Source organism: Pygocentrus nattereri, chromosome 13, assembly GCF_015220715.1.
Source record: "Pygocentrus nattereri isolate fPygNat1 chromosome 13, fPygNat1.pri, whole genome shotgun sequence".
Classification (NCBI taxonomy): Eukaryota; Metazoa; Chordata; class Actinopteri; order Characiformes; family Serrasalmidae; genus Pygocentrus; species Pygocentrus nattereri.
Window position 1 is genome coordinate 34,959,327 of NC_051223.1, and position 144,179 is coordinate 35,103,505.

At 40.5% G+C, this 144,179-nt stretch overlaps 3 protein-coding genes and 2 non-coding genes across 7 annotated transcripts; 4 read left to right on the forward strand and 1 right to left on the reverse strand.

The window, feature by feature from the left end:
• Positions 1-1,984: 1,984 nt before the first annotated feature.
• Positions 1,985-21,932, forward strand: st6galnac (ST6 (alpha-N-acetyl-neuraminyl-2,3-beta-galactosyl-1,3)-N-acetylgalactosaminide alpha-2,6-sialyltransferase). The gene is made up of 9 exons (XM_017717886.2): positions 1,985-2,337; positions 8,215-8,491; positions 11,736-11,901; positions 13,283-13,457; positions 17,001-17,139; positions 18,165-18,268; positions 18,390-18,473; positions 19,410-19,509; positions 20,703-21,932. The coding sequence occupies exons 1-9, from the start codon at positions 2,195-2,197 to the stop codon at positions 20,871-20,873; spliced, it is 1,359 nt and encodes a 452-aa protein (XP_017573375.1). The 5' UTR covers positions 1,985-2,194; the 3' UTR covers positions 20,874-21,932.
• Positions 21,933-29,720: 7,788 nt separating this feature from the next.
• LOC119265045 lies at positions 29,721-29,908 on the forward strand. Its single transcript, XR_005131367.1, has one exon. It is a non-coding gene; the product is annotated as a U2 spliceosomal RNA (small nuclear RNA).
• Positions 29,909-31,807: 1,899 nt separating this feature from the next.
• On the forward strand, positions 31,808-31,995 carry LOC119265046. The gene has a single exon (XR_005131368.1). It is a non-coding gene; the product is annotated as a U2 spliceosomal RNA (small nuclear RNA).
• A 4,691-nt stretch (positions 31,996-36,686) lies between these two features.
• Positions 36,687-73,915, reverse strand: lzts2b (leucine zipper, putative tumor suppressor 2b). Of its 3 annotated transcripts, none has more exons than XM_017717889.2 (6): positions 73,768-73,915; positions 55,115-55,237; positions 44,122-44,583; positions 43,396-43,935; positions 42,738-43,007; positions 36,687-38,746 (listed from the first exon to the last, which is right to left on the reverse strand). In XM_017717889.2, exons 3-6 carry the CDS (start codon positions 44,554-44,556, stop codon positions 38,015-38,017), a joined length of 1,977 nt encoding a protein of 658 aa, XP_017573378.1. In that variant the 5' UTR covers positions 44,557-44,583; positions 55,115-55,237; positions 73,768-73,915; the 3' UTR covers positions 36,687-38,014. The 3 variants fall into 3 exon arrangements, with proteins under 3 accessions (XP_017573378.1, XP_017573376.1, XP_017573377.1); XM_017717887.2 differs by having other exon boundaries at positions 43,381-43,935; XM_017717888.2 differs by lacking the exons at positions 55,115-55,237; positions 73,768-73,915 and adding an exon at positions 51,410-51,573 and having other exon boundaries at positions 43,381-43,935.
• A 15,418-nt stretch (positions 73,916-89,333) lies between these two features.
• Positions 89,334-108,400, forward strand: LOC108439461 (ras-related protein Rab-37). The gene is made up of 9 exons (XM_017717896.2): positions 89,334-89,521; positions 97,854-97,964; positions 98,375-98,416; positions 100,502-100,568; positions 102,775-102,827; positions 103,413-103,478; positions 104,217-104,273; positions 104,772-104,848; positions 105,483-108,400. The coding sequence occupies exons 1-9, from the start codon at positions 89,453-89,455 to the stop codon at positions 105,586-105,588; spliced, it is 648 nt and encodes a 215-aa protein (XP_017573385.1). The 5' UTR covers positions 89,334-89,452; the 3' UTR covers positions 105,589-108,400.
• Positions 108,401-144,179: the final 35,779 nt, after the last annotated feature.

The window sequence follows — 144,179 nt, forward strand, 5'->3', positions numbered from 1 at the left end:
AGTTGGCAGTGGAACATGTCCACCCATGTCCCAGAAGAGCAGATCCACCCATGCATCTCTGAGCTGCTGCCAATTCAACCGGACCACATCTGAATGCATTCTCCAGTGCCTGGGGTTCAAAATGTGGTGAGAGAGCAGGTACCACCAATGAGACGGTGGTGCTAGGTATGCTGCTCTTAAACAGAGAAACCTGTGGTCAGCTGATGTCCACAGGTTCCATGCAAGGTTCAGCAGAGTGCATGACCTGGTGCGACCATAGTGGTTCATGTGATAAAACTGCAGACAGGTTGCCTGAGTGGAACAGAACATGTTCCCCTGCAGGGCTGGGAGAAAATGTTCTAGAGCTAGTTCGAAGTCTGGAGACACGCGTACCTCGTGTGGATTTTGAGTTGAGTGGGCTTGTCTTCTTAAAGGTATTGCACAACTAATGGTGGTGTTTGTGAAGCTAGTGCTGTTTGAGGAGAGCCGGTGATATGTAATGGGAGCCGAAGCTTGCAGTGTAGCGGTAAAACTCTATGGAAGGTCCTCTGCTTTTAAGTGAACCTTGGTAGAAAGGAATTCCACCACAGGTTGGAGCTCCGCTCACCAGTGTGAAATGCAGCTGCTGGCCACTGGCTTGAATAGGGAAGGTCTGTGGACATAGCTGACAGCACTGTCAGCTAAAATTAGCAGTGCTAGAAGAACTGGTGAGTTGTGATGGGAGACAGGGTTCGTAGTGTTGCAGCAAGGTCCATGGCAGGTCCTCCATTCCCCAGTAAGTCTGGGATTCCACCAAGGGTGAGAGCTCCACTCACTGGTGTGAAACGAAGCTGCTGGGTACTGACTTGGCTTAAGCACAACACAAGGGAGCTTGAGTAGGGCAGGTTAGCTAAAGGTTCAGCCGTGATGCTGAGCCCTGCTGATGGAGTGGCTCAGATGGCGGTAGCTTTCTCTCAAAGTTCCACAAGTCCAAAAGATCAGCAATAAACGGAAGTTTTCAAAGCTTCGGCAAAGTCACTGGGCTACATAGAGTTAACAACTTGCTTTGTCTAAGGAAGTGAGAAAAGAAGGAGGAAGACTCTAGTGTGACTCAAATGTGTATATACAAGTTTGACTGTCATACTCTGGTGGTACAATATGATTGTTTAATACTTTCTCTGTCTGCAGCTGGCACAGCTAGAGAACTATCCACTAAGAAAAGTGCCTGGCGGTCAGGAGATATGAAACGTATAAACGTGTTAGCAATGGACAGTCAGTCATGCACACAGTCTTAACTAGTAAAGGATAGCACCATCTCATAGGCTTTGTCAAATGTCCGTCTGCACAGTGCTCATAATTTAAATAACCAGAAGTAAATTTAAGGGTCGATTTTCTATACTGTGATTAAAGGGGGAAATTCACTTTTTTCCCAAATTTTGTTTTTCATATAATTAAAACTTCGACAAAATTGTTCACAGAAATGGTGATTAGAAAACCAAATGCCTGAGGACTTTTAATGCCCCTAAAAAGCTCCTTCAAGAGAATTTGCTGTCTGATGCCCAGGGCATTGTTTTACCATGATCTAGAGCTTTGGCCTAAAACATATTTTTTAAATCCTTACAGGGCAGGGGTGTACAGTCTGAACTGAGGTTCACCTAATGAAAGAAAAATGCAGTTACGACTATAGGCTTAGTCCCTGTGCTGGAAGCTGAGCCTAAAAGTACTTTATTACCAGCCCAACTTTCTTTTTTCCTCCCCTCACTTTTCACTTCCTTCTGTGCAAGTACTCACCATGCCTCCCTTTGTCTTTCCTCTCTCCTGAAATTACTGTCCTTTAATCAAAAGCTGAAACCTCAGAACTTAAACATACACTAGGAGAAAAAGGAAAAGAGCCAGGCCCCTTCTCCTGTTGCACTGTTCCCAGCTCTGGAGCCCTTTAATTAAAGTTGGATTACTGAGAAGCGCACTGTAGAAACAGATATGCAAATCTTGACACTCTTCTGTTCTTCTTGTTCTCCTGTGCAGAGCAGTTGTGCTGGGAGAACTGACCCTTTGGGTGTTGACAACAGTGCCTGGGAATTAGAAACACTCTGGATCCCCGACCTCAATGCTTCACATGCAAGTCCTGAACGATCATCCGGAGGGCACTCCTTCAGTACAGCTCTCCTCATGTCCCCACCAGGTGGTCAGGAGTTAAGAGGAGCCAAATACAACACAGGTCAGAGGCGAGGACAAGATGACAGGCTTCCTGCCCCAGAGGAGACTGATGCTCCTATTTCTGCTTTTGACTGCTGTTCTGGGGATCTACATACTGCATGCAAATATGGACAGGAAGCGGTGGCTTCAAGATGACCAACACATTGTCCCGGATCACAATGGGTAAGGATAGACCCCAGGCCACATAAAGGAAGAACATTTCATTATTATTGAATGGGTTAAACTGAAAAAAAAGATTAATTTGTTGATGCTTGATTATCCACAGATAATTAACCCTTGTGTGGTGTTCAGTCTGTGGGACACATTTTCAGTGTTTACCAAAAGAAAAAAATAATGCGATTTATCATTATTTCAACCTCAGATTCCTTTATTTTCTAGGAAGAACATATAAAATAACATATTTTCAGTGTCTTCACTCTGTTCACCTCCTACACATTTATATTACACATGTGGTGTTGGGCTGAACTCACGGAGAATAAAATTTGTGAGGTGCTGTGTCCTTCACTCTGTTCTCCTCCTACATGGCCTGCTGTTAGTGTGTGTGTGTGTGTGTGTGTGTGTGTGAGGACAACATGAACAGGCTGCTGACTGACTACAGCTGCTAAAGGGGAACCCTATGCTGGCCACTATTGTAAAAATACCAAATGTTTATATAAATTGTTATGGCTGTATTGATTTAAAGAACCAATAATGCTGTGGGTCCACCAGACCACTGAGTAACAAACGCCACACAAGGGGTAAATAACTTGAATGACTGATCATGTAATCAAATCGTGCGAGTGAGTCATTGGAGGTTAACAGGTGAAAAACTTTTACATTCTTTAAACTTTTGAAAGTTCTTCTCATTAATTAAAGTGATTAATAAAAGTGATTTTTTTTAAAGCACAGATGTCGAGCTCCAGTCCTAGAGCACCAGATTCCTGCACAGTTTGGTGCTTTTCCTACTCCTCAGCTAATTACCGAGTTAAGTTGGAGCTCTAGAGCAGGGAAATCACCAAACTGAGCTTAGCTCCTTACTCACGCTACAGGGAGTCAATCAAGGAAATGTTCTTTAGGGAACCAAAAGGCATCCCTGTTTCAGCCCCTTTATTTTTAAAACTCTAAAGGTGCAGCACATAAAATAAACGGGACTGCACAGTCATATGTAAAAGTTTTCAGAACACTCCCTGTTCAAATTATGTGTGGAAATAAGGGGGGAAAAACTTGGGTATATCCATTGCACTGTCCTGCAAATTTGACTGCACAATTACAATTTATTTTAATGGGGTAGGGGGACTAAACATTTAAAATGTGCCATAACTTTTACACAAGCCATGTTTTATTTATTTAAATTTTTCAATTAAATTTAGTAAATAAACAGTTTTCCCATTAAAATGTGCTCTGAAATGTGTAGAGGATGTGTTCACTTATCTTCACCTTTAAAATCAACAGAATATCTCACTTGACAAGTGCACCACTTTGTGCATACAGTGGTATCTTGTTTGAGATGTCCCAGTTCCCCTCTAATGAAGGAAGTTTGGTTCTCTGTGGATCTTTTTTTAAACCCTTCCTGTTGTTTGTGTGAGGCAGAGACTTCCCAGGCTGGTAGAGCGCACAGACTGCTTGCTGCCTGTGTGAGTAAGTTCTCTCCAGAGAGGATCATGCTTCCTGCTTTAGTAAACTCCCCAGCATGAATTCATGTCGACGTCAAGAACAGCCTTGCTGGACTCTAAGCACAGTATCCATAAGTACAGTGAATGAAACCATTTTCTGTCCTCGTCTTAAAAACCTAAACCAAGGTAACCGAGGTATGACTCAAGTGCCTCAAGCCCTTATTAAACTGAGTCATTTTGGTTTTGGCAGCTTGCCCTTGGAGAGCTTTACTGAGCCAGCTAGTGCAAGGCAAAGTGCTTAGTCATCGTGCTAGAGGCCTGATCTGTTGTATGAAATTTATATTAGGAAGTTTAAGCTCTAAGGGCCTAATCAAAAAAACCCAAATCTGTGCTGAACTAACTTGTTTCGGTGTCCAGGTTATGGGCCGAGACCTCTGAATGCTGCTTTGCTTATTTGTTCTGGAATCTCATTAACTTTAACGGATCATTCCAGGATAATTGCTTCGAGGTTGATTTGTATTGCCCTGTTGTTTTTGTTTTTTTTTAACTGGACACCTTGTTTTGCTTGTGCTTTTTCCTGGATAGAAGTTTAACAGCTGTTAGTAACAGTTTAAACCTGACTGTGTGGTCATTTGCTGTTTAAAGAGAACCTCTCTGAAAAGTCTTTACTGTTACCGACACTTGTTCCATTTTTATTGCTAGAGAACAAACAAAAAAAGGCATAGTTCTAGTAGAGTATTAGTACCTAATAATGTCACTGAAACTTTGTAAGGCTGGGGGAAATGTACTTGTGAATGAACATGTTCATAAACATTTCACCACTTTATCTTTATACAGAAGCTAAAGGTTCACTGTATCTCAGTCTAAATGCTGTGTGAAATATTATACATGTGTGTAGAAATGATCCCTCAACATCCGTATCAGCCAGTTTCCACTAGAGTCAGACTTGGTAGGTGTAAATAATGAGCGAATAAATTCATTAACTTGGTATGCTTGGTTGCGTTTTCCATGCTGTTCACAGGTAATTGGTGAGCATCATTAATCATGCGTTAATGCATTAATAATTCAATCGGTTGTAGATTCATCTTGTAAACTATAACTATTTTTGGACTTGCATGTTGCAATGCATTTTTCACATATATTCATAAATGTATTCCTTTGTAGAACATGACACTGTCAGTGGTTGATGATATGGTCAAGCAGTAGAGCAAGACAGCAAAGAGCTAAAAATTCAGAATTGCAAAAATATTATTTCAAATTTGATAACTTGGACAAGAACCAAAAGTATGCTAATATCTATGTATTGTGTGTGTTAGATAGATAGATAGATAGATAGATAGATAGATAGATATTTGTGTGTGTAATTAATAAATATATATATATATATATATATATATATATATATATATATATATATATATATATATACAGTGGGTTGCAAAAGTATTCAGCCCCCTTGAACTTTTCAACCTTTTGCCACATTTCAGGCTTCAAACATAAAGATATGAAATTGACATTTTTTGTGAAGAGTCAACAACAAGTGGGACACAATCGTGAAGTGGAACGAAATTTGTTGGATATTTTAAACTTTTTTTAGAAATAAAAAACTGAAAAGTGGGGCGTGCAATATTATTCAGCCCCCTTGCTTTAATACTTTGTAGCGCCACCTTTTGCTGTGATTACAGCTGCAAGTGGCTTGGGGTACGTCTCTGTCAGTCTTGCACATCGAGAGACTGAAATTTTTGCCCATTCTTCCTTGCAAAACAGCTCGAGCTCAGTGAAGTTGGATGGAGAGCGTTTGTGAACAGCAGTTTTCAGCTCTTTCCACAGATTCTCGATTGGATTCAGGTCTGGACTTTGACTTGGCCATTCTAACACCTGGATACGTTTATTTGTGAACCATTCCATTGTAGATGTTGCTTTATGTTTTGGATCATTGTCTTGTTGGAAGATAAATCTCCGTCCCAGTCTCAGGTCTTTTGCAGACTCCAACAGGTTTTCTTCCAGAATGGTCCTGTATTTGGCTCCATCCATCTTCCCATCAATATTAACCATCTTCCCGGTCCCTGCTGAAGAAAAGCAGGCCCAAACCATGATGCTGCCACCACCATGTTTGACAGTGGGGATGGTGTGTTCAGGGTGATGAGCTGTATTGCTTTTACGCCAAACATAAGTTCGATTTTGGTTTCATCTGACCAGAGCACCTTCTTCCACATGTTTGGTGTGTCTCCCAGGTGGCTTGTGGCAAACATTAAATGAGACTTTTTATGGATATCTTTGAGAAATGGCTTTTTCTTGCCACTCTTCCATAAAGCCCAGATTTGTGCAGTGTACCACTGATCGTTGTCCTATGGACAAAGTCTCCCACCTCAGCTGTAGATCTCTGCAGTTCATCCAGAGTGATCATGGGCCTCTTGGCTGCATCTATGATCAGTCTTCTCCTTGTTTGAGCTGAAAGTTTAGAGGGACGGCCGGGTCTTGGTAGATTTGCAGTGGTCTGATGCTCCTTCCATTTCAATATGATCGCTTGCACAGTGCTCCTTGAGATGTTTAAAGCTTGGGAAATCTTTTTCTATCCAAATCCGGCTTTAAACCTCTCCACAACAGTATCTCGGACCTGCCTGGTGTGTTCCTTGGTCTTCATGATGCTCTCTGCGCTTTAAACAGAACTCTGAGACTATCGCAGAGCAGGTGCATTTATACAGAGACTTGATTACACACAGGTGGATTCTATTTATCATCATCAGTCATTTAGGTCAACATTGGATCATTCAGAGATCCTCACTGAACTTCTGGAGTGAGTTTGCTGCACTGAAAGTAAAGGGGCCGAATAATATTGCACGCCCCACTTTTCAGTTTTTTATTTCTAAAAAAAGTTTAAAATATCCAATAAATTTCGTTCCACTTCACAATTGTGTCCCACTTGTTGTTGATTCTTCACAAAAAATTACAATTTCATATCTTTATGTTTGAAGCCTGAAATGTGGCAAAAGGTTGAAAAGTTCAAGGGGGCTGAATACTTTTGCAACCCACTGTGTATATATATATATATATATATATATATATATATATATATATATATATATATTTTAGTGTGTGTGTGCGTGTGTGTGTGTGTGTGTGTGTGTGTGTGTGTGTGCGTGTGAATGAAGTAATGCAAACCATGTTTTTAGGTTGGATGAACAAAAGCGACATTTTACATCAGTTCAACGTCCAAAAGCACTTCAAATCAACTTCTGCTTGCTCCACCTTTTTACAACGTCAAGCGTGACTCTAGTCATGTGACAGTTCCCGTGGTTATGTTCATTGTAGGTTCATGTTTAAGGCATCTCAGGATCTCAACTGTTCTACCCAATGGTTATTCACTCTGTTCTTCCAGCACTTGACCTACAGGGAAAATGTTTAAAATTTCTGCAAAATGAAACCGTTCAAGCGTAAACATAGTGATTTAGATTGGTTTGATGTGAAACGCCTGGCACTACAAGCTCCAACGTAGAAACTTATTTGGATGGTCCACTTTAGATGTTCCGTAAATGCTCAGTTTATCAGTAACATTCAACTGAATATCCAGTCAATGCGACTGTGCTACAAGTTCAGTGTGAAAGAGTTTATTAAATCTCTCCTTAACCTCAACCTCAAGGCAAAACCTACATCTAACCCTAACCACAGTGAGGTTGATAATCAACTGAAGATCACCAGGTGGTTTGCTAATGATTTAAATATCTGTAGATCATCTAAAGGGGACCATCCAAATATAAAGCCACAAACTTATTACATGACATTATTCTAAATATGCTGCTTGATGTCTGAGACATTGGTTTACAACAGTTTGAGAAGGTTTATGCTTAAAACCTTGACCTTTTTTTTTTCTTCGATAAATCCATGGTGGAGCAGTACATATAAAAACTCAAATGCAGTTTCACTGGATGTTTTGTAGTTTTGATAGTAATTAAAATTGCTGTATTTATGTTGTAGACATCGTGACACCAGGTTCCTACTACCACCATATGTTTCTTCTCAGGAACATCACAAACTGTACAACTACAAAGCAACATACAACATTTACACCATGTTTATTAGTAGTTCATTAACTTCTGGTCTGTTTTGCTATTGTTTGAATACTATTCAAATGAAGCCATTTCTAGTATTTTTATCCTCACTGACCAAAACATAAAATGTGACCTTTGCTAAGGTTCTGGCACATTTTATATTATGCCTTTATTTTTTCCTAAAATATTAAACTTATGCAATAAATACAAACTTTAATCACCCAAAAATGCATGTTCAACAAAAACAAACAAAATGTGTCCATTAAGTTCGAGTGTTCAAACTTCTGCAGATGACGTGTATATTGATCTATATATGACTTAATGCTTGTTTAGCACTTCAGGCTAAACATCGTGAAAAATGCCTCACCAACCAAGCTCCTTATTTTTAATACTTCTAGGTTGCTTTACTCCAAAGATGACAGCAACAGCTCCTTGGATTACCGGCTAGAGGTTGATTTGACACGTGCAAAACAAGAACAGCAAAGAAAGGACGCCCAGTCTAACACCTTACAAACTGCAGTGCGAGCGTCCTTACAGCAGAATCTAAACTCTTCAGATTCTGAAAAACGGGAGTCTAACCTCACCAAAGCGTCAGAGGAGCTCCTCAAACAAGCCGAACCCTCAGAGCCAGACTTCTTTGGCGACAGATACGCCACTGATGTTCCACTGCAAACCGTGAGTCTTTCTACTTTCACTTTTAGCTTGAGACGGAGGTTGTGCTGCTGTTTTGTTTTGGAAACACTGAACATCTTTTTGTTTTTCTCATATCTAAGAGACAAACAATGTTAGGTGTCTTTTTTTTGTGTGTGTGTACACCAAACAAACTTAAATTATTATTTAAGTTTGCTCTTGTTCTGTCTTTTGATTTTATCTCATTTGAAGGGTTACCCCGTTACAGCTGTGTGTACAAATTTGAGCTCCTGGCCAAGTTAACATAGTTTTTTGATTTTTGAAATGAACAGAAGTAAAAATTTTTGCAGCCTTTTTTTTTTTTTCTGCAATTGCTAATACAGTTTGTTTGTTTTAACTTAACAAAAAAAATGTAGCATATGCAAATGCTTGAATCCCTTATAAGTAAATACTTAGCAGCTCCCCATTAGGTACAGATTGCAAAACTTTTTATCGCCTGCTAGGAGTCTTTTTGTTCTTGTTTTAGGAATGTTCAACCACTCTGCCTTGCATCATGCTTCTAGTTATGCAATATATAATATTTTGAGGTTTGTTTTGGATACTTGTCCTGTTGTAGAAGCCTCTTCTCATTTACATTTATGGCATTTGGCTGACGCTCTTATCCAGAGCGACTTACAATTTGATCATTTTACACAGGTAGCCCAAGGTGGTGTTAGGAGTCTTGCCCAAGGACCCTTATTGGTATAGTGTAGGGTGCTTGCCCTGGTTGGGGTTTGAACCCCAGTCTACAGCGTAGAAGGCAAAGGTGTTAACCACTATGTTCAACCACTCTGCCTTGCATCATGCTACTAGTTATGCAATATATAATATTTTGAGGTTTGTTTTGGATACTTGTCCTGTTGTAGAAGCCTCTTCTCAGCTTCAGTTTGTGACTGACTGTCACATTTTGCTTGGATGTTGGTTCACTACTTTGTGGAGTACACACAACCCCAATGCATAATAAATCCACCTCATGCTTAAAAGTTATCAAGATTTTCTTTTCGTCAAATGCTGCTCCTTTTTTTCCTACAAACATGCCGTTGGCGATTGTGAGCAAAGAGTTCCGTTTTTAGTTCATTCGTTTACAGCACTCTACCAAAATGCCTCTAGCTTATCTACATACTTCAGACATGAACTTTTGTGGTGAGGTCTCAGGTAAAGTCTACTCCATGCAGATCAGGTTCATGCATCACTTCTGTGTCAAATAAACCTTCTTATAGAACCTTGCTGCCATATGGGGGTTTTGCTTTGCCTTCTTGACCAGCATATAAGCAATTCTATAGGACAGTTTGTTTTGGTCTTTCAAATCTTGCCTTGACGGCCACAGTTACCCTTAACTGCCATTTTTATTGACATTTTAGACTATTGAAATGATGAGTTGGAAGCACTCTCTCTTTTCATGGCCTTTTTATAGTGTGCGGCAGAGTTTGTGTTTACTTCTTTTTTGTTACCAACAGAATGTGATTTGGCCAGTGGTGCACAAACTTATAGACCTACACTATCAAGCTTATGACCCCATTGTGAGGAACTCTAGGAATGGGATTGTTTTCACTGTTAGGAAAGGCGAGGGAATGTTACTCGGCCTTTAAAATGAATGGTTTTGTTAGATGTTTGTTTGCCTAATGTTTGGCATTGATGTCATAAATTTGACCTGCTGGAAACAAGCTAAGGAATTAGTCATTAGAATGCTCTGCAGTGTTCAATAACGCCCCAGGGAGCCGTACCAGGGAGGTGAATTTCAGGCACTGCATACGCTTCAGACACTGATCTGTTAAGTATCTGCTTATGAAGTGGCATACAGAGGATCAGACGTTGAGGTGTCTGTCTGGACATCTGTACAATAAAAACGTGGCAAACAGATGGAAACAGCCTACCAACTATCTAAATAGCCCCCATAAACGTCATCCCTGTACTGGACTATAGGTTTGTACAGTCAAACATTAACTCCACCCCTGTGTATTTTTCTCCATCTACAATACTGTTTAGAATAAAGCATATTTGCAGATGTTCTAGGGCAGGGGTGTGCAACGCAATAAACAGATGAGTTGAATCGTTTGCGGGGAAATGGCCAAACCTTGCTGGACACCTGGGCGCCAGGAGTTCTAGAGAACATCCGTGTTCTAGAGGAACAACTGACTGGCACTTGTTTCACTATCATATCAATGTTTTTTGTAAAACCATAAAGCAGATATATGCATATCATTGCTGTCAGAACACAACCTCCTATCTTGTAAATTGAAATTACTCGTTGCTCTTTGCATTGTGTGTAAATTTCATGAAGAATGGACCAAAAGAAATGGCCCAAAGTCAGTTGGAAAAAATTCTGGTTCCACTGACTTGCATTAAAAGTAAAGTATGCGTTTTCCTTCTCCTGTAAAATTACCATTTTGTTCCGACAGCAATGATATTCAAGCCTCGCCCTGTTATTATGAATGGCTTGTCTGTGACTAATGTTAATGAATGAAACTTGTACATCCAGTTGGGCCAAACAAAGTGGGAGTTCTGACCAAATCTGATTAAATTGGATTTTTTGGGCATGTCTTCCAGTCATCCTGAGCCCAGATTTTCACTGTCAGTGAACAAGAATGTGCTGGCATCATTCACTGACCAAATAAAAGCAGTGCAAGTCTTACACTTTCTACAGACACTTGATGATGCCAGTGTACACAAGATGTAAATTATTATAGAACATACAAGATGTAACGTTGTGTATAACAATAAGGGTGATGTCAGAAGAGAGAGAGCAAATAGAAATGGCTGGATATTGAGAAGATGATGAGAACAGCTATAATAATAATTAATAAACTGTCCATTATCCCTGTTACATAATTGTATAGATTCATGAATTGAACCATTTATTTAAACTTCTCTTTCTGTTATGTTAACAATAATGTAGCCTCACTTCTCAAGTGAGTCTCACGACAGATTGAAGCACAAGTTAAAATACTCCAGATCTATTATGAGATGGGTATTATTTATGTTCCAACTCATAAGTAATTGCTGGTTTGTGTAAAAGTGGCTTAAAATGATTATGGCATATATTAATCATATATCTAAAAATAGTCCTAAAAAGAAAAGGCTTGCTTGTGTGGCTTCTGACGCGGCATGTAGCAGCAATAGCTGCCATGTTAAAAATGAAAGTTTGAAGTTTGTACATCTACGTGCAGCTTGCTTTCCTTATTATTGCCCAATTTTAGAGAGATCTGAATGTGTTTAACTGACACATACACTACGTTATTATACGTTTCAGAGCTGTTCCAGTAGTATTCGGAGAAAGGTGTCTCAAACTCCCTTTGCCAAAAAATTTCTGGAGAATGTGCCGGTTCTGCAGTGGGCCAAGCATTTCTCAGAGCAAGAGTACCAGCGTTTAAGCCGCTACCAAGGTGCCCATGGATGGGGCAGTGTAGATATGGATGGTGAGTCCTCTTGCTACATGTTGATGTGTTTGGCTGGTTGGTTGAATTTTTGTTTTGTTTTTTTATTTTTTATCTTTTGTTCTAATTGGAAGGTGATTATTGAATTCCTTTGATTTTACTGTATAATATTTTACAGTCCAGTATTCTAACCAAAATTATGTGCAAGTGCAAAGTCCACAGTGCTGTGGTGCCAGTCTAAAGTTCATCCAACAAAAATCATACAACCTTGTTTCCAAAAATGTCAGGACACTGTGCAAAACCAGTATTGGCTGCCAGTGATCTTCGGGCCCTCAGGTGGTACTGCATTAAAAACACTACTGGAAATCTGTACTGGAAATTACTGCATAGACTCAGGAACACTTCCAAAAAACAGCATCTGCATCCACAAATACAAGTTAAAACTGCACTATGCAAAGAAGAAGTCATATAACCAGGATCCAGAAACGCTGCCGCCTTCTCTGGGCCAAAACCTATTTAAGACTGAGGTAAAGATCAAAAGTGTCCTGTGGTCCAAATCATGTACGCCAAGTCGTGAAGGCTGAAGAGGAGAGAGACTGTCTGGATTGTTATCAGCACTCAAAATTCAGCATCCGTGATGATATAGAGGTGCATTAGTGCACATGGCATGGGTAACGTACCCGTCTGTAAAGGCACTACTTCCTCCAGAGGCCTAATGCACCAGCTTAGTCATGTCAACATCACTCATTGAGCCCATCCATGCTGCTAAATTTTGCATGACCTGTAGTCACATGTTACGACATTGGTTTTAGGCTTACCTCTTCGTTGTAGCTCACACACTGAAAAAATCCCTATTTCTTGGAGTTGCTTTAAAGATGCACTATTACTGAACATTTCTAACACATTGAATTCTCCTCTATGAGTTTATATTTTTCACTTATAGCATATCTATTCATATCACCTTATTAAAAAAACAGCCTTTTAGAACCATCACAGGCAGCCTGTTTTATAAAACATTCTTCTTGGAAACAATATGTAGAAAAGCAATAAACAATAGTAATAATGAACAGAATACCTGAGTTTCACAATCTTTTCAGTATTAGATTATATATTTAAGGAAGACTGGCTTGGACATTGCGATTGGTAGCTGGTCTCACAGCATGTCAAAGCTCCGAGCAGCTGATCTTCAGACCAAATGCTATATGCAGCTGAAACTCTCTCAAGACCTTACTTGGGCAACTTGGCAGGAGAGACGGGGCTTAACCTGTGTTGGATGATTTATTTGACAGAGTAATTGCTTTTCAGGGTAAATGAAAGCTGTACGCATGTAAACAAGGGTTTGGTCAGATTTCAGCTTAACTCTCCATTCTGTTATCGTGCATGCCAAGAGCTAATATGATATTATTGAATTGCGTGTTTACAGTTCTGAAGAACTCGCTGGCCCTCTTGAACACTACAGCCAACCGCCTGATGTTTGATGACTGGGAGAGAAGAGGGAACAGGTCGCACTGTATCCGCTGTGCTGTAGTGGGGAATGGGGGAATCCTGAATGGGTCCAAGAAAGGCCGGGAGATCGACCAACATGACTATGTCTTCAGGTGAGATGCTGTTGAGCTGTCAGATAATCTTTTAGGAAGGGTGGTCTCAATCAGCACAGTGCTGACCTGTATATGTCAGTTTGGTGTATGTAGTTTCATTACAATGGAGGCTTTTTTTGTAGCTTTTTAAAATTGTTTTTATTAATTTATTTTTATATCCTTAACCTTTTTATGGCTTGTAGGGAAGGTGGGATGGTAAAGAAAACAGATCAGGTGTACACACTGGTCAAAGACATGCATAACATAAAGGTGGTCCGCATATAATAGACACAATCTACACAAGTTAGAAAATTTAACTTGGAAAAATCATCACAACTTTTTTTTACTTCATTCAGACATTCAGCTAATCCTAAGGCAATCCTAAGAAGTTCTCAGCAACAAGAAAGCAGGGTTTATATTATATTTATTATTATTATTATTATTATTATTATTATTATTATTATTATTATTATTATATTTGTTTTATTCATTACCCCAGACATTTGGAGTGTGAGAGTAGAGATAAACATGGCAAACAATGAAGACAAAGTAATGCTGATGATAGCAGGAGGACAAGTCTCAGTCTAATACACATTAATAAACTAAACTAACTACATCACTGTTGCTCCAAGATGCTCCAAGAAAATGCATGCTTGCCGTTTTCTCCCATTAACTACACTTTGCACTTGGTTAGGTTGATTTACATTATTGATGTCACATGATATTTTATAGACAACAACATTAAAGTGAAATTTTCATTGTAAGCTGTGTTCATCTCTAAACCAGGTTGTTGTTGGTTAAGCAATAGAACATAAGGGGAGTGTTTTATCGCAAATTACATGACGGCTATGATGTGGCTGCAGGCATGAGTTTAGAGCAAGTACTGTAGATCAGCACAGCCATGATCTTATTCACGATAGCACGCAGGGTTGAGTGATCTCTTGCTATTTTTTCAATAGTTCGACAAATTCAAGAAAACGCTGCAGTGAAGAAGCACAAACATGTTAAATGTGATTTAATGCTGCTTATTCCCTCTGCCAAGAAAGGTAGGACCTTTCTGTGGATAGTAGTACCTTTTCTTTTATGGATAGAGCCATGTAAATGATATACACTCACTGGCCACTTTATTAGGTACTTGCTAGTGAAAGGTTGGACCCCCTTTTGCCTTCAGAACTGCCTTAATTCTTCATGGCAAACTTTCAACAAGGTGCTGGAGACGTTCCTCAGAGATTTTGGTTGGTTATTTGAGTTCCTGTTGCCTTTCTATCATCTGGAACCAGTCTGCCCATTCTCCTCTGACCTCTCACATCAACAAGGCTTTTTTATCCACACAACTGCCGCTCACTGGATATTTTCTCTTTTTCTGACCGTTCTCTGTAAACCCTAGAGATGGTTGTGTGTGAAAATCCCAGCAGATCAGCAGTTTCTGAAATACTCAGTCCAGCCTGTCTGGCAGCAACAACAACATCACATTTCAAAGTCCCTTAAATCCCCTTTCTTCCCCGTTCTGATGCCGGTCTGCACTTGAGCAAGTCGTCTTGACCACCTCTACATGCCTAAATGCACTGAGTTGTGGCCGTGTGATTGGCTGATTAGCTATTTGTGTTAACAGGCAACTGAACAGGTGTAGCTAATAAGGTGGCAGGTGAGTGTATAATCCATACTTTACGATTTAATTGCAGAAAACAGGGTCTTTTACTTTGAAAGAACAAATAGTTGACCTCAACTCACCATGAAATCTTGTTTTCACTCCTTTTTCATGGACACTTGACACAGAAGATCATGACCTGAGGGCTCCCAAAGTTGACATTGTTCAACGTTTAGACAAAATTCCTTCAAGAAAAAAATCTAAATTCTATCTAAAGTAAATTTAAATTTTAATTTATATAATTAAAACCAGTTTAAATGTGAAGTTGTTGTTTTTTTTTTTTTGTTTTTTTTTTATGAATTTGTTGCCTAATGGCAACTATATGGAAGTGATCTGTGTGTATTCATCCTTTTGGACTGCAATTGACTTAGGAGCACTAAGCTACTCCAAGACTATGTTTACAAATTTTCATTACATGTAAAAGGGAAAAGTCATTATTTTTACTTATATGTGTAATTTCAGACACTTTAACTGTAATGTGTTATCTGGATTATAAAGTACACCACTGGAAATCATCAATTTAACAGAAGGAATTGTGATATCCCACCCAAATTCTGCTGATCCATGTTTGTGTACACATCTAGTCAATAAAAACATGATGACTAAATGAAATGAATTAAATTGAATGAGAAGGATTAAATGAAATGAAATGGGAAATAAATCTGCTTTTGATCAAGAGGATGATGTCCTCACGTCTTATTACAGATGTATGTAACATATGTATCTTATTATGATGTTGTTGTTATTATTATTATTATTATTAACATACATAGCAAATAATTACAAATATATTCATTTAACTGTGAAAATATTGGGCTTTTTCAGTAAAAGGATGTTTTTAGAGAGAATTTAGATTTTTGTGGTACTTTCCTCAAATGCACAATTGTTGCCATATGGCAACAATTTACCAACTAACCCACTTTAACAAACAATATTCAAACGTTTCCATTATTTAAGCAATTTTAAATAATAAACGCATTAAAGCAGTGCTCAGTGGAATGATGTAGCAGTTGTAGGGGAAAATTTTGCCCTTTTCACACAGAGCTGTGGTGATTTAGTGAATAATAGTGAAAAGATGGAACTTTACCAGTTTGATGTTTTTGCTTGTATATTCATCACATCTACTCAGCTTGCTCTAAGTGGAGAAAATGACTGTGCCAGTGTGTTAAATGTTGTATGATGTGCTTTTGTTGAACTCTGCAAATGCATCTGTGGCTGTGAGTTTTGATCTAAAAAAAAACAGGAAACCCTCCACTGTGCGGTTTCCTGAGAGCAGACATAACTGTCAGAACACCAGTACTTCTCTTGGCGTCAGCTGGGTGTGAACTCCTTTAACCGATCGTGAACTGATTTTGGCCTTTTATGAAATGCATGGGTAATGGGGAGAGTGTTATGGCATGAAAACCTCTCCCCTACTGATGATTTTCTGAGTGAGAGAAAAGACGTTCAGCTTAACGACACACAACACACACAGAATGCTTCTCGACCAATCAGACGGTGTGGTCAAAACTAACTGCTGTATGCAAAGCTGTTCCTCACATATCTGCCAATCTGAGTTGTGTCGGGAACGAAAAGAGTGGCTTCCTGTAATTCTGTATGTGGCTCAGGCTTAGTAGTTTTAAATTTCCTTAGCCTTTGATTAGAAGCACATTTGACACAGCATTCACATTTTTATGGCCAGGATTATAAACAGGTTACAAAGGTCCAGCTCAGAAGACAACCTAATCGCTCTCAGTTGGATCTGGTGTACTTGGAGATGGATAACTTTGGTAAAGTGCAAGACCTTTAACGCCTGGCACACAAAGGGAGATGTTAATAAGTAAATCACAGGGGTAAGGTGCAGTGCAATCAGGGTGTAATATATGTACGTGAAAAGTGTTGTAATGCTAATTTGTTTTCATTCCTATCCTCTTTAGGACGAATGGTGCGGTCATTAAAGGCTTTGAGGAAGATGTTGGCAATCGCACCTCCCTCTACACCTTCTCCACCAACACCTTGCGCAACTCAATGCGAAGCTACGCTGGTGTAGGTTACCGGGGCCCTCCTCTGGACAAGGTAACACAGCAAGAAGTTCTTTTACTGAGGTTGGCCAAAAAAAACAGGCACAAAATGCTGTTATAGCTTAGTTGGTTACTTGGCTCCCTTCAACTTTTGGGTTTATTAAATTAGTAGAAAACAGAGCAAGAGTCTGTGTCTTAAAGCTCTGTCTGCTTCAGAGGTGTCAAATTCAGGTCCAGAAAGTAAAAATCCTTCCCAGGATTTTGTTCCAACAGGCTGGCTTCTCTAGTTAGATCACACCACCAGCAGAGCTGTCCAGCCTGTTGGAACAAAATCCTGGGATGGATTTTTACTTTCCGAACCTGGATTTGACACCTCTGCCATTATATATAAATGTGTGTGTGTGTGTTTGTGTTTGTGTGTATTTGTGTGTGTGTGTGTATGTATGTATGTATGTGTGTGTGTGTGTGTGTGTGTGTGTGTGTGTGTGTGTGTGTGTGTGTATATATATATATATATATATATATATATATATATATATATATATATATATATATATATATATATATATATATATATATATATATATATATATATATATATATATAATCTATCCATTTTTGTTGTTTTTCAGTTTTTGACATCATTTGTCGTCCTATATAGTGTGTAAATTTCACGACGAATGGACCAAAAGAAATGACCCAAAATTATTAAAATTAAAAGCTATTTATGTAAAAATAAACACTTTACTAATAATTTAAGACAATAGAGAGAATTTACAGTATGTACACCAGATTTAAGTACTCAAGAATACAGTAAGGTGGCGGTGATTTTGATAGTAATATGAAATATGAGGTTTTGTTCAGACAGCAGCGATATGTCAGTTTATATACATAAGTTTAACTGACTCAAAATTTTAAGGCAATTTGACAAAGTTAAAACACCTTTTTTAGTCTTCTATGAAGCTCAGTGCCATGAGCACACACACACTAACTTAAAAATGCTGGCTGTCCTTTTATTTTTCACTTACACGTGTACTTGTTTGCACTCTTTCCCCTATTTCTCCCCCGTCCCCCATCTAGGAGACCAAGTATGTTTTCTTGCCTGATCATGACCGTGACTACATCCTCATGAGAGCGGCGGCCACACACACACCGATTGAGAAGGGGCCAGAGAAAAGTGCTAAGTAATACTGCTGTCACCTCTGCTATAAAACGGAACATATAACAAGAATTCTGTATAAAATGCAATATATTTTGCTGAATTTCACCATCTTAACTAACATTTCAGTTTTTTTTCCCTCTTAGGCCACCCAGCTATTTTGGAAGCAACGTGACGGTAGAGAAATTTAAAATGTATCATCCAGACTTTATTCGTTACATTAGAAACAGGTGAGATGTAGAGTCTGAATACGCTTGTATTAAAATAATATGACTGTGAGAACACATTTAAAAATAGACTTACTGTTTACTTTTCTAGGTGCCCCTGCTTTGTGTATGGTTAGAGACTGTAACCCATCTGTTGATGCAAATTTGTGTTGGCCATATTGTAGCCCTACATTTATTGGTCACTTGCTGACCACGTAGCTGCTTTTGGCTGGATATATTTGGGCTGTTGGATCACTCGCTACAGTGACACTGTACCCCAGCATGATACACTTGTGCCAGCACACACACACTGTCATGTCAGTGTCACTGCTTCGAATGGACCACCGCTCAAATAATACGGGTGAGCAGAGGTCCTGTGGGGTTAAATGCGTAGGTCTAATTCCACAGTGTGCAAACAGTTGGCTGATGGTTCTGAATTCAGTTAAATTCTACAGGGAACAAACTTAAATATTGCTCAGATTTTTAGAGCATGATTGCTATTTATTCGCTGCATTTAGCATATTGGAAAAATCCAATAATAAAATGTGAAACTTTTGCCTAAGCTTAAGCCTCACCTTTCCCCACTATGCTACATTCAACAAATAAACAGTAATTGTGCACTAAAATGTGCAGAAAGATGTGCGTGTTCTCTTTAGAGGGTATGTTCATTTACTTGCGCTTAGAAACTCAACAAAACGTCATTTAACTAGGGGTGCCCAAACTTTTGCATTCTGGATTCTATGTTCATAGTGTGAGCTGTACTTTTGTTGAGTTTAGATTTTTAAATCTGGTTTCTTCTGACAAAAGTTAAGGAAAAAGTTGATCCAACATATATAATTAACATACTTTGTCCTCCCGTTGGCGTGTAGAACTGTAAACATTCTGTGGTTTCTGTAGGCCACAGTGTTGATTCACAGGTTTCTGTAGGCCACAGTGTTGATTCCTTTTATTCTACTGTAGGTTTCTGTGTTCACACACACTCAACACCAGGTATAAAAACATCTACAGGCCATCTACAGGAGCCGTGATGCTACTGGCAGCTCTTCATACTTGTGACCAGGTGAGACCTCTTCTCCTCAGTCCTTTAGATAAAATTTGAGAGGTCAGTGTTTTACAGTGAGTGCGCTGGCATCAGTATTGTTAGTTCTATTTTAGTTGATGGTCTTCGCAATAAAATGTTAATGTGTAATAATCTGATGCGTCACTTCACACAGTTGAACTTTGACGTCCACACTGATGAGCCAAAATATTATGACCACTCGCTCGAAGTGAATCTCTTTGATTATCCCATGAAAACGGTGCGTGACTGGGATATATTAGACAGTAAGCCAACAGTCATTTCTTGTAGTCTATATGGTGGATACTGGAGAAATGGGTAGCTGTGAAGACCTGAGCGAGTTTGAGGTGGGCCAAATTGTTATGGAGAGGTAACTGGGTCAGAGCCCCTCCAAAATGGCAAGGTTTTCCTAGTCAGCAGTGGTGTGTACCTACCAGCAGTGGTCCGAGGAGGGATAAACCATGGCTCAGCAACAGGGCGTTGGGCGCCCAAGGCTCATTGATGGTGGAAGGCACTGCAGGCTATCCTGCCTGGTCCAAACTGACTGAAGGGCTAGTGAATTTTTAGTAATAGTTAAAGGAAGACTGCATAACAATAGACAGTGCATTTCACCAGGTTGCTTATTCGGCTGCAGCCCACTTAAAGTGCCCCTGCTAACACCGTCCACCATTTAAAGCACCTACAATGGCCACATTAGTGCTGGAACTAGAGCAATTGAGAACGGTTGCCTGGTGTGATGAGTCCATCACCATTTACCTGGAGGAGTGATGGCACCAGGATGCACTGTGGGAAGAAGACAAGCCGGTTGAGGGAATGTGATGCTTTGGGACCAATTACCCATCCAGGCAGTGGTGTTCCCTAATGGCACTGTCTTGTTTCAGCAGGATGATGCACCCTGCCGAACTACATACGTTCGGCCTCACTAATATCTTAAGTTGTTTTCATACATTTATTCTTGAGAAAGATCCTCAGGAAATATCTGCATCAGATTCATGACGTGTTCTTAAACCAGAGTTGTTCACACCTTTTATGCTTTTCAGTGTGTCTGTTGTTACCTAAGAACAAATTTCCAAATAAGAAAACATTGTTGAATGTCAAACTGTCAATGTCTAACTACATGGAATACAATGGAAAAATGAGTGGTTGTTGTTCATGTTGATGTTGTTGATGATGTTCCTTCTCCCCCACCCTAAAAGGTGAGTGCCTATGGATATATGACCTCCGACTACAACAAATATTCGGACCACTACTATGACAAAACTCGCAATCCGGTGCGTTTCTATGCCAACCATGACCTGCGGATGGAGCTGATGTTATGGCAGCAGCTGCACCAGGCTGGACTGATACAGCTCTACATGCGAACATAAACACACCACGACACTAACTTGAAGGCAAGGTGTCAAGTGCCCCGTGGGAAGTGGGGTGGAATATACTGTGGACAAAAAAAAATAAACCTGTGTCTGTTATTTGGCCTCTCTGACTGGCCTAAAGCTCAATAAGCTGTCACTGGTGAAGGCAAGAAATCCTTTCAAGACTTTTTGTTTTGTTTTCAGTTTTATTTATTGACTGATTACCAGAGTTCAGTCTCCTAGCTTAATCAGTGACTCAGGGTGTGTGTGTGTGTGTGTGTGTGTGTGTGTGTGTGTGTGTGTGTGTGTGTGTGTGTGTGTGTGTGTGTGTTGAAGGGAAACGATTACTGTCCTCACCTGTTGGGAATAGAACATCCTCCCAACACAGCCTTGTTGCACACTGTGGCTGCCACAACAGAATCTCCTGCCTCCTTTTAAAGTTTTTTTTTTTTTCTCTTTCCTTTCATGTTTGTTATTGTAAATTTGACATTTACTGTCCTTTTTCTGTCCTCTTGTCACGTTCCAGTGCAGGGAGATCTGCAGGGCTGTTAAAGGTATCAAGGGTTGGGGAAATTGGAAAGGAATCTGAAAGAAGAAATCTGGAGGTCGTAGATTTCTCACGACAACATTTTCAAAATAAGCATGTCATTTGTTCAATATATCCCATTTTCCAGTTGGAGAATCTGTTCCAATGAAGGAGCAACAGCTGCTTTCAAAGGCGGGAATAGGGAGGAAATATGCAGCATTGGCTGAAGCCAGACAGGCTATTGTATCGTTTTTGTTCTAAACCGTCCATTTACTGATCAGTATAATGCAGCATGAAGGAATAACGGCTGATAAGGTGTTCGATAATAGAAACTATAATACTGTAAGATGCCTTCTGTTTAAGATGCCTTAGGATTTAAGTGCCGTCTGTGTGTGTGAGTGTGTGTGTGTGTGTGCGCGTGTGTGAGTGCGTGAACACTGTGAAGTGACATTTTCTGAAGTTTCAGCAACAATGCATCTTACTGATACACTCTACCAAAGAGTAATTAATAAATAACTGTAATAAAACATAATGAAGCAACTTTTATACCAGTTACTGGTCCACTGACTTTTTTTTTTAAACAAATTATCCAATGAGAGCCTGAAGTTACTGACAGTAGAGGACTTTGAGGAACACTTTCAGCACAATGGAATACGTCAATGGAACCAGAATTTTTTCCAAGTCGTTTTGGATCAGTACTTTCAGTCCTTTCATCATTTTACATGCAACACACAAAAAGTGCTAACATACCACTGGAATCCAATAGAGGTGCTAACAACAATTAGGATTATCACAGAGGAGCTTTTTGTGGTCATTTTGCAAATAGTTATAAATATTATGTATAAAAGCTCACGCACGGCTTCACTGGTCATTTTGACTACTAAATAAAATAGCTATGTTTGTGTTGTAGACATTGTGACTCCTGGTTCCCATCACCACCACTGTAAAGACATTTGAGTGTGTAAGTTTCTCTACAGCGAACCAGCGAAAAATTGAGAGTAATATTTCCATCTATTTGAATATTAGTGTTTTGTAGCCCAGACAAATCAAATTTTAAATACAAAGGAGTTTAGCAAAGTACTGAGCCAAGATGTGTGGGGTATTTCTGTGCTGCACGTTTGTCGGGTCTTCTAACTGACACAGTCTTCTGTGCAATTCCTTGAGTTTCGAATGAAGCAACACGGATAGTTTAACAGTTTTTGAATTCTCCACGGAACATTCATGAAGTTTACACACAACATGAAGGGTAACAGACGTTTTCAAGTGATGTCAAAAACTGAAAAGCATAAAAAAAATGGAGATACAAGGTTTTGTTCCAGCAGCAGCGATATATATATATATATATATATATATATATATATATATATATATATATATATATATATATATATATATATAAATAATGGTTCAGATTCCGTGACCTCAACAATGCCAGTGAGTAATGCACTGTAAGAAATAGTATCTTGTCAAGTGAAATTATCTTAATACTAGTCAATGTATCTAATATTCCTTATTTTGAGATGATCGTGCACTCAAGATTATCCAGCTCATTTTTTACTTGACTTAAGTATTCATTCATTCATTCATTTATTCATTTCATTCATTCATCTATTTTCCAAGCTACTTCTCCATCAGGGTCGGGGGGGGGGGGGGGGGTGCTGGATCCTATCCCAGCGGTCATTGGGCAGAAGGCAGGATACACCCTGGACAGGTCGCCAGTCCATTAAGAAATGTTCTTGAACCAAGCTAAATGATCTGCCACTATAGTGAATTTACTTAAAATTATTCAAAACAAGTAAAAAATGTTCAGAAATAAGTTACATTGGGGCAGTCGTGGGCTGGAGGTTAGGGATCTGGCCCTGTGACCGGAAGGTCGCCGGTTCGATCCTCAGGGCCGACAGTCCATGACTGAGGTGTCCTTGAGCAAGACACCTAACCCCCAACTGCTCCCCGGGCGCCGTGGATAGGGCTGCCCACCGCTATGGGCAAGAGTGCTCACTGCCCCCTAGTGTGTGTGTTCACCAATGTGTATGTGGTGTTTCACGTCATGGATGGGTTAAATGCGGAGGTGGAATTTCCCCGTTTGTGGGATCAAAAAAGTATCACTTAATCACTTAATAATCTTAAATTAAGCTTATAACGATCTCAACAGGAGAAATACTGAACACATCAACTAGATTTAAGATCATTTTACTTGACGCGATGCCATTTTTGCAGTGTGAGCTTCACACAATCTCACAACCTCTTATGAAAAGAACATTTCAAACCAACAGTAAGTGAGAGGTCCGTCGGTTTCAGGTTGGATGTATGAAGTGGTATGAAGTGCAATATTTGAGATTAGGTGTGTAATATTATAAGCAAGATGGTGTTTTTATCTCGTTTAATCTGTATCCTCTTACCTGGCCTGCAAAGGCTTCAGGGATTGTATGCCACCGACTTTGAAATATTTAATGAAATTTTTATTGCTAGATCTTTTAACCCATCTTATTGCTTATCGTTAAATGATTAAGGGGTTTCTCATTCATTATGAATCCTTGGCAGTGTAGATCATTTTTCTTTTCCATACAAACATGCTAAAATGTTTTAATTTTATACAAATGAGCTGTAAAAAGAGATCATTTGGTATGCCTTTAAGTAACCTGTCATGAAATACAGTAGATAAAGCTTGGGCAGGGTTTGGTGAAAAAAAAAAAAATGAAAGGCAAAATCAAATATTTTATGGCTAAAATATTTCTAGAATTTTTTTTTTCCATAAATCTTAATAAATATTGAAAATCTGTTCATGATTTTTGGTGCTGTGTTGTCTAGTGATTGACTGATTTGATTGCATCCTCCACCTCATTCAAACCCCTCTAACCACTTTTAACCATTTAGGAAACAGTACTTGTTTAACCCCTTCAATGGCACAGTCCCAAAGTTTTATCACACGCTTCCTTAACCGAAGAAAAGCTACAGCGGTTTGCATTGAAGACCCTGTCGTTCCTGAATGATGACACTCGGTTTGTAATAAGATCTGAGATTTTAAGAGGTTAAGCGATGGAACGAAGAATGGCCCATTCAAATGGATCACATGATTTTTGTGAAGCCCACCCAAACAAGCAAACCCTCGGTTGTCAGCTGATGAGCCTTTCCCCACATTCAGCTGCACTGGTTTATTATTAGCTCGTCTAAAAAGGGTCTTCGTCACACAGACATTCCACCTCACCTTCACAGTATGCTGTGAACGATGTGTCACATTTCTTGTAAGTATTGTTTAGATTCACGTTCCATGTCCATGAGATAATGTTCCTCCTTGAGGAGCTGACCAGGCTTCTCTAGTTAGCTCAGACTAGTTGCAGAGACATCCAGGCATTTGGAACAAAATTCTGGGGGGTGGACCTGAATTTGCCCGTCCTGTACATATCTGTCCCCACTTTTGACACCACAGCCTTCAAACTGTATTGGTGGTAGCATTACTTTCACTGATCTGAGCAGTGGTGGACAGTAACTAAGTAAATGTAATTAGTTTCTGTACTTAAGTAGTTTTTTCATTTGTCTGTACTTAAGTTTTTCCATTCTGGGCGACTTTTTCCTTTCACTCCACTACATTTCAGAGTCTAATATCCGACTTTTTCCTCCTACATTTTGAGAAATCTGTCGTTCCTTTTGGTTTCTGTGTGTATAAAAACGTAACATGTCAAAACGAAAGAAGCGCAAAGCCAGAGCACCAATCAGGGCCCAGCGGTCACTTTGTTTAGAGCTGGTTTTGACCTGTTGTTCATACCGACCCAGTGCAGCACGCGGTTCAACGTCAGCGCAGCAGCGTAAAACTTTGGGAGAGTCTGTTCAACATAAATGATGAACTAACCTGACTTTGTGTAAATAGAGCACAATATAGAAATATGTCCACATATGCAGTCGAGACTGACGCGGCTTTTTTCTGAATTTCTACAAACACCATTTCATTTTATAGTAAATGAGTTTTGGTTAGTTTATGTTTATGAACAGACGCCTACAGATCAACACAGTAAAGGAATACTGCTCAAAAACTGCTCAAAAAAATAAAGGGAACACTCAAATAACACGTCCTAGATCTGAATGAATGAAATATTCTCATTGAATACTTTGTTCTGTACAAAGGTGATTGTGCTGACAACAAAATCACACAAAAATCAAAAGTCACACACAAAATTAAAGTGGAAAAACACACAACAGGCTGATCCAACTTTGATGTGATGTCCTTAAAACAAGTCAAAATGAGGCTCAGTGTTGTGTGTGGCCTCAACGTGCCTGTATGACCTCCCTACAACGCCTGGGCAGCTCCTGATGAGGTGACGGATGGTCTCCTGAGGGATCTCCTCCCAGACCTGGACTAAAGCATCCGCCAACTCCTGGACAGTCTGTGGTGCAACGTGGCGTTGGTGGATGGAGTGAGACATGATGTCCCAGATGTGCTCAATCGGATTCAGGTCTGGGGAACGGGTGGGCCAGTCCATAGCTTCAATGCCTTCATCTTGCAGGAACTGCTGACACACTCCAGCCACATGAGGTCTAGCATTGTCCTGCATTAGGAGGAACCCAGGGCCAACCGCACCAGCATATGGTCTCACAAGGGGTCTGAGGATCTCATCTCGGTACCTAATGGCAGTCAGGCTACCTCTGGCAAGCACATGGAGGGCTGTGCGGCCCTCCAAAGAAATGCCACCCCACACCATTACTGACCCACTGCCAAACCGGTCATGCTGAAGGATGTTGCAGGCAGCAGATCGCTCTCCACGGCATCTCCAGACTCTGTCACGTCTGTCACATGTGCTCAGTGTGAACCTGCTTTCATCTGTGAAGGGCTCAGGGAGCCAGTGGCGAATTTGCCAATCCTGGTGTTCTCTGGCAAATGCCAAGCGTCCCGCACGGTGTTGGGCTGTGAGCACAACCCTCATCTGTGGACGTCGGGCCCTCATACCATCCTCATGGAGTCGGTTTCTAACCGTTTGTGCACATTTGTGGCCCGCTGGAGGTCATTTTGCAGGGCTCTGGCAGCTCCTCCTGTTCCTCCTTGCACAAAGGTGGAGGTAGCGGTCCTGCTGCTGGGTTGTTGCCCTCCTACGGCCTCCTCCACGTCTCCTGGTGTACTGGCCTGTCTCCTGGTAGCGCCTCCAGGCTCTGGACACTACGCTGACAGACACAGCAAACCTTCTTGCCACCGCTCGCATTGATGTGCCATCCTGGATGAGCTGCACTACCTGAACCACTTGTGTGGGTGGTAGAGTCCATCTCATGCTACCATGAGTGTGAAAGCACCACTAACATTCAAAAGTGACCAAAACATCAGCCAGAAAGCAGAAAGGTACTGTGGTCTGTGGTCCCCACCTGCAGAACCACTCCTTTACTGAGTGTGTCTTGCTAATCTTATGCTTGGTGAGAAAGATCATATTTGCTGCTATTTCCATTTTTTTTCTCTGTCGGGTAAAACAAGATCTACGGTCACACCTTGGACAACTTTAAGCTTATCGACTTACACACCTTTGCTGATACGGGAATGCGAGAGGTTACGTCATCTCTGTTAATGTCATTGTTGGCAGTGTTCTGGAAAGCGCTGCTGAGCGTAACCTGTGCTGCTCTTTGATTCAGGGTGGATTTTCACACATCATTTATGCCTATTCTTCTTATTGTGCAACGTGAAAGGAATGAATATAACAGATGAAGAAATCTTTAGTCAGCTGCGTTGTCTTAACACGTTTTAGAAAAACCCACAGCTCATGGCTCACCCAAAGAAAAGCTTACTCTAGCGTCTGCTTCGCTTCAGGGAGGCCTAGAAGGGTGGAAACCATATCATTTTAAACGATTACAACCATGGAATTTAAAATCCATAATTGAAAACCACAATTTCAAATGTTTAGCACACACACAGACGTGTGGCCTACGCAGTGCTCAGGCTGACTACATCAAGATAGAAGCTATTACTGTACACAGACATAAACATGCAGGTAAGTGTCGCAGCTTTTCTGCTGTCAGCTGTCAGTGATTTACAGTAAGTACTGAACTTCCTATGAACTCTGAACCAGAAAGAGATCTAAAGTCAAACCTCTATGTTTGTCAAGGTAGTGTGCATCAGTACATTGTCCTTCACTGCCCTCTTGTGGCGATTTCATATCTTTGCACTGTTCTTTCTTGGGACCAGGTAGGATCCACTTTATTGTCCTCTGGGGGAAAAGCATGGCTACATCCAGTTATGCACACAACATATTCAGCCATACATTAACACACATTAAATTAAAACTTAGAAATGACACAGCTTACCAAGTTGACTGACAGTCATTGTATTGCACAGCAGAATTAGAATCATTCACATTGTCAAGTATGTTATGAGTACAAGGCATTTGCCTTGGTCAGGGCACACATGCATGACATTATTGTATTGAAAAGGCCAGACAAGTGCACTGATTATTCAGCAAATACACTACAATATATATATATATATATATATATATATATACATCTCAGTCATGGACTGTCAGCACTGGGGAATGTTGCTGGTTCGATCCCCAATGCCGACAATCCATGACTGAGGTATGCTTGAGCAAGACACCTAACCCCCAATTGCTCCCTGGGCGCCGTGGAAAGGGTTGTCCACCGCTCTGGACAAGAGTGCTCACTGCCCCCTAGTGTGTGTTCACTATGTGGTGTTTCACTTCACGGATGGGTTAAATGCGGAGGTGGAATTTCCCCGTTTGTGGGATTAAAAAAAGTATCACTTAATCACTTAAATAGGACATTCAAGTAAGTGATGGATGAAACTGGAATAAAGACAAAATCTAAAGAATAAGAGAGTAGATATAAATGAGACAGTGGCCCTCATTCATCAAAGCCGCCCAAAAAGAGTGCAGATTTGACCGTCTTTAATGATGTACAAACTACATCTGAGTCACAAAACTTTAGTACTGTGTAGAGATGAGCGGAGGGCAACGGCAGCAAGGTGTCCTGCCTGCACTGCCAGCTGCCAGCAGAGGGCGATGGCGGTCATGGGCCATAACTTAAGGGAACTCCAATTCCCAGAGGCACATCGGCTGATTGGATCCAACTCGACACACCTGCGGACTCCACTACTTAAGGCTGTGGCAAAGAGCAGCATTTGTCACACCTTTGTAGAGGGGTGACCGGTACGGTACTTGGTGTTAGAAAAGAAAAGAAAAGAAATCGCCCCAAAACAAAAAAGAAAAGAACTCGCCCCAAAAAGAAAAGAAGGCTGAGAAAAGAAATCGCCCCAAAACAAAAAAGAAAAGCTTAGTTTTGTTTCACGTTTCTAGTTCAGCTTTTGTTTTGAGCACGCTGGTTTCAGCGTCTCTTCGATCGGCGGTCAGTACAGCAGCGGTTTGAGCCTGGCTCTGGGTCACCTCAATCACAACCTTCCAAACACGCGCTTCATTGTCCTGTAAAGGTATTTAGTCCTCTTCTCACCGGCTTTTCACTTCTGCACTTGGGCCTGCCTCCCCGCCATCCCATAACACTGTGGCAGTAGGTCAAAGATTAATCCTTTCCAAAGCTCTTCTTGAGGTCCAGTATTTACCATCACCATGCATCTTCTTTAAGCAGCTGTTCATTCAGCTTAAACAAATCCTGCCATGTTTTGTTGTACTTATTTGTATTTAAGACTTTTGCAGAATACAGTGTAATGTATATGTGGCCTGGGTTACATTGCTGGCCTGAAAAATGGTCCTAGTCTGGCCCCACATTCCCCATGATGATTTAAGAGAGGAAAGGTTTCATTGGTTTGTGTTCCACTTCAGCTCTGCATCCTCAGTGCTACTAATCAGCTCTTCCAGGATCTGAAGCCTGTCTCCAGGTAACAAAGCCACGGTCCTGAGACTGAACAGTGTGTCCACTGTGGATCTTGTAATTACTAGTAGCGGGGGGGGGGGGGGGGATGACCATATCAAGCTGCCTACACTGTATAAGACATTGGAAAGAAGAGTAGAGTTTATTTTATGTAAAGAACATGGACTGCTGCGGTGGGCCGCCACTGGTCTGCCTTATAAAGCCTGAAATAATTTAAAGGCAGAGGTATCAGGTTGAGTTTGGCAGGAGTTTTTGAACCATGTTGTATATCTCTTGCGTATTAATGTCACATACACAGGGGGGATATTTGGATCTCAAATGCAAAATTCGACATTATATTGATTGAGATAATTGCTGATAATTCACTCACATCCTCGGAAGACATGGCCTCTCAGTCAAGATTTGACTGATTTCTCTTTAAATTCTCCTTCAATGCACTATTCACAATGGGATTCATCTGCTCGGGGAAGGGACTAAAGTGCAACCCATGTTACAAAATGTTTCATAAATATTTAATCAACAAATGAATCGCTTCTCTGCCTTTTGGCTAAGATCAAGTGTAGTATCTGTTATCAGTTTAATATCTGATACGTCCCCTACCCGGGGACCATATATTAAATAGATTTTTGGAGCAGGGAGATGGAATAGGGGCTTGTTCCGTCCACTCCACGCATCGACCTGCTATTGCAGTATCTCTGGGAGCGGTGCACCCCCTAAGGGGCAGTCGTGGGCTGGAGCTTAGGGAACTGGCCCTGTAACCGGAAGGTCGCCGGTTTGATCCCCAGTACTGACAGTCCATGACTGAGGCATCCTTGAGCAAGACACCTAACCCCCAATTGCTCCCTGGGCGCCATGGATAGGGCTGCCCACCGCTCTGGGCAAGTGTGCTCACTGCCCCCGTGTGTGTGTGTATTCACTAGTGTGTACGTGGCGTTTCCCTTCACAGATGGGTTAAATGCGGAGGTGGAATTTCCCCGTTTGTGGGATTAAAAAAAGTATCACTTAATCACTTAAATAGGACATTCAAGTAAGTGATGGATGAAACTGGAATAAAGACAAAATCTAAAGAATAAGAGAGTAGATATAAATGAGACAGTGGCCCTCATTCATCAAAGCCGCCCAAAAAGAGTGCAGATTTGACCGTCTTTAATGATGTACAAACTACATCTGAGTCACAAAACTTTAGTACTGTGTAGAGATGAGCGGAGGGCAACGGCAGCAAGGTGTCCTGCCTGCACTGCCAGCTGCCAGCAGAGGGCGATGGCGGTCATGGGCCATAACTTCAGGGAACTCCAATTCCCAGAGGCACATCGGCTGATTGGATCCAACTCGACACACCTGCGGACTCCACTACTTAAGGCTGTGGCAAAGAGCAGCATTTGTCACACCTTTGTAGAGGGGTGACCGGTACGGTACTTGGTGTTAGAAAAGAAAAGAAAAGAAAAGAAATCGCCCCAAAACAAAAAAGAAAAGAACTCGCCCCAAAAAGAAAAGAAGGCTGAGAAAAGAAATCGCCCCAAAACAAAAAAGAAAAGCTTAGTTTTGTTTCACGTTTCTAGTTCAGCTTTTGTTTTGAGCACGCTGGTTTCAGCGTCTCTTCGATCGGCGGTCAGTACAGCAGCGGTTTGAGCCTGGCTCTGGGTCACCTCAATCACAACCTTCCAAACACGCGCTTCATTGTCCTGTAAAGGTATTTAGTCCTCTTCTCACCGGCTTTTCACTTCTGCACTTGGGCCTGCCTCCCCGCCATCCCATAACACTGTGGCAGTAGGTCAAAGATTAATCCTTTCCAAAGCTCTTCTTGAAGTCCAGTATTTACCATCACCATGCATCTTCTTTAAGCAGCTGTTCATTCAGCTTAAACAAATCCTGCCATGTTTTGTTGTACTTATTTGTATTTAAGACTTTTGCAGAATACAGTGTAATGTATATGTGGCCTGGGTTACATTGCTGGCCTGAAAAATGGTCCTAGTCTGGCCCCACATTCCCCATGATGATTTAAGAGAGGAAAGGTTTCATTGGTTTGTGTTCCACTTCAGCTCTGCATCCTCGGTGCTACTAATCAGCTCTTCCAGGATCTGAAGCCTGTCTCCAGGTAACAAAGCCACGGTCCTGAGACTGAACAGTGTGTCCACTGTGGATCTTGTAATTACTAGTAGCGGGGGGGGGGGGGGGATGACCATATCAAGCTGCCTACACTGTATAAGACATTGGAAAGAAGAGTAGAGTTTATTTTATGTAAAGAACATGGACTGCTGCGGTGGGCCGCCACTGGTCTGCCTTATAAAGCCTGAAATAATTTAAAGGCAGAGGTATCAGGTTGAGTTTGGCAGGAGTTTTTGAACCATGTTGTATATCTCTTGCGTATTAATGTCACATACACAGGGGGGATATTTGGATCTCAAATGCAAAATTCGACATTATATTGATTGAGATAATTGCTGATAATTCACTCACATCCTCGGAAGACATGGCCTCTCAGTCAAGATTTGACTGATTTCTCTTTAAATTCTCCTTCAATGCACTATTCACAATGGGATTCATCTGCTCGGGGAAGGGACTAAAGTGCAACCCATGTTACAAAATGTTTCATAAATATTTAATCAACAAATGAATCGCTTCTCTGCCTTTTGGCTAAGATCAAGTGTAGTATCTGTTATCAGTTTAATATCTGATACGTCCCCTACCCGGGGACCATATATTAAATAGATTTTTGGAGCAGGGAGATGGAATAGGGGCTTGTTCCGTCCACTCCACGCATCGACCTGCTATTGCAGTATCTCTGGGAGCGGTGCACCCCCTAAAGGGCAGTCGTGGGCTGGAGCTTAGGGAACTGGCCCTGTAACCGGAAGATTGCCGGTTTGATCCCCAGTACTGACAGTCCATGACTGAGGCATCCTTGAGCAAGACACCTAACCCCCAATTGCTCCCTGGGCGCCATGGATAGGGCTGCCCACCGCTCTGGGCAAGTGTGCTCACTGCCCCCGTGTGTGTGTGTATTCACTAGTGTGTACGTGGCGTTTCCCTTCACAGATGGGTTAAATGCGGAGGTGGAATTTCCCTGTTTGTGGGATTAAAAAAGGATCACTTAACTTAATGTGCCTTTTTAAATACTGAAGGAATTCCAACAGCCAGCCAGTTGAGGGAGACATAATCAAGTTTTAAACCTGACTTCATTCCCAACCACAACTGTAATCACAGGCCTAATCACACGCCTGACTCTCTGTGCCTCAATCACAAATGATGTTAGGACTGCAATTGTTTTAGATTGAGTTCTTTACATTCAGGAGAAACGTCGCTAGCACAGACTTGAGCGCTGTGCAGTTATTATGTTAAGAAATCAAGGTCCAGATAGAACCCTCAGGGCCTTTGAGGGGGGAGATCCTTGTCAGTAAACTCAATTTAATTCAATATAATCATGTTTGCTGTATTAAATACTTTTATTTCATTGTATTTCTAAGCTTTGGTTAGAAATACAAGGGTTTTGTGAGTTCAGACCATACCTTCAACTTGTGGTAAAAGTATGAGGGAAGATTTGATTGAAGGATGGAGGGAGAACTCCGAACTTCCGCTGGAGTTCTGGGCAGCTTCTGCCTGTGGCTAGAAGGCCAGAGCCCCACTCATAGCTGTAGTAGGACTAATGCGGGACTGACGAACAGGGAGGTGGCTGTGGGGATTATGAACACTTTCAGGAACAGAAGGTTAGATTGAAAGGAGGGGTTTCAGACATGCTTCTGCCTCGAATGTCAGTCATAACAATTACATTAAATAGACAAGCCCATCAGAAAACTGTCCGATCAACCAAATAATCGTGTTCTTGACAAATTTCCTGAGAAGAGGTCACTGTATGCCAGGGGTGCACAAATCTAGTCCTGGAGCGCTGCAGTTTGGTGATTTACCTGCTCAAACACTCTTGATCACACTCTTCTATTAATTGGCCAGTTTAGTGAGTGTGCTGGAGTAGGGAAACCTCCAAGCCCTGCTGGACACCAGCCCTCCAGGACCAGAGTTGTGCACCCCTGCTCAAGGCCTTCTGGAAGTCCTAGATATGTTGGACCAAGTATAAATCTGACAAACGTTTGTCAGTTGTTAGATGGGGGATCCAGCATGTCAGAACTCTGTATTGAATTGCTGCAAGATAAAACAGGTCAATATGTCTGTTTCAAGCCTCAAATGTCCATGTTATTCTAGAATGACCAAAACGTTCATGTGACTTGATCATATTAAACCCATCAGCATGCAAAGTCCTCAACTATTTTGCATGTGTAATTTAGACTGCAATATTTTGACATTAAGATTCAACTCAGCAGGTAATAACACCTAAAGCCAATGTACCGGAGCTGAGCAACACTGGGGGAAACGATACCACAACTATTGCATCAAGAAAAGAGAAATTTGCCAATCATTTCACTGCCCACAATTCATGGCCTACATAAGGTGCTTTTGAAACCCATGAAAAAGTGAAGCGTATCAGCATCATTCCTCAAAGCAACATTTATTTCCTGGGTTTTATTAAAAAACACTCTGTAAGTACAAGAAATATACAGCATGAAAAATATACAATAGAATGGATTCATACAAATACAGTCAATAAAAAAATTACTATATATTTATAGCCACATAGCTTTCATACTGTGTGATACACCATGTAATGATGGCAAAACAACCAGAATCATATATCAGACAATGCTTTGGTCTTTTCACAGTGGCTACTCCTATAATTATACATTATTAATCATTGTATACAATATATTAGTGAAGATCTATAGTGTATCTACATACAAAACCACATGTAGGTATTTTAATGCAGTTTCGCATGGTTTTCTTTTACTGCAGAAACAGACTTAAGAGTTGTCGCCTTTTCTTTGTGGGGGATGCTGCCATGATAAGGAAATATGGGAATATTGTTGTGCGAAGTGACTTTACTCAAAGCTTCTGCCTGATGGGTTTGTGTGTCACAGTACTTTTGGGCAAGGGCGATACGGTGCACCTTTCACTTTTCTGCACTTGCTTGTTTTGTAGTGGGCAAAAATGACAATTGCTATGGTACCACATTTTCTTATACTCTGGTCCAAGGTACTAACATGTTTGGATCAGCACCCCTAATGCACCAGGGATCTAGCAAATGTGAATGCTATAGAAACCACTTTCAGATTTTCTGCTCCTCTATAATAATGAGGTGGAGAGCAGGCTGTATAAATGGTGCACTATATGGTCAGAAGTATGTGGACACCTTGTCACATCTATACAAGTTAGTTGGACATCCCATTCCAAAACCATGGAGCCTCTCTTTTGTGGCTGTAACAGCCTCTACTCTTCTGGGAAGCCTTTCCACAAGATTCTGGAATGTATCTGTTGGAATTTGTGTCCATTTAGCATTTGTGAGGTCAGAACAGAAGATCTGGCCCACAGTCAATGTCACAATTCATCCCAAAGTTGTTCAGTGGGGATTGAGGTCAGCCCTTGGTGTAAGCCACTGGAGCTCCTCCACACCAAACTCATGAAACCACGTCTTTATGGGCCTCGCTTTGTGCACAGTGGCACAATCATGCTAGAACAGTGAAGGGCCTTCCCCAAACTGCTGCCACAAAGCTGGAAGCATAGACCATTATCCCTCCTCCTTGGTGGAGGGGATAACTGTTGGCATTGCACATTCCCAGGACTTGGCATTTTCCTGGCACCCGCCAAACCTAGATTATACCATCAGGCTGCCAGATCGGGATTCATCACTTTAGACAACACATTTCCACTGCTCCGGAGTCCGGTGGTGACATGTTTTATACTTCTGAGCTGGCTGCTGGTGTTGTGCATGGTGATCTTGGGCTTGGAAACCAACTTCATGAAGCTTCTGATGCACAGTTCTTGTGCTGATGTTGCTTTGAGAGGCAGTTTGGCACTCTTTGGAGAGGGTTGTCTACTGCTCTGGGTAAGTGTGCTCACTGCCACCTAGTGTTTGTGTGCTCATTAGTGTGTATGTGGTGTCTCACTTCATGGATGGGTTAAATGCGGAGGTGAAACTTCCCCTTTGTGTTACTAATAAGGGTCTCCATTCATTCATTCTTAAAATATCACTTGGTTGGCCAGGGCAGAACTGACTTGTGGCATCCTATGACTGTGCCATGTTGCTGAGCTCAGTTTGACATATTTCCTGACGGTGTGTGTCTGATTTTATGCACGTTAGCGATGGGTGTGGCTGTAACAACTGAACCCAATGATCAGGATGGGGTCCACACACTTGGCCATATGGTGTTTTATCATGAAAATTTCAGGATGCACTTTTATAAGTATACTGTGGGTACGATCTACTTTTAGATCACTAACAATTGTTTACATTTTTTTTTCTTATTGTTTATTTTTGAAAAATAGATTTTAAATGTGGCACTTCTGTTCTGTTGGTGCATTCGGTCTGATCTAACTTCTAAATTGAGGAAAAACAAAATATTTTCACAGATATTGTATATCACATGTGTTATTTTTGTGATCCTGTGTTCTTCCAATTCAACCTCAGAGTTAAAGTTGATGGACAATTCTCTCTTCCACTGTCTCTTCCACCAAGTGCACTTAAGTGATTTTCAAACATTGAATTATCTGTACAACATTCAGAAGGTACATCCACATGGTCCCCCAAGAGACCATTCCCAAAAATATGTATTTAATCTCCAAAATGTTTACCATCACGGCGCCCTTACATGAGAGCAATAACACTAAACACAACAGAAAACTGCAATGACACCGTATGGCAAATACAACCACTAGTCTCAATATACTTCTGCTACACAAACATTATAAATGCAAGGTGTGAAGATCTTTAATAATGCACTATACATGTATAGAGAGCACCAAGACTGTTGGGTTGACCTTGGCCTACACTATAGTCACACAATGTGACACATTTATTCAAATAAGTAATATTATATTTATATAAATAACCATATTACATTAAAGATCTCTGCAGGGTCCCAAATACTGCCTGTTGAAAGTTTAGTGACTCAGCTTTTGATGTTTTTAACAAATGAGCATGTATTGTTGTCAGTTTGTAAAAACATTAAAGACTGGGCAGGTTTATATTGAGGAATATATTTATATGCACATATTTGTGACAATAATAGTGATGGTGCTACATTGGGAACAAAAGTTAAAGCTCAGATATTTGATCCCCTGACGTCAGCTGTCATCAGCACTCGACCTCTTCAGGTGTTTAAACCTCCTTGGACTTTCAATGATAGTTTGGCAAAGAAAACAGCCAAAGTGTTTCAAAACATGCCAAATTGTTGGCAAATGGCTTTTTTTGTTTGTTTGTTTTTTGAAGGCATTTTTCCTATTGAAAGGAAAAATTCATTCATTAATTTTCTAAGGGCGGAAGGCAGGATACACCCCGGACAGGTCGCCAGTCCATCGCAGGGCAGACAGACATAGTCACTCACACACTCACACCCAGGGGCAATTTAGCATGCCCAATCGGCCTGACTGCAAGTCTTTGGACTATGGGAGGAAACCGGAGAACCCGGAGGAAACCCACACAGACACAGGGAGAACATGCAAACTCCACACAGAGAGGACCCCGGTCACCCAGCCGGGGAACCGAACCCAGGCCCTCCTCGCTGTGAGGCCCTATTGAAACATAATGGTAAAAATCTTAATCTCTAAAAGAAGGTGGTGTCCCTAAACTTCTGACAGGCAGTGTATGTGGGTGCAGTGATTTAGCATTACAGTGTTATGTGAATGGGTTACTTGTGCTGCTCTTTTGTATGTTCCGTGTTGCGTCAGTGGGCGTTCAGATGATGCCTTTTTAAATGTGCTTAAGGCCAGAAACACTTCACGCAAGTATGTGAGCGCAAATGCTCCAAATCGCACACAATTTTGTGCCGCTGCATTCCAAAATGTTACAATTCAGTTCACAATGCAAACACAAGCTGCATTCTGAGCATTGCCATGAGGGGCACTAGAGCAACAGCCAAGCCTGGCTAACTTGTACTGCTTACAGGTGCTGACTTTTTTCCTCTATCACCTCTGGGAATACTGTGTTTTAACCACCATAGTAACATAAGAGTGCAAGCTGGGTTTGTACAGCAGGAAGGTGTGTTTGCTATGCGTTGGCTGGGCCCTGTCATTTGAATTCAGTCTTTTGCGTTGAGTATGTTTCTGGCCCAAAATAGAAGCAGGACGTGCTTCTAAATGGGGAAAGCTTTGATCTGATTGACAAGTAGGCAAATGCAAGAAAGCGATTTGAGAGAACGTGAAAGACGAAAGATTAACATTTCAAAACTGACAAACTTTTTTTTTAGGAAATGCTAGTTTTGGTACAATTGTGTTTTCTTGTATTTTTGCTTAGGAAGTGTTCTCTATTTGTTTATTCATCTAAGCCACTCATCCTCTTGGGTCATGGGGGGTGCTAGAGCCAAGCCCAGCATTCACTTGGTGGCAGGCAGGAAACACCCTGGACAGGTCCCCAGTCCATCGCAGGGCAGACACACAGGTTCACACACACTCTCACACGTTAGAGGCAAGTTAGTGACTCTAACTGGCCTACATGTCTTTGGAATGTGGGGGGAAGACTGGAGCACCCACACAGAGGGGACCCTGGTTGCCCGGCTGAGGAATCGAACCCAGGCCGATCTGGCTGTGAGGCCCAATCTTGTCTAGGTTTTCTATTTTATTACGTGTCCATTTCAAAATGTTTATTGATTTTGTCTGTCACTTTAGTTCTGTCAGATAACGCCCCCTAGCTACTTGTCAATCAAATGTGTTAACCTGTGCCCTAAGAAGCACGTCCTTGCATTTTAAAAGGTGTGGCCTTAAAAGCTGTGTAGGTTTAAGAGTGTTATATCTCGGTTGCAGCAACGTCGTCAAAAGTGATCTCGTTACCGCTGCTCTCGTCGTCCAGCTCTCGCTTCTCCAGCTCGAGGCTGAGCTCGCGCAGAGCCGTCTCAAGCTCACGGTTGCGCCTGTACATCTGTACATAGTTCTGCTGCAGCTGTTTCTGATAGCGGATCACTTTGTCCTTCTCTTCCTCCCAGCACCTACGCTCGCTCTCAAACGCAGTGGCCTGGTCCAACACAAGCTGTCTCTCGCGCACCAGCTCCTCCTTCAGCCTGTCCAGGTGCTGTCTGGAACTCTCGCGCTGACCTTTGACGTCCTCGCCATCACTAGCCAGCCTTTGCTCCTCTGGAATTGCTCCACCCCCTCCTCCTCTATATCCAGGGCTTATCCCTGCTTCGTGAGCGTGCGTGAGAGGCGGAGCCTCTGCATATTCGCTCAGAGCCTCACGCATGCGTGTCAGCTCTTCCTCTAGCCGGTTCATCTTCTCGCGCAGCAGCTCATTCTCGCTCTTGCGCCGCTGTAGTTCGTTCTCGCACACCTCCAGCTCCAGGGTGCGCGTGCGCGAGTGTGTGTGCGCCTCCTGCAGCTGGGCCTGGGTATTCTGCAGCTCGGCTCGGACCTCACGCAGCTGCCCACGCAAAGTCACCACTTCTCCCACCCGCTGAGCCAGATCCGCCTGCAGGTCCTTCAGCTGCTGCTTCAGCAGCGAGATCTCACCTGATTTCTGACACACCTGTAAGAGAGGAGAGAATGAGGTCAGAGCCAGTCCTAGAAAAACTAGAAGAAAGAGTGATACTGTTATCTGATGCAGAACTAAGGCACATCATGAGTAATATAAACTAGGGTCCTTGGGTATTTCAGGTCTTTCAACATCACACTCCCTCACCCCTTTTGCATATGCTCTATAAAAATGACAACAACATAATTATGACTGGAGTGAGGTTATAATTTTGTATGCACAAGGGGGAATCTATTGTTACACTGCTGTAACATCAAGGTACAGACTTGAGTGGATCCGAGTGCCAACTGACTTTATTACAGCCAAAAATAATACAAATAGTCTGAGGCAACCAAAACAAAGACGAAATCCGTCAGAAAAATCGGTAGACAGGCACTAGGCCAAAGAACATGAAAAACACCAATAAGTCCAATAAAACCAATAAGTCATAAGGCTTAGAATTGCAAGACAAGCTCTGGCAAGACTTTGCAAAGACCTCAGCCAAAAAGAGAGAAATGAGAAGCTTCAGAACACAGAACAAAAGCAAGCTGCCCTGAGAATGTAAATTCACTTTCTTTGCACAAAGTAAATTTGAGAAATGACTCAAAGTGCACTTATATAATAAAAAAAAAAGCTTTATTCATATTTGATAGCTTATGACATAATGCCATAAATTCAGGTTAGGTAACTGGCCAGACTGTAAAAGAATCTCTTCTTAACCTGCTGATCTGAGGCCTCCAGCACTTGTGAGGGCCTAGATTGAAGCCTTTATAGTCTATACAGCTGGTTATGCCACTGCCTGGGGGAGTCACGCATTTGTAGTATGATTTGGGGTGTGCCAGTCATGACTTATGTCAGAGTGCAATTTAAAATTCCTTGGGGTAAATCAGGCAATAGGCTATGTTTGGTTAATTATTTTCAGCCAACATTTTTAAGTGTTAACAAACAGAATCCGTTAACAGCAGGAAAAAAAACAAACAAAAAATGGACTTTGGCCAACACTAATGTCGAGACAGCACTGGTGTTATATGCAGCACACAAGAGCTAACTGGTACAACACTAGATGTTAATGAGGACTTGTCTTTTTTTTTACAGTGTGGACAGTGTGCCAATATGTTTTTGTTGCATTGTCTAGCTGATGTTGGCTAAATCCAGAGTTGCTGAGGTCATGTCCTTAACCATGCATCCCTCCCACACTCACATTTAAGGCACTCATGTTGTGTAGCAGTAAAGTGACCTTATTTACTTACTTACATACTTGCATATATAAGCAAACTCAATGCATCTTACTATATTGTTCAAACAGAAAATTGCTAAATTGTTTTCCTTCATCTTTCCATGATAAAATGAAGCAAAAACCTAGTTTTCCCAATACTAGCACCTTGAATAGTTATCAGAGTACATGTTCACATCTCTAGTAAAAAAGGTTTAAATTCTTTAAAACTAGCATAGCAATGATTTTGGCAATGACCCCTTCAAAGAAGTTAATTCCTTTAGAAATGCACTTGACATCCTGTCACTGTTATGTCCCTGCATGCAGTCTAAGGTGAGGTGGGGCAACTAACATGTGGCTTAAACATGAAGTGTCGAATGTGAAAAGTCACCAAACTGTTAAACAATTAGGAAACAATTTCCTTCTGTCACTGACTTTTTGGGCTCCATGTTCCAAGGGGTTAGTACTGCAGCTCTGTGGCACTGAACCAGGTAAATGTAAACTTTTGGTTTACAAGTCAGAAAACTGTAAGCAGGAACTTCAGAAGTCTTGGAAAAGGAGTGAAAACACTGGAAAACCTCCCCCCTGTCCCAATAGTTTTAACAAGCTCTTGTGCCCTTGGCCTCATCATTTCCTCTCGGGAAGAAAAGCCAATGCCATCTTAGGGCTGTTCCAGTACTTCATAAGCTCAGGTGAAGGATGTTAAATGAGCCCTCAGAGGAGCGAGGGATCGAGTGAACTTGCCCAGAAATCAACCCAACTCGCTGCTTTATTCAAACTAAAGGGAAACGGGCTGTTTATATTCTATAGCAATAAACAACGAACATGCTTAACCTGCAGAAACCGTAACATATTTAGCTTGGCTTTAGTTATGAACTACTCCAGCTGTTACACATGACTGCTAACACAACCTCACAAATTTCCTCTGCTAGCTAGCTCGTTAGCATGCTAAAGGCTACATAGCCAACAAGAAGAAAAATAAAGGCACAACACCGTGTGGTTCTACTCCAAGCTCAGGGCCAGACAACAGACAAAGCAATTACTCACACACATGTTACGCTCAAACATCCTAAATGTTTTGCACGTCGTGTTGCGCTCAAACATCTTAAATGTCTTGCATGGCTAGCCAATTAGCTCACCGAGGCTGATTCATTTCAATCATTTACACCTCAGTTGCCTCCTCTCCTTCTGTCATGAGTGGCCACTTGTGCAACGGGTGTGACGCACATCTGAGTGGTGAGTTGGACAAGCTAAAAAAAGAATAGAAATGAGGCCCTTGTGTGTTCAAAGAGAACTTCATTATGTGAATATTTTAGCATTTGAGACTGCATTGCAGATACATTACATTTACAGCATTTAGCAGACGCTCTTATCCAGAGCCACTTACAAGAAGCGCTTTGTCTGTCTAGAGAAAGTATCATTGCTAGTTACCAACAGGTTAGAGAGAAGGACAGTCCTGAGCTCAGATACTGCTAGAAACAAAGTCACTGATACCCAGAGAACAGTGCAATGCAAGAAAATGCAACACATAATTGCAGTACATTACATTCAGTGCTCATTTAAGTGCTGTATAAAGAGGTGTGTTCAGTCTGCATTTACAAATTCTAGAGTGCCTTCACTCCAGTATATAGGACATGAAGCACCAGACAAGCCTTTACAACAATGTGAAGCTAAACCTGAGGAAGCACGTCCTGTACTTCTGCATTCTTGTGGTGGGGAATTTTTTTTTTTTTGAGTAAAAGAACAATGTGTGTAATTAAGGTGAAAGGCTTGGTGCTAGTTGAGTGGTTCAGCCATAATGTGCTTTTAACAATGCCGTGTCTCTTTGGTTGAAGTACTGTGAGGAACATTAAACCCAGTAGTGGCAAACATTTCACACTTTTTTCCTAAAAGCACTAATTATTCCATAAAACCTCAGAAAAAACACCAATTTGAAAGAACCATACAGTCAATGACCATGACCTAATAAAACAATACTTACTGCACGTAACCATCTAAAGGTCTACTCTGCCTTTTTTTAGGGATACAACGCTGTTGAGGTTCCTTGAAACCCAAATCTATTAGAGACAGTCTAACACTTGGCTCGAATACACTTCGGAAGACCTCAAAGAGTTAAATTGTTATCCTGAAATAATTAAGTTAAATTAGTTTCGTAGTGTATTACATTTACATTTGATTTACAATCTTTGTCCACAGATTCATGTCTGCAGTTCTGTCTTCAGCCATTGGCTTCAAGATCAAACAATGATCAACATATGGGAAAAAGGTATAGTTTTTTGTTTTGTTTTGTTTTCATAAAACATGACCATGTAAGAAAATTCATCAAACTCAAATCATATATCTTATAGATACTAATGCAGTATTGCTTGACATTTTAGATCAGTGGTCATCAACTCTTTCTTGAAGTGTTTGGTTCTGTACTTAACAGGCTACTGGTCCCTCTCACATCACACAAACCCATCTGACCCAGCCAATCAAGAACTTCTTAAGAGGTTTATTAGCTGGAGCAAGTGTTGCAGATTGTGGATGGAACTAGGCTCTGAAGGCAGGTAGATCTCCAGGACCATCTGTTGGTGACCACTGGTTTAAATCTGCACTTTTTACGGAATTTCTGCATTTACTTCAGCGAGTTAGAAGTAGTTTATATAACAAATTTAAAACAAAACATACTTTTTGTAATATTTCAGTGGTAGTTACCTAGTCAGATCAATTATGTAACGCTAGACTTGGAACTAAAATTTTCAGGATGTTGGAAAGAGTTTTGTCTCTTCACTAGTTTCTCCCACATCTCACCTCCCATTTGGTCTCCTCCAGTCTGGGCCCCAGCTGTGTGTGTTCTCGTTCAAAGGAGGCGCAGCGCTCCTCAAGCTGCTCCCGCTCCTGTAGAAGCTGTGAGAAATCCTCCTGCAGTTTCTTCTTATCTTGCTGGAGCTGGAAGACTTGCAATTGCAGCAGCTGTTGCGCCCGTTGTGCTTTCTGCGATGCCTTTTGCATCTTGGTGGCACAACTCTGTCGTAGCTCTTCCATTTCCAACTCACTGCGTTTCTGCTTCTCCTCATATACCTGCCCACAGGAACAAAGAGATTAAAATTCACCAATGATGACAGCACATGCAGTTATTTGGCACTTCTTCATAGTGACTCAGAGGTTCCTCAGGGCTCAGATCTTGGCCCTACAAACTTTTTTTTGAAGGTTTTAAAATTTCTCATTTCACTTTTGGCCTGCACCTCATTTCTAGGTTGCCTGAGGCATTTTGTATCTCTTATTCCAGCCAAAAAAGACCTCACACTTCCGTTTTCTACTGCCTTTATGTACTCTTCAGTTATGCTGTGTTTTTATGGATACCCCCCCCCCCCCACAATCAACTGTCAGAGGACAGCAATCTGGCTCCTTGTTTTCCTTTTTCTCCTTGGAGCTCACAAACTTTTTCACTAACCTGGCAAATCGCTACCTCATTTTCATCCAGGTTTTCTCTGAGATGCTGCAGCTCCAGCTCTCTCTCTCTCAGTTTTTCCTCCAAGTCTCTCACAATGGCCTCATAAGCCTCTATAGGTGGAGGGGAAGGTCCACCAGACCCCATGTCTGATATGCCTGGTTGACTACGGCCTCCCAGAGACCCAGTGCTTTTGCTAGAGGATGAACGTCCGCTGTCTGAATTGGAGTGTCCATGGCTAAGTACAGACTTTGTAGCTTCCACATGGTTCAAGTTATATACGGGGCCACTGTATGTGGGAAGATTAGTTAAAGAGTTCCGGGCTGAGTCTGACATGGTGAAGGACTGGCTGAGCAGCCCATTTCGAGCTCCACTGTAGGAGCTGCGTCTCTCTGTGGTTACAGGGGTGATGTCCTGATCTGGAGACAACAAGTTGAGATTTCCCTGGCTCCCGGACAGGCCGCCACCTAGCCGTGGTGAGAGGTATTGCATGGCATTTCTGCTCTTTGGCACGACAGGCTTGAAGGCTGTCGGTCGGATAATGGCCTGCTGAATGTTCTGTGGAATGTAAAATCAGTAATGAATGTGAAAAGGACTTCTGCACATTTTGTATTTGACAGTGTATTTTAGTCTATCTAGTACAACAAATGTTTAATAAATACAAAGATTTGACTACTGCACCACTAAACGGACTGTTTCAGCAGTTTATATTTCCATGTGTAAACCAGACCAGGAGGTACTCACCCTCTCCAACTGCCCAGACACAGGGACTAACTTAGGGGGCCCGTCCACTGGCATCTCCCCTCCTCCCCGTACTGAGTCCAACCAGTTATCATTCCAGTCAGTTATCAAGTCTTCATGTGAATACGATCGACCGCCAATTCCTTTCCCTCGACTTGCAATGGCCTTCCTCTTGCTCGACGGCGTTCGACTCCCAAGCAGACCTTGCTGTGAAGACTCAGAGAGGAGCCGGCCCGAGCCTGGTGTACCCCGTCTGAGTTTAGCTGTGACCTCCAGGTTGGTCCGGCCATGGTATGCAGCGTGGCTGGGGATAAGGCTGCTCACAGAACCCATGGCTCCAAGAGGGGTGGGTGAAACTGGAGAGGAACGATGCGGACGGGCATCCAGGCCTGGAGCTTGGTGGTCAGTGGTGACTGGGAGGGACTGGACCAACGCCATCGTTGTGGCTTACTGTACTCCTACAATCTGTGTACAAACAGATGGAAAGATGAGGTTGTCACTAATCAGATCATCTTTTAATGACAATAACCCCAAGGAGAAAAGTCAGTTAATGGCCATACCATTAACCTCAAACTCTAGAGGGCCCATATCTCAAAACTTCACAACCTGCATCTTAGTTCCATAGTAGATACTGAATATTTTATAGTAGTCACTGGATAAAAGAAATGTCCCTTATAATTCTACCATTGCATTTCAATTTATTTAACTGAACACACATTTATTAAACATTATCCTCCTCTGTCTTATTGTGGTTTGTGCTGACAGAATAGCTGCTAATCAAGACTTTTTTTTTTTTTTGTTAAACCTGCATTAGGTGACTAGACCACCCCAGTAAGTGCACGCGCCCGAGGATTTGAGTTATGAAGGGAAACATGAATTGGATGCAACACCGGCAGCTTTATGGAGACTCTCAAGAATCCTCACTTAATCAGCCCAACATCTTTATTACAAACTAAGCTTAGAATTATCGAGTTATTTACAGTTGGTACAGATGCCTATCTTGTGAGGTGATGCTTAGGGTATTTAGCTTGACACGTGAATGTGGTTCTCTCCTCGCTCTAAGCGCCAATATGTTCATATTTATGAGTGCGGCATGAGTAGGGCATCATCAGCGGCGGTAGCACTGTTTGACTTATTTGTATATTGTGACGTGTCATTGTACTTCGGTACGAAGACACAGCATCCAGGCCTATAGCACAGTTGAATCAGAGGGGCGCTGCAGAGGTGGAACTGACCAGGATAAAAAAAACTATTTTTACAGTTAACATTTTAAGCAAGGCTGGTATATTTTATTATAGAGCAGTGCATTTCAGCTCATCTTGGTTACAGACTTTTTATTTCATTGACACTATTAGTCCTTCTCTGAAGATTTAGAACACCCTGTGCATTTTCCCGAAATGGAATGGCATAATTACAAAAACCTAAAGGCAAATGCTGCTTATTTAAAGCAGCAGTCTGTCAGACAGTCTGTTAGAACATTGCTTTAATACACAGTTCTAAAATAACAGTGCATATGCAGGAATATCAATGCTCAAGATAGCAGCTGTTGAGTTGGACCACTAACACACATCTCTGAGAAGCATCTTTCACCAAGCACTGTTCAACTCCTTCAGCAGTGCCAAAGTTTCTTCTGAGCTCTATCTAGCCTAATTATGAGGCCACATTACTGACGCTTCGTTTGTACTCACCCCTGGAGAGGATTAATGCTGTGGGATTAGATATATTAATACAGGGTTAATCTGCTTAGACACTTTAAAACAATGTTAGCGTTGGAGCTAATTAAGGCTGCTCGCCCTAATTACAGCACTAGGACTTCAGTGAGATGAAAACATGCTGAAAGGGCTTCATAGACAAGAACTCATTTTCCTCGGTCCAAATTTAGTCCTACCAATTGCCTCATACTAAAAATACTGAACCCAGGTTAGTTCTCCCATGAATATAGGCTTCAGTCTGTAAGCAACTGGACAGTTACATAATATTTGTTTTGTCTCTGCACTCGTTGGATTTGAAATGAAACCACAAGTACAGAATATAATATTCTCATTTTAATTCGAGTATTTACATATCGATCATAAACCATTAAAAAATAACTGCCCTTTTTAAATGGTGACATCATTTTAGAGAATGTGTAGTATGGCAATGATATTTGTAATACATTTTAATTAAACACAACTGTCATGTTTAGTACTTGGTTGCTTATAGTTGATGACTGCCTAATATCTGTAGCCCATAGACATGAACAGACTTTGGAATTCAGTCTTGTCCTTAAACAGTCAAATCAAATCATGTTTGTCACATCATATATATATATGTGTGTGTGTGTATGTATGTATGTATGTATGTATGTGTGTGTATATATAAACTGGTATCGTTCAGCATTGATGGTGCCTTCATGCCATCTGCACTTATGTACCCCTATATTATCATGAATATTGGCTTTTGAACTGTGCACTGATAACAAGATGAGTAGTCTTTTAGCCCGGAGGACACAGTTTCCATGATTTCCAAAAAGAATTTCAAATTTTGATTCGTCAGACCACAGGACACTTCTCCACTTCACCTCAGTCCAGAGAAAGTGGCAGCATTTCTAGACCCTGTTTCTGTACAGTTTCTTCTTTATTCCGTTTTTTACTTGCATTTGTGGATGCAGCAACAGGCTTTTCACAGACAGTGGTTTTCAGAAGAGTTTCTGAGCCCATGCAGTGATTTTCACTACAGAATCATATCTGCTTTTAACGCAGTGCTGACTGAGGGCCCAAAGATCACGGGCAGCCAATCCTGGTTTTCGGCCTTGTCCCTTACATACGGAGGTTTCTCCAGATTCTCTGAATCTTTTAATGTTATGTACTGTAGGGGACGAAAAGCCAAATTTCTCTGCTGTTTATATTGACAAATGTTATTCTTGAATTGTTGCACTATTTGCCTGCACAATCTTTAAAGGAGTCGTGAACCCCTCCTTATCTTTACTTCTTTCTTTTTCTATTCTTGGCTGAAATAATGTAATGCCTTTTAATGTCACTCTCGATCAACATCACTGCTGAAGATGACAGCAGTCAAGATTAATATTAACATGCCACTCCAGCTATGAAAGCTAACTAGTGGACTAGCTGATCTCCTTTTGGAGATTTTTTTTTGCTCCACTCATACATCTTGCTATATGTGCCTGGAACTTCCAAATGCATCTGTTATAGCTGCCAATCAACACCAGATCTAATGTTTTAATAAATCTAGCCAATCAACAGTGACCAATATAAATGGCATTTATGTGAAGAAAATCACTGTTAGGGATGGATAATCAGCCCTGAACTACATTGTGCCCCTGAGCCCAGGTAAACCCATGCATTGAATCATCCCTGGTAGGATCAATGAATGCTTCTTAGTTATGGTCCTTTGAAATGCATTATGCATTATATATGCATTAAAAAGGGTTCTGTTCCATTGTTCCAGAGATACTGTACCAGTTCAGTTACAGACCCCACTATATAAACATGTGTTAATGATCAATAACACATACAAATGCAATAAATGAAAGGTAGTGAGGATCAGTTATTATGACCAGAGCAATGCTAAACGGTACTAGTGTTGATTTACTATTAGGCATGATGATACATTTGAGTACAGTAATCCTTGATCTGTCTCTTGCTGCCACTCAGAGTAAATACACAGGCCCAGCCGAGGTTAATGAGACAGATGGAGTGGGTTGGTGGGTGTTGGCGTCTGCTGAACTTTCTCAGGGAGACAGACATGAAGCTCAGCGTTGGGTTCTTTCTCTCCCCCACCACTAAGAATGTGCAGCCATGGCGTCTAGTGACTGTTTTTCTCTCTCGCCAGTTGAGGAGTCTGGGTCACAGAGTTCATTTAATAACTACTAACTGGCACAAAGTCAAAGCAGCATGGAACTACTGTATAACTCCACGATCCTCAGCCCTTTTTGGATGATACACTACACTAGCACAATCCATGTGTAAGCACTGCTTTCCAAACCAAATGCTCTTAACTATTTCTAATGTGATGCAGACTTGAATCTGGTTGCCAACTTTGCCCTTGGCTCTTTTTAATGTTTAACTATCTCAGAGGCTACTCATTCAATGACAGGTTAATTTTATTGAAATGTTCTAATTTGAGTGAGAGGACAGAAAAAAGTCATTAACAAGCTCTTTCTTAATATTAGAGCCCTCTTTTTTTTTTTCTAAACCGGACAAAACCCCTTAAAGGCCAGGGCCCACCGGGAGGTCCAATCAATCAATAGTTACACTGGCATGTAACAGGATAGAGCAATCACGCAATTATCGCCCACAGTAGCCCAGCAAACAAGCAGGACCCACCAGCAGGTCAAGCTTTCTACTACTCATTCCTATAACAAACTGTTTCCTTTTCTCTCTATGTAGTAATTAAATAACAAGCCATAGGATGTGGTGAGCCTGGAAGTGTAAGTGGTTAACAAACCTGAACAGTTTTCACAAAAGTAAATGTTATTAATGTGCAAAACAAAATTCTGTTTCATGGTCCTAAACTTGGACTATATACTGATTTTATGTCTTGACCACGGTTGACCAGGGGTGGATATGCAATATTTGGAAAGACTTGTATTTAAATGAAAACAAACTTCATTGTTTTTCTAAATATATTTGCTCAGTCTAAAATTGATCCCTGCAACATTTTCCAAAGACAAGAGCAGTATAAGACTGCAGTGTTGTGAAATGTTGGGCATGCTTGGGTATAAAAGGAGCACCCAGCATTTTATGAGTAAACTGTTTAAGAATAATGTTCCTGCAAGGATTTTAGCATTTCAACACTTAGTGGAAAAAAAACATCATGAAAACATTCAGGGAATCCTTATAAATATTTGTTTGTAGAGGAAAAAGCTATAAACCACAACTGAATGCCAAAAACCTTCAATTCCTCAGACAGAACTTTTATTAAAAACCATGCTTCTGTGATGGATATCACCACCCGAGCTCAGGACTTCATTAACAAACTGTTGTTAATGAACAATGTTCATTACTGCATCCACAAATGCAAGTTATGACTATACTACGCATAGAGGAAGTTGTATTTCACCAACGTTCAGAAACACCGCCGACTTTTTTTGGCTCAAGCTCATCTGAAATGGATTGATGAATAATGCAAAAGTGTTGCGGTCTGACAAAACAAACATGTTTAAGGAAATGATGGATGTCATGTTCTCCAGGCCAAGGAAGAAAAAAAAAATTCTGATTGTTACCTGTGTAAAGTTAAAAATCAAGGTTTGTCATGGTATGCGGGTGTTTTAGTGGGTAACTTGCACCGCTGTGAAAGCACCATTAACACTGAAAGATGTATACATATAGAACAACATATGCTGCTTTCTAGATGATTCTGCTTTTAAAACTGGACCAATTGGTGTCCTTGGTCCCCAAATGATTATTATGGGTTGTTACAAGGAAAGGTGACATTTAAAATGGTAAACATACTCTGGGCCTACCTTTTTCAGAACATGTTGCAGGCACCAAATTTGGAATGAGCATAAATTTATGAGAAAAACGAAATTCATAAATTGGAACTGACACATTTCTTTATAGTATATTTGCTACTAATAACAAAAATGACCAAGACTGTAAAGTTCTGGTGCCAGAAAAACAAATGCCCAAACAACTTCTTCACACACACACACATGCGCACACACACACACACACGCACACAGTTGGTGCCATGAGTGGACCGGCAGGGACAGGCCTGTGTAAACAGAATGGTGTAGGAAGGCGAAAACACCACACACTGACGCATTGACACAAGGGGAGATGTAACACTAAATCTGCCTTTATGCCCCCTTACAGTACATTCATAGTCACTTGTACCTATGCTATAAATATATATTCGCGCACACACCTACACACTCACTCTGCCTCAAGGACAGTTAACAGGGCCAGTGAAGGAGAGCACTGTTTCCCATACAGAACATACGCACACAGACCTAGCAGACTCAGGGCAGCCTGTCCTGAGCCTAGAAGTTTTCCAGGGCACGGAGGAAATCCCACTCCATTTCTCCACTGATGCATCTTTCCCTATAACATTCCTCCTGACCCTGACACTTTTCTTAAAGTGATGATGTGGCCAAAAATGACATTTATACATTTTGTCCTCTCACTCAAAATGCAGTCTGAGGTTTGCTTCTTTAGTTTTGCACTGGAGCTAAGAGGCTACTGTGTGGTCTATGTCCCCAGTAGTCATCACTCACTCGTCTCCAACTGTATGGCGTTGTTAACTAATCTCAGGCTTGTTTTTTAAGAAACAAAGGCAGAACTTTGAGAAGAGCTGCATAAGATACAACGAAGTGCAACGGACAGCTGGACATCTCCAGTCATTTCACCACTCACTGTTGATCAACGTGGTCTTAGTTTAACTGGAAAAATGAGTTTCCCATCAGTATTTACCACACGATCGGCCTTTGAAGTCAAACTTTGAAATCAGGTACGTTGAAATTTTTGATACAGTGTGAATTGTGTTGTGACGTCAACTCTATTTACAGCTTGGTGAAGCACAGAAAGGAAGAGTCGAAAAAAGCAGTCCAGATAAACTCTACAAACATAATACACACACAAAACGTGTGCAGTTAAGACAGCAGTAAAAAGGCCAAAACTGAAAAATGCCAGCTAGATAATAAACACTCCACTCAGCCTCAATGATAAGTTTATTCCTTACATAAATCACTTGGATGTCGACGCTGGGTGAACGAGAAGAAAACTACCAACTCACTTGCCATTAAAAGCACAGACAGGCTTAATTCACTCGATGTTTACATTTTATTTGCTGGCTGTTTACATCTTTATACTTGCTGCCTGGTACAGCTGCTCTACATTTGTTTACATGCATTATTACTATGGCAAGTATTAAAAAACCAAATGTTTAAGTTTATTGTGCGTTTATTGGCTTTTGCAAGCATTTTGTACAACTTTTAAACGTAACATTTTATTCTCTTCTTGTTTGTGTAATTAAAGTCAATAACATTTTTCCCCCACACTGTAACATTACATCAGCCAACCCACAGGCCAGAAACCGAATCAAACTGAACTGTAAGAGATGAAGTCTACACTTTTGAAGACTATTTCTTTACTCTATACCTGTCCTGCTGTACTTTTCCTGCCGTGCCTGCCTGCATTCGCACATTCAAGACCGGTGAGGACTTCTCTTCAATGAGATCCAACACTACCTATAAGCAGCCGATTACATGCGTAATGCCATTCCTTGCTAAAACACTTAACCAGCTATAAATTTACACATATAAAACACCCCACCCCCAAAGGTTACATACCCCAGGTTGAGTCCTGCATAGCTGCCTCTGCTTCAAAGCCACCTTTTCCGTGGAGAAAGTGTGTTTAGCTCTGTCTAATCCAACACACAGAACGCACTTCTTAAATCTGCCTTTGGCTGACTGCCACCTTCACAGACTTTCCTCCCTGCCTCTCTCTCGCGCTCTCGCTCTCTCGCTCTCTCTCGCTCTCTCTCCCCATCCTCTGTGCTCCCGAAGGAAAAAGTATTTCTCTGTTGCACGTGTTCTATGTAGCTCAGCTCGGCTTTGAACAGAGGCCTCATCCTTCCTCCTCTCTCTGTTTCCTTACCACAGTCTTTCAAACCCTTTCTTTTTCTTCTGTTCTTTAGCAGACAGATGTTTCAGAGGTACGACTACTAGTGCGTGTGTGTGAGCAATATGAATGGTGAGGGGCAGAAACGGACTTAACGTCAGTAGCAACAAGGAAATGACACACGGGTCTGGAATGCACTATGCACCTTTACACACACTCGGTCCTCTTCTTTCTGTCTTTCTTTGTTCAGTTTATCATTCTTAACAGGCTCTGCTGTGAAATCATCTTCACGGCTTGACGGTCATCGAACATTCTGAACCCTTAGCCAACAGCCGTGCAGTGAAACTAAAAGACAGGAGTTATACAGTATATGACTGAGACCACCCTTTATTTAAAGTGGTTATTATGTATTATTATCTTCTAAGCCGCTTTTCCTTCTGGGTCATGGGGTGCTGGAGCCTATCCCAGCTGTCACTGGGCAGAAGGCAGGATACACCCTGGACAGGTCGTCAGTCCATCACAGGGCAAATGGACAGATAAACACATGCTCTCTCACACAAACACCTAGGGGCAATTTAGCAAATGGCCTGACTGCATGTCTTTGGACTGTGGGAGGAAACCGGAGGAAACCCACTCAGACACAGGGAGAACATGCAAACTCCACACAGAGGACCCTGTTCGCCCAGCCGGGGAATCGAATCCATATTAATATATAACATATTAAATTCAGTAAAAAACAATGTGTTCTTTAGAGTAGATATTAACTTAATTTTCACTAAGCAAATCAACAAAACGTCATTTCTGACTGGGGCACCCAAACTTCTGCATATGACTATGTGTAAGCACAAACATGTGATTAAAAACATGCATCCTAAGCCTAATCCTAATCCTCACCTTAATCTCAATGACCAAAAAGAAATGGTTTCGCTCTTTATTTTGAAAAAATGAAACATAGAGCTGTAACAAAGTACGAAAAGAAAATGTACGAAAACAAATAAACAACATATCCACAACAAGTCTCTCTGTCTACCTCAATTCTCTTACAGATGCTTTCAAAAGGTCTTTCAACAGTTCTTTATAGCACAAAGGCTATACGGTAATATCTGTATTACTCTGCTTTGAGGCTGAAGTCAGTAATTTGTACTAAACTGTAAAACCAAGCAACGATTTACATTAAAGCAACTCTAATGAGTCACAACATTGTTTTCCATAAACCGCATCGGAAGCACAGTAATCATGACCATGCACTGTGGATGTGTGTGTGCATGTGGATGCACACGTGCATGTCGTGAGTGTGCGTGCGTGTGTGCGCACACGCTGGGGTAAGTAGGGTAGAGTAAGTAGGCTAGAGCGCTGTTCTATGGGTTTCTCTCAGGTCCTGCTGTAAATGGGTCACTCCAGCCAGTGTTAATTTGGTCCTGCAGGCAAAACAGGGCTAAAGGTCCGAACAAGGCGGAACAGCCCCGAAACAGCCAGCCACCGGAGGTAAGGGAAAAGGGGGGTGTGGGGGGGGTTTGACTGGTGGGGGTGGGGAGCGTTTTCCCAAGGGATGATGGGATTTTATTAAGGCCAGGTTCACACAAGAATGCAACAAAGCTTTAGAGCCAGAGACCACACACTAAAACACAATGCACGCCTCAACTACAGCACTTAAATGACGATGTCCTTTCCATTGTAAATAATGCAATCCTGCTGATCATCACTTTCCTTACCGGCAGTATTTTGCCACGCATGGTAATGCCCTGGTTTTCATCTGTAGCCCTATAAACATGTTAGTGTGTTTCTAGTAAAGCCTGTTTCGCCATTACAGACTGGAGAGCGCCCACTGCTTTTTTGTTTCCCCAACAAGTTTGGCATAGGGGAGACATTTCATCATGATTTGATGTGATAAAGTTGTGTCCTCTTGGGGATTTGCCATTGTGTGACTTTCAAAAAAAATATGGAGTACATAGTTAATCATGTACTTCCATTCAAATAATACAGCAAATCAACAGCAGTAACAGTGGAATTCTTAAGGGTTAAATACTTTAACTCGGGGTTGGATCCCAGTGCAGCTGGGACATCCATGAGAGACACAGAGCACACACTCTCTGGACCTTTTTGCTTTGCCCCTGGGAACTCTGGGACAGTGGAACGGGAAAAGCTCTAAGCGAACAGCTGGGGTGGGTGGGGGATGAATAGCCAAGTTCCTATTCCTCTGCTGTCTTTGTGGTTTAAGCTGAAGCTCCATCATGAGTGAAATAACTTTCAACAGCAAACATAAACAATGTCCAGGACTGAAGACTTGGTAAGTTATTTCAGTGTGTTGATATTAAATTTTTATAGATGTACTAATCTGACTTGTAATTGGACAGACTGATTACGTCAGTCTGAGTACGGCGACTACATGAGTGGCTAAATGTGCATGACCAATCGAAAGGCTGAGGACGCGCTCACATTCTTCACCTTGATGCAGTTCAAAAGTCAAAACTACAGCCAAATACATCAGTGTTTCTCTTGATGTCAATGTTTTCCATGAAAACATATTTTATGAACTTGCTTCAGTCACAGGGGAGGACTTATGAAATCAGGGGGTGGCTGTGTGGCGGCGTTCAGCCTTTAGCTAATGTTGCTTGTGCATGACTTTTTTTATACAGTCCATCTCTTCCATTGTTAAATAATGGACATTTCCCTCTGATTTTAAAGAAAAATGCTTTGTTGGAAACTATAATAATCCTCCAAATCAGTTGGTATAGTGTAGTGGGTAACACCTCTGCCTTCTACACTGTAGACTGGGGTTCAGTCCCCTGCTTGGACAAGCCGCCTACACTACACCAATAAGAGTCCTTGGGCAAGACTCCTAACACCACCTTCGCCTACCTGTGTAAAATGATCAAATTGTAAGTCGCTCTGGATAAGAGCGTCAGCCAAAATGCTGTAAATAAAAGCATATTTTCAAAAAAACAAACGTGAACATAAACAAATGCTCTACTGTTAAGCTTCTTCGGGTGGACTGACAGCAATGTAGTGCAATATTCCGATTCAGTATGTCCATTTAGTGCTTCATCATCGTTAATCTTTGAGCGGCCCACTATTGCTTTTCTTACATTAGCTCGGACAGCAAAGGCCTCATTCATGTAATTTATCCACGTAATTTATCCACCTCAGTCACCACCAACCTGTGACCTCACCCCTGCCCACCTGCTCCATTTTTGTCAGATAACTGCCAAACAAAATATCAAAATACTGTAAATGTCTTCCAGTTCTACATTACCATGCCAGGTTAAAGATCGGTTTGTACTAAATGGCAAAGTTGGAAAAATGCCCATGGATTGAAGGAATAGTAGTGAAATTCACCTTGATTTGCAAAACATAACGCTGGAAAGAAAAGACACCACACAACTTCTCAGAGCATCAGACACCTTGATAACCAACAATGCCTGTAGCAGACTCACCTCTGTGTGTCAGTAAGTCTGAAGGCTCAGAAGAAGCAAGGGAAGTGGGCTGGCGGAGCAGCCCAGGGTTCACCACATCTGCTGGGCTTGTAAGCTCAGTCTGGTCCCTCACTACAAGCAGGCCTGAAAAAGAGCAGATAAACATTACAAATGGCTTACTTACTTACTTAAGTGCTAGTTATCAGGGTTTTGATCAGATTTCTTTACCTGATTAAACCCAAAGCATCTGGGCCCACATTTCAATTCCTCACTCTCATAACTACATATCTTACACACTAGTTTCTCTGCTATTACAAATAACTTATTATATAGTTACTATGAAATAAGTCTTAGGATTAATAACTCACAATAAAATTTAAGAGGTTAATTTGAAATCTGTATTATATACATTATTCTAATATATATTATCTGTATTATGATAAATATGTATAAGTAAATTCCATTTTTTTTTTGTATCAGCTCAATCACATGGAATATCTACAAGACTTTCCATCTCATCTTTCTCATTTTGAGCCTTTTAAAACATTTAAAAAGCTCATTTAAAAATCAAATTCCTATTGCAAACAGCGATAAGTCAGGCAAAATATATGCAAAGCAAGATGCTATCATTAGCTCACCTGCACATAACCTTCTAAAACATACAGCAGAACACTGCCACCTCTAGGCTCTTAGGACACACTGCAAATTGCAGGCCTACAATATAAGAGTTATCGAAACATCACACATCACTTAGCATTAACTAGCTGTCGCTGGTTATAATGAACCACATGTGCACTTCACTTTTGTTAATGAACCTGAGATAATGAGCATCTCTCATGCGCCGTATGACATAACTGCTATCCCTTTCCCAGCCTGGGCTCCACTGAGAATCCTATTTATATCCTGGAAGCTATAGAGAGGAGAGCAGAGGGACAAAGTTCCTAAAAAAAAGTCCGGTCCAGCTTACATATGTGACCGTACGATCTCCAGCAGAGTTCGGCCTGGCGGGAGGTGTGAGAGAGCGGGACCGCCTGCTGGTGGAGGCACAGATAAGCATCCATTTTCAGGCCACCCCAAACTGAACCTGCACTCAACTTTTTGAGCGGGGAAAAGAGAGTTTGTTCCCAGTGTAAACCTAGTTACTTACACTGAGTTCATGTGATGAAAGTTATTGCATAGCAGAGTTTAATGCGTGAACTTCATATTTTCCAACTAGAAGCCTAACTGTGAGCATTATTTGAGGAGTCTAGCCTGTTGGCTTTTGAAAAAATGGCTATTTTTTGGCATTTGATATGAATTGCATTTTAACAGCAATATTAAAACTGCTCTTTTAACTCCTCTCCTAATGTGTGTGCATATATATATAATGTACAGAAAAGAGACAGTAATATACAGCTGTCAATATGCAGTCTTGCAAATATATATATGTATATTTAAATATTTAAAACTGCATTTAAAAATACAGTTGTCATTACCATACATTTTATAGTATGAATAGTGTATATATTAAGTTTGCAGCCAGTAAGTTACTGTAAATTTACAGAAGTTTTTTTTTTTTTTTACAGTGTGGTCTTTGTATCAAATACAATAAAAAAAAAAGCAGCTTGCTCCAGCTACTACACACGTGCATGTTACCACAACAAGGGGGCAAAGGTTCGATGAAACCAGGCTCTTTACAGCCGTCTCTATCGTTTGCATGTGGTTTGTAAGATCTGAATATATGGTTTTGCTGTGGCTTACGTCAGTTACTGCTTTACCAACACGGTGACTGGCTTTTTTATTACATCCCATAATACACCAAGCATGCTGAGAATTTAAAGCAGTACTCGTATGTAGAGCTTTTTTAGTTCCAGATCTCTGCATTTCTCAAGATGTCACTGATCAAGATTGCCACTGTGATCATAGACCATCCTCTTCATCTGACTGCCAGCCAAGTGATTCATTTAACGCTGTGTTAATCAGCGGAAGCCGATGAAAGGGCAAGACCATTTGTAAGCATGACATTTTGAGTCAAAAGCTAAACAAGAATATGACGCTCTAACAGAGTGTCTGTCAGTCTGTCTGTCTGTCTGTCTGTCTGACTGTCTGTCTCTGATCAGTCAACACAAAAAACAACATGTACTATTTTTCAAAGTTGGAACACCTACAGTGTTACTAATGAATCTTAACTGGCTCTGGTTTCTCAGCAGCTGATGGATTGAGTGGTGAGATTTCTTTGTGTGGCACAAGCTTAAACTCAGTAATCTGTGAGATCCACAGCCAGTGATCCTCCTACCCCAGCACACAAACACACACCCAGCTGTCCCCGTCACACACAATCACTCGGCTCTCAACACGAAGGAAGCTGTCAAATCAGCTCACTGTTACAAAAAACAGCGTGAATTACGCGAACAGATTTCATTAAATCAGTTAATTTACCCCTTAAAATCTCAGGCTTATTATATATATATAAAGGTTTATTATTCAGTAACTACAGGGACTTCAATGCAAACTGGCTGAGCGCTTCTTAGGTTATAGTGGTGTGTAATAAAACCTGGGCATTTAAGAGGTTAACTAAAGTTGGATTTTACTTTGAGACAAATAAGTTGACAAGTTCAATAATGATTTCACTGGATTTCATTCAAGATGTAAGGTATCTAAAGCCTTAATACTTTATATACATACTGTGAAAAACGACCCGTCTTATATAACCCCAATTCCACGAAGTTGGGACGTTGTGTAAAACATAGTGAATAGTGAATAGAGTGAATCATCAGCATCATTAAGGACCCCTCCCACCCCAACCACAAACTGTTCAACCTACTTCCATCCGGGAGGAGATACAAGAGCATCCGGGCCAGAACCAGTCGGCTCAGGTCCAGCTTCTTTCCCTCCACAATCACTCTGCTGAACTCCACACCTCACTGATAACACTACCACTCATACTGCACACAGCGGACTATGAACTCTGCCTCTCATACTACACTCACCAATCAGAGCTGTTGTTTTATTTTATTCATTATTATTACCACTGCACAAATTTAACATTCGACTGCCATGTAAATAACACATCGCAACAGTTATTCAATACAGTGTGCATCTCCAACATGTTCATGTATATATCTACACACCTATAATCTATTTTTGCATATCTATAATAGTAATTTATTCTATATACTGTAATGTTGCACTATGTCTATTTATTGCACACTTGCACAGTCTCATCTATCTATCTATCTATCTATCTATCTATCTATCTATCTATCTATCTATCTATCTATCTATCTATCTAATATTTGCAAAAAACAATAAAATTTATCCGTTTGAACATTAAATGTCTCGTCTTTGTAGTGTATTCAATTGAATATAGGTTGAAAATGATTGGCAAATCGTCGTATTCTGTTTTTATTTCTGTTTTACACAACGTCCCAACTTCATTGGAATTGGGGTTGTAGCTTATGGGAACTCATAAGGCCCTGAAATATGACACACAGATCCAGTAGGTGAATAAACATAACAGCAGCAAGAAGTGAGCCTCATGAAAATCTGCAGTAATATGGAGGGTATTCAACTACAGCCTATGAACAAAATGGATTTTCATTAACTCCACTGAAAAAATGGTTCATGATTCAAGTCAACTGGTCAGACATGAATAAAATGTGCTACAATACAACTGCTGTTTTTCAGTTCGCTTCTTTTGGCGAAATATGTTGAGGTAACATTTTATTCATGTGCATCTGAATCGTGTAAATTCAAAACATCATTTTTTTTTCAGGGTACACTTACTGTTGATCTCCACTCATCCCTCCATCTTTCCATTTCAGGTTATTTTTGTAAGCACAAGCAGGATGAGCCTGCCATCAGACATTCCTCTCCGGCACATCACTCAGACTCTCCACACCACTCCAGGCCAAACCCCCCACCAACCAACCTTCACCATGGAAAATCTCTCAGCAGCACTTTTGTAAAACATTCAGTTTATAGGAATCTTTGGTTCTTTAAACTATTAGCCACTGATTAACCGAGGCTTATTCAGCCTTCAATCTGTAGACTTCTCATTTAGAAACTACAATGTTATGAATATGTAAGTTACATAATCATGAGCCTGAGGAACTGAGGTTTAGCGCTTTAGGGCATTTATGGGAAATTTAAGAGGTTAAGTCTGGACTGAAATGCCCTTTTGAAAATAAGAACTTTTTAAAACCCCTTTTTCTTTTTAAACTGGCATGACCATGCATCCATTTGTCTGTAAAGTCAGTAAACATATCAAGCAAGTAACAAATATTTAACAGACATCTTTAATTTGCAGTGGATTCAGTGTCTGTAGGAGTTATTTGCTGTGAATTTAGGCTGTCAAGAAAATAAGACCATATCCCATATTCATGACTGAGCTCAGCACTGGTACTGGAAACAACTGAACCATACACCAATCAGCCAAACATTAATACCATCCTCGTGTTTCTACGCTCATCAGCTGGATACGTTTTATAGCCTCTTAACACCAGAGATGTCACCTAAAAGAGTAAATAAGAGGAGAAAATGACCAGCCTTACATTAATATTAGCTGAATCGTCCGTTGATACTTGAATTAAGATTAAGATTAAGTGACCCTTATTAGTCCCACAACGGGGAAATTTCACCTCCGCACACACACACTAGGGGGCAGTGAGCACACTTGCCCGGAGCGGTGGGCAGCCCAATCCGCAGCGCCCGGGGAGCAGTTGGGGTTAGGCGTCTTGCTCAAGGAAGCAATCGAACCGGCAACCTTCCGATCACAAGGCTGGTTCCCTAACCTCCAGCCCACGACTGCCCGCTGAATATATCAATTTGCCAATTTGCCCTAACGCACAGCCCTAATTCAAACCTGCCTCACCGTTGAACAGTAAGGCTTGTAAAACTTTCACATTTCTCATGTTTTCTTTGGTGTATAAAAGCGTTTTGTACTGGCAGCCTTATGGTTACAAATGTGAAGCAATTCACTGTTAATGTTGCTGTGGTTCTTTGTACTGCAGAGACCCCAAGAAACAACTTTCTTTTTTTCTTTTTTGGTCTAAACGGTTCCACCCTGAAATCTACAACCTCACCAATAACCCTTTTTAAGTGTTTTGTCACACTCTCACTACTGTCTGCTGTAGAGTGACCTCTGGTGTATCGTGTGGTCATCTACGACTCCATATCCTGTTTGGTAGACAGTCACGAGGCCAAACACACACACACACACACACACACACACACACACACACACACACACACTCTTCACCGAAAAGCCTTGAAGTAGAGACACACCCCTGGGATCTAGAGCATAAGCGTCAACAAGTCACTGAACAGGAAATTAGGCAATGAAACATCAGTTGGAGCACGAAGGTAAACACGCACACACATACCGAGTAATAGTCCGGCTCCAGGAGTAAAGACGGAGTTTGTTTATGGAACGACTGAAACAGTAGAGGATGTGGGCACTAAATGGCATTTACCCACAATTCCACAGAAAGTATTAGACAAACTTCATCCTTAGTCTTTAGTGACCTTTTTCAGTGTACAATGCGTTTCAGACTGTTAAGGCCAGACAGAACCTTTGACAACACTTCAGGAGGTGGACAGCACAACAACAACAAACTTTTCATGCTGGTATTATCAAAGCGCTTTCCAGCAAGGTGAACGTTTAGCAGTAACAGAAGAAAATTAAGGTGAAACTGAGTTTCAGTTTAGAAGCATAATAACCTAAACAGTCTCTCCACATCAGGTATTTACAGAAAGCCAGATCTGTAGATCTAAGATTGTGTGTTGACACAAACAGACAGACATTCCGTGAGGTGCGCTGGTGCTTTAAAGCCATTTAGAGCTCAAAAGCCAAGTAACATTTTTCTACATCTCCCCTAAAAGTCACAGGCGGCCAGTCAAGGTCTTTCAATATGACGAGCCCTCGGTTTTCCTTTGTTAAGATCTACGCAGCTGCGTTTTTGTAAGAGTTGTAGAGGACGTATTGTTTTCTCAGGACGTCCAACAAAAAGAGCATAGCAGTAAACAATCCTGCTCATAAGAAATACATGAACAAGTTTCTCTGCATTGCTTTGAGATAGAAAAGGCTGAACATCCGTGATATTTCTCACGTGATAAGCTAGGGATCAGAATCCAAAGCCAAATCAACCTACATTTTAAAACCATTCCTGAGCGTCCTGTCCAGTTTTCAAGATAGCGGATTAGTAGAGCCTTGTGATCAACTCTATTTAAAGTTGCACAACGATCCGATATGATCATAAACTTAGTGTTGTATTACTACCTTCTAGGGGTGGGTGAAAAATATGGTACTAAATCCAGTTGAACAGTCCTAATTATGCCCTCTTTAGCACAAAAGGTTTGCTTAGAATTGAACCTGTCCATAAAATCAGGCAAAGCCCCATACATACAACCTTTTGACCTTAATTCCTTGAATGGATCACATGAATACCTTGATTCAACAGACATTCAAGATAAGGGTGGGGAAAAATAATAGATTCTCAAATGCATTAAAGATTCTGACTTGATCATTTTACATAGGCTCTACATTTCCCTACTGCAACATAAACTCATACACACACAGACAGTAGAAAGCAGGGTATTTTGGCTCAGCCCAGCTTGGAAGAAGAAAAAAGAAGCCCAGGATCTCACTAATGCATGATAACGGTCATTCTGTTGTGTACGTGAAGCTGCAGGAGTAACATACAAAGGCAAGGCAGGTTTATTGTTTTTTACACAATTCAGTTACTTAAATAAAAGCCTAAGGAACATCAAAATGAAAAATAAAGACAAAGAAGTTCAATAGTTCAAAGAAATAAAGATAATTATTGTACAAAGTACATAAAAGGATAAATGAAAAGATAAAAAGGACAGTAAAAACAAAGGGCTTATTATAATAGCTCATAAAAAGGTACAACAGCTTGTAAACAGTAAAGCACAGTAAGAAGAAAGTGAGAGTCTTCAAGCACAGAAGAGAAAGGCTTTTAACCTGGATTTTATAAAATGCCATATTTAGAGCACATCTAAGACGTCTAGCACTTGGTTCCAGTTGTGTGCAGCACAACAGCTAAATGCTGCTTCACTGTGTCTAGTCTGGAGATGTGTTCTGGGCCGAGACCATTCAGTGATTTATAGACTAGTAACAGCTCTTGAAACTCCACGCTGTAAGTAACCAGAAGCCAGTGTAAAGATAATAGAACTGGAGTAATGTGCTTTGCGCTCTTGGTCCTGGTTAAAAGTCTAGCATTCTGATTCAGCTGCAGCTGTTTAATGGTCTTTTTATGGTGTCCATTTAAGAGTCCATTACAGAAGACCACCCTGCTGGAATTAAGTGTGGCGCCAAACCTTTGACTCTGGCTATATCTTTTAGATAATGGAAGCATGTTTTGGTGATTGCTTTGACATGACAAATGAAGAATGGAATAGAATAGAATTGAATAGAATTCAGAACTACTGGCCAACTGTGTTTGCACAGAGGAATTAGACCTCCGCATTTAACCCATCCATGCAGTGTAACACACACCCACCCACCAGTGGGCAGTGAGTACACCTGCCCAGAGCAGTGGGCAGCCCTATCCACAGGCTCAGGGAACAGCTGGGGGTTAGGCGCCTTGCTCAAGGGCACTTCAGTCATGTCCTGTCAGCTCAAGGGATAAACCGGCAACCTTCTGGTCAAAAGGCTGGTACCCTAACCTCCAGCCCAAGGCTGCCCCTAAAAGTGTCACAAGAAAATTCCCAGCATTTTCTGTACATCTTGTAAAATGATAAAAACATAATACTTCAGGGTTTCCAACAGCCATCTATAGCTGAATTCCAGAGTAACTCCAATATAATGACAAACACCTTTTTATATATTTGTCAAGCACTTGGGCTTTCCTCTGGAAGGTGCTTATTAAGGGGTTAATCAGAGTCACAATAAGGGACTGGGGTGTAAAAGGTCTTCTGTAGCACAAACAAATTTCAAAATTTGCCCCCTATGGAATGAATAGGTTTTATTCCCGTTCTGAGCAGTTTTATGATGTTGAGCTTCAAAAATGTTGAATTCCAAATGGCAAAACTGATGCATGGAGTCTCTTTCATACATGACAATAACAAACTTATTCCAGATGTACACTATCAAAATCAGATTTGGAAACAAGTATTTTGAACAGGTCAAATGCAGAAAGACTCTTCTAATCCTAAGAGCTCACTTCTTGCCGGGGGTTACTAGATTCTTTCTGGCAAAACCTGAAAAGAAGCAATGAATTTCAAGGTGCACAAAAGGTTTGTCTTAAAACATCAGGTTAGTGCTGTAACCGTGTCTACATGATCAGAAAGTTATATTTAATGCTTTCTTTGACATTTTTGACTTTGTCCTAAATTTCCTTCGGGATCAATAAAGTATCTATCTATCTATCTATCTATCTATCTATCTATCTATCTATCTATCTATCTAAAACAAGAAATATCTTTTTTTTATTCAACAACAGCGTTGCAGATTAAGTATAAAGGCCAGAGCTAAATATTTTGTCTTTAGGTTAGGCTGCAACCAGCTACTGTAATACACTGTCCCAGCAAGTAAGTGTAGCTAGTCAGTCTAAAGGCTGTATGAGGTCATGTTTTGTATGAGAAATGAGCCTCTAATGAGACATAATGTCTTAGGAAGGAAGAAGAAAAAGAAAAGATGAATGAATTAAGACCATAAGACTTTTTACAGAGCTGTAAGAAGACGGGCAGAGTTTCAGCAGCATGTTTTCATGTGTCATAAAGTTTTATAAACTTTTCCCGCAGTCAATGAGCTGAGTGGCGACATGATGAAGAAGCAGAACCTGACTGGTCCTCTTGTGTGTGTGCTAACTGGCTCACAGATAGAACCTTATAGAACCAAGCTAGAGTTTGACCTTGGAGATAAAACTAGATAAGGAGACAAAAATGCATATATCTTTTTAAAAAAATGATAAAAATAAAAAACACACCTCACATAAAGTTAAGAAGTTACCATCTGTCAATTTTGACAAATGTCTCATGGAACCTTATAATTCCAAGGGGATGATTTGTTACATCACCTTTCTTATATGTCAACTACATATGACAGTGTTTATCATTTATTGTGATAAATTTATGTCAAAATTAAGTCACAGTATCCTTTTCTGAGCATAGTATTATAGTACTGAACATGATTTTAATGAAAGATTTTAATATAAGAGCATGTAAGGTAAAAATAGAGATAACCACTACATAGGCAGAAATAAAAAATAGACATGCTTTTCATAACTGCGTCCTGAATCAAAATCAAATCAGACGGTGCCTAAAGACTCTCAACTCTTTTTAAGATGGTACGTAAATGGATTCAAAGCACTCAAGTACTCCATCAACACCAAATAATTTTGGTCCAAATAATGGACACCAATCTTTACCCAAGTCACATCAATGATTTGTAATGTATTACAAAACAAACACGAAGCAATAGAATCAGAGCATTTTTTGCTTCACATGGTTCAGTCCTGATTTGGAGGAGGAATAAGGTCATGCCGATACCCAGGAGCATTCCTGAGAGCTTTGTGCCAACGTTATGAATCAAACATGAGACATTCCAGGTGTGGCCGGTAACAGGCAGGTGGACCCAGCACCATATTTTGGCTACATCTGGTAAAGGCATTTCAAAAGTCGCTTCCAAAAATCGCTAACACCGTCTGCGTTCGATTAAATTCTTCTAAATTTCCGAATAATTCATTGCAGTGCCGCTGGTGAACAGATTTAGCATCTGCTGATGGTTTTAATTAAAGAGCTGAATAATATCCAGGGGCTCTTGGGTGAAATGATCTCAAAGTACAACACAGACATGCTTCACTGGGGAGTGACGGGAGGGAGAACCAGTTTACACATCAGGGTGGTTCTATGATTCAAACCCACCCTTTCCCGGGAAAACCCACCTACTCAAAGCCTGACGCAACACATCCAAGTCGCAGCTGCGGCATATTCATCATCCAGACTAATTAGCGTATTTTCAGTGATCCTCTTATGGTGTGCTGGGGGGGGGTGGCCCGTTCCCATAATACAACTGAGTCACAAAAAAAGTGATGTTTATTCTCCATTCACTGCCCTCGAAGGGGAATTCCACCCATTTTAAATTTGTGCATAGTCAAACGTATAATGTAAACAAAGTCATTCAGAGCGGTTTGATGTGAAATCCTTCCTTCTGCTGACAGAAACCAGACGTCTGAAGAGTTGAACACTATCACGCAAAAAGCTGTTACATGAAATGGTTATGAATGCTTGATACATGACACATGAAACATTGTTTTACCATAGTTCATAGGCCTAAAGTGTATGTTCTTATGAACATTCATCGAATGCAGGGGGTTATAAGGCAAGATATTCCAATAAGAGGACTTTTTTTGTTCAGATTCACCACTGTTTTATCATCATCATCAGCATTACATATAACAAGTCAGAGGGCTCATCGCTTTGGACACTAAATGAAATGGCTATGTATATGTTGTAGGCATTGTGACCCCTGGTTCCTATCAACACCACTGTTAAGAAATTGCCTGTATATCCCTCTAAAATACACTATTTCACATACAGCCACTTTGAATGCCTTTGCTTACACACCAATTTTGAAAAATCTGTGGAACTCCCCTTAAACATGCGGGGCAAAAGAGATGTTTTCTTTCTTAGCATTTATTCAGTATTTTCTGAATATATCAATGTACACGAGGCAGACAGGAACATGAGAACTATTCTAAGTAGCCACACAGGTTATTAATATAATACCAGCAGACACCAACCTTGCTCTTCACAATAAGCCAAACAGTAGCATATGATATGCCATACAATGAATTATAGCTATGAGTTCATAGTAAAGCGCACAAGCCCCTATAAAGTCACATTCAAAGCCATTGTAAAATAACAATATGACTGCAGACATCAGGTGAATTCGGTATTAATGGGTCAAGTTATTAAAAACTGCACCATTCATGGAATAATCTAGTTAATCCTTTCAAAGCATCTCGCTGAAGATCCTGAGAATTATAGAGACCTGAGAATGAATTTGTTCACATCTGCTGGCTGCGTATATAATATAAATAATATTAAAAAATGTATAAATAATATAAATTTTACAATATAAAATACAACCGGCATGTGACTTACTCAGAAAGGGTATTTGTAGCACATGCAAAATAAAAATATAAAAATTGAATGACGTCAAATTTAACTCATCATATGCTTTTCTGAGCAGGTCATGGATATCAAAGAGTTAAACACTGACCAGCTGCATGGTTTGCTATAAAGGGAGCATAATAAGGCCTGTTTAATTGGATTTACTACAGCACAGTATGTGAAATGTTAAATAAAAATCATTTGTGCTGAAAGTTTTTGACAGTATTGTTTTTTATGTAACACTACTTGCCTCTTTTTTCACACGCTCACACGTATCAGATGTCAGAAAAAATATATTAATTTCCTGTGAAAAAGTCTCATGATATATTTTTGCCATATTGCCCACCTCGACAAATAAATGCAACAACAGTTTTGAGAAATCCTGTTATTACTGGAGAAGATCAGATTACACAGAAAGCTTAACCACAGAAAGAGCCTAATTTCTGATGAACTACATTGTTTGGTGGAAGAATTGTTCATGGTGGTTAATTTGATTTTAAAAATGATCTAGCAGCCCCCCTGCCCCCCCGCCCCCCGGGACCCTGAGTGATTTTACCACTGTTAAGAGGTTTTAGTGTGGTGAGAGCTCAGTGTTGTGCCTAATAATGCCCCTAGACCATACAATATAAAGTCATATTGCACTGCACAGCCTCTCCGGGCTTATTGTTCTAAGTAGCTCCACACTGTAAATCTTAATTTGAGGCTCTTTTCCTGACAGTGTTCCTGTCATGGTCAAAAGTTTCATAACCTTTCTTATCTACACAACACTTCGACTAGCTAATGATGAAAACAACCCCACCTAATGCAGGCACGTTTCCATTGACCTTTTCTTCTTCCCAGTTCCGGTGTTCCCAAAATAGTCTGAACTCTCAGATCTACTTCAGAAAAGCAAGGCGCAACATAAACTCCAGGGCAGCCTTGTAGTGAACATTTACTCGGGGACAGGAGATAAGGCCGCGCTGTGTCTCTGGAGACTGGCCCGCAGCCAGCCAGATTTCTACTCATCACAGTTCTCTGCACACTGCATGGAAGGGGGGCTAAAAGTTCTAGGACAGTTTGTGCCCTTGGAAATATAATGTCCTATCTGGAAGAGTAGTTCAGGGACAACTGGCCTCGGACTTCTAGCGCTACCAAAGGGCTGTTTAAAGGGGACATTTAACAAAGTTATATGGTGATCGACACCTATATCGGGAGCTGTACTTGGATCAAAATGGCATATCTGTCATTTGAAATGTTCTACATTTATTCGGAGTGGTGCTGCACACTATCCTACTGCTTAACATAAATAAACTGCAATAATCACATGTTGTTATTAAGAATGTTATTACATTAAAAGGGGGGGTATTTATGGGTGTGTATGTTTATGTGCTTTCCAGTAAGTGGACAAATGTGTCCCATTTCTCACACATGCAAACGCACAGGACCACTCACTCGTTCCCAAATACAGCTTTAAGGCTGTATCCACACAGTTCAGCACAGTATCAGGCAGTATGGCCAAAAAAATCTCTGTATGATAAGATCAGTTTGAGTGTATATGACGGTGTTTATATACTCACAACATTAAAACCACCTACTTGTATCTTCACTTATTGTTTTATCAGCTCCACTGACCATATAGAAGAACTTTGTAGTTCATCTGTTTCTCTGCATACTTTGTTAGCCCCCTTTCACTCTGGTCTAGAAAGGGCAGAACCCACCTTGGACCACCACAGAGAAGGTATTATTTGGGAGGTGGATCATTCTCAGCACTGCAGTGACACTCAGGTGGTAGCGGCATGTTGTGTGTTGCACTGATATGAGTGGATTGGGATGTAGAGGTGCCACTGTACAGGCACCTTAATGCAATTGTAGCACCATTTAAGGTGGAATGGGAAGCTTGCATAAGAAGCCAACTTCAGTTTTGTTGGACTTCTCCAGTCATTTGCGTAATATGTGCATCCCATACACACCCACGACCATCAGACACTGCTGAAAAACAGTCATTTCTGCTATCAGTACCAGCTGGTCCACGGCCTATTGGTCACACACCAGGAGAACGCTGTCTGATGCAGCTGATTGAGTGAGATGGCTCCTTTCAGGCAGAACGAGACTACACAGAAGCTCTTTGGTGTCCATGCAAGGCTAAGCCTAACCCCAAAAACCATTCGTTACTTTAAGTCTGCTGCCTTGAAAACACCATTTTGGATGCAACAGGTCAGTCAGTGGGAGGTGGTTCAGGGACTGCTGAGTTTTCACTTTATATAAAACATGACAAACACGCCTGGCTCAGATATTCCTCCAAACAGGCTAATATTAGTATGGTTTAGAACGCTTGCAGACATAACCAGTACAAAGGGTATGACAAACCTATCTGATACTAATTTCAACCAGTATATGGACTGGTATAACACCCTCCTACCAGTACTGGTTCCGTGCACTGGTGCAACATAACATTGTGGGAGCATCAGCACCTACCTGTCCTACATAGATACGACATTATATATGATATATTCACACAATCATGGTCTTAACAAGATCTTGCATACTTTTTGAACATTTCACGTTAGTCTACTAACTTAAGTAAAATCGCACACCGCAAGTGTGGAAAAGCCACAAATAAAGAGAGCAGCATGTACTACTGCGGAGAGTACGTGTGCAGCATAACACACTCCACTGTAGACACAGTGTAAATTCAGCACTGCTTGATTCTACTTTTTCTAGGCCTGTGTGTGCAGAGCTGAAGCCGCAGAGCACGACCGATTACACTAAAGGAAGTGAAGAGTACATATTGACATAGTTTATGATCCCCGACCAAGGAACTTTAATAACCGAGCCATTCCTTAAGCAGGGGGGGGTTCGTGTGTGGACAAACCAGCTGGCTACGTTCTCACAAAGCGACACAGATGTGTCAGGATGAAAAATGTGTAAACTACTGAAAATTCTAGTTCAAACAAAGCACAAATGAATTATGGGCCAGACTGAGAAAGTATGACAGAGTGGTAGAGGTGGAACTGGGTGTTTGTGTGTTCTGGCTGATGTGATGTCAGAGAGGACATGATTTTCTAAATCCCAAATTAAACCACTGTGTTTGGCTTTCGGGGAAGTAGGCCATAGATCGGTCTGGAATCAACACACACACACACACACACACACACACACACACACACACACACACACACACACTCTCAATTTGTTTAGTGACAGGGCAAAAGCTAGAGAACACAAGCTTTAGCAGAGCTCTACAAAGTGGTAAACCGTCACTATTAGTTTGTGGCCATCAGTTTGGTCCATAAATAACAAGGAAAACACACCTCTGTGAAAATGCTCATTTCTGTACGCATCCCTAAGGCAATTATTCTGAACTTTTTTTGGACGTTCTGGAGAAAACACAGACCTGAAGCTTGAAAAACACACGTTTTTGAAGCCTGTAACAGAGCAGTAGCAGTTTTACGGTGACTCTCCGCAAACAGCCCTGACACAGAGCTGCTGCTGCTGTCTTCCATTTCTAGCAACTGCCTGAACCGCATTGGTCAGACTACCACTCACAGTCTGGGATGTATCTAGAACGGCCAGACTGAACTTCCAGAATCTAGAAAGTCCTAAATTCTATTAAATTGGTCCCAGTCGTTTTAAATCAAAACATGAATGGTTGATTCCACAGTTAGTTCCTACTTCTCGCTGCTGTCGAAACAAACCCTTGCACCTCCAAAAGCTCACTTTTAATGTAAACCAGTGGAACCAGAATTGTTTCCAAGTCATTTTGGACCATTTGTTTTGGTCCATTCATCATGAAATGTACACACAATGTAAAAAGCAACAGGCATTTTCAAGTTATGCCAAAAACTGAAAAACGACAAAAGGGAGATACAAGGCTTCATTCCTGGACCAAGGGGGGGGTGAGCTTGGCTGTATCTGCCTTGACAACACAAAGAAACAAATTCTGATTGGGTCATTTTTCATTAGACGTTTCAAAAAAATGAACCCTTTTGTTTCCAACCAGAACTTAACAATGAACTAAAACCACAACTACAAAACTTACAGAGTCGAAATACTACGTGCGTACTACATATGAGCATTATATTACATAAAAATGAACTACGTGTATATTTGTACTCCACAGAAATCACTATAAAGCCCTGAGTGTTCCCCATAACACTTCATTTCCAAAAGCAGAAAGGAACAACACTTTCTAACACAGTCTCCAGTGCAATGTAATAATGCTATAATGCACTGTAACGACATCTGTATACACACACACTGTAGAACTTACATTAACCCTTTTACACAGTAGCATTAAAATGCAGTTTTGGCATATTTTGGAGGCACTTCAGTTTGTTTTGCATGTTTTTAGCAATTATACTTAGATCGAAATGTGTATAATTTACAAAATCAGACACGAACTGGAATTGAATCTGTTGATAAGCAAGCTAGTCAACACTTATTAGTGTTTAACTGTGGTTAAATGCTATTTTCTTTATTGCGGCTGTTGCAGGTGACTGATATGAAGCCGAGGCGTGTCTGTTTTCTCTCAGCACAGACTTCTTTGTGGGTGGGAAGGTGGGAAGGTTTTCACGGCATATCGTTTACCCCTCCCCCTTCCCCTCTCATTACTCACTAGCAGCTCAGCACAGAGTCACAATACTCACAATCAGAGAGAAAACAGTGTCACGGTTCACGGTCACAGTTATTGGGTGTTACATATTTCTCTATATTAATTTTATTTTACATTGAACGGAATGGAAATCAAAGTGCAAGATGAGGCTACAACATGAAGAGCTCACCTGCTATCAGTCGGCATTTGCAGCTGATGCTGACGAACACGCAGCAGGTTTTATTACACCTGATACTTCACAGCTGCTGATCACAATGTCAACTTTCCAGATTCCTCAGATAAGATTATATTACGCTGTAGAGGATGTGTGTTGAAGTTAGCTCTGAGACCCTGAAGAACCTGCATTTAGCACCAGATAGACAGGTAAGACAAAAAGAGGTAAGTTTTCCTCTCATCTAGACCCTTTCTCAGAGGTCGCCAGGAGTTTAACCCCTTAAAGGGGAAACGTTCACAGCGGTGGTGATAGGAGCCATACGTCTGAAGTATTTATTGCTGTTAAAAGCTACCAGAAAGCTGTTGGATGAGATGATTACAAATGCATTAACTCACGTCTGAGACACTGTTTTACAGCAGAAGTGAGAGAAAGTGGCCTAAAATGCACTTTCCTGCTGTGAAAAGACACATGCCATACATACAGTGCCCAAAATATAGAGATTTTTAGATGTATTGCTTTTTTATTATCAACATTACATATAAAAACTCATAGGGCACATGTAAATTCACTGGTCATTTTGGATAGTAAACAAAACGGCTACATTTGCATTGCAGGCATCATGACCCCTGGTTCCTATCACCACCACTGTAAATAATCAGCATCAGCAGCTTTCACATCAAACCATTTTGAAAGACTTGGACACTAAAATTTTGGTGGAATTCCTCCTAAAGTGTATTCAGTAACTGTTATGAATTATTCTGTAACAACTTCGAAAGTTATGAGTAGGTTATGTGATTCTGAGAGCGAAGAACTGTGAGCTCATATACGGACCCTTAGAGCTTAAGTGGAAACAAAGTCTTTAGCTGCAAAGCTTTAGTGATTTATGAAGCAAGTATGATTCAGAGTACAAACCTAGACCAGATGAGCTTGAGCTTTTAAAGCTGGAGATCTGCTCGGCTGGACTTACGAGCAGACAGGTGTGCTTGCCTCGCTTGACTACAGATCACGGAGCTAGTGGACGTTTCAGGGCAAACACACATACACCCAGCCAAATTCCTTAAGCTTACTCCCCCGTTTTCTTTTTACTGCTCTAATTCACTAACACAATGCTGTCACATGACAAGGGGAGCCCAAGATATTTGAGAAATGCTGAGAGGCCATAAGGGTTAAAGAGTAATTCCACAACCTTTTTTAAATTGCAGCAAAAATAACTCATTAACATGTAAAACAAAGTCATTCAGAGCGATTTGACCTGAAATGCTTCACGCTAGAGAAGCGCATCGAGCCAAAACTGTTCACAGTGGTGGTGATAGGAACCAGACGTCTGAAGTGTGTCATGCCTTTATAATACTGCCCTCACAGAAGCTTATGGCCTGAAGCTGTCATAAATACACTGTCTGGTGCCTGAGACATCGTTTAATGATAGTTTTGAGGACATAAGCAACACAGTGCCCGAAAACCCTGTTTTATTTAGATTTCCCATTATTTCACCATTATCAACATCACATGTAAAGCTCAGAGAACACGTGTAGGTTCACTGGTGGTTTTGGTTAGTAAATTAAATGGTTATGTTTGCAATTTAGACATGGTGACCCCTGGTTCCTATCACAACCACTGTAAAGAAATCTTAGATGAACTACTCTGCCATTAACCACTTCACTTCAAACCACTCCGGATTCATTTAAAGATTAAATTATCCAGAAAATGTTCAAGTTTTTACATGAATGATTCATGATGCCCGAAACTTGAGTTTAACTTAGTTTTGAGAACAAGTTTTGGCCTAAAAACATATTTTAAATGTCAGCATGTCAGGCAGGTACAAACAAGGGCTTTTTTTATTCCCACTAGCTTACTGTTAACGTCACATGGGTCCAGGGGTGTCTTGTGTGTGTGTGTGTGTTTGTGTGTGTGTGTGTAAACTCTCTCTCTCTCTCTCTCTCTATATATATATATATATATATATATATAGGTGCTGGAGCCTACCCCAGCAGTCATCGGGTGGAAGGCAGGATACACCCTGGACAGGTCGCCAGTCCGTTGCAGGGCTATATATATATATATATATATATATAAAGTGTGTGTGTGTGTGTGTGTAAACTGGTTAAAAGTGTACCAGTGTAAAAGTGTTACCCCTGGATCCCATCACCACCACTGTAAAGAAATCGGAGTAGGTTTCTATGCTGCTGTTCCTATTTTGAATGACTGTCTCCATCTGCACGCCTGACGTGAACAGAATTTTTACAATTCGGTGGAATTCCCCTTTCAGAATCCACTAACACGCCACTGCAGGAGGACAAGCTGGGACAAAGCACATGCAGCACATCAGGCCCTATAAGAGCTGCGTGCAGAACGCCTGGACGATGAAACATGAACACCAAAGGCTTGTGGCACGCAGCGTGGGCTCTGCCCCCAATGCTGAGCTCGCGTGCGCGTGCCTGTGCGTCAGAGCGCACTCACTATTTTCCGTTTCATCCGCAGAAGCGCGGTGGCCTGGTTGGACTTCACGCAACCGCAGCCCTGTTCAGTCTCATGTCATCTGCGGCAAAGTACATCAAGATAACGCAACCGCACGGCGGGACCAGCAGGACTGCCACTCTCCCGCCCTCCTACTCAACACTACTTTTAAAGTACGCTCGACTTCTCGGTTCCTCCTCACAGCAGCTCCGCACTCCGTTTCACTGGCTGAGCTACACGTAATAAAAGCCAAACAGGCGAGAAACCCGGTGGCCCACAACCGAGAACTTCAGTCCTGCTCCACTAACCGACTTCTCCCTTCAGTCTGCAGTGAGCGCAGCGCAGCGTCCAGCTTACCATTAGTGAGGAGTGGACACTCGCCAGCGCTCTCCACCAGTTTACTCTGCAGCGTGGTCCCAATCCTGCCCGATCGCCGCCTTCACTCACTCTGTCTGTCCGTCTCGCCTCTCCAGCTGGAGAACGGCCTCTCATGTCCCGCTGGGGGGAGGAGCCTGCCCTCCTTAATGCTCTCCTGCTCACGTGACCTTTATCTCCACTCACGCTGTTCTGGGATCAGCTGAAGGAAACATCTGTGAAGCTGATCCAGGATCTGTGGTTACCCTGTGAATTGTATAAACACTGGAATACTGAAGATGTGAAGAGTTTTCCCTGCTGAAAAAACCCAATGGGTTTGCTTTTCTAATGGGAATGGGTTTTATGGTTTCCAGTAGAGACCACTTGTCTCCTGCTGAACACCTTTAGATTCCATTAGGAAAGCGCTGAATTTAGAATCAGCCAGAGGTCACCTGTTAAACCAGCAGAGTCATTTAAAAAGCCAAAGCATACTACAACACTGCGGAGCCCTGCCGGTGACATCCCAAATAAACAGACGACTTAGCAATGTGTGGGAATGAGATAATTAAGTCGTGGCCACGACATGGTAAGATGTAGGAACGAGATCCTCGTGCTTGGCCGTAGTTTACTAAAGCGTTGGAATGACATTATTAAGCCTTGAGCACAGTTCAATAAGGCATCATCTCATTCTCACGCCACACTAAGTCATGGCCATGACTTAATTATCTCATTCCCACACATGGTCACACATTAAGATCTCATTTGCACGTCTTACTAAGTCACGGCAATGACCTACTTATCTCATTCCCTACTAAGGTGGAGCCATCAATTAGGCTCTCATTCCTACTGCTTGCTAAGTCATGGCCACAACCATAGTGTGTGTGTGTGTGTGTGTGTGTGCTCACTAGTGTGTATGTGGTGTTTCACTTCATGGATGGGTTAAATGCAGAGGTGAAATGTTCCCATTGTGGGAATATATGGAATAATATGGGAATAATAAGGGTCAATTATATGCTGGCTTTTGTCACATCACAAAAACAATGGAATCAAAACAGGCTGTTATTGCAGGTTATTATCATAGTTATTAACTGACTATGAGGTCTGGGCAGTTAATGGTGCTTCTTTAAACTTTAGTTACATCCACATATTAGTTCAAACTGTTGTTTTATAGGCAAATTCAGTTTTCCATGATAAGGCCCCTTCAAACTTAAACCAAGACAGGCAGAAGTAGCTGATCAGAGACCTACAGGAGCAGAGCAAGGGTGGAACAAGTTTGCAGTATGGGAAGTGAACATACATCATGAAAGAAGAACTGAGCATGTGAAAATAAATCAGCGCTGTTTGTGCTGTGTGTTGTTGTTGAATTCAACACTGTAAAAATTCAAAAGTGTGTGCTAAGCAGTGGTGGACAGTAACTGAGTAACTGAGTAAATGTAATTAGTTTCTGTACTTTAGTATTTTTTGGTGTGTCTGTACTGAAGTTTCTCCATTCTGGGCGACTTTTTCCTTTCACTCCACTACATTTCAGAGTCTAATATCCGACTTTTTCCTCCTACATTTTGAGAAATCTGTCGTTCCTTTTGGTTTCTGTGTGTATAAAAACGTAACATGTCAAAACGAAAGAAGCGCAAAGCCAGAGCACCAATCAGGGCCCAGCGGTCACTTTGTTTAGAGCTGGTTTTGACCTGTTGGTCATACCGACCCAGTGCAACACGCGGTTCAACGTCAGCGCAGCAGCGTAAAACTTTGGGAGAGTCTGTTCAACATAAATGATGAACTAACCTAACTTTGTGTAAATAGAGCTCAATATAGAAATATGTCCACATATGCAGTCGAGACTGACGCGGCTTTTTTCTGAATTTCTACAAACACCATTTCATTTTATAGTAAATTAGTTTGGGCTGGTTTATGTTTATGAACAGACGCCTACAGATCAACATAGTAAAGGAGCTCATCTGTGATCCTGAGTTTAAACTTAAACTTGAACTTAAACTTAAACTTGGAACTAAGTTGTAAATAAATCTGAAGCTGAAACTTTGCTTGTGTGTAAAAAGTGATTTCAGAGCCACTCGGTTCTCCCTGATGGAAACTGTTTACCTTCAGTGTTTTGTGCTTCTGATCATTTTAATAGACGTCAGCGTCACTAATTAATGACGTTCTATTAAAAGACTGGTTTACCAAGAGAGACGCTGGAGGACTTTCACCTGAAATGAGTTCATGAAGCCAGTCTGGTTATAAAAATGATAACAGGACATCAGAGCCAGAATTACTCTTTTAGTACTTTTACTTTATACTTAAGTACATTTGAAGGTAAATACTTTAGTACTTTTACTCAAGTGGAGGTCTCAAGGGAGGAACTTCTACTTTTACTGGAATAATACTTTACCTTCAGTATCTCTACTTTAACTCAAGTACATGATTTGTGTACTTCATCCATCACTGATGCTCTTATATTAGCACTATAATGCATCTGTGTAGGTGTGGGGGTTCATGTAACACTCTGTGGAGTGTGAGTGGTTGGGGAAGGGGTGGGGGTTGGAATGACCAGTTCTCAAACCTGCTTGGGTAGTTTAGGATGGGCTTTACGGTTAAACAAGCTGCTGTCCTTTGTGCTTTAGTGATTGAACTGAGGCACGATTGTACACATATGGTTCACCATATGTGTACAAGAAGAAAGCCAGGCAGGCTCCAATGTCAGCAAAGCTTATCTAAATATTTGTAACTGTGATTGTGCCTGTCCTTATTCAGTGCTGTGATATGTTAATAAGCTTCGTATCAGTGTAGGGCATGTACGGGGACCTTTGTCACCGAAAATATAATAACCTTGTCTTTCGGGATAGATTTTAAACATGGGCTACTAGTTTTGAAGGCTCTAAATGACCTTAAAGCACCATTTAGATCTCAGAGTTTCTGTCTGTTTTTGTTCCAGCATGAGATCTTAGATCAGCAGATGCCGACCTTCTACAAATACCCTCTGTACATTACAGAAAACATGGAGAGAATCGTTCAGTTATTATGCATCTAAACGGTGGAGCTCAATTCACGTTTTTTTGGCAGTCAAGCTCAGTGCTCACTTTAAAGAGGCGTCTAAAAACGTCTCTCTGTAACCCCTTAAATGGCCAGGGCCCACTATAGGCCCAAAGGTTTATTACACACTTCTATAACCTAAGAATACACACTTAAGTCTTCAAGGGTTCTTTAGCAAAGAAAGTGGCTCTATATAGACCTATTAACACTCAAAGAACCACTTGCTTGTAACAAAAGACGAACCCTGCCTTTCGAGAACCATGTACAATACATTCTCCATCAATCTGAAGAGCCATTTCGCCATGCAGGGACCCACGTCAGGTGGTTCTTTGAGTGTTCAAAGTTCTATATGGAACCATTTTCTTTGCTAAAGAACCCTTGAAGAACCATGATTTTCAAGAGTGTAGCTCAAGTAGTTTGCATTGATGTCCCTGAAAAATAAGCGCCAGTATGTAATAAGCCTGGGGTTTTTAAAGGGTTAACTCAGCAGTTAATTAAACGTCTTGTGGTGTTTTTCTTTTAATTTGATCGGTCGTTTTCATGTATGATTCAAAATTAATACTTATCATTTCTCGTATTGCTATTAAGCTTTATCACCTGTCTGTAAAGCACTTTGAGCAGCTACCAGCATAAAAAGTGCTATATATATGGAAAAAATTAATTACTATTATTAATGATGACAATGATGATGACAATAATAATAATCTGACCATATTACTTTCATAATTATACCATATAACTTTCACAATATTACAATTAACTATACTTATACAGTATCAGATAGCAGAATCTGGTTGGTCCACACAATCAAAGCATCAGTGGCAAATGTATTATTGCAAGGTATATTTAACAGCATTTCATTGTTGATATTACAACATATAATTCTAGTATAAATATGGAATCACTGACCTTGTTCCAAATTGTTAGCATGTGTCCTTTTCTTAAGGGCCCTCTGGAAGGCTTCTATGCCGCGATGAGTCCATGATTTCTTTTCGTTTTTCTTTGTCTACACTGTGAATTTGTGCTTGGGCAGATTGCCAGCTAGATGTAAATGATGTAAATAATTAAAATAGAAACTTCCACTGTTATTTTGGTTTTTTTTTCTGGTTATTATAAACCAAACAAGTAATAATGAAAGAAAAATGGGAGAAAAGATCAGGACGAAGAAAATAAATAGTAAAGTTAAGGTCATCTCAGCTGTCGGAGTGACCTTACACTTTTTGGAAAACAACCCAAGGCTCAGTAAATTTCATTACAGAAGCTGTTTAAAGAGCCTGGACGCCTCTATTCACCTTGACATCAATGAAACCAAAGCGCGACCGAACACCCGCCACAGTTGTCAAGGGGTCGTCCCATTACTGTTTACTGTGGTTGTTAAAATGCCATAAAGTATTGAAGAGAGAACCGTCTCGGGGAGCTAGAGCAGTGAATTCAAACGGCCAATCCTATTGTAAATGATCTTCACAGTTAGGCTACCTGGATACTTCCTGAAACACGTCACGAATGAGTTTCTGTTATGTAGGCAATGAGCTTGTCAGACCCTTGACTAACAGGTCTTTCCGGATCTTTGCAATCCAATGTAAATTTGATGAGTTGACAGAGAGATACCTGTCGTGTTTGGCATCAGCTTCTCACAGCCAAAAGTCCCCTATGAATGCTCCGGCTGTCAGGTGGCTGGGGTTTCTTGGTTCACGGAGCTGCGGTCTGAGGAGAAAAAGTAGGCCAGGGCAGTTGTCTCAGAGGCGCATATACAAGTTGCTCAGTTTTGTTTCATCATTCATAACAGTGGAAGATCATATTCCCAAGACCTCTGAGAAGTTGCAGTTAAATCTAGAACTCAAAGAAGTGTCTCAGGCATTTACAATTCCCCAGAGAGCGGCCAGTACGACAGATTCTTTCGAGTGGAGATGAGAAAAAGGAAAGAAAACTGGGGTAATGTGATAGAATGAAGACATGCTTGCACTAATATCTTTTTGAGAGCCCGTAGTTTCTAAATTCACTTCTCTGTAAACCAAAGTTTAAGCTGTTTTGGGCAAATTTTGACATTTTGTTTGTTTCCCATGCATTAGCCTGTATGACATCATTGCCCTTGCCGGTGTTTTGTTGCTCTGGCTAGTAAACAGGGAGCGTGGTGTGAGACAGACGGTGGAATGTTCAGATGTGGGTGTCCTCGTGCTGTTGTCCATTGTTTTTTGTCTTCACAATACCTTCTTTCAGTTCATTTCTCATGCGGTGGCTGGAGAGACATCACTACACGGCAGAACAATGGCAGAGCAATGTCCCAACCAGAAAGGGTATTAGGAATTCAGGATAGAGTGGGCTAGATGGGATGAAACTAAGTTAACACTTCCTCTACCGAGAACCCAATTAAACATGAGTAAAGAATAAAGCATAAGATATAAAATGTGCTGTTGGCACAGCCCATATTTTGTGTTTCATTTTTTCCTAACGTGTCAAATTTCTGCAAATAAACATGATTTGAGGATTTAAATGAATTCTTTTTCACGTAAAAAATCGACAAAACATGGAACCGGCAGGAGTGCCCAAACTTTTGCACACAAGTGTAACCATATGCATCTCTTGGACTGCTTTTAATGGCACTCGAAGCTCCTCCTGAAATCAAACTTTTTAAAGTGACTGCTTTATGTTTTATGTAACTATTGTTTCAAATACACCTCATATTTTAGATCAGGGCTCAGCAATCTTCTAGGCAAAAGGCCAATGTTACTGTAGGGTGTCATTCTCCTTAAAGCAGGAGCAAACTCCACTTGTCTGATTGAATCAAATCAAATCATGTTTATTGTCACATTACATTTACACCGGTGCAAATGTGACTGAAAATCTTAGGTGCGCTATATATCATCCAAAACAAGTCTACAGTCTTGTCCTCAAAAGGACAGAGTGGCTTCCAGTGAGGTTTTATATACATATGATATACAAAAATACGTCTGTATCAATGAGGTTCTGTATCTTACTGCAAGAAAGACCATTAGAAAATTTTAAACATGAATTATCAACATGTAAACTGATCGTTGAAGATTTATCAATAAGGTGTCTCTCAATGCATTTTTAACTAAATAAATTTGTTTAATTCTCAGTATTCAAACAACTGACTAGTTGTATCTGGCGAGCTTCTGCTTGGTGGGAATAAAACCACTGACAATTAAACCATGACTGGACGCTCTGGCACACAGACTCACTATGTAAACATAATCATACGCTTTATACAAGATATAAGAAATAAATAGAATAATTATGCTTAAATAAATAAAAAACATCACCACCACAGTTCAAAGAAAAAATAAACCCGATTCATCGGTGGACGTCAGTATTAACTGTCATAAGGAAATAAAAAACACTCAACTCATGAGAGAAACTAGTGATGAGCAGGTTAACTCCATAGACAGTAGTTAACGGAGTAAAACAGTTTCTGAAATTGAACCTGTACATCTGCTGCATTTCGCAAAACCACAAGCAGTCTAACACATTCTATATTTAGTTTCAGCTCTGAAGTTATTATTAGTTATCAATTTGCATGTATATATATATATATATATATAATATGACATCACTGAAATAGGATCATGCAGCCACTCTGGCCCTTTCAGGACAGGCCTGTAGGCTTGTTTTGGATGCTCCTAAATTGCTCAGTGTTTTCTAATGAAACCACTATAGAAGTCATTCTGTTGAATCACTGTACTGCTTTTGTATATATTCCAGGCAGGTCTTCTACAGACTCTTATATCAGTTCACTTATTTGTGTTTAAGTTTACAGTTAAACTTATTTGCCAGTGACCCAAAGCAGAAATCTGCTTTGTCAAGTTCATCCCCTTGATGATCAAGCTGAGAGTCATCAGTGTCAGGAAAGACTTCTCGAAAGCATGAGGAAGCACTACTGAGATAAACCAAGATTACAAAGGAAAAACTCCCTAAGAGAATGAGAGAGAACCACTGAAGAACTCTTGGAGAACCTCCTAAGAGCACATGGAGGAACCACTCAAAAGTAAGCCAGTGTGGGCCAAACTAGATACAGCAGTTAGGAGTCAAATAGGACAAGTTTATAGGAAAGTTTACAAAGAGGTGCTACAGAGGAGAGATCCCAGAGATAAACCAGGGACCAGTGTTAAAAGCCTGTTCAGCCTGTATTCTGGTGGTCTATTAACTGTGTTGGACATGCAGGATGTTAGATCTGAGCAGTTCAATACAACTTGCCTGTCTGTTCTGCCTTTTGTCTGTTAATGACTTACTCGTCCACTACTATGTATATCAGGAATCTAGAGGAAGCACTTATCCTCCAGCCAGCAGTCAGTCAGTCTTCTGTTTGTTATCAGATCCTGTCTGGTGATTCAGCCTGTGTCTATAAATAGGCTTTTTAAGAAAGCAGACGCTGTTTACACTTACAAAATGATTCTCTTTGGCTGTAAATGGGGACTTAAGTGGATATTGTAAATGTGTAAATGCCTTGTTTTCACAAAGCACATGCAGGAAGTGGTTTCATTTGTGCTTCATCTGTTGCAGGAATTTTAATAGTTTATATGCTAATTACTATCATATGTAAATGAGAAGAAGGCCTAAATATCTGACGATTAAAAATGACACCAGATTAATAGTCTACCCAAATAACAAAGCCAGGTCAATCTTGATCCTAGATTAAAAAAGAATTTTCAAAAGCAAAATCACTACCGATGATGCAATTTAGTCCTAGAACAGTTTAATCTAGGTCCACAAAATCGGCCCAAAGTGTTTGTTCACATTACCAAGTTGAAGTGGCGCCAATCCGATTTTTGCCCTAATGTGACTCAGATCTGATGTTTTCAGGGCTGTGTGGACACAAAAATTTGATCTTTTCAAATCCAACCCAATCCACTTTCATATGTGGTCCTAGATCAGATACGTGTCCGATTTGTAGGCCCTGTGACCTTAATGTGATGGTCAGATCAGAATTCATGTGCTGTTTTTCCACTGCGTATGCGCCAACATTCAGCGTTACTCTGGCAGCAGCGCCGAACAGAAGTTAAAGCCTGTAAGAGGTGGAAAAGAAACACATGTCACTTTTATCGCCTTTGTCTCGCTCTGATAATGAGAGCTGATCAGAGTTAATGATCTTCTCAGCGAAGCTCGTTCTGCTCATCAGTTTGTGCTGATGATGCGGTGATTCATTCATGTGACGTTACAGTAGGATGTGCAGATGTGAGTCATTACATTAAGTGATACTTTTTTGATCCCACAACTGGGGAAATTCCACCTCCACACTTAACCCATCCGTGAAGTGAAACACCACATACACACCAGTGAACACACACACTAGGGGGCAGTGATCACACTTGCCCGGAGCGGTGGGCAGCCCTATCCACGGCGCCAGGGGAGCAGTTGGGGGTTAGGTGCTGCTCAAGGACACCTCAGTCATGGACTGTCGGCCCTGGGGATCGAACCGGCAACCTTCCGGTCACAGGGCCAGATCCCTAACCTCCAGCCCACGACTGCCCCACGTGACTGATTTGAATCACTGACCTAAACAAGTGTGAACCATCGTGTCAGAGAGATCGGATTTCAGCAAAAACTCGGATTTGAGAAATGAGGCTTGTAATGTGAATGTGGGTGTTGGGCCACCACATGCGATCAGATCAGTTCTAATGCACGCCGCAAAGATTTAACAAGTCAAACTGTAATGGAGGGATGGAACACCATTTTCCCACAAGATATTCCCTCATTCCCTTGTTTTTTCCACAAGAAATTCCCTGTTTTGATGATTGTACTAGAGCTTTGTTTACCACATCAGTCCAAAGTATCCAACTGAGTTGAGATTTGGTGACTGCACAGAACATAGAACATGATTTGCATAATTTTCATACTCCAACCAATCCGTGACCCTGCACTGATAATCTGAAAGACAGCTGTTCTTTGCTTTATTGATTCATTTCATCATACATTACACCTGAAGGGAAGCATCGGCACTCATTATGCTCCTCTATTCATTTGTTTATGTGTTTCTTTTAATTTGTCACCATCTGTAGAGGCATAGTGGTGCCAGTGAAACACAAATATTTGAGCAAGATCACCTTGAGCCTGGAGTTTGAATGTGAAAGACTGGTAAAGATTCAAGTCACACAGCTTTCTGCTTCAACAATAAACAACAGGTAGCATGCAGGCATGTTTGCTTTATGGAAAGGTGTCTGATAAGGTAAGGCAGGTGTTCTGCCATTAAACTGGCCAAGTTAAACATCCTGAACCTGGGCCTAAAGAATTGAGGTACAAACTACAGCACAATGTAAATTTCTGGGGGCATTTCGCCTGCACTACTACTGATGTTAAGGACTGTCCAGGTGGATTGACATTGGGCTGCCATATGGTAGTAATCAGCAAATGCATCATACAATAAATGCAGGAGGAGCTAGTTCACTGTAATAAATATACATTAAAGCAGACATTACAGTCTTTAATCAAGGGGTTCCTGGTAGGGTTATAGAGTTTATACAAACATGACAAGCACTTTGCTCCCTGTTTGGTAGGTGGGGTCCTTAAGTAGAGTTAACATCAAAGAGTTAACATCAAAAAAACAAGTATAGAAAGATATTCTATGAGCCATCATGAAAAAGCCATACATTCAGACCCTGACAAAACACCCTCCTGTTACTTGCTCAGAGCATTTCATTATTTCATGCTTTAATAATGCATGTGATAACGTAGTGCTGAAATTGCTGGTTTGAGACCTGCTCTATTAATCTCTATGTACGCTTGGGTGAGCAATATTATATCACAATACCTGAATACATGTTCATTGTATATGATGTGCCTCATTATATTCAGGTTATTATATAAGTAATCTGAGTAATCTGATGTTTGATCATTTAATACTTTAACAGATCTGCTAAAAAATACTAAAAACTATGGATTCTTTTCCACTGCAGGGCCTAACATTGCTGTATCATTCCATTCAGGTGTGGACAAGCAAGAGAAGTTCCAGTATCTTTCCCCGTCTCATGTGCTGCTAAATCCTGGAAATAGGACCAGGAAATAATGAAAAAAAAATCCACGACAGTCTCTTGGCAACAGCTAACAGGCTAACACGCCACAGAACCCGTTCAGTTCCAACACCAGTCATGCAGGACCCAAGCCTGTACTGTGGGGTTTGGCACATTTAGCCTGATGACTAAACTAGCATTAGCATAGCTGATGATAGACCTCCCAAGAACAGGTTAGAATTTGAGTCTTTGCGACTCCAACGCCAGTCAGTCAACCGTGCTCTATCAGACATACAGCCAGTGTTTAATCATCTAAACTTCTGTCCGTCGAGCACCAGTCAATCTGAATTAAAGCTGTGCTGTGGCATGGTCAGATCTGTGATGTCTTTGTTGGGTCAGCTAGTAGCTACAAGTCCAAACACTGAAACTGCAATCCAAACTGCTGAAAATATAACCATCAAAATCATCCAGATTAAAACCTGATGTCCTTTATATGGTGATATCAACCCATCAGGAAAGCACAAAATACCATTAGTGACTTGTGGACACCACCAGGAACCAGCAGAAACTTTTAATGGTTTTTATGATTTTTTTTTTCTTCAGCAGGAAGCAGCTTTGGCTTTCTGTCCCTCTAACAACAGTCGTTTGACTTCCCTGCCTCAGATTTGAGCCAGTATCATCTAAACTTGTGCCAATGTAGCTCAAGTTAGTCAGAACTGGGCCTGTTCTGTTTTGAGCAGTGCTGCTATCAATCTAGCTAAGCTGTGCCTTTCGCCAACTTAGCAGCAACAGATAACATTTAAGAGTTGATGTTGGATTGATGGTTTGACATATACTTAATGATGGATTGACTTATATTTAAAGATGAATTGAACTTGACTTGACTTGACTTGAAACTCTTACCCTGCATTCATTTATTTGGCAACAGTGTAGGCCAACTTAATTTGACTGCTGACTGTTTTCAGTTGCATGGATGAGGACCAATCAGCGTAGAAGCAATCAGCGAGTTACTTCACAACGTAATCAAGCCATTCCATCTGTACAGTTCTGCAGCACACTTAGCTAATCAGGCTGAGGAACCCATGCTGACCACAGTTTGTAAGCATTCTATGCTGAATAGTGTCCATGTGGCTATACCGTTGGAGTGGTTACTCCCTGTGCTAAGAATTGTAAAGTCCTGCAGTGGAAAAGAACCCATGGACACCAACTACTTTATTCAGTGTAAAATTAAACAGGATCTGTTGTGAGCTGTTGAATATCCGACATCACCGGGATTCAAACTCTGAACCTGAAACTTCAGCCATCTACACATACCTGTACACCAGGGGGTCTCTCAAGTGCAGATGCATGTTGTGGCTCCGAGACCTACAATGTGCTCGAAATGAGATCATAGCATAATTTATTGTGAGAATATATCATATGGTTGAATCGGCCACCCCTCATCTCCAAAGGACTGCTCAAAGCTTCATTCAAAAGAGGAACAAGCCTTACACTTGAATCATGCATTTACATGCATGTAATAATCCGATAACTGCAGAAAATCAGATTTTGCCAGTAAGACGATCAATGTTTACATGCACTTGAGTAATCAGATAATGGGAAACTCCAGGTCTACATGAAGCAGACAGTAATCGGATTTCTGCTTTGCAAACAGCCAATACATTCACAGAAGACTCGAACTTCATGCCGCAGCTTTTTTCAAAAACATTGCACCACTTAACCTGGAAATATGAGCACACATCATATGAGTATGAAGAATATGAAGAATATTTAAATCCCTCATTTCGTCAAGGATGTAGTCAGTTTCAGCGTCATGTCAAAAGTGTTGCTGCATCTCTGTTTGCTTATTTCTAGACGCGTACCACCATCTGTTTTCACAGACTGAGAATTCCCGAAAGAAATCAGAGTAAGAGCTTACATGCACTGAGAAATTTGAATACGCAGCTGAAATCCAGCTCTCCATCGGATTCTTAATCGGATTTCTAGACCTTACTCCAGTCTAAGAAATCGGAGCGTGCTGTTTACATGACCAGTTGAATAATCAGATAACTGCAGAAATCCAATGATGATCGGATTATTGAGTGCATGTAAACTGTCAAACTTTCAAAATGGTTGCTGTTCAGAATGTCCTTCTCTTTCAGTCTAAGTTAATGTGATGAGATCTCTTTGATTTGAGACTGTGATCTGAAAAACTGTGAGACATTTTGCAACCTCGAATGATCAGAAAGTCAATTTTAATGTGATGATCTAGTTTCATTCAAAGTAAAAGAGCTTTCAAATCGAATAACACAACACTTTTACAACTGATATGTGCCTATCCAGCTTGTACAACATGTGCATCGTGTCTTGCCTGGTGGTCCCTGTTTCCCTTTCTCCATAATTAGATTTTATGTGGTTAGAGAAAGAAAGCACAGCATCAAAACATTAACACAAAACAGCTCCGTGAAGCTGGTGGAAAGGAACGTTTGGCTGGCTTGTTTGGAGGCTGGAGAGGAGAGGTCGGAGCTTTTGCTGGTTTTTCAGATTCCTTCACCACAGTGGAAGCAAATCCTTTTAGAATTGACCTACTGAGTGATGTTTCAAAACCTAGTACCGTCACGAGAAATCTCATCAATCTGCTTTACTTGGTTTTGTTTTTCTTGTCTTCTTTATTTTGTTTAAAGAGGCTTGCTGCTAGAGTAGAGCGTTTCCGTCTGATTGCAGTGAATTCTGGGGCTCCAAATTGCCTCCAGATTTCTCGCAGGCTGCAGAGCAGCAAATGAGCCAGGAAAGTATGAGAGCAATGTCAGATCCAGCGGATGACTGTGTGAGTCGTGATTCACTCACTGAGCTTGGGGGCAGAAATGGGAGGACGGCCTTTTCTTTACTGCACACTGCTGTCTGTACTTCACTAATGCTGAGTTAGGAGGAGGAGTAATGGTCAGAAATGCATTATAATGTGTTTACATGATGTATAATATTGTATTTTTAATGGGTGGCTAAAATTAAATAGGTGCTGCCATCTCCCATAAACCGAGGTCCAAAGCACTGCACAGCTTAGATGATTACCCTGCTTCAGCACAGCCAATGAGGGTTTGATAAAGAGACCTGTGATGGGTGTACTACACGCATTTCAGGAAGGGGTACAGCAATTAACTATTTTACAATCATGTGTGTTGTTGTGTTGTTTTATCCATAAGCCATTAAACCGATGGGCTTAAAATAATGATTTTACTGTAACTCTAATAGTAAGAGACACCAACACAAACCAAGATTACGATGGGATCTGAACTATACTGGGGAGTCTGAATGACACCAAAAGCTTATAAAAAAGCCCAAAACTAATAACGGTCAGATCTCAGGGGTCAGAGGCACAGGTACTTGAGTTAAAGTAGAGATACCCAAGGTAAAGTATTACTCCAGTAAAAGTCCTTACTCTAGACCTCCACTTGAGTAAAAGTACTAAAGTATTTACCTTCAAATGTACTTAAGTATAAAGTAAAAGTACTAAAAGAGTAATTCTGGCTCTGATGTCCTGTTATCATTTTTATAACCAGACTGGCTTCATGAACTCATTTCAGGTGAAAGTCCTCCAGCGTCTCTCTTGGTAAACCAGTCTTTTAATAGAACGTCATTAATTAGTGACGCTGACGTCTATTAAAATGATCAGAAGCACAAAACACTGAAGGTAAACAGTTTCCATCAGGGAGAACCGAGTGGCTCTGAAATCACTTTTTACACACAAGCAAAGTTTGTGACTAACAGGTCAAAACCAGCTCTAAACAAAGTGACCGCTGGGCCCTGATTGGTGCTCTGGCTTTGCGCTTCTTTCGTTTTGACATGTTACGTTTTTATACACACAGAAACCAAAAGGAACCACAGATTTCACAAAATGTAGCAGAGGAAAAAGTTCGATATTAGACTCTAAAATGTAGTGGAGTGAAAGGAAAAAGTCGCCCAGAATGGAGAAACTTAAGTAAAGTACAACAGATACACGAAAAACTACTTAAGTACAGTAACTAATTACATTTACTGAGTTACTGTCCACCACTGCAGAGGCATGAGGGAGAAGGATGGTGGGTCACCTGTTAAACCATTAGAATTCATTACCCTGTGAAATCAATCACAAAACGACCAAGAACCAACAGAAAAACTTTTTTTGTTTATAGTCTAGAGTTTGCTGTCAAAAGTGGCAAACAATGTGCAATGCGTCACTTTTTTTTGAGTGACCCCAACACTGTTGACCACTGACATTAATCTTTGTGTTGAATTATTACTTCAGTTGTCCTGATTTAATCCAAGTTTCTGCTGAATGATGCCAAACATTAAGCATAAAATATAGTGTCATCTACATTCTTCACTGCCAGTCATCTGCAGCATTTGGTGAAATAAAGGTATTAAGCGGTCACTGAGGCGGTACCCTTCTTGGCACTGGGGTGGTCCCCTCAAGGGTACCTCTCAGTACCTTTAGTCAGGGAACATAACTGAACCATAATCCTCTGAAATGATCTGTTCTAAGCTGTACTGACTCCACACACCCCGCCTCGCCTCCAGGCTTTTATTCTACTGTACTGTTTTAAAACATTCGGCTATGAGGTACAGATCTGGACTTTTCCCCTGGACAAACTGATTTAAGGTGCACAACTGGACCTTCAAACCACTGTTGTACAGTGTGCCATCTCTTTATTCACTGTCATTGCTGTCTTGTGTACTGAACCCTTCTGCCCCCTGTGTAGGTGTAGGCTGTGCTTTATCAGTAGGAGCGTGCTGCTGGGGTAAGAGAGCTTCACTGAGGTTTTGAATGCACTGTAGCCTTAATACATGACAATAAACCAAACTTCAATCGCCATCTAGTGGCCAGGAGGGAAAGTGACGTGTGGAACTGGTCTTTTCTTCCACGACAGCAGGAGTCAGTGGCCAATAATGCTTTTCATTTCACCTGCCTCAGGCTGTTTTTCTTTATCACAGGCCTGTAGTAAACCTGGTTAAAGTTATCAACTTATTAACAAATAATTAACATATTTTTCCCCCCATTTATAAACGATGTATTACTTTGTTTTTGGTTATGTTTTCGTAATTTATCATTACGATTATAATTCATAATTTTATTATTAATTTTATTTATTATAAATGTATTATTTACAACAACAACAACTAATAATAATAATAATAATAATAACAATAATAAAGAAAAAAGAAATTGGTTCATTTTGCACGGACTTAACACAAACAAACAAACAAACAAATAAATCAATAATCTATCTATCTATCAGAAAACACATTTTAAAAAAAATAAAAGCAAAGTTAATCTATTTTTACTCCTTATTCTGCTTTAGTTACACGGACCTCATACAATAAATAAATAAATAAATAAGACTTTTTCTAATCCTATCAATGAGAGAAAAAAAAGCAGTTAATCAAATAATCAATGGATCAATCAAATGAATCAATCACTTGATAGTGCCATATCTGCGTTAAAATGCAAAAATCATAGCAATATTCATCATAAACACCTGCGGCTTACATTTATTGGTCCTTCGTTTTACTCTATATGACCTCATGCTTACATTAAGAATGACGTCGGCCGTTTCGTCACGACCGTACAGTAAACTCTGGGGCGCAGCGCTGGAAGGAAGAGCGGAGAGAAAGAGATCAGAGAGAGAGAGAGAGAGAGAGAGAAAGAGAGAGAGCCTCACTGAAGTCCGAGCAGAGGAAGAGCGATGGATGAGGAAGAAGCGGAGCAGAGCAGCGCAGTGTGTGGATACTACAACGAGGATCTAACGCACAAGGTAGGACTGAAAGAAGGACTGCAGGAGACACACGGGGTAATAAGACTGAGACCCGCAGCTGTGTTGACCGAGCTGAGGGCAGTGCAGAGTGTAGCTGCTTTAGACGATAGAAACAGGCTCTGCAGCGTTAGAGCTATACAGACCCAGCACAGTCTATACAGAGCTATACAGACCCAGCACAGTCTATACAGACCCAGCACAGTCTATACAGAGCTATACAGACCCAGCACAGTCTATACAGAGCTATACAGACCCAGCACAGTCTATACAGACCCAGCACAGTCTATACAGAGCTATACAGACCCAGCACAGTCTATACAGAGCTATACAGACCCAGCACAGCCCGCCTGTGCCCCCTGTGAACTGTGTGACCTCCCTTTCACACACTCAGGCCTGTTTCTGTGGGTGAGGGTCAGCTTGTTTGTGCATTGTTTCTGTTTGAATTTGATTCAGTGAAATCAAATACAGATCATTCAGTCAGGGATTCAGGGTAGAGCTGGAAAGATCAATACAGATCATTCAGTCAGGGATTCAGTGTAGAGCTGGAAAGATCAATACAGATCATTCAGTCAGGGATTCAGTGTAGAGCTGGAAAGATCAATACAGATCATTCAGTCAGGGATTCAGTGTAGAGCTGGAAAGATCAATACAGATCATTCAGTCAGGGATTCAGTGTAGAGCTGGAAAGATCAATACAGATCATTCAGTCAGGGATTCAGTGTAGAGCTGGAAAGATCAATACAGATCATTCAGTTAGGGATTCAGTGTAGAGCTGGAAAGATCAATACAGATCATTCAGTCAGGGATTCAGTGTAGAGCTGGAAAGATCAATACAGATCATTCAGTTAGGGATTCAGTGTAGAGCTGGAAAGATCAATACAGATCATTCAGTCAGGGATTCAGTGTAGAGCTGGAAAGATCAATACAGATCATTCAGTCAGGGATTCAGAGTAGAGCTGGAAAGATCAATACAGATCATTCAGTTAGGGATTCAGTGTAGAGCTGGAAAGATCAATACAGATCATTCAGTTAGGGATTCAGTGTAGAGCTGGAAAGATCAATACAGATCATTCAGTTAGGGATTCAGTGTAGAGCTGGAAAGATCAATACAGATCATTCAGTCAGGGATTCAGTGTAGAGCTGGAAAGATCAATACAGATCATTCAGTTAGGGATTCAGTGTAGAGCTGGAAAGATCAATACAGATCATTCAGTTAGGGATTCAGTGTAGAGCTGGAAAGATCAATACAGATCATTCAGTTAGGGATTCAGTGTAGAGCTGGAAAGATCAATACAGATCATTCAGTTAGGGATTCAGTGTAGAGCTGGAAAGATCAATACAGATCATTCAGTCAGGGATTCAGTGTAGAGCTGGAAAGATCAATACAGATCATTCAGTTAGGGATTCAGTGTAGAGCTGGAAAGATCAATACAGATCATTCAGTCAGGGATTCAGGGTAGAGCTGGAAAGATCAATACAGATCATTCAGTTAGGGATTCAGGGTAGAGCTGGAAAGATCAATACAGATCATTCAGTTAGGGATTCAGTGTAGAGCTGGAAAGATCAATACAGATCATTCAGTTAGGGATTCAGGGTAGAGCTGGAAAGATCAATACAGATCATTCAGTTAGGGATTCAGTGTAGAGCTGGAAAGATCAATACAGATCATTCAGTTAGGGATTCAGGGTAGAGCTGGAAAGATCAATACAGATCATTCAGTTAGGGATTCAGTGTAGAGCTGGAAAGATCAATACAGATAATTCAGTTAGGGATTCAGTGTAGAGCTGGAAAGATCAATACAGATCATTCAGTCAGGGATTCAGTGTAGAGCTGGAAAGATCAATACAGATCATTCAGTTAGGGATTCAGTGTAGAGCTGGAAAGATCAATACAGATCATTCAGTCAGGGATTCAGTGTAGAGCTGGAAAGATCAATACAGATCATTCAGTTAGGGATTCAGTGTAGAGCTGGAAAGATCAATACAGATCATTCAGTCAGGGATTCAGTGTAGAGCTGGAAAGATCAATACAGATCATTCAGTCAGGGATTCAGTGTAGAGCTGGAAAGATCAATACAGATCATTCAGTTAGGGATTCAGTGTAGAGCTGGAAAGATCAATACAGATCATTCAGTTAGGGATTCAGTGTAGAGCTGGAAAGATCAATACAGATCATTCAGTCAGGGATTCAGGGTAGAGCTGGAAAGATCAATACAGATCATTCAGTCAGGGATTCAGGGTAGAGCTGGAAAGATCAATACAGATCATTCAGTTAGGGATTCAGGGTAGAGCTGGAAAGATCAATACAGATCATTCAGTCAGGGATTCAGAGTAGAGCTGGAAAGATCAATACAGATCATTCAGTTAGGGATTCAGGGTAGAGCTGGAAAGATCAATACAGATCATTCAGTTAGGGATTCAGTGTAGAGCTGGAAAGCTCAATACAGATCATTCAGTCAGGGATTCAGGGTAGAGCTGGAAAGATCAATACAGATCATTCAGTTAGGGATTCAGTGTAGAGCTGGAAAGATCAATACAGATCATTCAGTCAGGGATTCAGTGTAGAGCTGGAAAGATCAATACAGATCATTAGTATTGTGACAGACTGAAATCAGTAGCCAGTTAAAAAAAACAAATTGAGTTATGAATATGTTGCATATACCACTTCACCTACTGTACATGTTGTACATGAGTGTCCCTGTAGTACATGTATGGTATTCAATTACAGTGAAGCTAAAACCAGTGAATGTAACCTTGATTCAACTACATACATCAGTTCACATTAATATTTCTACGTGTATTTCAAAGCTAATCTTTCACTATATGGACGATTTTACCTTTCAGTTTGATCACTTTTGGCACTGATGGTGCCTCATTGATGTAAATGTGAAGTAAATCATTTATTTCTGTTATCACTGAAGTGCTCAACCACACAGTTTTTTGGGAACATTGTGAAGAACGCAACACAATACAATAACGATGCTGCTATATAATAAACCACAAGCGTCCTGCAGTGCTCTGGGTGATGTACAGTATATAGGCTGTGGTCTTTCTATATAGGGCTGTAAAGAGCAGAGTGATGTGGCCATTCTCTCAAACAATGGTTAAGGGTCTGTGGTTTTATTTGTAATACATGTCTCCATTAGCCTCCAGTCTCATGGGAGAAGAGGGTGGATGTAGGGCTCAGCTGTGGTCAGAGAGACTTGCCGGCAGCGTGGTGTTATATAACTGACTGCACACTAAAATATCCAGCACTTAGTTGATTCTTACAGTGATATGACAAATCTAATGCAATTATGTATGCAGTAGTGGAAGAAAACTGTTTTTCTTCTCAGTCTCAAGAGCATGAGTCAACTGGGCGGCCACGTCTTGTGTAGTGTGGTGGTACCTGTGTGTTGATCCATGTGTGCAGCGATGAGATGGATTATTAGAAGAGTGCCGATATTGACATTCTAACACCATCCATGCATCATCCATCTGTCCATTCGTCTGCCTGTCCGTTATTCATGCACTCATCCATATATACATATAGTACATACATACAGTCCATTCACTCATCCATTCATGTAGTAATTTAAATGTCACTCCTTCCATAAATATCCATCGTCCGTAAAATCATCCATTCATTTATCTGTTCCTCCATTCACTCAGTGAATAACAGTCTACCAGCTGTATATCATCCATCTATCCATCCATCCCTCTCGTTTAACATTTTGTTGCACTACTTTGATTACAGAGGTCCAGGAGACGTAACTCAACAGATCCATTCATTCACTGTACAGGATTCTTTACTGTTTCACTAATGTGTTCTGATGTGCGAGGAGTCGCTTTCCTTTCTGTTCATCCAGCTTTGTCATGCACAATCATTTACTTTGTCATGCACAATCAAAGTAAGGCTTGTGTAATCATATTTGTTTGTCCATGACAAATTCCAGAGCATCTGTGTTTATTCCACCTGATTACTTCCTGTCAGAAGGAGGAGGGGGAAGGGTGGACCACGCTTGCTTTGAGACTCAGTGTTGTCATGGCAACCGCATCTTCCCTCTCCAGCTGGCTCTCCGGTGCTGTGCTGGGTGACGTGGCTCTGCCATGTTGAGACTGTGTGAATGTTAATGCGAGGTGAAGTGTATGAGCCTAAAGCCTGTGTGGATGAAAAATAGATTATGTATATGCTGCTAGTGTGTAAAGATTTAATGTGTTCCGTTGCCTCAAAGTTTTAGACGGAAGTAGCTGAAGCGTTCCCATAGCCATCTCTGGAATAGCTTTGAGTTCAGTACACTCGAGTGTGGAAGCATCCTTATTCAGATCCTTTGTCATTATGAATCTTTGAATCATTTCCTAAAGAATCATAATAAAACTGAATCATTATCAGCTCAGGAGTGTATACCCCATGTATTTAGCATCTAAAAATGACATTTTCTGTCATTACAGTATCTTGCTAATGTGTTCTGATGTACATGGTGTTGCCTTCCTTTATGTTCATACAGCTTCACTTTGTCATGCACAATCAAAGTAAGGCTTGTGTAATTATATTTGTTTGTCCATGACAAATTCCAGGGCATCTGTGTTTATTCCATCTGATTACTTCCTGTCGGATGTAGGAGGTGGAAGGGTGGACCACGCTTGATTGAGTCATGCTTCCCACCCTTGCCATCATGTGTACAAATATGTACAAGCTGTAATAAAACAAGAAACGTCTTCCTGCAAGCTGAATTCCAGTGTGCCTTCACTATAATGATAGAAGATGTCTTACTTTTTAAAAGCTAAACACACGGGGTTTACATCACTGAACTCACAATAAGGCACTCTGGAATTGAGCTTGTGTAAAGACATTTTTTGTTTTTACTGCATTTTAGCGACCCTTTCGATGGGCAACATGATATTTATAACTAGATGTGCATTTCCTGAAGGAATTGCAAGAGTGCTTGAAAAGAGCTGCAAGTGTGTGTGTGTTTCTGTGTGTTTCTGTGTAGGTGAACAACACTTCCTTAGGTATGTGTGTGTGTCTGTGTGTGTGTGTGTTTGTGTAGTGTGTGTGAGAGGGAGAGATGTATGTGTTTTTGGGGGGGGGTCATTCAAATGAACTGTCACTCTGTTATTATGCAGCTCTTAGTGGAGAAGCCTTGTTTGAGTCTGATTTGCACCCTCTGAACAAACAGTCATAACTCGGGAAATGTTTACTCTATTGCTTAACTGGATAGATGGTGTGAGATAAGACCCCTTGAGGATTATTTTGGTATGATGTTGTGTGTATTGTGAAGAAAATGTCTGAGTTATGACAATTTAAACACAGAGAAAATCTTGAAATAAGCAGATTCTGATTTTGAAATTTACATGGGAGTGAATGTATGTGTATATATATATATATATATATATATATATATATATATATATATATATATATATATATGTATATGACTACAACACACAAACTACACACACACATACCCAGTTCCCAAATTGGCAGGTAGAAAACTTTCCCGAACCGTGACATATAGTTCTTCCGGCACATGGCCTAGTCATCCTCTGCTTCTAGGGTGAATAATATCCCATACAGCTCAGTCAAACTTCACTACTAGGGTGAAGAGTCTTCTGGCTTGTGGTCTGTAAGACTCCAATGTCATGGTACGAAGTCACCCAGCTCATAGCCCAGTCATACTCTGCCACCACAGTGAATAGTCTCCTGGCTCACGGCCCGGTCAAAAACTGTTTTCACAGTGAAGAATCTTTCAATTAGCCCAGTCAAACTCCACTACTGTGGTTAAGAGTCTCCTGACTTGCAGCCCAGGTGTACTCCACTACTGTAGTGAAGAGTCTTTTGGCTTGTGGCCCAAACAGACTCCACTACTTCAGAGAATAGTCTCCTGGCTTGCTGCCCAGTTAAACTTTGTTACCATAGTGAAGAGTCTTCTGGCTTGTGGCCCAATTAAACTCTGCCCTTGTGATGAAAGAGTTCCCTGACAGTACTTTGTCAGTGATGAAAGCACACATAATGTCCACCCTTAAACCGAACCCATCTGGACACTTAATCTTTACGGAAAATGCTTTTCTTTTTTTTGTGGCCTAATGGTTTATTAATGCCCTGCAACAATCCATTGTTTCAAAAGTCCTTGGTCAATAACAGTCGATGAGAATAGAGCACATTTTAAGAGTGAAATTCAGTTTTGATCTAATTTAATTCTCTATCAGTTTTTTGTTCCTCAGCATGGGATATTGCATCCTCCTGTAAGTCGTCCCTTGTCCTGTTTGTAGCTTTAATGACTCTCTACATTCAAACAGCAAGTTCTGTTACAGCTAGAGTAAGTCTGTGGCTTCATCACAACCAGTCAGTTCAGTTTAATCCTTTCTGTTTCATTAAATCATGGCTCAAACTTTTAGGAAGACTGATTCTTTTGAATGCCTCTGTGTAGCAAGCTAGTGATATGCTGTAGCAGCCCTGGAACAAAGGTAGTTAGAATAAAGACCATAGGCGTTAAAACCCTTTGACACCAAGTCAGCAAGCCTTTGGGTCTAAACTGGAGTTCAAATCAACAATTTGCATAGTCTGTGTTTCTGTCACTGTTAGTTTAATTCCCTTATCTCCTCACACACTCCGCTCGACTTAAATGCTCAACCTTAAGCTCATTTCATTTCATAAATAAGCTGGAGGTGTCTACAGCGTCCCAGCTCTGCTTGCTTTAAGGCTTAGTAAGCTTACTTCATCTCATGAGCCTGACGTAGAGAAAATTTTGAAGAATTTTTGCGAATGCAGCAATGATAGCATTAATATTTAAAGAGTTTCAGAAGCACTGATACATGCTGTGACAGTGTAGCCGTCTCAGTGCCTCAGGATCAAATGTCTGCTGTACACCAGAGAAAGAAATCACATAGAGGTCCAAATGACCTTCATCTTACCCTGCATTCAGTACTTGTATCCATTACCATCTAAAAAACAAGTATCTCTTCATCCTTATCTTCATCACTTGAGCACAGCTGCTGTTCTTTACACTATGTGAATTTTTTATACAGTATGCTGTTTCTAATTAATAACTACCTTAACTTATTAGCTTACTAAGTTTTCTTATTATCTGTATTAAACCTGCTTATTAACCTGTACTTATGAGCTTTACTTTGCTTATTAATTGCACTTATTAGATGTATTTATTAACTTATTAATTCCTCTTACTATTCTGGTTGCTAACGTTTTTTATTAAGTCTGTTTATTAACTGTACTTTTTGATAACTTATTAAATCTGCTTATGATGTATTTATTAACTAACTACATTTTCTTGCTACTGTAGTTACTAAGTTTTCTACTTGTTAAATTTGCTTTTTAAATCTGATTGTTAACCGCAATTATTAACTTATTAAGTCTGCTTATTAGATGTATTTATAAACTTATTACATCTTACTATTCTGGAGACTAGTGCAAGTGTGCTTATTAACTGTACATGTTTAATTGTTATCTCTGCTTATTAACTATATTTAATTATTACGACTGCTTATTCACTTTCTAAGTTCCTTTATTAGCTGCACTTATTAACTTTACTTATTAAACCTGCTTATTAACTGTACTTGTTAATTATTAAGTATGCTTATTCACTTACTACGTTTTAGTGCTTATGAACTTATTAAATCTGCTTATTAGATGTATTTATCAACTTAAATCTTACTATTCTGGTTACTAACTTTACTTATTAAGCCAGCTTACTAACAGCACTTATTCATTTTACTTATTAAGTCTCCCTATCATATCATGCAATATATCATATCATAACTACTACACTCATAATGACACTCATTGTGCACTTTACACTGTAATATTGATACAACCCAGAGTTAGTTTATGTCTATAATATGTGCTTTCAGTTTACCTCATACCACTCAGTGCCTGCTGTCATGTAAATACAACAACTCTGTCTCATATGCCATGTAAATATGTTAATAGATATACTTTTATTTCTTCTTTTCTCTTGTACTTTGACTTCCGTTTAGATTTATTTATATTTTTCTGCATAGTATATGTAAGTTTATGTGCAACTATGTGTCTTGCTACTATTAACTGTACTTTATACTGTATAAATATACTGTAATATACTGTATAACCTAAAACCACGGCCTTAAAACTTTGAGTTAACTGAATTTCAGATACTAAGTTAACAGAGAAAGGCTCTTTGTTTTATTATTTGAAGTTCCAATAAATCTAAATCTAAATCCCCCTTAAAATACTTTTTAAATTTGCTTATTAAGTCTGCTTATCAACTGTCCTGTTGACATATCTTTGACCGGTTGCATATCTGTATCTCTATCTGTCTCTGTCCCTCTTGTCTCTTCCCCTCTCTCGCCCCTCGCAGACGATCCTGGTGGGTGACAGTGGTGTGGGGAAAACGTCTCTGCTTGTTCAGTTTGATCAGGGAAAATTCATTCCTGGCTCTTTCTCTGCTACCGTGGGCATCGGCTTCACGGTAACACTCTGTTTTGCTCTTTATTGCCTTCGTTTTCTTTCGCTCTCTTTCACACACAGTCACAAGATTGACCTCTCACACGGTCTCTTTCTCGTACAGCAGGCAAACATTAATGCCTTTCATTCATCTAGTTTCCAAGCATTTAATACACATTATGTTCGGCAGAGCACTTATCTTTGGTCTAAGCTGTTAGCAAGAGTGAAGCTTGTTGCCATAGAGCCCATCTGAGACACGGCTGTGATGAATTCTGGTAGGAAGCCAGTCACAATAGAGTCACTTATGATTAGAACACAGTCAGGAGACAAAATGAAGCCTTGTGTGTTTAGGTGTCACATATTTAAACCACTTTAAACCGGCCTTGCGAAACATGGCTTATATGTCTTACACGTTTTTCTTACTTTCTTCTTCAGAATAAAGTCGTCACTGTTGGGGATGTGAAGGTTAAATTACAGGTGAGTACGGATGGCATTGAATAAGAAATGGTTTGTCTCTCTTTCAAAACAGCTAAGTCTGCTGTTGGCCTCTATTTGTCGTTAGCATCCAGACAAGCCCTGGTTCCAAGTTGTTCTTGTATATGGGAAGAATGAAAGACCTCTCACACATTGTTGTAACCTGATGAATTTCAAAAGATTTCCTTCCTGAAATAAGGTGCAATAACTGGAACATGGTGCTCCAAAGCCTAAATATCACTGTCATTAAGTGGTAAAAATAGAAATATTGCTCCAACCATGGTGCATGCAAGAAGATACCTGAATGGCAAACCGACCAAAAATGGTGGTTGGAATGGTGTAGTGGGTAACACCTCTGCCTTCTACGCTGTAGTCTATGGTTCAATTCCTGCCTGGGTAAACACCCTATTCTATACCAATAAGAGTTCTTGGGCAAGACTCCTAACACTACCTTGGCCTATCTATGTAAAATGATCAAACTGTAAGTTGCTCTGAATAAGAGCATCAGCCAAATGCTGTAAATGCAAACCAGCAAGCCTGGCAAAGTGTGGTATTATAAATCATGTTGATTTCCAGTAATACACTACAATTTTTTTCGCTAATGGTGTTACATAATATTGTTTACATAATGCATAAGGTATTATGAGTTATGGCAGCACTTAGTGATGTCAGTGAAAGTGCAGGGTTGTTAAATTGCATGTAGTAATATTTGTATTCCCACTACTTACACTGACACATTTGCTAACTAATAGGGGTGGCAATTAATCCCAAAAATAATAGATACCTTGATTCCATACAAAGTTCGAATGTTGATTTCAAACCTTTGGGCTCTAGGGTTAGGTGTCACTGTCTAGACAGCCAGTCTGAAAAATACTGCCAGAGATACCATATCAACCTCCTAGCCATATGGTAGCAACCACCTGGAATACCATAGTAACTACCTAGCAATACCTTAGTAGCTACTTAGATATCATATCAACCACCTTGCAACAACCTGAGATACCATAGCAACCACCTAGTGATGCCCTAGTAGCCACTTGGATATCATAGCAACCACCTAACAACAACCTGGGATACCATAGCAACCACCTAGTAACATCCTAGCAACCACCTGGAAAACCATAGTAACGACCGAGCAATGCCTTAGGAACCACTTAGATATCATAGCAAAGACCTAACAACAATCTGGGTTACCATAGCCACCACCTAGCAATGCCCTAGTAGCCACTTGGATACCATAGCAACCACCTAGAAACCACAAAAATATAGTAACTGTTTGGCAACATCCTAGCAACCACCTGGGGACTGCTTAGGCTGTGCAATCACTCTGCATTTCCCTCACTTTTCTAGTTGATATTGGACTGGTACTTTTGCCAGATGTTTTTGTTTGTTTTCTTTCGACTCCATTGATCCGTCCCTCCGTCACTTGTACTTAAAATCAAAGTGGACTCCAAAATTTCATAAAAATGAAGGGTTTTTTTTTTTGGTGAAAGTGTTATTGTAACACTTTATTGGTTGTAAAAAAAGAAAGAGAAGAAAAAGTACAGAGATGGCTTATATTAACTATATTTGGACAAAATAAAAATATAACGTGTCAGTTCATGAAAAAAAAAAACCCTCACGCCAAATGTAATCAATCAAAACTTGTTTGGTGTCTGATGTTTGAGTCTTGCGCTGGAGCTCTTAGGCTAATGTAGCTAATAAGTAATGAAAGCTTATATTCCACTAATTGGCATTGAACATAAATCATCACACACTTGTCTGAGTGAATAAGTACTTTAAAAACTTTCCAATGATTTATGTTTGATGTTTGCACAATACTTACAAGTGATTATAAGGTTCCATTACTTATTAGCTACATTAGCCTTGTAGCTCCAGTGCAAAACTAAAGAAGCAAACTTTAGACGCCAAACACGTCTTGGTTGGTCAAGAACGTTTGGAGTTCTTTTAAAAAAAGAAAAAACGTATATCCTAGAGCGTCATTTACTTCTGCGCACACTGTCCACACTCATCAAAATATTACGCTAGTGGACAGGCAGAGCAGCTAAAGGAGGCATACTTGCTTCTGATTTGTTCTCTCTGGCTCAGATTTGGGACACGGCGGGTCAGGAGAGATTCCGCAGTGTCACTCATGCTTACTACCGAGATGCTCACGGTGAGACGTTTTCTCTTCCTCTATTTCTCTGTTTGTCTGTCCTTCGTTTTCTGTCACACTCTTTCCTGCCTGTCTTTCTTTCTCTTGCATAAGTAATAACTAGTCCCATTTCTTCCGTTTTCTTCTGAACTAATCCCAGTTCTTCTGTACTTAACCCTTACGTGTGGGGTTGTTGTTCTTTTTCTATTAATCCAAATTCTATACAACTCAATGTGATCTCAATATGGCATAACTCATTTTATACAACAGTTAGTTCCAGCCACGCAAGCTGATTGGTTGAGAAGCGTTCTAACTGTGCTCTTATTTCGCAATAACATCATGTTTTTTTTTTACAAACACTGTATCACTCCACTAAGATGCTGTTGCTAAGCAACGACTTTAACAGCTGTAGGAGACGCTCAAGACATTTGACGGTTTTTATTTCTTACTTTGTGCACAAACAGAAAATGGATACTTTTAAGATCACATTTGACAGACAGTCGATTTGGTCATGAGACGACACTAAATTCCCAAACTGTCATCTCCAGTGGGCAGCTTTTCATTCGGCAGCTGTGACAGAAGAAAACCTAAATAACCTGGAATTAGTCAGACATGAACCCAATACTATTCGCCAAAGTAGTACTAGTGTGATCTTCAGAGTCGGACCAAATCTGACTGAGCCATAAAACTGACCCAATAAAACACAGAAAAGCTGCTCAGTGGTGACGACAGTTTGGGAGTTTAGTGTAAGGACTGCCGGCTGAGCAGCGAGTGGGCGGAGCTCGTTACTCTGACGTAGCAACAAGCTGCTCGTTAAGGAGCTATAATTAGGAGGAAGGAACTGAAGATTAAAACATATTAAATGGCGCGTTCACAGCCCAGTTTATTCATTTATTACTGTATTTATTTAACTGTTGTATAAAAGCAGTAGAGACACTCGAGATTGTGTGTTATCACGTATAACATCACAGCTGTGATGATCTCCGGCGACCAAATCACAATATCATTATTTCATGATAAGACACTCTCTCTCGTCTTCTATTGCTCAAGCTTAGTTTGATACATAATAAATTATATTTATATTTGACTTACGTTCAGGGCTAAAGGATGCCTTAGTGCTGAAGGCTGACGACAAGTTAGCTAAAGGCTTATTGGTACCCTGAGGGACTGGCTGTTCCTTGCACAAATCTCTTGAATGTTCACTCCCTTGAAAACAAGCTAGACTAACATTAACACAGCGGGAGATGATTGCTGACTCAGCCATTCAACTAAAGGGGATAACTTTAGCATGTTTTGCACTGCTTGCTTATTGAGTTATCTGACTTTTTTGGGACATACTGGTGAAACTAATGTCTAATGAAGAATTCCAACTAGATTATCACCTGATATTATTTAATTAAGTGACCCTTATTAGTCCCACGACGGTGAAATTTCACCTCCGCATTTAACCCATCCGTGAAGTGCAACACCACATACACACTAGGGGGCAGTGAGCGGTGGGCAGCCCGATCAGCAGCGCCCGGGGAGCAGTTGGGGGTTAGGTGTCTTGCTCAAGGACACCTCAGTCCTGTGCTGTCGGCTCTGGGGATCGAACCGGCGACCTTCTGGTCACGAGGCTGGTTCCCTAACCTCCAGCCCATGACTGCCCCAAATATTAACGGTTCTTCTAGAATTATTAGATTTCACTCTCATTTTATTTTTAATAGTTTTGTATCATTACTTTTTAATTTGTATTATTGTATTATTACTTTATTAATCTCTTATCTTCTTTTCATCTTAATCTCTTGTCATTTAAACCTCAAGTTTTATTTTTCTCTATTTTCATCTTTTATTCACTGTTATTTTAATTTTTCTTTTCATTTAAAATGATTACATGTAGTTATTATTTTCTTTGTCATGTCAATCCCTGTTTTTGTAAACGCTCGGCTACATTGAAAATGAGGGTTGCCCTCAATGTACTTCCGAGTCAAAATAAAGGTAGGTTGATTGATTGATACAGTGAGTTCTCAAAAGTAGAGACAGATCCACACTGTTGATGTGTTGGCTTCAGTTAAGGTCCGTCTTTTAGTGCAGTATCTGATGTGAGCGTCAGATATTGCTTCATGATACTGTTATTCTCTCTTAGCAGTGCTGTGTTTTGATGCCAACACCAATATAGTATCACTACTGTTGCAACACTTATAAAAGGGATGTTTGTATTAACACTTGTTTTCTTTTCCCTGTGCAGCTCTGCTGCTGCTGTATGACATCACCAGCAAGTCCTCATTTGACAACATCAGGGTAACTGCATACCTTATTGCGCATCTTGCACATCTGGACACTAGACGATTTATTTGGTACCACTATCTACACATATGTATTTATTCAGTGTGGTCATTATATGCCGTTACCTGTACCTCCCTGTACAGTCATTATTGCACAGCGTCTATCATCTCAGGTTATAGATCTTATTCCAGATTGTTGTATTTTTTCTATTTGTATACATGCCTGTAGATAGGATCTTTTTATATTTATTCTTCCTGTTATATTGTTTACACCCTTATTACTATTACTGTACTGTGTTGTGTTGTGTGTCTGCTACTGGCTGCTACATTTCCTTCAGGATCAATTACCTACCTACCTACCTACCTACCTACCTACCTACCTACCTACCTACCCACACTTACCTGCCTACCTACCCATTTACCTGCCTACCCACCCACCCACCTTTCATGGTCTGGCATTAGTTTACATGATCATTCTTTGCATTTACAAACTTGTATACACAAACTTGTCATGAGTAACTTCATGTAGATCTAAAGCTATAAGGAACACATAGTCAGGATGTACTTGGACAAGCTCTGATTGGCTGAATTTCTTTTGAAGGCGTGGCTTACTGAGATCCACGAGTATGCGCAGAGTGATGTGGTTATCATGTTACTTGGCAACAAGGTAAGACACCCTGCTGCAGTCCTTACATTACATGGATTACTGTGCAAAAGGGCTTTTTTCTTCATTTGTTTCATTTCCAGTCAAAAGGGGCATTAAGTACAATTTGATCTTTTTGATATTTGATATTTCTGAGGAAATTACATGTAAGATCATCTTTTTGCATCAAAAAAAAAGCAAAAAAACCAGAAGTCTCCAAAACTGGAGTTCCAAAAATGATTAAAAGACATGCAGCAACTAGACCTCCTAACAACTGTGCGAGATCTGGTAGACCAACCAAACCTTCACCATCAGGTAAACAGCACTTGAAGCTCTCATCATTGAGAGAGAGGAGAAAATCAAGCTGCATCAGATCTGAAAACATCCACAGGTGATTCTATGCATTCAACCACTGTGAGAAGATGACTCAGAGCTATGGGTCCGAAAGGACGTGTAGCTGTTCAAGAAGAGCCTCACTGAGAAAAGGAGACGGACGCATCAAACAAAGAAGCTGCCGGTGTTCTCAGAACAATGGGCCGACTACCCCAGAGTCCAGACCTCAACATCACTGAATATGTTTGGGATTGTTTGGATCACAAGAAGCAGAAAAACGCTAAACCAAGTTCTAAGAACGAACTTTGAAGGATGAACTTTTCGACTGGAAAAATGAGGGGTGGTCTCTGACTTTCGCACAGGCCTGTTATTTCAGTTATGTCAACAACATGCTTACAGAGTCCGTATGCATTGTGTTTTCTTCTGTAGGCTGATATGGGCAGTGGGAGAGCGATCAAGCGAGAGGATGGAGAGAGACTGGCCAGGGTTTGTATTTTTTTTTCTGCAGTTCACTGATGTAGAAACAAATTTGTTGCTGTTTTGATTTTGATTTCATTTGTTGAATAACTGTCAGAGAGCCACCGCACAGTCAAGCGCAGGCCTACGTCATCGGCCGGTTTTATTCAAAACATTTGAACTCATTTGGTTATAGGTAAATTTCTAATAATGAATAAAACATCAACAAAAACACTGAACTACAAAACCCATGACTCAGTGCTGCCGCAGCTTTGTGGGACATATGTGACATCATCCATTTATAGTCTCTTTTAGAAGAAAAAAGCTCTATTTCTGTCTTTTACCATCATTTAATCATTTGGAACTTCAGCATGGTGTTAAATATTAGTGAGTGTAGAGGCAACGTGGTGAGGTAGGTAGTATCTGTAATGTGCAGCATCTCCTATTCATTGTTAACCCGTGCTTTGAACACAAATCGCAGGGGCTGATCTAACCACTCTTCTCTTTTATTCGATGTTTCACTTACAGGAGTACGGCGTCATATTCATGGAAACCAGCGCTAAGACTGGCATCAATGTAGATTTGGCATTCATGACAGTGGCAAAGTGAGTGTTAATAATACTCATGCCCATCTCTAATTTACAGAGATTAAACTCCTCCCCAGTTAGGGACGTGCCAATATGGGGACTGGGGGCTGATATATGTGGTATTTTTCATGTAGAATATGAAGAAGTATATAAAATGTATATATGTGTGTATAAAAATGGGATAACCTGTAGAAATTGGGGTTAGGCCAGCTGGATTAGCATTACTGAAAAGATTACCCTCAGAGAGAAAATGATAATATTTATTTCTATCAGGTTATAAATACAATAAAATGGATAAACACAGACATTTTGGCTCAGTAACTAGCGTCACAAACACTTTCCTCTTAGAATTCTTAGAATACAATAAATACATCATCAAATATCAGTTTAAAAATCTGTTTTTTTGTTTACTGATTTTCTTTGCTTTTGCACTATAGCTATGAAGTCAACAGCTGGGCCATAAGCTTGCTTTCCATGTTAGCCACATTAACCTCACAGCTCCGGTTCAGACACAAAAAAATGTGATCAGCTACAAGAAGAAAAACTTGGTTTCTTGCCTGTTCATAAAGACTGCATGTGTAAAACCGGATACCAAATGACTGACTGATCCTTTTTCATTTCTCACCGTCATTTTCTGTGCTTTTCTTTACAGGGAGCTGATTGGTCGATCTATTGAACCACCCACTGACCCCAAGTTTCAAATCCATGACATGACAGAGGTGGACACACGAAAGACGAGCTGCTGTGGCTTCACGTAGGGCCTCGTGAGACAGAAGGGTGGACCAAAAAACGTAGGGTCGGCTGCAGAAAGGGGAACGGATCATGAAGTAAATCACTTGTCAGGAGGGTGTTGCTCATTTAAAGTAGTCCAGTCCTGGAGAGCCACAGTGCTGTGCAGTTTTCTGATTTCTGGGCACCTGTTCCAACACCTGAACAATAACACCTGTTCCAGCTAAATTAGAACTCATTAATTAACTTATGATCAGAAACAGGTGTGTCAGATGAAGGAAAACACCACTTCGCAGTGGATGGTTCCTTTAATGCAGTGATCACAAACCTTAGTTCAGGAGAGATCTACTTTCCTGTGGAGTCCAATTGCAATATAGAGCTGTCTCAAAGTGCAGATGAGGGAGGTGAAACTGTGCTACCACTGGTATACGAAGGCTGCTCTTCAGTGCTCGCTCATGCACGTTTCAGACAGCCTGAGAGGGCTAAACCAGCATGGCTTAGTGACGCAAACATCTGGACACATGTAAATCTTACATTTAATTAAGGTCTACATTTCATTACAAACTCTGGTGCTGCAGCTTCTTACTACTCGTTGCTGTTTTTGCCCTCTTTCAAACTGTTTTGAAGGTCTTGAAAGATCCAGCCTTCAGTGCCATAGCCAAGAAATGCAGCCTTCCTTGGGCCTTGAGTCTACTGCCACACCTGCTCCAGCTAATTAACCTCTTCAGGAGTCCTGGATTGGCTGGATCAGATGCATTAGTGCTAGGTAATGGGGGGTGGGGTTAGGGGGGCAGCCGGTTGAATTCTACAAGAAAGCAGATCTCTAGGTGGAGAAGTTGGTGACCACTGCTCTAATGATTTGTAGCACAGAGGTTATAGCTAGAGGGTACAACCAGGGGTGAACTGTGCTTATTAGAGCTACTCCTTCAGTTTGGGCCAAAAATGTGAAAATTTGCTCAAAAATTAGGAACAAAAAACATCTACACGATAACACTAATTTCTACAAGCCCTCCTGTGGTGTTCTGGTAGTATCCTAGTGCAGAGATAGTGATGATTCACGAATTATATTGCGGCATTCTAGATTGAACATGGACATTTGGTACAATTTATTTTAAGCTAATATCAGACATTAACTTATGTTTTACCATGTATATAGCAGTTTTACAATTATTCGTTCAGGAGCCCTGGCATAGAGATACCACTGTTTTCTTTTTAGAAACCACAAGGAAAATCCTGATTATGCAGTTTTCTGTTGTTCGGTCTTGTTCAAGAATTTTATCCTATTTTTTCCCAAAAAAAAAAACCCAATAAGCTAAGAGTATTAGGCAACCCCATGCCTAATACTCTTAATGTCCATGGTCTTGGTATAGGATGTCCAACTTGCTCATATGGGTGCAATGTACAGGTGTCCACACACTTTTGGCCATATAGTTTACACTCAGTTTAAAAGTGTTTTACAGAATATTAAAATTGAACACAGAGAAAAAACAGACTGAAAAAGACTTTAAACACACTGAACCCATTCCAGAGCAAATAAAACACCAGAAAAATAAAGACAAACTCACGTTTGATATGGTCAATGGTAAAATGATCTGGAGGCCGTAATTATTTTAGGAAACTGGGGTCAGTTCTGTCACTCTCCAGGACTGGACGCCTATGAAACTGATGCTTTTTTGGGCACAAAAGGACGATACACACATGCACTCTGTAATGTAAGACCAGGTTGAAAACTATGTAGAGAGACATTCTGGCATAAAACTAGCATTTAATATTTGTTGTGTTATTGAAATAGTCCATAGTGCAGCAGTCACAGCTGCATTGTATAACCTTAGGAATCCCAGCACTGCCAGCATAGTCACTTATGGTGTGGCTGATGGCATTTGTCTTTGGTCTTTTTCAACTTTTTGAAAGTTTGAATTTTACTCTAGAGACTATGGTGGCACTGTTGGGGGAGGTGGGTAGGCACGTCTACAACAGATATAACGATGGTTATATTTTTTACTTTTGTCAGAGTGTCCCTTTAAGACTAGTGATTTCCAGACCTGGTCATTTACCCCAAACTGTAAAGTGAATGAGCTAAAATGTGCAGGGGAAAGCGCTGCTCCAGAGAGTGCACATCCTGTGTGAAACCACTAGAGGGAGCAGTAATACAAGCTGTTTGAGGACTGATGAGGTGTTGAGACAATATGTTACAATATGTTCAGTTCTGTGTAAGAGACCAAGTCTGAACTGTCAGTGATGTCACTGTCTGCAGGATTTCTCAGTGTTTTATTCCTGAATGCAGCTGGTCGAATGCCAGTAGTTGTAAACAATATGCAGTTGATATTCTTCACTGGACTCCAGCCCGTTTTATATGCCTTTATTCAGGGATAGAGTTTGAGGGGGGGGGTTCTTTTATGTGTCAGAGGGACAATCAGTGTGTGGTTTGTGACACTGTATGACATACTGTTATCTATAAGAATGGATATATTAACCCTTGAAGTGTTAGTCTGAAATAATGCTGCACTATTAGTTTCCAGTATGACTGTGTAAATGTGTTCCTGGAGTGAGCTGCTTTGCATCTGGTGTGTCTCAGGGTCTTTACTGAGGAAAATTATGCTTAAGTGCATGCTGGGCCTGCATGAGGGGAGAGTGCAAATATGCATCTTTTTAAAATTATTGTGCAGTTCTAAGATTTTAAAATGTTTAATATGCTGAGTAATTTGTACCAAGTTTTGTTTCTCTCAAGAAGAGTGTATATGTGTGTATGTGTCTGTGAATATGTACAATATGTGGCAATCTTGGTGACAGAGATGTGCAAACTGAGGTTTATTTATATAAAGTACTTGCAATGTATTCAAATGACTGTCTTATTGCTGCCTGATTATTTTTTATTTTTATTAAATTACTTTTTAAATGAATCCAGTAGCTACTGTATAATACTGGAAACCATGTGGCTTGTGTTTTTTAATGTTTGAGTTAAAGATTTGATTGTTTCTATCACTGTAAACCTGATAAATATTTTGTGTCTTAAAAAAAAAAAAGATTAGTGCCAACTTTGTTGTTTTTGTTGTTTTGGGGCTTTTTTAGTAGTTTGTTGTTTCCAATCCTTGTTGACACCTAGTCCAGGGACATTCAGCTACAGCCTCGGGGTCACTGTGGTCCGGAACATTTTTCCCTGCTCTAATGCACCTGATTCAGTTCTTAGTTGGATCCCACATTTTTCTTACAGTTGGTTTTGTCCGTGTAGTCTGCCTATGATGTTTGTGTTTCTTTATGCAACAAAAACTGTCATTCATTTTACCATTTTCCTTCCTTTCTTATCCTATTAGAGCCATTTTTGTTACTGTATCTTTAATGCTGATATAAGTCTGATTGGCTGCCTCATTGGAAAAGCAGTCCAGGCTGTAATACTGGTTATAACTTCAGAGTGAGTGGGTGGGACTAAAATGTTGACTGAATATGCAGATGTATGTAAATGTGCTGGTTGCCATTGTGTCACAAAAATCGCAAGTTCAAAATGAGCCGATTTTGCAGTTTAGTTTCCATATAAGGAGTTTATGACATCATGCAGAAATCTGAAACACTGCTATAGGAAGCTGAAACTTTCTTTATAACGTCAGTGTGAATGGGTGGGGCTAAGTCACTGTAGGCTGAATATGTGGTCATTTCGAAACGGGCTGTTTTACTAGTCGTATTTAATCTCAACTTATTTTAAAAGCAGAAATACGTCATAAACCGAAATAAGTAATAAACAAGGGTTGGGGTTATGCAGTGCTGGGGTCCATCAGAAATCTGATCAGAAATCAGAGTACTGAGCAAACCCATCTTGCATAAGTGCTGTCCATTTACAAGTAAACATCAGTTTCTTTGCATGTTCACTCTGCCACCATATAGAGCCAGAGTAGTCACAAAATCCTTCCAAATTTCAGGATGATCGGACCAAACAAAAGGGCTCAAAATGACTTGGAAAAAAGTCTGGTTCCATTGACTTACATTAAGAGTAAACTATGTCTGTTTTTTCTTCTTCTTCTTCTGTAAAGTTACCATTTTAAAGACACAAGGTTTTGTTCCAACAACCGTGATATATAAGAATGTAAAAAGAATGATTTTTATATATAGGCTGAAGCCTTGGATTTTAGCCTTTAGCCTCTTTATATGTGATTTTAGCCAAGGAAATAATTCTCCATGAGACCACTAGGGGGAGACATCATGTATATATGAGAAATGAAGTTTCATTGTTCCCTCATGCTCTTAAGAGGCTGTTTTTACAGCAGCAGCGCCCCCTAGCCAGACTACAATCTTAACCTTAATCAAATTGCACAACTACAAATGAGCAATATCCACTAAGGGACTGTAAACAGGGCAAGAAGTAAAATGTAATCAGCCTAAAATGTGCTGAATCACTGAATATGAATTCTGGAAAAGGAAGAAAATGACCTTAGACAGGGAATGTTCCGGTGTTATCTTGTGTTACCATGTGAGACTACTCTTATCTTTCTAAAAAAAACAAAAGAAACGGTCTATATTAACACCAATAGACTAGTATGACTAAAAGAGTATCTATGTTCTATACACCACATGCGCAGTCCAGGAAAACACCCCCAGATAATGCAGGTGTAAACTCCCCCCTTCCCCAAACCAGACAGACACACAAACATAAACACTTTTTTTTTTTTTTTTAATGGTGTCCCTGCAACAAGCGCCATCAAATCTTCATGGCCTCTCCAGCCAGGGCCTTTAACAATGGGTTTCCTCCGGGCTGAGGCGAAAACAAGAAGCAGGTCATGATTGCTCCCATCTGTAACGGATATGTGTGTGAGTGTGTATATGTGTGTGTGAGGCGCAGTCGGCTGGATGGCATTGTGCATGAGGGCCTTCCTGCTGACTCTTCTCTCTGAGGTAATTTATCTGGCGGAAGCAGTCTCACTCTCTACCGTTGATTTGGCGCGAAAAAAAAAAAACAACTGCGGCCTGTTGGGAACATTGTCATTGTCTCAAGCTAACGGGAGGGAAAATCATCATTCCTGGATGTGATTCATGTGTATAGCCAGATATCTGTGCTTAAGTGACTCGTTGGAGAACAATGGACCATCTTTCTGGCAGCCAGACATTTATTGATGTGTTCAGCGCAGTTATATTAGTCAGTTCGGTGGCTGAAGCTGTAACACATGCATACTTTAATAGCTGGGAAACACAATCATGGGAAGTTTTACCAAACTAAGCCTGTGTCTGGTGACAGTTAATTGAGTTTACAGCCCCCAGTGACTGGTTTACCACCAGAAAGGGTTCTTATATTGTAACAAGCTTGATATCTACAGCCTATTCTCCATCAATCTGAAGAACCCTCTCATGACACAAAGAAACCTTTAATCATGCAATATAATATATAATATGTATGTGTATATAATATATACACACACACACACACACACACACACACACACATATATATATATATATATATATATATGTATGTATATGTAATCTATTTGAAGGCATTTAGATAGTGAAAACCTCAATATATACAAAATTGTTTTATTGAGAGGAGTCAGTCCCAAACCCAACCCCTAAAGTTACACTTGTGAAAATAATACTCACATTTACATAGTTTTACTTCTTTTTAAGTGAAGTTGAAAGATTTCATTTTCATTCTGAAACAGAGTTATAGTAGGTGGGGCCTTATTTTAGCCACGCCCCTGCGTTTTAGAGCAGGAAGGGAGACTGAATCCCTGTCCCCCATGGCAACTTGGTGAGCAGCTAGATCCCATTGTTTGAAGTAAATGTGTTCCATAGTCTGAAAATCAGTGTGGAACATTAAGAATCATCACTACTATATTTAAGTCAGTTAAGTATTTTGTGTTTTACTGAAAATTATTATGATTTTATGTCTATACATCTGTTCAAAGCTGTGCTTGCTGAGTGTGGGCTGGCTAGTGTTGTTGAATTCTGCTCCAAACTGTTACTTCTGAAACATTTGGTGTTCCAGTAGTGTTTAGATTAGGTAGGTGTTTTGAGAGGGCTACATAATTAAATCACAGATATTTTACCATAAATAAGGTGTAGGGTTACTCAAAGCAAAGAGATTTTTGTCTAAAGTCTAATTTGGTTTAAAAAAAAAATGTTTTCAACTCTGCCTTTGAACCAGGTAGAATGATCACAAGCTGTCCAGCAAAGAAATTGCTTCATGCTTGGACCCCTAAAACACAGACATGGACATGCTCCTGGAGTCGTGACTAGACCATGGGGGTTGTCCTGGTGTTTCCTCAACTGTTTCCTTTACATTCTTAAGTTACCTTAAGCTGTTGGTCCTTCCTGTCTTCTTCTCGTTTATGCGGAAACTCCAGCCTTGTGGGTTGATGACTTTCTCCAAGGCCGTGCGCGTCAACTTCAAAGCCTGACAATCAACCTTCATTTGACTAATGAGTCTCCAGCACGAGCTCGGTCGCCTGAACACAAGCAGAGTGGGGTCGACTTCCTCCTCAACCGGGCGTCTCGTGCTCATTAGCAGGAGATTCGTTGGGAGGGCTCCACTTGTGTTTGCGTAGCGTTTATTTCTGATTTTATTGTGTTCTCTGTCAAAGCTTAGATTAGATTAGAGCTTTGGATCACCTGTTTGAATGTCCAGGGAGTTTGCTCACTCGGATCAATACTAGTCCACCTTTGAAACTTTTGTAGACTGTGTTGACAGAAAATATGGCATGTCAGAGCCACTCATTTGTTCAGATAGGGCTCTCTTTGCATGCATCTGTGTGGTCTGCAGGCCGTATCTGGACCTCACTACTGTTGTTTCTGCTGTCTTGGGGTTTGGAGAGTTCTGCATGCATGGCAGTAGAGTGGACACGGCTAATGAATGGAGGGACAGAGTGGGAGACATCAAGTGCTGCTGTAAAGCCCCTCTTGTCTCTCAAATGCAGCCCTGAACAGCAAAGAGCCCTCAAGAACACGGGAGGATGATGAAGTTGCACTCAGAGAGCGTGACGGAGGGTATAAAAAGTCTATAGACTCCTCAGAGCTCCAGCTTTGGGATCGTTTTAGAGCAATGCATCCCTGTAGCTGATTTTTTTAATGATTTCACATAAAGATTATACCTGACTATACCTCTTACATATTCACACTGCATCATTACTTCCTCACGTCTGGTGTCGATGGAAGGTGCGAGTTTTCTTTGCCAGTTTATTATGTACACCAGGTGAAATTAGTAGGTTTCAGACGATTATAACTCTTTTGTTGCTGCACAATTTATTGGCCATGCTTTTATGTTTTTTAAGTTAAGTGATACTTTTTTAATCCCACAAATGGGGAAATTCCACCTCCGCATTTAACCCATCCATGAAGTGAAACACCACATACACACTAGTGAATACACACACACTAGGGGGCAGTGAGCACACTTGCCCTATCCACGGCACCCGAGGAGCAACTGGGGGTTAGGTGTCTTGCTCAAGGACACCTCAGTCATGGACTGTCGGTGCTGGGGATCGAACCAGCAACCTTCCGGTCACAGGGCCAGTTCCCTAACCTCCAGCCCACGACTGCCCAAAGGACACCAAAGGGCTGCCACTGGCCATTCTGTTGGTTAGTCTGAAATTAGGGGGAAACTTGGGGGTGTGGTACAAACGTACTTACATTAAAAGTAATAAACATTTTGTCTTTTTTGGGCAGTGATATATATTCTTTGCATCTCCTCCTTGCTAGTGTATCTGTTGATGTATGTTAAATTACATTGAAAAGTTGAACTCTATTTAGGCCCATATCTTACACTTTTTCCTACATATAATTTTTTCCCTGAGGTCCCCTTATAACATTTATGTGGTTTTACGTACCAAAAATAGTTGGAATTAATTTTTACTTGACTTTCTCTCTGAACTCCCTCCTTAAACCCCTAACAAGTTTAATTACACACTTCTATAACTTAAGAATTGCTCCATGAGTTTGCACTGAATCCCCGTAGCTACTGAATAACAAGGCTTTGTATGAAACCAACCTGGAACGTTAAGGGATTAAACTACCTCTCTTAAGCAGGCTGTTTTTGTTACAGAGCTTTTAAGTCTGATATTTACAAATGAGCTCTGTTCTGACACTGCTTATAACTTCAGTGTAGGTGGGAAAGAGAGAAACTTGTTGCTTTTTGTGACATCATAAAAACAGTGGATTCAAAACTAGCTGCTTCAACAGCTACGCTTCCATACATGGACCGTATGGACCAGGCAGGAAACTCTAATCATGTTTGCACACTTTATCAAGCTCTTTTATTTCAAAAAGTGAGGAAAATTCTGTTTTCATAATATGGGCCCTTTAATCCGTGTAAGTAATAATATATTAGGAATTTCCACGTTGCGCTTTGTAATTCCACAATTGCAGGCTGTAGTTCATCTGGTTTATTTGTATAATTTATCACATCTTTCGCCAGTGGTCAGGACCCCCACAGGACCACCACAGAGCAGGTACTATTTGGGTGGTAGATCATTCTCAGCACTGCAGTGACGCTGACGTGATGGTGGTGTGTTAGTGTGTGTGTGTTGCACATATTGCACTTTCTGCGTAGCTCATTGCGCATCTTGCACACCTGGACATTAGATACTTTACTGGATACAATATATGCACATATTTATTTATTCATTCTGTGGTCATTATATGCCGTCATCTGTACATTTTGGTTCAGTCATTATTGCACTGCATCTCTCATCTCAGGTTATAGATATTATCACAGTCTGTGGTGTGTGTTTTTTTTTTTCCCTATTTGTTTATATACCTGTAGATAGGATCCTGTCTATTTATTCTTCTTATATGTCTACACCCATTTACAGTTACTGTATAGTGTTGTGTGTCTGCTACTGGCTGCTAAATTTCCTTCGGGATCAATAAAGTATCTATCTATCTATCTATCTATCTATCTATCTATCTATCTATCTATCTATCTATCTATCTATCTATCTATCTATCTATCTATCTATCTATCTATCTATCTATCTATCTATCTAGTCCAGGTACGAGTGAATCAGACACAGCAGTGCTGCTGGAGTTTTTAACATTCATATTTTAGAGGGCTCACTGATTGTGGTGTGGGGGCTCACTGATGGGTGGCGCTAATAGAAATAAGTGCCAGGGCAAACTAAGATTAATCACGGCAAAGAGCTACATGTATTACAACTGCATGTTCTATGCACCCACCGCAGAACCTGCTCGATATCAGCTTCCACTCCAACGGAAGTCACTTAACTTCTGCGCTGTCTTCTTGACGGAGCGCTATCCTTTAAACCACAGACATTTTATCAACTGTTGGCTACAACCAAGCCTGTGTTATGGTGTGGCGTGTTTGTCCTGTTAGCTAAGCCCTTTCCCAAACACCACAGAACAGTACCGTAGTGTGTGGTGCTGTTTGGTTCTGTAGCCTGCTCGCTAAGCTAACATTACGTTAGCCGATCGGGCTACAGATCCAAATTTAATTTCTTTCTGTCTTTTCATCACCAGCTGCTCGATGATGTCACTCCCCCAGATCTGAACTGTTATCATCTAAACGTGTGTGGGTGCTTTAGTTTAGCCAGAATGCAACATGTTCTGTAGTGAGCAGAGCACGCTAGCTAAGCTAATGCTGTCATCCCCACTCCCCTCATTCTGGTGATGCTGTATACCATGGTCGTTTTTTAAGGTACTGAAAAAAAAGAAAGATTTCATTCTGACAAATTCTCAAAAGTATTACAACTTTTTTGTCTCTTGTGAATCTCTCGTGAATTCTACATTTGCTTGGAGAAGGTGATACGAACACACTGGCTACCTGGTTTAGCAGGTCATATACGGACCTATGCAAAAGTTTTAGTCACTTTTTATTTTTATTTAGTTTCTCATTTGTGGTTTTGGTTTTAGTTTAGTTTCAGTTAGTTTTAAGGGTGCAGTAAAGGTTTAGGTTTCATTTTTGCATGTGTGTGTGTGTGTGTGTGTGTGTGTGTGTGTGTGTGTGTGTGTTTATATTATATATATATATATATATATATGTATACACAGGGTGAGTCAAAAGTCACTGGACACTATTTTCTGTTTTTTTTATTTTTTATTGTATTATCAACTTTTAGGCTTGTGACAGCATAAAAATTAAAATAAAATAAAACGGTCCTTTGACTCACCCTGTGTGTGTGTGTGTGTGTGTGTGTGTATATGTTTGAAAAGTGATAGTTTTAGTTCAGGTTTGATTTAGTTTCAGTTTTAGTTTTAGTGTTTGTATTATGATAAATGCTGTGATAGTAGACATTTGATATTGGATCCACTTCTAAAGTCTACTAACCTAAAGATTGTTTTTACTCAGTAATCTGTCTGACTTTGAGTTAGTTTTATCACGTAGTTTGTATTCGTTTTTGTTTTTGAAAACTATTGTTTTTATTTTTTATTTTTTACAGTTAACAAGCTTTCTTGTTCAGGTTTGCTGTACTATTTACTTCTCTATTGTTATTTACCTATATTCCTAAAACATTATGGTTCTTCAAGGGTTCTCTAGTAAAGAGAATGATTCTATATAGAACCATGAACACTCAAAGAACCCTTTGCATGCTTAAATGGTTGTTTTATATGGTGAAATGTTTTTTTTTCTTTCAGATTGATGGAGAATGTGCTGTATATGGCTCTGTCTAGAACCTTTTGAGTGGTTCTGTACAGCACTATACAAGGTTCTTCTATTGCTTGACATTGTAACAGTAGCAGAACCTTTTTGATGATATTCTTTTTCATATGGTTTAGAAGGGCTTACAAAAAAGTGGCTCATGGATAAGTTAAACCGCATCTCATGTTAGCTGACCACAGAGCCGCTCCCGGTAGGATATTTTTGGGTGGTGGTCCACTCGCAACCTAGCTGTGGCACTGATGTGTGTGAAAACCCTAGAAACAATATTGTGTCTGATACACTTGTACCAGCACTACACACTACCATGACAGCGTCAGTGTTGTGCTGAGAGTAATCCACCACACAAAACTGGACACCTGTGCCTGTGGTCAGAAACTGACCAGTGAGATGAATGGAGCAGGGGGGGCTGATAAATGGTTAACCCCATGCAGCAACAGTGTGGGCTACACTGGAGTTGTATGCCTACAGTTGTATGCAAAAGTTTGAGCGCCCCTGGATCTTCAACATGAATGTAAATAAACACACCCTCTACAGAAAAAACACACGTCTGTACATTTTAATACACACTTACTTTATTTGAGTTTAACACACTGAGAGAAATAAAACATCAACTGTAATAGCACATATTATATTTTATGTTCAGGTTTTCCCCAATATGTCAAATTCAGCAAATAAACAGTAACTGTGCATTTAAATGTGCAGAAGTGTGTTCTCTGTGAATCAATGGGCTGGAGGTGGCCAAACTCTCATTTACAGCTTTATACAATGGACCAATATGTTAAGGGGCAACTCAGTATATGTTTTCTTTGGCGCAGGGGGTTTGTGAGTGTAAATTTGCCTTATTCAGATGTTTAACTACGAAGCCAACCGAAGTGAAAAAAGGTTCCTTTCCGCCTACTCTCTTCTACCACTCTTCTCTTTCAGCGGAAACAATACTCGGCCAAAATAGCCTGTTCCTGTTGATTCAAAACCATACTTCAAAGTGTTTGCCAAACGTGTAGCGCTGGGCAACACTGCTGCTTCAGTTATTAGCTGTAATTATTATTAGTCTTAGGTCAGCAGTTAAAGCAATGCCCACAAGCACACTCTAAGGCCTGTAGTCACTTCTCTGTATCTCTCTCACTCTCTCTCCCCCTCTCTCTGAGGTGGAGTGCAAGCTCAATGCACTTGTCTCTCGTTCTTGTGAAATGACCGTGTCTTCGCCTCGGCTGAGTGCTCAGCGCTCATTTGGAAAGCAGAACTGAAACGCTCGTCTGTCCAAATCCTACACGCTCTACAGAAACCTCTGCTCTCAATGAGACCAACAGGCAAATCTGTCTGGCCCTGATAGTGTGTGTTGTCATACACACAAACACATGCAATAGATGATAGCAATTCCTCTGGGCCTGTTCTTCTGATGCACTGTCTGTTTCCCCCTCCCTCACTCCCTCACTCGCTCACTCACTCCCTCGCTCGCTCACTCGCTCGCTCGCTCGCTCACTCACTCACTCACTCACTCACTCACTCACTCACTCACTCACTCACTCACTCACCCCCTTTCTCTGAAACGCAATCTGATCATAGAACGAAGCCCCAAACAAACTTTGACTGAAAGGAAACGATAAACAGTGTTTCCGGCAGCATGCTGCCAGAGATAACGCGTTCCATGGACAGCAGAGAGAGTGAGTCAAGTTTCTTCAAACGAAGAGCGCAACGTGTCCTCCTTCAGCCACAACAATGGCTTCCTCATCTCTCTGAGGTCAGAGAGCCAGCTGGAGATAATGAAAGATGAATAAATAAGATAAATAACAGTAATAATAATAATAAATAATGAACCTTTGCTTCATTTATGAAGATCAGCTTGTTTATAACTGTCTGCAAATAAAGTTGTTAAAAGTAGTCATATTTTGGGTACTATAAAAAAAATCTAATCATAGTAAATAAACATGATCGTAGTAAAACTGTTAAACTAGCCACATACACTTCCATGCAAAAGTGTGGGCGCCCTGGGCAAATTACACACGCTTGATTTTTGAAAGTAAGTTAACACATCCTCTACCGAGAACACACGTCTGCACATTTCATTACACAGTATAAAATAATTACTATTTATTTCCTGAATTTAACATATCGGTGAAAAAAACAAAACACATGTGGCCTGTGCAAAAGTTATGGCACCTTTTATAATTCAGCTAATATATAGAAATCGTCATATTTAAGTGTGTTCCCTGTAGAGGTAGTGTTTATCACCAAAATGGTCACTTTACAGTAGAAGGGGGAAAAAAACATACTTTTAATGTAAGTGAGTGGAACCAGACTTTTATCCAAGTAATTTTGGGTCAAGTTTGTTGCTCCATTCATCATGTAATTTATGTAATTTACACAGGTTTTGTTCAGCAGCGATGTGTGTGTGTGTATGTATATATATATATATATATGACCATTATATGTATGACCATTATAACATCTTACATTATATGACCATGCAACTGTTTGCCCAATTGATAAACTGAATTAAAAATTGATATTTGAAGTTTTTATTTGAAGCTTGTAGACATTTTATACTTTTTTACTTTTCAGTTTTACAGTTACTCTTGCAGTAGAGAGGCTTATTTTAGAGCTGTGTCCATTTCGAACAGCTGAAACCTGGTTAGACTACCACTCATACTCGCAGTCAGTGATGTATCTAGAACTTCCAAACGGCCTAGAGTTTTTTTTTTTTCTGTACAAAATTGTGAGTCCAAACACAATTGATTAATTCCACTGTCTGTTCCTAGTCACATCATGAGGCCTTCAATCCAGCTCCTTGAATCCTAACCACTGGAAGAGCTGATTTGGCTGTTTCTGTCTAGATACTGCAGCAAAAACAAATTCCAATTGGACAGTTTTCTATTGGGCATTTTAAGAATTGAACCCTTTAAATAGTCAGGGCCCCCATCAGCAGGCCCAAAGTATTATTACACACTTTGTATAATTTAAAAACAGCTCAACCAGTTTGGATTGAAGTCCCTATATTTACTGAATAACAAGCCTTAGCATGTAATAACTCAATAACTCAATAACGATATAACTCATTAATTCTAAGAGTATTAATCCTCTTATTTCTTTTCAGAGTTTAAATACAACAAGTGTGATGATTATATTAAATAAAAATGAACTAAAACTTAGACATATTTCTTTCTTGGTTTCAGAGAAATCATTAGGCTTTCCCTGAAGGCCTACAAGACCCAAGTTCCCCCCCCACTGTTTTTTATGCACATTATAGATTCACGATGCCTCATGTGGGTTTTTATCAACTGTACAATGATTCATGTTGGATTATTTTTCCACGTCATGGGGTTCATGTGGCTGTTTTGCTCTGATAAACGTCTTACAACTTCTTGTTTCTTCATGGAATTAACCGAAAAAAGCAAATGCAAAGTTAGAGCCGGCACAGCACAACTTTTCTTCTCCGAAACCAATAATGATGTCGAAACCTTGCATAGAGAAACAACCTCTATAGAGAACTTCTACACATTTTAATGCACAATTACTGTTTCCTTGCTGAATTTTACGTACGTCATCTGTGCACAGGTTTTGGCGCAATTTATACTTTGTGTTTTATTTTTCCAAAAAATTTGCCAAATAAAATTAGCAAATAAAAAGGGAACCTGCACTAAAATTTGCAGGAAATTGTTATATTTAGGTGTGTTCTCTGTAGAGGATGTCTTCATTTTCACTTTGAAAATCCGCAAAACATGTGATTTGAATATTCAAAGACTCCAGTTATGACAGTTATGACCGAAATGACTTTTACAGTGCTTAAACTTTGAATGACAGCCTTATTGGCGAAAGCTTGACGCCGGTTACACCTAATGACACTGTGCTGTGGAAAAAGACAGAACCCAGAGTGAGCTGTGCTCATGGCTGAACAGAAAGTGTGTTTGTTCAGACAGAAGACTGTGGTGCTCAGAGAGCCAGTTGTAGTGTGTAAGCAATCGTGAAAACCTGTGGGTCCCTTGGGAAGGCTACGTTTTCATATCATTTGACTCGTGCAGAAGCACAGTGCACGTGAAAAGTGAATGTAAGTGCTGACATCAGATAGTGTCACAGAGATAGCAGGAGGTGGAATTTACTGCCTCAGCCTAACGGTTCAAACTAATGTATTGTGCATGTCAATTTAAAAACATTTATTTATTTATTATTCTTTGTTTCTCCATCATGTTCAATAAACCTGAATGAATTAAATAAGGCTTAAATTAGAAGTACTGGTAACACTGTAAACACATTCATAACATGTTGTTATGCATTGATAAGGAATCATAAACATGGCTATAAATATTTATAAAAATGCATAACAAGCTTCAAATGTTTGAGTTTAAACTAGTGCTGCCATCAGTGTTTCAGCCACTGTGGGAAATCAATGTACACCACTGTTAATGTGCACCACCATTAGCTTGGCACTATCTTAAGACTGCATATCCAATATTAAACTGTTTGTACCATCTGAACATTCAGGACTGAAGCCCCAAAGACGCAGGGCTAACAGCACCAGCAGTGACAAATAAAACACTGGAATTCTCAGACTGTAAATAAACTTTGTATCTGTCTTTACTTTACACTCTCAAAGCTAGGACTGACTTCTTTGGCACTGACAGTATGTTATACGTGTTATTAACACTACTTATAATGCATTATATTAACAATCCATGCATAATAAACATGTGTAACAGTGTAATTCATTTTATTGCATTTTTAGAAGTCTTTATAACCTGTTTATAATGCCTTATGAATGCATTATAACATGTTATAAATGTGTTTACACGTGTAACATTCATGGAAAGTGTTACCGAAGTGCTTGTAGGTTTTATGCCGTTCTTTTAAATAATATTGATGTATTTCTAGAGTTAATAGTAGCTTCTGTATTCATAGCAGTTACTTAGACGTGAGCAAATTCCCTGCTTTAGAGTTTCTACTCACTCGTAACTGAACTACTAATTAAAGCAAATGTTTATGCGCACAACTTTCCTACCGAGGTGCGGCTCTCGTGCTGACCATCACACCAGTTAGCCAGCTATCAAAACCATGACCTGTTGATTTGAATATTAATGGTATGTTAATCTTTATATACTGCACTTCACAATAAATCACTGCCACTTTATTTAATCAACCTTCTGTACCTGTTACCATGACAGCAGGCCTGGCAAGGACGCTAGCTAGCTGGTTCGCTGGTGTCAATCTAGAGGATCTCTTAAAATAAACGAAATGAAAAAATGGAAAAATATTTGCTTCGTGATTGTGAAGCTTATCATTGACATGAATGTTGGATTCATCAAAACTATGTCTGAAAAAGTTCTTATGATAATTAGTCTACGTTCTGCTTGTATACCGTGGAGGAATGGAGGAATTACTAGACCTGGTTTGGGTTATGTTGTTGTCTGTGTGACTAAGTCTGGGTTGCATGAATGCTCGAAATATTCCAAATGTAAACGTCCCCAGGAGCTCAGTCTTTTGAACCTACCTATTTGCTTGAACCACACACCTGGCATCCTTTCTTTCGTTTGGTGACATGACTGGTGTGGAATTGCCTAGAACTGTGTAGAATTGAGGTGTAACCGCTGCAGGGGTAGGAGAGTCAGAACACACGTTACATTGCAGTGCATGCTGGGGACTGTAGTGCAATGCATTGGGAAACTGGCCAATATTAATAGAAAATGTAAATGCTTTTGTGGGCTGGTTAGGATTGTGTCATGGGCCTGATCTGGTCAGCGGGCCTCAAAAATAGGCCTGTAAATGAGAGCTCCGTTCTGCTGGAAACTGAATACAGTGTCGTTGCTGTGCATGAAGCGTGTCATTTCTAATGCAAGACCAGGAGATCAGGAAGACTGTCCTCCTCTTTAGGAAACAGGTGTCAGCATTTAACAGAAGAACAGTTGGTTAACTTTGTTACCACAGAAAACGCAAGAAAACCTCTTCCTTCATACACTGCCTTTGTGTCTGTGTGTGAGTGGTTTTCTATGTGCGGTTACGTGTTTCTATCTGTGTGTGCACGGTTCTATAAATGTGTGTGAAATGTGTGCTTATCTGTATGTAATACTGAGACTGAGCTCACTCTATTGGTTTCATTACAACAGAAAGAGACACTCAGGAACCTTGAAATCACTTCACATTGATTTATTAGGAACTATAGAATAGTACCTTTGCACAGCAGGGACCCAAATATAGTTGGAAAACCATAAGAAGTTATTAAAGTTATTAAATTACATATAGTTCACTGCAATCATCTATTTACAATCATTTTCTGTGGCATCAGCTGCCTTGACCCCTTTTGACCTGGATTTCCGTTCACTTGTCATGTTAACCACGTTTGTTGCATGTACTCACAGTAAGAACTCAGAGTTTGGATTTAAATATTACACCCTACTTGTCAAACGATGTTTTTAGATGTTTTGTTCAATATTTCAAAATGTCTGTAAACAAGAAGTTATTAAATGATGTAATTTTCTATTTGCCTTCCTTTTTTGTCGTCTGCCCTTTTTGAAATTTGATTAACTGAAAAAAATGAATTTGATCATAACTTTGATTTTGTTGCCGTACAGATTTCTTGGTCGTTTTGGAATCTTCTGTCATTTTATATGTTTATTATTTTATTGGTTTCACATTATGGAAAACATTAATTCCACAATTTGGTAGTTTGTGACTTTTTGCATGTAGATTTTCATGAAATTAGCCATTTTTTAGAATTATCTACAGTTCTGTGCATCCAAGTTAGTTCTTTTCTCCTTGCTTTTGTACAGCTTCATTGCTTTCTACTACATTAGATATATTTATTTATTTATAATTATAAATATAAAATTATAATTTTATCATTTTTTTTAGTAGTAGTGGTGGTGGTAGTAGTAGTAGTAGTGGAGGTAGTAGTAGTAGTGGTGGTGGTGGTAGTAGTAGTGGTGGTGGTGGTGGTGGTAGTAGTAGTAGTAGTGGTGGTGGTGGTGGTAGTAGTAGTGGTGGAGGTGGTAGTAGTAGTAGTAGTGGTGGTGGTGGTAGTAGTAGTAGTAGTGGTGGTGGTAGTAGTAGTAGTAGTGGTGGAGGTGGTGGTAGTAGTAGTAGTGGTGGAGGTGGTAGTAGTAGTAGTGGGGGTGGTAGTAGTAGTAGTAATGTAGTAGTGGTGGTAGTAGTGGTGGTGGTGGTAGTAGTAGTGGTGGTGGTGGTAGTAGTAGTAGTAGTAGTAGTAGTAGTAGTAGTAGTGGTGGTGGTGGTAGTAGTAGTAGTGGTGCTGGCAGTAGTAGTAGTGGTGGTGGTGGTAGTAGTAGTAATGTAGTAGTGGTGGTAGTAGTGGTGGTGGTGGTAGTAGTAGTGGTGGTGGTGGTGGTAGTAGTAGTAGTAGTAGTAGTAGTAGTAGTAGTGGTGGTGGTGGTAGTAGTAGTGGTGCTGGCAGTAGTAGTAGTGGTGGTGGTGGTAGTAGTAGTAGTGGTGGAGGTGGTGGTAGTAGTAGTAGTGGTGGAGGTGGTGGTAGTAGTAGTAGCAGTGGTGGTGGTAGTAGTAGTAGTAGTAGTGGTGGTGGTGGTAGTAGTAGTAGTGGTGGTAATAGTAGTAGTAGTGTGGTGGTGGTGCTGGTGGTAGTAGTAGTAGTAGTAGTAGTAGTGGTGGTGGTGGTAGTAGTAGTAGTGGTGGTGGTGGTGGTAGTAGTAGTAGTAGTGGTGGTAGTAGTAGTAGTGGTGGTGGTAGTAGTAGTAGTAGTAGTAGTGGTGGTGGTAGTAGTAGTAGTAGTAGTAGTAGTGGTGGTGGTGGTGGTGGTAGTAGTAGTAGTAGTGGTGGTGGTGGTGGTGGTAGTAGTAGTAGTAGTAGTAGTAGTGGTGGTGGTAGTAGTAGTAGTGGTGGTAGTAGTAGTGGTGGTGGTAGTAGTAGTAGTAGTAGTAGTAGTGGTGGTGGTGGTAGTAGTAGTTATATTTAATTGCAGATGATGTTTTTGTATTATTGAAAATGTTTATTCTAAGCTTTTGAACACTTACTAATGGACTAGTCTGTGTTTTGTGTCGTAGGCCGGTGACGCTTTATTTTGATTGGTCCTTTTTAGATGAAATGACACTCAACAGTCTCTCAATAACATTGACGGCATGTCAGTAGCTCAGCAGCAGTGAATACATTTAATAGATTATCAAGAGACTTTTAATTAAATGCACAATTAAACTTTGTTTATAGTCTGCTGGATGCAGTTGTTTTTCACTTTATTTCATGTCCAAATTCATATCTGTAGACATTTAAACTGAGAGGAAATTGAACATGTAACGGGTTTAATACAGACCGTCTCAACATCTACAACAAGCTGTTATAGACACACTGAAACCGTTCTGTAAATGGAGCTTGACTGGATTAGGGTTTAGTTAAGGACAAGGTTGTTGGGTTGAGGTTAAGATTAAGAGACCCTTATTAGTCCCACAACTGGGAAATTTCTCCTCCACATTTAACCCATTCGTGAAGTGAAACACCACATACACACTAGTGAGCAGACACACTTGCCTGGAGCAGTGCGCAGCCCTATCCACAGTGCCCAGGGAGCAGTTGGGTGTTAGGTGCCTTGCTCAAGGACACCACTGTCCACTCTGGGGATTGAACCGGTGACCTTCCGATCACAGGGCCAGTTCCCTAACCTCCAACCCATGACTGCCCTGTTAGGTTAAAGTCATGATTAGGATTAGGCTTTGGGTTTATGCTAAGTTTACATGATTTCGACCAGGGTTAGGTTTAGGTTTTGGGTGGAGGTTGAGTTTAGGTTTAGGATTAGGGCCAAGGTTAGGTTTAGGTTTTGTGTAATGGAAGTAATATATTAACACTGTCGCCTCACAGCGAGGAGGGCCTGGGTTCGATTCCCTGGCCGGGTGACCAGGGTCCTCTCTGTGTGGAGTTTGCATGTTCTCCCCGTGTCTGCGTGGGTTTCCTCCAGGTTCTCCGGTTTCCTCCCACAGTCCAAAGACATGCAGTCAGGCCAATTGGACATGCTAAATTGCCCCTAGGTTTGAGTGACTGTCTGTGTCTTTCTGTCTGCCCTGCGATGGACTGGTGACCTGTCCAAGGTGTATCCTGCCTTCCGCCCGATGACCGCTGGGATAGGCCCCAGCACCCCCCCCCCCCCCCCCCCCCCCCCGCGACCCTGATGGAGAAGCGGCTTGGAAAATGGAATATTAACACTACATCTACTTAATGTAAGTAATGTATCAACAGAACATCTTCAAGATATTTACTTCAGTGTAATCAGATGCTGCACTGCTGCTACTTCACTGATATGTTGTTCATGTGTTCATGCTAATATGTTAGGAGTTTATCAATCACCAAGTTAACTGATACTTTTTTAATCCCACAAATGGGGAAATTCCATCTCCGCATTTAACCCATCCGTGAAGTGAAACACCACACACACACTAATGAATACACACACACTTGGGGGCAGTGAGCACACTTGCCCAGAGCAGTGGGCAGCCCTATCCACGGCGCCTGGGGAGCAGTTGGGGGTTAGGTGTCTTGCTCAAGGACACCTCAGTCATGGACTGTCTGCACTGGGGATCCCTAACCTCCAGCCCATGACTGCCCCAAACAAAGGACAAAGGACCACTCGAAATAGAATGTTACCTTTAGGCCATATAGGTCAGTCTGACATTTCTTCTTAACTTGACCTTTCAATACAATCTCAGTGTTGGTTTGTAATGTCCCATTGTGTCCTATGACTTAATACTAGAAGGGAACACTCAGAGCCTTCTTTGCATTTAGAAGCCAACTGATTTCTGGGAAGCAAAAACATGTCTGTAAGTTTTGCTTTCACTTTTATTTAAAAAACACTCTTGTATTTAAACACTGCCAGTGTTATACTGTTACGCTTGCTTCACTGTTTTTGGATGGAAATAAAAGGAGAAAATTCTTCAAAACCCCAGTGGACAACCAGAGTTTGTTTCTCCCTGTAGTGTATAGGTAGATACGAGCTGAACTGGTGCTGATTAGTTTTAATTAGTAAGTGACTGAGGAATCAACCAATCCCAATTTGATTTCCACAAGGCCTAGATGCCTGTTTTGTGAGAAAACACTTTCACTCTAGTTCTTCTGGCAATCCACACATGGTTCTTCAAGGGTTCTTTAGTACAGAAAATGGTTCTATATAGGACCATGAATACTCAAGGAACCCTTTGCATTGTCAAAGAAAGTGTTGTAGATAGTTCTATTTGAAACCCTTTCGGAAAGGGTTCTATATAGCACCAAAAAGGGCTCTTGTATTGTGACAAGCATGACATTGAAACAATATAGAAGAACTCTTTTTGGTGGCTTTTCAAAAAGGTTGTACATTCTCCAACAATCTGGATAACACTTTCGTGATGTAAAGAACCCTTTAAACATGCAAAGGGTTCTTTGAGTGTTCAGGGTTCTATGTAGAACCATTTTCTTTACTGAAGAACCCTTGCAGAACCATCTTTTTGAAGAGTGTAGATCCATCACTGACTGCAAATTCCAGCGTCAGTCTGATCAGTGTATTGTTTGAAATGGAAAACAGCGACAGCAGTTCTAAACCTGGCCTATCTACTGAAAAAGTCACTGTGAAATAGCTTTAAGGTAAAATATGTGCTGATATATCATCAGAAGCTTCATGTAAAGCATAAAATGTCCTTTAGAAGATTGAGATGTCTGTCTTCAATCTACAGCAGCCATGCAAAACAATCAGAATCCAATGGGGACGCTAGCTGAAATGAAAAGTATCACGGATTCTTTCCCCGTGTTTTGACCACATCTTGACATTTATGGACTGAATTGAAGGGCTGGCTCCAGTAATCACAGTTCACCACTGCTTGATACCAGTACAGTGTACTGAGATCAGCTGATGTATAGCCAAAGTAAAGTATAGTGCAAGCACACACACACACACACCCTCCCCCACTGCTTGACCGTTGACCTTGTAGGGTTAGACTGTCGCCAGAGGTAAGTCTCCGCGAGACCTATCTTGTGTGGCACTGGATGACTTCTCATAAGTTGTGAAAGAGACAGAACAGAAATAGCAGCAGGTCAGCAGACAGTGGGAGGCAGACTGCTTTCACTCAGGTCCTCATCAGCTTCCTCTGCTTAGGTTGTCAGACTGGAGTAAGTCGGAGACAGAGAGAAAGAGGGAGAAGACAAACAGTTCTCTGACCGTGCTTAAGTTGCTGTTTCAACAAAAGAAAACTGGCTTTACGCTGTAGACCAGTATCTTAGTTCGCATTATGCCAAATATGGCTTTACTGAGTTACGCAAAGATCTGGGTGCCTGAGTAAAAGTTCTAAGTGAAACACATCCTCTACAGAGAACACGCTTCGGTAAATTTTAATGCACATTTACCGTTAATTTACTGAATTGGCACATATTGCCAAAAACATTACAAAATATAGCATATTTAGGCTTGTTGTTGTAATTTTTATATTGCAGGCCAAAGCATAGCATTTGTGGTGGGAAGAGGGCAAAAAGACTAAAGAATATAAAATAAAGAATGTAAATTGTTAATGAAAATGTACATCAGACTGGATTTTCTTACTAAAATCCTTTTAAAAAAAGCAAAATAAAACTGTATCCAGTGTAAAAGTATACTTTATCTAGACACTTTATCCACTGCTCTAAGTCAATATCATGCTGCTATAGCAAACTTGCACTCTGGACTTCATATTGCTGCTAACTTCCTACTCTCCCTCTCTTGTGTACTTCTATTTATTATCTATTTTAATAACAGCTCTTGGGTGTAAACTGGACCATGAGATCTTAATTTCGTTCCACCTCATGTACCATGTGATGCGAATGACAATAAAATCTCCTTGAATCCTTGAATCCTTGAATCCTTGAATATTTGTTGTCTTCTTTTGTTGGCTTCTGGTTGGCCAAACAAACATCCTCATTGGCCAACTTTGGCCTTTTGGGCTGCCTTTTGGGCAGCACTGCTTATTTACTATTAGAAAATCAGCAAAACATGTTGACCAGAAGTGCCCAAACTTTTGCATATGACTAGACTGGAAGAATAAGTTTGTTTTACTCATTACTCTCCGGGCAAGAGTGCTCACTGCCCCCTAGTGTGTGTGCATCCACTAGTGTGTATGTGGTGTTTCACTGCATGGATGGGTTAAACGCGGAGGTGAAATGTCCCTGTTGTGGGACTAATAAGGGTCACTTAATAAAAAATGCTGGAGTTAATGTACAACTGCTAATTCACCCTTTAACCCTGAAGATCAGCGCGCGCACTGCTGGTCACCTGGCTGGTAGCTAACGAAAAGAGAAAGATTTAAGACGAACACTGACCATTTGGAGATGAATGGACTTATTAAATGCATTTATTATCATTCCAGCTGGTTTCCTGATACGTTTAATCTGCAACGAGAAACTGTCAAACAAAGATGAAGTCGCTTCTCATTCCCCAGCTTCTTGTTCCCGTTCCACTTTAAATAGTGCTGCAGTTATATTCTGGTGCCTCACCGTTTAAGGTGGAACAGGAAAATTCGAAGAAGAATTTGGCGAATGAGAAGCGACTTTAGCCTCGTAAAGTGTTGAATGTTGTGAAAAGCGATAGCTGAGCTAAAGCTTAAAGCAGAGCGAAGTAAGCCTGCATTATCATTTATATTATGTGTTTTAGCCCACGCTAGGACATGAGCACATACTGAGTCAGGCTTTACAGCCGGTATGTTAAAATGGACATAACATGTTGTGGCTCTCAAGGTGGGTAGATTTTTGTTGAAAGGATGAAATGATTCTTCTTAATATTTGGGTTGCTGACCCCTGACCTAGCTTAAGCATACTACTAATCAACTGAATAATCAATGGAAATCAATGTTTTTTATGAACAGTAATTATAAAAGATAACACAAATATAAGTATTGCCAAAAGTAAGCAAACTGAAAGAAATCGTCTCCAACCCTGGTCCTGGAGAGCTACCTTCTCACAGAGTTTAGTTCCAACCTGTATCGACTAAGCTGCCCTGCCTTTTATTTAACTCTAATACATCCGATCCAGCCAATCAGGGACTTGGGAAGAGGTCGATTAGCTCAAAAGCTCAAATTTCTCAAGAACTATGTTCTTATGGAGCGTAAACTCATATGTACACTATATGAGCAAAAGTTTGTAAGCAGCTCATCCAGCATTTCTTCTTAAATAAAGGCTATAGTGAATAGTGAGTTTGCCTCCTTTGCTGCAGTAACAGCCTCTACTCGTCTGTGAAGGTTTTACACTAGATGTTGGAACGTTGTGCATTCAGCCACATGAGCATTAATGAGGTCAGGTACTGATGTTGGATGATCAGTTCTGGATCACTCCAACTCATCCCAATGGTATTGGATGGAGATCCATGACTCCAGAGAACACTTTTCCAGGTTCCACTGCTCCACAGAAAACGCTTGGCTTTTTTTTTGGTGTGGATATTACTGGCCTACGAAGTTCAGTCTTAGATTTTGGTTGATTTTTTTTGCTTCTCACGCTCCAAGTAATCCTAAGCACATCCAATAAAGTTGAGGTCTGGACTTTGGGGTGGCCAGTCCATTGTTCTGAGAACAATGATTTGCAACCTTGCTTCTTTGTTTATTTGTTTCCCTTAAGAGCTTCTGGTCACTACACAACCCTCCAGATCCTTAGCTTTGAGTCACCTTCTCACAGGAGGAGAAGCTTGATTTTGGCTTGTTGCTCAAAAATGAAAGCTTTAAGTACTTTTTATCTGATGGGCACAGGTATGGTGGTCTAGCAGGTCTTGCATGGTCCCATTTTCCTTATATCTTTTAATACTTATAGATGCACTTATAGCCACTATAGATGCACATGAGAAAGAAATATAAAGGCAGCTTAGGTATTTTGGGAAGTTGCTTGCGTGAATGTCAGTGTCTCTTTGTAGTGGACCACAACATGAATGAGATCTTTAGGAACAGCTTTTGTTGAGAGGACACAACTGCAATTGATTGGTTTTACAACTGGATGAACGGGAGAGTTAAAGTGGCTGTACAGTGTGGACATTAAACATTGTCGCTTGTGTCAGAACAAAACCTTGTATCCCTAAATTAGTAACTTTACAGGAGAAGCAAAAAAAACCACTTTACTTTTAATGTAAGTCAATGGAACCAGAACTTTTTCCAAGTCATTTTGGGCTGGGCCATCCATCATGAGAATTACACACAGTGTAAAGGCCAACAGGTATTTTCAAACTGTCAAAAACTGAAAAATGATGGATACAAGGTTTTGTTCTGACAGCAGTGATATGTTGTGTGTGTGTGTGTGTGTGTGTGTGTGTGTGTGTGTGTGTGTGTGTGTGTGTACATATTCGTACATGCATACTACAAGCATGTATATGTGTGTGCTGTCTGTCGGTTTGTGTGTATAGGGGAAGCTGAAGAAGACGTGGTAACTCATATATTGTGCAACAGGGTAGAGAGCCTTAGTGTGAACTGGATGTGTAATGATAATGATAACGATGGTAACACTTAGCTAAATAACAGTCACTTTCACATGATAGGCCATCAGTACACCCAAACTGGGCTTATTTAATGCACTTGTATTGACACCTCTGGCTGAAATATGCACTTTTAAGGATGTGCACATATACGAACACATCATCATCTCTCTCTCCTTTCCTTTCTCACACCCAAAAACACTCCTTTTCTCAGGTCCAGAGATTAGAATCTGTTCTTTCACACTGAAAACATGTTTTTCTCTCTCCACTCAGGAGAAATTTCCTCTCTTCACATCTATTTTCTAAAAAACATGGTGTGAAAACAAACATCAGCTTTATGTTTTGTGCACATAGTAATAAAGACCTCTATTAAGATCATCAGCACATTAAGTTATTTTAACAAATAACTAGTCTAGTTGGGAATATTAGCCTAAGTAATGCTGACCAAACATCATGTATATCTGTAGCTTATTTTACCCTTTCTATGTAGAATTATTGAAAGTCTTATGAGTCTTATTCCTTGTTTATTTACTTGTTATTATTCAGTTATTAATCTTAAGGTTGACGATTCAGCACCATTAACTATTCAGTAACTATTATGAAATATTCAGTAACTTCTCTGAATTGTTCAGTGATTAGTATGGATTATACAGTAACTCTTGGTTTATTCAGTAACTATTATGGATTATTTAGTACCTACAAGTAATTATTCAGTAACTACTACAAAGTATTCAGTAACTATGATTTTTTAGCAACTACTGTGATGTTACTAAGTAATTGCTGGCAATTATTTAGTACCTACTATGAATTATTTATATGTATATGTATATTATTTATTTATGAATCTATAAAACGAATCTGCGAGGTTAGTAGTTATGAAACCTGAAGAATTTAATCGAGGTCCTACATATGGACCCTTGGGGTTTAAGGTGTTGACATATGACTAAATGTGTAGTGCATTCTTTTATAACTGCTTTTATCAGGCAGAAATGATGATCACCTGACCAGAGCATAAATGTCTGGAGGTTCCTAATGATCAATTTGAGAACCACCATTATGGAGCTTCTCAAACTGCACTCTAAACTCAAGGTGCTGTATAGGTTTCTTTGGAGCAGTGCCACTGAACAACCACTTTTGGGGTCCCTAAAACACTTTTTTAAATGAGGTGTTTGAACCTTTTAGTTTGAATGGTCCATATCCTACATTGGTCATGCATTTGATATGTCCCTCCGAGGTCCAATTATGATATGTTTGCAAGCTTATGCTCAAAAAAACAACAATAATTCATTTTCACATGGCCATTTTTGACCCACATATTTGTCCCTTAGAATAAATAGGCTGTTTTTGTTACTGTGAAACACTGCTTATTCATTATGAATAGGAGGGCCTTTGCTACTATAGGCTGAGGTGGATGTATGTAAATGAGATTTTTGTGATGTCATAGAAACACAGAATTCAAAACAGGCTGTCTTATCAGCTTCTTGTCAGTATTTAAAACCATATGGACTGGGAAGTTAATGCTATTCTTAGGAAATTAATCAATGTTTATATACTACACTAAACTGTAATTAAAACAAAAGAGAACAATTCAGTTTTCCATGATATGGTTAGTATAGTGTAGAGGGTAACACCTCTGCCTTCTATGCTGTAGACTGGGGTTCAATCCATACCTGTTTAAACCCCCTACACTACACCAATAAGAGTCCTTGGGCAAGACTCCTAACACTGCCTTTGCCTACCTGTGTAAAATGATTAAATTGTAAGTCGTTCTGGACAATAGCATCTGCAAAAAGCTGTAAATGTGCTAAAAATATGGAAATGTATATCTGTTTGACCCCTTAACATTCCATGTTTATTTAAGGGTTATTATTCAGTACATACAGGGATTTCAGTGCAAACTAATGGGCTATTCTTAGGCTATAGAAGTGTGTAAGATAACTTTGCCCATGGCTTATTTAAGGGGTTAAAGCGATGGTTTTCAAGCTAGTCTGCAACCTCAAACGGGCCCACATATTTGCTCTATTCCCTTTGGTTTAGAGTTGGTTTGGAGCAAAAATGTGGACCGTCTGTGGCTCCATGAGGACCGGTTTGAGAACCACTGTTTTAAAGAAGCTCCACCTAATGGAAAATTCTGTATCAATCCAAATTCGAGCCAAAATCCATTCCGGAATCTGTTTATGTAAGATTGTATGGCTTACTCTGGAAGCAAAACCAGCATTATTGTGTGACTCTTACATGTGGGGCTTTTAAAAATAGGCCTTTCCGCCTCACAATATGTCAGAAACACAGGCCCAGCCCTTCACGTAGAGCTACTGTTGAAAGGAAACGGTACAGAAGTAATTCACTCCAGATTAGCTTTACAACAAGCTCCTGTTCGGAATGGCGTCATGCTTTCAGAGCTCCACGCAGACGTGGTTCTCTTCATGAAACAAGCATCGGAAAGCCAGGGGAAGCGTTTAAAATGTCTGCCCCGCGCTCCCGTGGCTCCATCGAGTCAAATCTCGGGCCCAGCCGCCGTCCTGCATTCCTCCGTGCTAATTTAAGGGAGTTTCCTCACATTTTCATCTTTGTTTTCACAGCCTGCTGTGGGCCAAAGAGGAAGCAAAACAAATTAGCTGCCATTGTTCAGGGCCCAGAGCTCTCCCAATAACATTATTTGTGGAAACATACATGCAAGAATAACTTCCTGAGTCATACAGATTAATTGTCTGTGGCGTGAGGAAGCCGGCCGCTTGCAGTTCGCTAGCGTCTTGCTGAAGGCCTTGAAGTCCAAGCTCTGCCTGTCTTTCTCGGTGTCTCTCGATCACCCTCTCTCTCTCTCATCCCTTTCACCACTTCTGCTGTGCCACATCCTGTCTTAGCTCAAGGAGGCAGGGAAATTGCTTTAGAGAGAGAAAGCAACAGAAACAGAGAGAGAGACCCTTGGTTGACGGTGCACAATGCTGAAAACAGGATATGAGCACTCAGTGGCAGCCTGACCTTACCAGAAGCACTTACCGAAAGCATTTGCTAAAAAGAATTCTAGTGGACAGCGAGGGGAGGGCACGGTGCACTGGGGGATGGGAATAAATTTGGCCTAACGTGCTGGTTTGGGATCTGCTATGCTTTTCACCTTTCACCAAATTAAAAACACTGTACCTTCTATTGGAGCAGGATACTAAGCGGCTCGCTCCAAATAGGGTAAAAGGGAAAAAAACAGGACCTAAAAAAAGAACCAAACTGGACTTGCACAGTTAAAAGAAACAAAATGAGAAGCGAGTTCAAAGAGAATGCACATGGAAGAAAAACGGCAAATGGAAAGCTGATGTATCTATAAACGGGTCATTCTATCAATTTGGTTGACGGTTAAAGCTAAAAAGCCATTTGAGACTTTTATCTGATTTGGACTGTAGGCCGGAATCCTTTTGGCTTGAGTGACCCCATACGTTTAAAATATGATAAATCATTAAATGTTCCATTTTGTCACCCTTACAAAGCTAAACCAATTGTTTCCGAAGATTTTCCACCAAATGTGTTCTGAATGTTTAAGCTATTTTCCTGTGAACAAAGTCATAGTGAAGAAGTGCTCTGTTCTAGAGATACAAACGGAGATACAACAATTCACAATGCTGGTGATAAGAACCTGATATCTAAAGTGTTTAACACCTCTAAAACTTGCGTCACAGAAAACTGTTACTTGAAATAGTTGTGAATACACTGCCTAATTCCTGAGACATTGTGGGCTCTGCAGAAATGTTGAAATATCAGTAGAATTTCCCCTTTAACTCATAATTTCTTCATACACGCTTACTTACATACTTACATGTACTGATGCCACACTGGTATACAAGGCTGCCTAATGTCGAGGTACTGTAAGTAATTGGACAGTGCTTAGTCGTTAGCTGCTCATTTGTTTTTTAGCTATAAATAAGATTAAGAACTAGTGTAAGTATGTACTGTTCAACAGGTTAAAACCTAAGAGTATGTCTAACTGGCAGTGCTTTAATGAGTTAGTAGGTATGAGTTCGTTGCTCTTTCTTTTCAGCATGCTTTCTCTTTATTGCTGTCAGAGTTCTTGCTTGATTCAGATACGTAATTATTTCTATGGTTTCCTAATCCACCTTGTAGCCAGTAGATCATTTGTTAATCACTGCGGGTCAACAAGTGAGCATTGTCCTATTACTTATGGTGGTTGATGTAGCTAAGTGGGCAACATTACTGCTCTTCAGGAGGTTCAATTATCTGCTTGGGCAAGCCCACCATGCTAATAAGTGTCCTACAATTCTATTCTAGTGCCTTTGCAACATCTACCAAGCACTATAAAGACAAAAGAATGCAGCAGTTCAGATACATGTATGTACTCAAGCAAGTAGGCTGGGAGGGATTACTGACCATGCCAGTGGGGGCAGTGCCTCAGGATGCCCATGGGGGCTCAAATACTTGATATAATCCACTACAGATACCAATATTAGAGGAACAAATAGAGACTGAATATGCACAAATGACTAAATGAGCAAAATAAAAGAAGATGTTTTGTGTTATTATTAATAACTCATAGGATGTTGTTGCCACTTGAATTACATGTTGAATTACACTAAATGATGTAATTTAGTGGTAATGAATCTGTTTTATTCTTACTGGACTGAGAATGTCTGGGGAAAACTATAACAAATTTTGGGTTAAATTTTGGTGGAAATGCAGAAACCATTTAGATCTTGTCACTTCATGTGTCTTGAGTGTCAGGATTGTATCTGGATGAGGCTAAGCCACATAAAAATTCAAGCGTAAATGCACCCAAGACCCATTTGAAACAGATGCAAATCTGATTGCTCAAATCACTTCAGGAGGTGGTCTGAGATGCATTTGAGCCATTTGAGCCACATGCTGTAGCAAAGTAAACGTATAAAACTCTCCAAGACACATTCAACAACCAAACCCCCCAACCAGGATAACCAGAACCCCTCCCAGTACAACCAAAAGTCCTCTCAGTACAACCGAATACATGTCTGCGAGGAAGATAATCATGCAGGACACTCATGGTTGAGGACCAGAAGAAATGAAATGCTTAGTGCAATATGGACAGACTCTACTGTACAAAACAACCTGCAGAGGACTTACATAGTTAGCATAGCACAGGAAGAGGCTGAACGAATAAACAAAAGATTTATTGCCGCATAATGAACAGATTTGCGTATACATCCTACAAAACTGACTGGAGGCTCCTTGGTCTACCATGTGTAAATCCATGTGGCTAAAATCCAGATACAATCCAGATATTAGTCACATGAAGTGACCAGGTGTAAACAGGGTCATAGACAAATTAAGGTGGGCACAAACTGAGCGTGGAATTTCTAAACCAATCCAATGAAGGCGAAGCTCGAAGCAGGGCGTGATGGTGCCCTTGCCAATGACTAGACTAGTCTGTCATTAGTCCATGGATGTAATGTAAGTTAGCATGGCTGAAAAGTCCCCTCAGTTAAGTATGTAGACGTGAGTCGTGAGTGGAGAACACGTTCCAAAAACTCTTGCAAAGGAAAATAAAACAAAAGATAGATAGATAGATAGATAGATAGATAGATAGATAGATAGATAGATAGATAGATAGATAGATAGATAGATAGATAGATAGATAGATAGATATAAGTGGTCAAGTAATGAAAGTTGATGATGGACTACCAGCAGCTGGAGTAAAAGTGGTGAGGAAAGAATTGGCAGCTACGCTCACCGGACACTTTATTAGGTACAGTTCAGTTCAGTTCACTTGCTTGTTAACACAAATAGCAAATCAGCCAATCACACGGCCACAACTCATTTGGCATTTGGCAACTCAATGCATTTAGGCATGTAGAGGTGGTCAAGACAACTTGCTGAAGTGCAGACCGAGCATCAGAATGGGGAAGAAAGGGGATTTAAGTGGCTTTGAACGTGGTGTGGTTGTTGGTGCCAGACGGGCTGGTCTGAGTATTTCAGAAACTGCTGATCTGCTGGGATTTTCACACACAACCATCTCTAGAGTTTACAGAGAATGGTCCCAAAAAGAGGAAATACCCAGTGAGCGGAAGTTGTGTGGACGAAAATGCCTTGTTGATGTGAGAGGTCAGAGGAGAATGGGCAGACTGGTTCCAGATGATAGAAAGGCAACAGGAACTCAAATAACCAACCAAAATCTCTGAGGGACGTTTACAACAGCTTGTTGAAAGTGTGCCACAAAGAATTAAGGCAGTTCTGAAGGCAAAAGGGGGTCCAACCTTTTACTAGCAAGGTGTATCTAATAAAGTGTCTGGTGAGTGTATATTCAAGAAGAGAAAAGCTCCTGAGCTAAACGATGTGGCATCAAAATACATATACTCACCACTGATCAACACTATGCAGATTGTCCAGCTGCTGATGGAATCAGTCTGTCTGAAGTGCGCGTCTCCATCTGTCTTAGCCAACGAATGTTTCTGGTGCTCCTAACACAGCGCTGGAACTGCGTGATGCTATTTTCTAGTCCATTTCTGCACTGTGACCGATGTATGCAGCTGGAATCTCCTTTGTATTTAAAAAAAATGAAGATGCTCCTCTATTGTGGACAGTAATAGCCATATAAACAAGATGATCATTTGTGTTTTAAGCGTGATGTTATAAACAGCTGGCCAAACCTGGTAAACTGAACTTTTACCATGTCATGTGGGCAAAAAGGCCGAAACACCTCTCTGACTTACATCTTCAAACAAAATATTTGAAATGGTAAATAAAAAGTAGATGTAAAATATCACTCCAGTAAAAGTAGAAGTTCCTCCCTTTAGACCTCCACTTGAGTAAAAGTACTAAAGTATTTACCTTCAAATGTACTTAAGTATGAAAGTAAAAGTACTAAAAGAGTAATTCTGGCTCTGATGTCCTGTTATCATTTTTATAACCAGACTGGCTTCATGAACTCATTTCAGGTGAAAGTCCTCCAGCGTCTCTCTTGGTAAACCAGTCTTTTAATAGAACGTCATTAATTAGTGACGCTGACGTCTATTAAAATGATCAGAAGCACAAAACACTGAAGGTAAACAGTTTCCATCAGGGAGAACCGAGTGGCTCTGAAATCAGTTTTTACACACAAGCAAAGTTTCAGTTCAAGATTTATTTACAACTTAGTTCCGAGTTTAAGTTGAATAAAAACTGGCTTTAAACTCAGGATCACAGATGAGCTCCTTTACTATGTTGATCTGTAGGCGTCTGTTCATAAACATAAACCAGCCCAAACTCATTTACTATAAAATGAAATGGTGTTTGTAGAAATTCAGAAAAAAGCCGCGTCAGTCTCGACTGCATATGTGGACATATTTCTATATTGTGCTCTATTTACACAAAGTTAGGTTAGTTCATCATTTATGTTGAACAGACTCTCCCAAAGTTTTACGCTGCTGCGCTGACGTTGAACCGCGTGCTGCACTGGGTCGGTATGACCAACAGGTCAAAACCAGCTCTAAACAAAGTGACCGCTGGGCCCTGATTGGTGCTCTGGCTTTGCGCTTCTTTCGTTTTGACATGTTACGTTTTTATACACACAGAAACCAAAAGGAACGACAGATTTCTCAAAATGTAGGAGGAAAAAGTCGGATATTAGACTCTGAAATGTAGTGGAGTGAAAGGAAAAAGTCGTCCAAAATGGAGAAACTTCAGTACAGACACACCAAAAATACTAAAGTACAGAAACTAATTACATTTACTCAGTTACTGTCCACCACTGCTTGTAGAGAAGTTTACTGATTCTAATTTCTTTTTTGACAGTTGTGGTGATAGAAAACAGCAATCACAATGTCTACAACACAAATAACTATATTAATTATCAGCCACAACCACCAGTGAACCCACATGTGTCATCTGAGCTTTTATATTAAATGTTAATTGTAAAATTGCAGTAAATATGAAAAAAAAAAAAAAAAAAAAAAAAAATATATATATATATATATATATATATATATATATATATAAAATTATTTTTTTGAAGACTATCTTGCCTTACAGCACCCTTCATGCCCCTCTCATGAACAGCTTTAGCTTTGGTGGAATTCCCCTTCAAGAACCTAAGAATATCTTCATATCTATCTAAATAGGTTATTATGAGTATACAAATAAGCAGATAAGTAAATATTTCAGCTCTGCTCTTTCTCTTCCATACAAGCATGTTTCTTCTCTTAGATGTAGTTTTTCAGTTGTAACCCCACTATCGAGCCAAGGGCTGTGTGGACAGTGTCTGTTATTGATTCCTCAACTCTCTGTCTCTCCACACACATACAAACAGAGAGGGGGGAGAAAGCAAATAAACTGAGCGCTTCAGTGCCCAGGCAGACCAGAGCACGACGAGTCACTCTTCACCACCAGGTCAGTTTTACAAGCCTCTCTGTTTACCGAACCCGTCACAACAACCCCTGAGACCTCTCATAAAACTACTGCCCATCAATAACGCTCCCAATCACCGGCCTCAGCGCCCTGTTCACGTCAGCCGATAAGCCTGGTTTGTGCAGTCCATTATTACCACAATAAGCGTCAGGCTTTATGGCTAATGGTAGACTACTGTATACAGACAAGGTGCTTATCACTGCTTTGATCCCACTCGTTAAATTCCACCGCTGCCCGCCGCTGTCCGTCTCGCTCTCCTCTACAATGTGCTCTTTGTGTTGAGAGGTTGATAAATGGATACAGTTTAAAAGGGGATATTTATGGTTTGTACAAGGCCGTGCATTTGGCGTCAAACTCTATATAGAGTTATGAGGAGTGTGACAGATAAGGCTTTGTCTGACCCCCCCCCCCCCCCCCCCCCCCCTCTCTCTCTCTCTCTCCCTCTCTCTTCTCTCTCTCTCTCTCTCTCTCTCTTCTCTCTCCCTCTCTCTCTTTCTCTCTCTCTCTCCCTCTCTCTTCTCTCTCTCTCTCCTCTCTCTCTCTCTTCTCTCTCGCTCTCTCTCTTTCTCTCTCTCTCTCCCTCTCTCTCTCCCTCTCTCTCTCTCTCCCTCTCTCTCTCCCCCCTCTCTTCTCTCTCTCCCTCTCTCCATCTCTCTTCTCTCTCTTCTCTCGCTCCCTACCTCTTCTCTCTCTTCTCTCTCTCCCTCTTTTCTCTCTCTCTCTCTCTCTCTCTCTCTCTTCTCTCCCTCCCTCTCTCTCTCTCTCTCCCCCTCTCTCCCCCCTCTCTTCTCTCTCTCCCTCTCTCCATCTCTCTTCTCTCTCTTCTCTCTCTCCTTCTCTGTTCTCTCTCCCTCTCTCTTCTCTCTCTCTCTCTCTCTCTCTCTCTTCTCTCTCTCCCTCTCTTTTCTCTCCCTCTCTCTCTCCCTCTCTTTTTTCTCCCTCTCTCCCTCTCTCCCTCTCTCTTCTCTCTCTCCCTCTCTTTTCTCTCTCTCTTCTCTCTCTCCCTCTCTTTTCTCTCCCTCTCCCTCTCTCTCTCTCTCTCTTCTTCTGTCTCTCTGTCTGGCACATACACTTACAAACTTTCTCTTTTTCTCTGTCTCTCTTTCATTTCTCTCTCTCTCTTACTTTTTCATTGACTTTCTCTCTCATCCACTCACTATCTCTAATTCTGTCTTCTCTCTTATTATATCTCTCATTGTATTTTTCCTACTTTCTTTCTCTCTCTCTCTCTCTCTCTCTCTCTCTCTCTCTCTCTCTCTCCCTCTCTCTCGCTTATTATATCTCTCTCTCTCACGGTATCTAATTCTATCTCCACCTTCTCTCTCTCCCATTCACTCACTTATTATATATCTCTCTTGCTGTATCTAATTCTGTCTCTTTCTTTCCCTCTCTCTCTCTCTCTCTCTCTCTCTCTCTCTCTCTCTCTCTCTCACTCTCTCTCACACCACCTCCTCTCTCTGATCTGGACTTAACGCACATGTGTCTGTATGTCATAACCTGTGCTGTTTCCTGTCTCTCTTCACTGGCCTGTTCGCCCCATGGTGGACCTGCCCATGCGCAGCCTTCATAAAGGTTTGAATAGAGATAAACACTTACCTAATCGATCTGAAATCTGCCTGACTTTGGCACCATCCACTCAACCCTGGACACAGTGTCTCAAAAGTGCACACAAAAAATGACGCATTGTCAAGGCAATATCAAGGCAATAACTGTAATAATGTATTTGTAATATGCTGATGCACCTTATTAGTGTGGAAATTAAGAATCAGTTTTAATCTGTTTACTGATTACTTTTTGTGTTAAAATCATTTGAGCTAAATTTACCAGCCGCCCTGCTGTCTTACTCTGAATGCTTGGCCACCTTGATCTTTCCCTTTGATATTTCAGATTATACATACATAGTGTTCGCTCCGCTTATATGTCAAAGTGGAGATGATAACAGCGTCAACTACAGCACCAGTCTGGTCTGTGTTTACAGTGATAGCACTACAAGAGCTATTGATGCGTTGCGTCCGTAGCTCTGGCTGCTTTTCAGGCTAGTAGAAGGCAAAGGTGTACTCTGTACTGCTTCACATGCAATTTGTCCAGAATTTGGACAAATTTAGTAGATTTCGAAAACTCTAGATGCATGTAGTGAATCAACTGTTAGATAAAGTGCATTTATCTAACCCCTTCTCATACAAGAAGTGCAGTTACTATGACTTTTTATATGATCTGATTGGTCCAAAATGATGGATAAACAATGTATTGACATCTAACTGCTCTCAATTGAATTTTAGTTTAATACTAAATTCAGCATAAGTTAACCCTTGTGTGGTGTTGATGGTTTTGTTACTCAGTGGTCTGCTTACCGACCCACTGCATTATTGCTGTTTTTCTTTTAAATCAATACAGCTGTAACAGTTTATGAAAAAGTACCAGATGATTAAAATATAACAAGTGGCCAGCATAGGGTTTTCCCTTAGCAGCTGTAGCCAGTCAGCAGCATGTCCATGTTGTCCACCCTCACACACACAAACACACACAGACACACACACTAACAGCAGGCCATGTAGGAGGAGAACAGAGTGAAGGACACAGCACCTTCAGCCCAACACCACGTGTGTTATATAAATGTGTGGGTGAACAGAGTGAAGAAATAATGTGTTGTTTTATATGTTCTTCACTGAAAGTGAGCGAAGGCCAAGAAATATGGGGTTGAATTAATAATAAATCACATCATTTTTTCTTTTGGGAAACATTGATACAGACCCCAACACCATACAAGGGTTAAATAATAGCAACTCACTTTGTAGCCATACAGTCATTTGAAACATATCTCATTTCTTCTCTTACACGACGAAGCAAGAAACAGCATTTAACATTTACAGTCAGCATGGACTTTATTACCTGAACTGAAAAGTTGATGCATTTAATGTTGGCATATCATCTACATTATAAGTTTTGTCTATTTTTTGAGTGGACTGTGAAAACGCTTGTTAATAAAGACCCAACCTCCAACACTATACATCACAAGTACTTAAGTACAGGTACAATCTAACAGGTATTCAGTGAAAAAGGCCTGACAGGGCTGAGGTCGGGGGACGGTGGTTAATGTGTGGGCTTAATCGAGTGACTGAGGAATGTGGACACCACACTGCGTGTGTGTGTGTGCGAGAGAGAGAGAGAGAGAGAGAGAGAGAGAGAGAGAGAGAGAGAGAGTGTTTGCAGGCACTGTTGACCTTGGATAAACGAACGCCATTATCTGAGTTTGGGAAATTGATGAGTGCACACTGTTTGCTTTGAAACTGTTTCTCTGAGCAGTAATCACTGGTCACACTGCAGTGACCAACTGCACTGGCATGAATAAAACACCTCAAACCTTTCAAGAGAGACCCTTTACGATTGAACTAATGAGTTATTGATAGAGAGAGCTTGGAATAATAACGGAGAGTGGAGCATAGAATAGATCAGAATATCAGTGTGAACTGGAAAACATGTTGCTTTGAATTTACTCTGTACATATTTCAGATATCAATAAAATATGTAACATAATACGGTTTGTCTTTGTATTCATGTTACATGAGCTGTATTCATGTTGATAGTACTTATGAATTTTAGTAAAAAATAATATCTCTATATATCACCTTCATTTCCCCAGTTTTTCAAAGAAGTCAATAAGGACATCTTTCCGTGCTTCTTGTAAACACTTCCAAAGTTCTGTGTTAGGGGTCGGTTGAACTTTCCGTGTAGTCTCAGTTACAAGTTTGGACTTTTCTGTAATAGAACCTTTAGTGTCCGTCTCCTTTTCTCAGCGAGGCTCTTCTTGAACAACTACACATCCTTGCAGACCTACGGCACTGAGTCGTCTTCTCACAGTGGAAGGTTGGACAGAAACACCTGTGGATGTTTTCAGATCTGAAGCAGCTTGGCCTTCTCCTCTAACTCAGAGATGAAAGCTTTACGTGCTGTTTATCTCATGGGGACAGTTTTGGGGACCTTAGGACTCCTATTCTCTCTTTATTCTTTAAATCATTTTTTGAATGTCAGTTTTGGAAACTTCTTTTCCCTTAACATTCTCTTTTCTTTCGTACGTGTATGTATGTATGTATATAGTGTTGAAAGCTTTAGATAAAGTTAGTGGAAGCTTTACAAACTCACCCACTACACTGATAAATGCCATCATTTCCATTAGCTGTACTCTTCTTTAAATGATAAATGAACTGTTTGCATCCCCATGGCCACTTAACTGTCCTTGTGTCCCTGACCGCTCCTTAATTCACTCAGAACATCCACATCCACACACATAGGTAGCTGCACTAAAGTAGCCATGAAGAAAAATGTGTTTGAACAGACATTAGCAGAGAGGAACCCTGAGGGCATTATAAGCATTCAGAGAAGGCCTAATAAATTGTCTGTATTTTAGTTCATTTTTGTTAAATATAATCATCATGTTTGTCGTTATTAAACTCTGTGAGTAGTGTAGTAGTAATACTTTTATTATTAAGCTTGGGTTGGAAACAAAGGGGTTTAACGCCCAACAGAAAGTTATCCAATCAAATGTAACAGCCAAATGAGCTCACCTATTGGTTAGGCCTTCAGGAGCTGACCAGAAGGCCTAGTCAGATTAACCACTTACATATTTGGCAAGTAACAGTGGATTAAACCATTCATGTTTTGGTTTACAACGAATGGGACCACAAATCTCACTGTAGCTCTTTTGGAAGTGAGACGTCATAGACTGTGAATGTCAGTGGTAGCCTGACCAATGAGTTTCAATCAGCTTCTAGAAATAGAAAACAGCAGCGGATCTCTGTACTGAAAGAGCCACTATAAAACTAAAGGTAAAATACATGATATGTCTGTAACAAGATTCAGGATTCATGTGAATTGATGTTGGCTTCATGCTAGCATACTGACACAGTTCCATAAGGAGGCTAACAGAAATTAGTATCATTGTAGAAGAGTTTTCCTGGCCTTCCACTAAAAGTCAGGGTTATAAAACTGCTATAAGATAAAATGCATGTTAATAGAAATTACTGTTGGCTTCCTGCTAGCATGCTGACAGGGTCCCATAGGGAGGCTAACAGAAAGTAGCAGTATTATAGTCTATTTTCTTCTTATTTTTGACAGAGTTCTGATCTTTATGGCCCGAAATGAAGGTCTGCCTCTAAAAGTCAGGGTTATAAAACTGCTTTAAGGTAAAATCCATGTTGATATGTCTGTAACAAGATTCAAGGTTCATGTAAAATACTGTTGGCTAACAGAAAGGCTAACAGAAATTAACAATTAGTTTTGATATTTATGGC

Excerpts from the sequence above, each read along its gene's own strand:
- st6galnac (XM_017717886.2), top strand. The coding sequence starts at position 2,195 with ATGACAGGCTTCCTGCCCCAGAGGAGACTGATGCTCCTATTTCTGCTT. Across the intron at positions 2,338-8,214 it reads ATTGTCCCGGATCACAATGG|GTTGCTTTACTCCAAAGATG; the intron begins GTAAGGATAGAC and ends TAATACTTCTAG. Across the intron at positions 13,458-17,000 it reads CAACATGACTATGTCTTCAG|GACGAATGGTGCGGTCATTA; the intron begins GTGAGATGCTGT and ends TATCCTCTTTAG.
- lzts2b (XM_017717887.2), bottom strand. The coding sequence starts at position 44,556 with ATGGCGTTGGTCCAGTCCCTCCCAGTCACCACTGACCACCAAGCTCCA. Across the intron at positions 43,008-43,380 it reads ATGAGGTAGCGATTTGCCAG|GTATATGAGGAGAAGCAGAA; the intron begins GTTAGTGAAAAA and ends TCCTGTGGGCAG. Across the intron at positions 38,747-42,737 it reads TGGAGGAGACCAAATGGGAG|GTGTGTCAGAAATCAGGTGA; the intron begins GTGAGATGTGGG and ends CCTCTCTTACAG.
- LOC108439461 (XM_017717896.2), top strand. The coding sequence starts at position 89,453 with ATGGATGAGGAAGAAGCGGAGCAGAGCAGCGCAGTGTGTGGATACTAC. Across the intron at positions 100,569-102,774 it reads TTACTACCGAGATGCTCACG|CTCTGCTGCTGCTGTATGAC; the intron begins GTGAGACGTTTT and ends TTCCCTGTGCAG. Across the intron at positions 104,274-104,771 it reads ATGGAGAGAGACTGGCCAGG|GAGTACGGCGTCATATTCAT; the intron begins GTTTGTATTTTT and ends TTTCACTTACAG.